This window comes from Vigna unguiculata, chromosome 3 (genome assembly GCF_037176805.1).
Source record: "Vigna unguiculata cultivar grain cowpea cultivar isolate G323 ecotype 2 chromosome 3, ASM3717680v1, whole genome shotgun sequence".
NCBI classification, from domain to species: domain Eukaryota; kingdom Viridiplantae; phylum Streptophyta; class Magnoliopsida; order Fabales; family Fabaceae; genus Vigna; species Vigna unguiculata.
The window spans coordinates 40,851,915-40,996,093 of record NC_140794.1 but is presented as its reverse complement, the minus strand read 5'-3'; the positions used below and the strand labels follow the sequence as shown (position 1 = coordinate 40,996,093).

At 32.5% G+C, this 144,179-nt stretch overlaps 9 protein-coding genes and 1 non-coding gene across 24 annotated transcripts in view; 4 read left to right on the top strand and 6 right to left on the bottom strand.

The window, feature by feature from the left end:
• Positions 1-4,320: 4,320 nt before the first annotated feature.
• Positions 4,321-4,393, bottom strand: TRNAE-CUC (transfer RNA glutamic acid (anticodon CUC)). The gene has a single exon. It is a non-coding gene; the product is annotated as a tRNA-Glu (tRNA).
• A 27,742-nt stretch (positions 4,394-32,135) lies between these two features.
• On the bottom strand, positions 32,136-32,749 carry LOC114179264 (transcription factor PAR2-like). Its single transcript, XM_028065530.2, has one exon. It carries the CDS (start codon positions 32,473-32,475, stop codon positions 32,263-32,265), a length of 213 nt encoding a protein of 70 aa, XP_027921331.1. The 5' UTR covers positions 32,476-32,749; the 3' UTR covers positions 32,136-32,262.
• A 15,299-nt stretch (positions 32,750-48,048) lies between these two features.
• LOC114176258 (Pentatricopeptide repeat (PPR) superfamily protein) lies at positions 48,049-54,665 on the bottom strand. 2 transcript variants are annotated; one of them, XM_028061234.2, is made up of 2 exons: positions 51,990-54,665; positions 48,049-48,633 (listed from the first exon to the last, which is right to left on the bottom strand). In XM_028061234.2, exon 1 carries the CDS (start codon positions 54,458-54,460, stop codon positions 52,346-52,348), a length of 2,115 nt encoding a protein of 704 aa, XP_027917035.1. In that variant the 5' UTR covers positions 54,461-54,665; the 3' UTR covers positions 48,049-48,633; positions 51,990-52,345. The 2 variants fall into 2 exon arrangements, with proteins under 2 accessions (XP_027917035.1, XP_027917036.1); XM_028061235.2 differs by having other exon boundaries at positions 51,993-54,665.
• An 11,598-nt stretch (positions 54,666-66,263) lies between these two features.
• On the top strand, positions 66,264-71,236 carry LOC114175948 (beta-mannosyltransferase-like protein). Of its 2 annotated transcripts, none has more exons than XM_028060805.2 (3): positions 66,264-66,507; positions 67,175-67,373; positions 70,840-71,236. In XM_028060805.2, exons 2-3 carry the CDS (start codon positions 67,194-67,196, stop codon positions 71,011-71,013), a joined length of 354 nt encoding a protein of 117 aa, XP_027916606.1. In that variant the 5' UTR covers positions 66,264-66,507; positions 67,175-67,193; the 3' UTR covers positions 71,014-71,236. The 2 variants fall into 2 exon arrangements, with proteins under 2 accessions (XP_027916606.1, XP_027916607.1); XM_028060806.2 differs by lacking the exon at positions 66,264-66,507 and adding an exon at positions 66,515-66,713.
• A 1,274-nt stretch (positions 71,237-72,510) lies between these two features.
• LOC114178490 (P-loop containing nucleoside triphosphate hydrolases superfamily protein) lies at positions 72,511-74,021 on the bottom strand. Its single transcript, XM_028064425.1, has 4 exons — positions 73,833-74,021; positions 73,702-73,744; positions 73,273-73,352; positions 72,511-73,174 (listed from the first exon to the last, which is right to left on the bottom strand). The coding sequence occupies exons 1-4, from the start codon at positions 73,846-73,848 to the stop codon at positions 72,732-72,734; spliced, it is 582 nt and encodes a 193-aa protein (XP_027920226.1). The 5' UTR covers positions 73,849-74,021; the 3' UTR covers positions 72,511-72,731.
• Positions 74,022-75,594: 1,573 nt separating this feature from the next.
• Positions 75,595-78,010, bottom strand: LOC114178491 (aspartyl/glutamyl-tRNA (Asn/Gln) amidotransferase subunit B). Of its 5 annotated transcripts, none has more exons than XM_028064426.2 (3): positions 77,806-77,980; positions 77,431-77,480; positions 75,595-76,054 (listed from the first exon to the last, which is right to left on the bottom strand). In XM_028064426.2, exon 3 carries the CDS (start codon positions 76,041-76,043, stop codon positions 75,789-75,791), a length of 255 nt encoding a protein of 84 aa, XP_027920227.1. In that variant the 5' UTR covers positions 76,044-76,054; positions 77,431-77,480; positions 77,806-77,980; the 3' UTR covers positions 75,595-75,788. The 5 variants fall into 5 exon arrangements, 3 of the variants coding, with proteins under 3 accessions (XP_027920227.1, XP_027920228.1, XP_085527205.1); XM_028064427.2 differs by having other exon boundaries at positions 77,810-77,980; XR_003603329.2 differs by lacking the exon at positions 77,431-77,480 and having other exon boundaries at positions 77,806-78,010.
• An 18,645-nt stretch (positions 78,011-96,655) lies between these two features.
• Positions 96,656-105,140, top strand: LOC114178016 (transcription factor SRM1-like). Of its 4 annotated transcripts, none has more exons than XM_028063681.2 (4): positions 96,712-96,919; positions 97,225-97,332; positions 98,682-99,436; positions 104,154-105,140. In XM_028063681.2, the coding sequence occupies exons 3-4, from the start codon at positions 99,051-99,053 to the stop codon at positions 104,650-104,652; spliced, it is 885 nt and encodes a 294-aa protein (XP_027919482.1). In that variant the 5' UTR covers positions 96,712-96,919; positions 97,225-97,332; positions 98,682-99,050; the 3' UTR covers positions 104,653-105,140. The 4 variants fall into 4 exon arrangements, with proteins under 4 accessions (XP_027919478.1, XP_027919482.1, XP_027919479.1 ...); XM_028063678.2 differs by having other exon boundaries at positions 97,225-97,402; XM_028063677.2 differs by lacking the exon at positions 97,225-97,332 and having other exon boundaries at positions 96,656-96,919.
• Positions 105,141-109,900: 4,760 nt separating this feature from the next.
• On the top strand, positions 109,901-112,295 carry LOC114179302 (putative serine/threonine-protein kinase PBL28). Its single transcript, XM_028065592.2, has 7 exons — positions 109,901-110,383; positions 110,495-110,682; positions 110,903-111,101; positions 111,180-111,343; positions 111,424-111,528; positions 111,661-111,783; positions 111,876-112,295. The coding sequence occupies exons 1-7, from the start codon at positions 110,314-110,316 to the stop codon at positions 112,110-112,112; spliced, it is 1,086 nt and encodes a 361-aa protein (XP_027921393.2). The 5' UTR covers positions 109,901-110,313; the 3' UTR covers positions 112,113-112,295.
• A 1,892-nt stretch (positions 112,296-114,187) lies between these two features.
• LOC114176938 (xyloglucan O-acetyltransferase 1-like) lies at positions 114,188-116,595 on the bottom strand. The gene is made up of 2 exons (XM_028062145.2): positions 116,219-116,595; positions 114,188-116,131 (listed from the first exon to the last, which is right to left on the bottom strand). The coding sequence occupies exons 1-2, from the start codon at positions 116,418-116,420 to the stop codon at positions 115,026-115,028; spliced, it is 1,308 nt and encodes a 435-aa protein (XP_027917946.2). The 5' UTR covers positions 116,421-116,595; the 3' UTR covers positions 114,188-115,025.
• Positions 116,596-131,517: 14,922 nt separating this feature from the next.
• LOC114174951 (uncharacterized) overlaps positions 131,518-144,179 on the top strand; it is a 13,099-nt gene continuing 437 nt past the window's right edge. Inside the window, exons 1-7 of one of the 6 annotated variants that reach the window (XR_014993921.1) lie at positions 131,518-131,948; positions 132,051-132,131; positions 135,445-135,568; positions 141,195-141,509; positions 141,779-141,870; positions 142,077-142,115; positions 142,234-142,453. Coding sequence is in view for 1 of the 6 variants with exons in the window: in XM_028059686.2 (XP_027915487.1) it covers positions 131,650-131,948; positions 132,051-132,131; positions 135,445-135,568; positions 141,195-141,245 (555 nt within the window). In the remaining 5 variants the exon portion in view is untranslated. Of the gene's footprint in view, positions 131,949-132,050; positions 132,132-135,444; positions 135,569-141,194; positions 141,633-141,778; positions 141,871-142,076; positions 142,454-143,225 lie in introns of those variants that run through there. The other 5 variants (XR_014993920.1, XR_014993919.1, XR_014993922.1 and 2 more) reach the window with 5 other exon arrangements.

Genomic DNA, 144,179 nt, shown 5'->3' with positions numbered 1-144,179 from the left:
TAGGATTTTCATAAATTTTTTTCTCTGAATTTTTATTAGATTATGACAAATTATTTTTTAATCTATTTTAAAAAAAAATGTATATTGATAAGGAATAAAATAATGTATCTATTTTTTAAAAGTGATCGAAGGGAAGTTACCCGTAAAAAATGAATTTCTTGCCAACAACAATATGGTTATTTGGAAAAGAAATAGTTGAAAATTTTAATTTTTATGATGAGTTCAAAAATTTGCAGGAATAAAAAATAATTATTTAGATATATGTGCACTACTAAAAAAATCATATTCCCTGCCAATTTTGTTTTGAATATTTTTTTGTAAGAAATACTTACAAATTTTGTTGTGAAAAAAATTTGCAAGAAATTACTACCAATTTTTTTGCAAAATATTTTGTATAAAACACTTTTCGCAACAAATTTTGTACGAAATACTTGCAAATTTTATAATTTTGTAGGAAATAATTATCCACAAAAGAATTATCTGCCAATTAAGATTTTTAGAAAAAATGGTAGAAAAAAATCTTTTCTTACAATTTTTTTTAACAAATTTGCAAGAAAAATATTATGCAATATAAAATTTCTATTAGTGATTCTTTTAAAATTTTAGTTATACCAAATTATATATTAATTTTTATTATATTAATAAAAATAATTAAATATATATTTTAATTTATTATTTTGACTCTCCGAACATTATCTGGAGTTAAAGGATTTTCTTATTTTAAAGTTGTTGCACTTAGATGATCCAAAAAATTTTAACAAGTTGAATGAAGAAACAAGTTGTTTTATTCTTGGCCAATTGATTGCAAAACATCGTTAACAAAGTTGGTATCCTGCAGAAATAATTAGTCCTATTCAGTTTCTATGCACCCAAAATATGAAGGTAGGGAAAATATACTCCTAAAAATGAATCAATGGAATGAATAGAAACTACTCAAGTTTGAAGGCGTACATGGTGAGAAATTATTACATATGTTCAAGTTTGACTTAAAGGTAGCATTATCATCTAAATAAGTGTTTAAAACATGAGAGCATTTTCATGTGTGATTTATGTGTGCTATCAACTACTGCTTGTTGTTCTTGTTGGGGTTGTGAGGAACTGTTACTTGTTCAATTCTTTTATATAATATTTTTCATTAAACTTATAATATTTAAAATTTAACAAAGCAAATATTTTAATTAATTCATACCTTACAAAAACTTATAACCATTTCCATCATGGTTTTTAATGATGATTATTTTAATAAATTATTTATTGCAACAACTACTCTATTTCTCGCTGGAATATATTATCTTAACAACGAATGTAATGGTATTTTCATTATTTACACTTTGACAGAGACAAACCTTTCATTTTTAGTGCTATAGTTTGACCTCATTTGTTTTTACTATTTAAATACAGGCATTCTATTTTACATTGGAAAATGTTATATATTTTGATGGACTTTTTTTTTTTCCTTTTTATTTTTAGTTTTTTGAATTTATTATTTTAAAAAATTTATGATTTTAGAGACGGTCATATTCATCACTAAATGTTAACTATAATTTTTTGTTAAAATTGTTTGAGATGATTCAAACTGACTTTAATAATTTTTTAAATTCTCGAAATTATTTGCGATTACAACTATAGTTAAATATTAAATAAAAAAGATTAATTTAATTTAAAGATAGTTAAAATGATTTTGATATTTTAGGGCGGGTTATTCCAACAATTATATTAAACCAACTTTATAATATTTTTATTGAGCTAAATTCTATTTTGATAGAATAAATAAAAATAGTGACTGTTCAAAATAGCCACAAAACAACGTATTTAACTTGCGGTAAATTTTGAATTTTTAGTACTAGTAAATAATTATTTTGATTCACTTTAAGAAAAATTGTTTCTTTGTTACTTTTGCAAGGAAAAACACTTTATTCTACATTTTGCATATAATTTTTAATAAAAGAAATCATTTAGAAACGTAGTAAAAAAATATTCGAGTTAGAATTTTTTGTGAAAATCAATTTTATTTATAAAGGATAAAGTATTAGTGATAAATAAATTGTGTTGTAAACCATTTGAATGAACTTGAAAATCAATACAATGATAAAAAATCATTTGGTAGTAAAATTATTATTTAATTTTATATAATAGAATATTTATACTAAAGTTTTATATTTTTATAAACTCAAATTTATATAATAAATATATTTTATTTTTCAACTGGCACAAATTATAGTTTATTATTTTCTAGGCTTAAATATACATTTGGCCTCTATTTTTGTCAAAATTGGTCAATTTGGTCTATATTTTCGTTGTTTAGTCAATTTGGTCCTCATTTTTGTAAAATTGCATTCAATCGAGTCTTTTTGACAAAAGATGTTAAAATTGTTAACGGAACAGTGATACGGTGGAACTGTTTGGGTTACGTGTCAAATTTTTGGCAATGACGTTGGCACAGTGAAATTTTATGGCCGTTGTAGGTTTAAAAGTTAGTGGAATTGATTTAAGGAAGAAATTAGGGTTTCAAGTAAAACTATGGGCAACACACTAAACCAATATTGACAATCAACTAACCTCGTTGACGCTCCAATCCTTCGAACTGCTCCAAGACAAACTTCACCCACGAACCTCGTTGAATGTATCGAAGTAGGATGCAGCGGAAGAAGATTTCAGCAAATATTTTCCCCCTTTCTCAAGAACCCTAATTTCGATTTCGTGCTTAAGAACCCTAATTTTTCTGCTTTCTATCGTTGCACAATTAACCCTCGCTACACTTAATTACTTGAATGTTGCTTACCCATTTTTTTACCTTTTTAACTTAACATAATAGCCTTATTTTTTTCTGAATTGTTAAAATTAAATAAACAATATGCCAACAAAAATGCATAACGAACCACGTCAGCTATACAGTTTCACAGTGTCACTGTTCCGTTAACAATTTTAATATTAATACTGTTTACCAAAATGACTCGATTGAATGTAATTTTATGAAAATGAGAACCAAATTGACCAAATAACAAAAATAAAAACTAAATTGAATAATTTTGACAAAAATAAGTACGAAATGTATATTTAAACCTATTTTCTAAATATATAGCATGTTGAAGCGTGTATACATTTGCTTCGAAATTAAACAACTTGAATTAGATATATATTCCAAACACATTATCCAATTATAACATTTCAACATAAAAAAATTAAAATTCTAAAAAGAACTATTAATGTAGAACATGGTATCCAAACACACATATTTGTTTTCTTTCCATTCTCGAACAATACAAAACAACAACACTGGAGATTCTGCACAGAAACCCAATACTCTTTTAACCTTCAGAATAACCACGGCGATGATGACTCGCGTAGTGCGTCTCCCATGTATCCCTGAATTTAACTTCAAACAAAAACATGCAACAACGTAAACAAATCTATCTGTTTATTAGAAAACAAGAGGAACAAGATGGTGAAGAAATGAAAATGAGTTTTGTTGTTTAATAATATCCATATGATGATATTTTTGAAGTATTGCTTCGGATATAATAATCCACTCGCGAAGACCAAGCAGGGACACTTCCAAGGGATGATGATCTTGAAACTGATGATGCGAGACTTCTGGTATCATTGTCCACCATGGAAGCATAACTAGGGTATATTCTTCTGGAATGCGACTCCCTTGAAACATTACTACTAATATCTTTCTCCACCCGCGAAGAAAACGTGGTTATTCTTGAATGCGCCAACCCAGTACTCCTCATATCACTATCCACCACAGAAGAAAAACTGGATATTCCTGAATACACCGAACTAGTACTCCTCATATCATCCTCAATCCGCGACCCATAACTGGGGTAAGATGATGTCGAGTTCTTCATCCTCCTCCTGTGATTATCCACTGTAGAAGAATAATTCTGGACGCTACTTTTAACACTCGCAGTTCGTGAACGATGGACTCTTGCTTTGCCTGAGCTACCACTGTTGGAGCTGCTTTTTCTGTTTCCTTTTTCAGAAGGAGAAGAAGGGTTGTTTCCCATTGCTGAGATTCAAATATGAAGATACAAAGAGAACAATGGTTCATGCAATGATCTAAGTCCTAAACCCTGCATAGCTATTGCAGCTTAGCTAGTTTTATAATATATATTGATCTCACATTGATCAAAACCTTTTAACCGACAATATATATTATTTTGCGTAAAGTATAATATTCATCAATTATATTTGACCATGTAAATACTGGAAGTAATTTTGATATTTTGCATAACTCATGTAAAAGCATTACATATGGTATATAAAGCAATTTCAGAAATAATTTGGCTAAAAAGCATTAAGGAAAATAAAAATTTCCATTGCCGGGACTTGATCCCGAGTCTTTCGGGTGAGAGCCGAATATCCTGACCAACTAGACTACAACGGAATTGTTGCTTCTAAAACGGATTTAAACTGTAAAGATATTTGTTTATGAATCATATTTTTCGATAAAAACAGAATGAGGGAGGGCATGAACACGGACCCTTGGAGGGAGTTATCACCTTGCATGATCTACATGTTTACCCAATGTAAGGTTTAACTCACATTTAAATTTTCGATGGTTCTTTAAAAAGTATTTTGGAATGTAAACATTTTATTTATAGGTATATAAATTTTAGAAGGTCAAATATATTAGAATTAAAATTGAAAAAATATATATATAAAAATAAATTGTGGAGGGCCCAGGTCAAAATAATTTTCTTCCTGAATTAAAATTAATTTATTTTAAAAGAGTTAGAAAAGTTATATAAACAAATTATAAACATCTAAATTTGTTTGAATTTCTTTTATTCATTTTCCCGTAAGTTTTTTTTTTTTTTTTGAGGGAGGTTCATTCAAGATTTATGCTTATTTAAGATAAGGAATTAGTCTTGACATAGAATAAATGACCGACCAACATATAAAAATGTACCGCACTTTTGAATATTCAATTTACTTAAATATTATTGTCAGTTATTCAATTTAATGAATGAAGTGTGATGACGAGAATAACTCTCTAGAATTACTTTTTAAACTACCATGATCTCTATTTGGGAGAATTATTTCGTGAGTAGTTATTAATGAAATTAGTAAATATTTACTACATATATATTGAGTTTAATATTAATATCCACCCAACCTTGTATAAATTGCCTCTATAGCTTCCTTTAATTGCCTATAATTATCAATTTACCTAAGTATGTCATTTCAATGTCAAAGCCTCATAATTTACAAAGTATCCCGAAGCAAAGTATGGGGGAGGCATATTCCCCCCAAATATGCTAACTATAAATTGGATTAGTTAATTACTTGTAACAAGGTATATAGCAGGTAATTAAACAGAAAAAAAATTATTATTAAGTAATAATTGCTCAAAACATGAGAAAATTAATTTCTAAACCACAGTAATATTTTTGCTCTTAGAAATACCACTTTATTTACTAGGAGAAAATTATAGAATTAAAGTGGACCAACTTTTGTTGCCTTCTTTTCGGGGAGTTTTTTTATACATATACACATAATTAAGATTAAATAAAAGCATAGTGTTATTATTTTACTGTAAAACATCTCAAAGTCTAACAAAGTTTAACTTTTGTTAATTTATTAGATGCTGTTCTTCTGATAACTTAGTTTAGCCAACTACACTTATTATTTTACTTAAATAAAACATCTCAAAGTCTAACTTCCGTTAATTAATTCGATGTTATTCCTTTGATAGCTTAGTTTAGCCAACTACACTTATTATTTTACTTAAGTAAAACATATCAAAGTCTAACTTTCGTTTATTACCTTGACAGACAAATTAAGTTTCCCAAAACAAGTTTGTTGGTTTATTTATTTTTATTAGAAAAAATCATTTGAAATAAAAAACATTGTTTCAACCCATATACATATATAATAAAACCAAAAACGCAAAAACTATTTAGAAATTGTCAGTACTTAGAAATAGAATAGGTATCACTCAAAAAAGGACACAAATAGGTTAGTATTCCAAAAACCATTTTAGATGAACATTAACAATAGCTAGTAAACAGAGTCTAAACAGCGTGAAGTATATATCCCACATTAATCAACACCTGAAAAACCCTTCTTACCTTGTATATCATGTATTTAGAAATTATAGAATAAATTACTTGTGTTAATTATAGAATCTTAACAGAAAACTTGTGACTTTTTTAAGGTTTTTCTTCCTCAACTTACAAAGAAGGCTAAGTCCTTCTTCAGATTGTTGAAGGGATCCAAGGATTCCAATGGTATGACGTGTGAGATGATGTTCCAATCCATCAAAACATGTATTGCTTCCTTAAGTACTTGTGAGTTCACTACCTCATTCCAAGCTCATACTGTAATTAGGGACGATGACGGATAAGGTCCGGATAATAGTTTTTCATAGTTTACCCATTAGATAAATATTTGTCTTATATTCGTATTCATATTTGTACGGATATATGTTATAAATTAAATAATAATAATTTGGTTTATTTGATAATTAACCATAATGATCATAATAAAATCTATTAAAATTGTGTGTAGTCTTGTGTTCATATGTGCATGTATGCACATGCGAACAGATGATTAAAACAAGAATTGACATAAAGTACACTATATTTAATAAAAATAAATTGTTTTAATTAAAAAATAATTACAACTTCAAATTGTATAGGAGATTAGAGTGACAAATAAAAAAATATCAATACAAGTAAATAACTAAATTGTTAGTTATGTGTAAATTACTATTTTGTTATAAGAAAAATAATAAGATGTTAGGAACAAGGCAATAAAGGAAAGAATAAAGGAGAGAAAAATAGACAAAGAGGATTTAACGTGGTTCGGCGTATAATGTGTATGCCTACGTCCATGACTATACTAGGAAGTATTTGTATTTCTGGTGTATCTTAAAGCTTTACATAGAGTCTCTTATATAGTAAAATAGAGAACCACATCTCACTATTCTAAGCGATGTGGGACTAAATGAAGCACCATAATACTAACAATTCTCCCACTTGGGGTTTGATTTACATTACTACCTAGTGTAGTGCCTTCATCATCAATTTTCTCGAAGGCCAGTTGAGGCAATGCAAAGCCTCAACTTAGTCGTTGTGACAGTCTTGGTCAACATATCAGCTGGATTCTCTACACCTGGAATCTTCAACAAAATCAAATCTCCATCATTTATCAAGTTTCTGATAAAATGATACTTAATTTCAATGTGTTTGCATCTGGAGTGAAAAATTGGATTTTTAGCAAGACAAATGGCACTTTGACTGTCACTGAACAATGAAGGTTCATCTTGCCCTTTTCCTAATTCTTTTAGAAGATTCTTCAACCATATCATCTCTTTTGCTGCTTCTGAGATAGCTATATATTCAGCTTCAGTGGTTGAAAGGGAGACTCTTCCTTGAAGTTTGGACTTCCAACTGATAGATGTGCCACCCAACGTAAAAATATAACCTGTTGTGCTCTTTCTACCATCCAAATCACCTCCCAAATCTGCATCAGAAAACCCCTATAAAGTGAGATTACTTCTTTTAAAGGACAAATGCATCTTTGAAGTGCCCTTCAAATATCTCAATATCCACTTCACGCCTTCCCAATGCTCCTTTCTAGGATTGGATAGAAACCTGCTCACAACTCCCACTGCATGTGCTATATTAGGTCTGGTGCAAACCATAGCATACATCAAGCTCCCTACTACAGATGCATATGGCACTTTAGACATGTGATTTTCTTCTTCCTCTATCTGAGAAGATTGCCTTTTTGAGAACCTTAAGTGAGTTCCCAAAGGGGTATTCCTGGTTTTAGCATTTCCAACATTGAACCTGCTAAGCAATTTTTCTATATATTTTTCCTGAGATAAATTTAGAATACCTTTAGATCCATCCCTGGAAATTCTCATACCAAGAATTTGCTTGGCTGGACCAAGATCCTTCATTTCAAAATTTTCTGACAATTGTTTCTTCAACCTGTCAATTTCTGCCATATTAGCACCAGCAATCAACATGTCATCAACATACAAGGTAAGAATGATATAACTATCAACATATTTCTTCACGTAACAACAATGATCTTCTTCAATCTCTGCATAAACTCATTAAACTTCTTATACCATTGTCGCGGTGCTTGTTTCAACCCATACAAACTTTTATGAAGCTTGCATACAAGATTCTCTTTGCCTTGTACTTCAAAACCTTTTGGTTGTGCCATAAAGATTTCTTCCTCAAGATCTCTATGTAGGAATGCAGTTTTCACATCTAATTGCTCCAGATGAAGATTTTCTGCAGCTACTATACTCAAGATAACTCTGATGGTAGTCATCTTGACAACAAGAGAAAAAATTTCTGTGAAGTCAATTCCTTGTCTCTGTTGGAACCCTTTCATTATGAGTCTGGCCTTATATCGTTTGCTGCCATCTGGTTCTTCTTTTAACCGATAGACCCACCTGTTTTGCAAAACCTTTTTTCCTTTTGGAAGCTTGGTTAAAGACCATGTCTTATTCTTCTGAAGAGACTTTATCTCATCTTCCATTGCTAGCTCTCACTTAATAGATTCACCTCCCTACATAGCCTCAGCAAAATGCTCTGGCTCACCAGCATCAGTCAACAACAAGTAATGCAATGAAGGGGATTACCTTTGTGGTGCTACAATTGTTCTGCTAGACCTTCTAGTCGGTAATTCAGGAGTTACTGACTCTACTATCTATTCAGGTTCTGACCCAAACTCTGACTCGGGCTCTGACTTAGGCTCTACTTTTGTATTCTGCCTTCTGTTGGCTACATCACTTTCTAAAATTTCTTCTAATGATACCTGCTCTGGCTTTTTATTTGCAAATTCTACAGTTCTGTCTTTATAGAACATGTTTTCATTAAAAGTAACATTTCTACTTCTAATAATTTTCTTGTTTTGGTCATCCCAAAACCTGTAGCCATACATGTCAGATCCATAGCCAATGAAATAACATCGCTTTGCCTTAGGGTCCAATTTATCTCTACTATTAGAGTTCAACAAAATATATGAAGCACAACCAAAAACTTTCAGATGTGAAAGGTTTACCTCATTTCCAGACCATACTTCTTCAGGTAACTGATAGCCTAGAGGAACTGATGGTCCTCTGTTTATGAGATAGGCTGATGTGCTTATTGCATCTGCCCAAAATACCTTGGGTAATCCTGACTGGATTCTCATACATCTTGCTCTCTCATTCAAGGTTCTGTTCATTCTTTCTGCCACACCGTTTTGTTCTGGTGTTCCTGGAATCGTCTTGATCATTCTGATCCCATTCTCTGAACAAAATTCCTTGAATTGATTACTGTCATATTCTCCACCATTATCAGACTTCAAACATTTAATTTTTAAACCTGTTTGAGTCTCAACCTCCTTTTCCACCTTTTAAACACAAAACACACATCAAATTTATTTGTAAGAAAATAAACCCATATCTTTCTTGTAGAGTCATCAATGAAGGTTACGTAATACTGTGAACCTCCAAGAGATTTCACTGGAGTTGGCCCCCAAACATCTGTATGCACTAGTGCTAGTCTTTCAACTTTAGACGACTTACTTGTTTTAGAGAAGCTAACCTTTTTCTGCTTTCCAAAGATACAATGTTCGCAAGGTCCAATGTCAACATGCTTCAAGTTAAGTATTTTACCTTTTGAGACCATGAGCTTCATTCCTTTCTCACTCATATGCCCAAGCCTCTGATGCCACAAAGAGGAAATGTTGCCAACTTCTGCAACTGATATCATATCCTCATCTGCAATCATGTAAAGAGATCCTCGCTTCTTTCCACGAGCAACAACAAGATTACCTTTCATTACTTTCCAGTGTCCATCTCCAAAGGTGGTGTAATGACCTTCATCATCCAACTGCCCTATAGATATTAAGTTTCTCTTTAAGGCAGGAATATGTCTGACATTATTCAAAGTCCACACACTTCCATTAGAGGTTCTGATATTGATATCACCTCTTCCTATAATATCAAGAGATTTCCCATCTGCAAGGTAGACCTTCCCAAACTTTCCTGGAACATAGTTAGATAATATTTCTAAGGAAGGTGTAGTATGAAATGACGCACCTGAGTCCATAATCCATGAGTCAATAGAACTATCTAGACTACATAATAGTGCATCTTCAATTTCATCAGTTGTTGCATTTGCTGATTGATCATCATCTTGCCTCTTGTTGTTGTTCTTCCTTGGAGCCCTACATTGATTTGTAAAGTGACCCCTTTTCTGACAATTCCAACAAGTGATATCATTCCGAAATTTTGGTTTTGATTTCTCTCTAGACTTTGATCTGCCTCGGCCTTGATTATGACCTTTCTGGCTACTTCTTCCTCTAGTTTCAATACTCAATGTTGAACCGGAACTAGAACTGGAAGATTTCCCTGAACTTTTCCTGCGAACATCTTCGCTTAAGATCAAGTCACGGATGTTATCAAGCTTCAACTTACTATTACTTGTAGAATTACTAACTGCAGTAACAGTTGCACTCCAACTTTCCGGAAGAGATGATAATAAAATTAATGCTTTCACCTCATCATCAAATGTTATCTGCACTGATGTCAACTGCGCAATAATTGTATTGAATTCACTAATATGATTAGTAATCGAGTTACCTTCACCCATTTTTAGGTTGACTAGCCTGCAAATCAAATACACTTTATTGGCTGCAGATGGCTTCTCATACATATTTGACAATGCCTTCATCAAATCTATGGTTGTGTTCTCGTTCATGATGTTGAACGCAACATTCTTGGCTAATGTCAATCGGATCACACTAAGTGTCTGCCGATCTAACAAATCCCATTCTGCCTGTTCCATGTCGGTTGGCTTCTGCCCTGTTAAGGGTAGATACAACTTCTTTTGATACAGGTAGTCCTCTATCTGCATCTTCCAGAACCCGAAGTCACTGCCATCAAACTTCTCAATCCTCACTTTCCCTTCTTCCAATGCCATTGCTCTTGCTGCTTTGACGAAAGCTCCTACTGCCTTTGACCAAAGCTCCTGCTGCGGCTTTTGACCAAAGCTCCTGTTGCGGCTTTTGACCAAAGCTCCCACTACTTCTCTAAACTGAGATCCCTAAGAAGAAAAATAGAAACCAAATCTTTTCTGATGTGGAAGATCAGACAATGCTACAACCACAGAGCATACTAAGAAAAATGACTCTTGATACCAATTGTTAGGAACAAGGCAATAAAGGAAAGAATAAAGGAGAGAAAAATAGACACAGAGGATTTAACGTGGTTCGGTGTACAATGTGTATGCCTACGTCCATGACTACACTAGGAAGTATTTGTATTTTTGGTGTATCTTAAAGCTTTACATAGAGTCTCTTATATAGTAAAATAGAGAACCACGTTAACTTTTGAAAAGTAATTCTAAATTTTTGTTATTTTTATCAAATTTCTAACTATTTGATATAAATTTTTGGAGTTTATCTTAAGATCTAATGGCTATCTTTATTTGTGTAACTGCGTAACCACTGTGTAAACCGTTTTCTATTTTTTCGTTAGTACGTTAACCTAAACTTTCTTCTCTTTCTCTTTGTATAAAAGGAATAGACTCTTCTCTTTCTAACACAATATAATAAACACTTATGTTATCCATCGCGGTTCTTTTCTATTCGTTTCTACACTCTTTCGCTTTCCCTCACCATTTCCGCTTTTCCCATGCTTCCTTCTTTTTACGTGGAAAAGTCAGCCATGGTTATTCGTGAAATCTGATATGGTATCAGAGCTCTTCGTATGAAGAGCTCTGTTGCGCGCTTGGAGTACTCTGATAAATCTCCTAAACTTTTCTTGGCTTTTCTTTACGTTCCCGATACTTTTCTCACCTGATTTCTTTACAGTTCTTTCATTTTCTTTTTCATATCATGGCCAAGGAAGAAAAATCAGAAAAGATTTCAAATGATAGCTATCTCTACATGCACCCTGGAGAGAACCCAGCCATTGCTCTTGTTTCTCCTGTTTTAGATTCAAATAATTACCATTCGTGGAGCAGATCGGTGCTCACGGCTCTCAGTACAAAGAACAAGTTACAATTTGTGAATGGAGCCGCCACTGAACCCAACAGTGATAGCCCCTTGCGTGATGCCTGGATGAGGTGCAATAATATGGTGGTATCTTGGCTGGTGCACTCGGTTTCACCACAAATACGACAAAGCATCCTATGGATGGAAAATGCAGAAGCTATATGGAGTGACCTGAAAAGCCGCTTCTTTCAAGGAGACCTTTTGAGAATCTCAGACCTTCAATCTGAAGCTACGCAGTTGAAGCAAGGAGACCAAACGGTGAGTGAGTATTTCACCAAACTAAGGATAATCTGGGACGAACTTGAGAGTTTTCGACCAGACCCTATGTGCAGTTGCAAGAAAGTCTCTGAACTTATTGCACAAAGAAAGCTCGAGGATTATGCCATGCAATTTTTGAGAGGTTTGAATGACTAATTTAGCAATGTAAAGTCACACGTGTTATTGATGGAGCCCTTGCCTCCCATTACAAAAATATTTTCCTATGTTTCACAGCAAGAAAGACAATTATCAAACAATGCTTTCAATCCAGAAGTCAAGATCATTGCTGCTGCTAATAACTCAGGTTCGTCATGCACTTTTTGTGGTAAAAATGGTCACACTGAGTTTGTATGTTATAAAAAGAATGGATTTCCAAGCAACAAAGGAGGCAAGCGGGTCTGTTCACATTGTGGAAAAACTGGCCACACTATTGATACGTGCTATAAGAAGCATGGGTTTCCTCCTGGCCACAAGCCTTTCAGTGCCAACATCAAGGCTGATGATATCAAGAATGATGAAGAGGAGAAAGAAATCAAATTCACAAAGCAACAATATCAGGCTTTGATGGCACTAATCAAACCTGCAGGAGAGTCCGTTACCACAGCACCAAAGTCAAGTCACATCAGCAGCATATCTACGAATAAAGTTGACTCAGGTAACATCATTTCATGCATTAATATGATACATAACATAGAAAGATGGATTGTGGACTCAGGGGCTACAAACCATGTTACCATAAGTCTGGATAATTTTGACTCTTTTAATAAGATCAATGATATCCAAGTTAATCTACCTAATGGCATTCACGTAAAAGCTACTCATAAAGGAAACATTAAACTAAACAATGGTATTATCTTACATAATGTCTTGTTCATACCTGAATTCAATTACAATTTAATATCAATATCCAAATTGATCAAAGATTCACAGGTGCACATTGCTTTTACTGATTGTGGTTGTTTTATTCATGATCTGAACAAAAGGATGATTGGTTCAGTTGAGTATCAAGAAGGCTTATACGTGCTTTCCAATCCTGAGGTATGTCAACTCCATTAATAGAAATATTTGGCATAAAAGATTAGGTCACCCGTCTGATAAAGACTTCATGTTTTACATAGCAAATTTGATTACATATACTCTGTAAATGAACCTTGTGATATTTGTCACATGGCAAAACAAAAGAAGCTTTCTTTTTCCAACAGTGAGTCTCGCACTGACAGGTGCTTTAGTCTAATACACATTGATATATGGGGTCCATCCCCCACTCCTTCTCTTCATGGGCATCGATACTTTCTTACTATCATAGATGATTTTAGTAGATTTTCATGGGTATATCTTATGCAAAACAAATCTGAAACAAGAACTCATCTAGTCAATTTCATTAATCTTGTTGAAAATCAGTTTGAGACTAAGGTGCAAATCATTAGAAGTGACAATAGTAATGAATTTAAAATGAATAGTTTCTTTGATTCTAAGGGCATTATTCATCAAACCACATGTGTGGAAACTCCCGAGCAAAATGGGATAGCTGAAAGAAAACATCAGCATCTTCTAAATGTTGCCCGGGCCTTAATTTTTCAATCCAAAATTTCCACATGTTTTTGGTCATATGCCCTCTTACATGCTGCTCTTCTAATAAATGTTACTCCAACTCCTTATCTTAATAATCAAACTCCTCATGAAAAACTATACAAAAATCCTTATAACTATCATGATCTTAAAGTGTTTGGATGCCTCTGTTATGGGCAAACTTTGTCAGCTAAACGCTCTAAATTTGAACCACGTGCTAGACCTGCTATTTTTCTTGGTTTTCCTCCTCACACCAAAGGTTACATTGCTTATGATCTAAAAAGCCATGACATTAAGACTTCTCGTAACGTGCTATTTCATGAAGATGTCTTCCCTAGCTGCTATAACATTGATAATAATATTGTCAAAGATGATGTTTGTTTGCCTATCAGTCAATCTTATAATCCTGTTTTTGATTATGAGCTGCATAATGATTATAACAGTGGTAATACTAATAATACTGATAATATGATTTCTGCTGATCAAAACTGCACTTCTTCCACTGCTGATACACGAAGGTCTAATAGGATTAGGAGTTTTCCCGCATACTTGAAAGACTATCAAACTGATTTAGCTTGTGTCAAGACAAAAAAATACCCTATTCGATCATATATTTCTTTGTCTAGACTGTCCACTCATTTTCAGCAAGTCATTCTCAACATTGATAGCAATAGAGAACCAAAATCTTTTGAGGAGGCTGCTCAAAATCCCGATTGGAAGAAGGCTATGGACACTGAGCTATCAGCACTCGAACAAAATCAAACTTGGACCATCACTAATCTTCCTTCTGGATGCAAAACTATAGGATGCAAGTGGGTCTTTAAAATTAAACACAAAGCTAATGGGTCTGTAGAGAGGCACAAAGCCCGTTTAGTAGCAAAAGGATTTACTCAATTGGAGGGCATGGATTTCCACGACACATTTGCACCTGTTGCAAATTAACTACAATGCGCTTTATCATTGCTTTAGTTGTCATCAAGAATTGGAAATTAACCCAACTAGACATCAATAACGCATTCCTTCATGGAGAGCTGGATGAGACCATATATATGGACCTTCCTCCTGGCCTGATGCATCAGAATTCAAAACAGGTATGTCTTCTACATAAATCCTTATATGGACTGCAACAGACTAGTAGGCAGTGGTATGCTCAACTTTCCACTTTTCTTCTCACCCACAAGTTCACACAGTCATTCGCTGATCATTCCTTATTCATTCGAGATATCCAAGGTAAAATCATCATTATTCTTGTCTATGTTGACGATATTATTGTAACTGGAAGTGACCCAGATGAAATCCAACTTATCACCTCACTGCTTGATCAAAAATTCAAACTTAAAAATCTGGTCAATCTAACCTACTTTCTAGGGTTTGAAATTGCTCGAAGCCATCTTGGTATCAACTTATCACAGAGAAAATACACCATGGATCTGCTGTGTGAAACTGGTATGTTAAATTCCTCCCCTATTAGCACTCCCATGAATTTTTCCACTAAGCTACATGCATATGGCGAGCCCGTGACAGATCCAAGTGCATATCGAAGGCTTATCGAAAAACTAATCTACTTAACAAACACAAGGCCAGATATCACTTATGCTATCAATCAACTTAGCCAATACGTAAGTGCACCCACCAAGGATCATCATCAAGTCGCATACAGGGTTCTTCGTTACCTAAAAGGCACTGTTGGGCAAGGAATATTCATGGATGCGAAAAGTGATGTTCATCTCAAAGCCTATAGCGACTCCGATTGGGCTGGATGCATTGACTCTCGTAGATCCGTGACTGGATATCTAGTATACCTCGGAAACACCATCATCGCTTGGAAATCAAAGAAGTAGACCACCATCTCAAGAAGTTCTGCTGAAGCCGAATATCGAGCCCTGGCTCACACGGTCTGTGAGGTGCAATGGTTGTATCATCTCATGCATGACTTACGTCTCTCCACCACGCAACATGCTACTATCTATTGTGACAATACATCTGCCATAAAAATCGCTAATAACCTCGTTTTCCATGAACGAACGAAGCATATAAAGATCGACTGTCACACCATCAGGGAGAAAATACAGCAGGGATTGGTCAAACTACTTCCAGTGAAAACGAACCACCAACTTGCTGACATCCTTACAAAAGCTTTACCTCCTGGTCTTTTCTCCCAACTCAGTTCCAAGCTTAGCACACAAAACATCTACTGCTAGCTTGCGAAGGGGTCTTAAGATCTAATGGTTATCTTTATCTGTGTAATTGTGTAACCACTGTGTAAATCGTTTTTTGTTTTTTCGTTAGTACGTTAACCTAAACTTTCTTCTCTTTCTCTTTGTATAAAAGGAAGAGACTCCTCTCTTTCTAACACAATATAATAAACACTTATGTTATCCATCGTAGTTCTTTTCTATTCGTTTCTACACTCTTTCGCTTTCCCTCACCATTTCCGCTTTTCCCATGCTTCCTTCTTTTTACGTGGAAAAGTCAGCCATGGTTATTCATGAAATCTGATAGTTTTTTTGAAGATTTTCAATAAAAAAACTATGACAATATCCAAGAATTAAAATGATAATTTATGCAGAACATTTATAGCATAACCACATAGATAACAAATTCAAATATATAAAAAGTTTTGAGCTTTAACCAACCATGAAAATGATTGCATTCTTTTTCGAGGTAATTATTTGAAATTAACATCGTGTCCAACTTATAAATTTCCTTGATATAAAGATTTGAATAACAAAATACCCCACAAAGTTATGCATCATTTTCCTTTAACTCCAAGATTACAATAAGTGTATGTATCACTTGATATTGCAAAAGAAAAGAGGTGGCACAAGGATAGGCCTTTTGATAAAGATGGGAAAATGAGATATCCAGCTGATTTTATTGCTTTGAAAAGTTTTGACTTAGAATATCCATCATTTGCGGAAGATTCACGCAATGTTAGACTTGGCCTAGCAAGTGATGGTTTCAATCCATTTGGAAACATGAGTACTTCATATAGTGTGTGTGCCCCGTTATTTTAATTCCTTACAATTTTCCATCTTGGATGTGCATGAAAGATTCTTATTTCATAATGTTAACACTTATTTCAGGTCCTAAAGCTCCTGGAAATGACATTGATGTGTATTTACAACCTTGGATTGATGATGAATTAAAAGAATTGTGGAAAAAAGGTATAGAGACATATGACATGTCAATGAAAGAAACATTTCAATTACATGCATCAATTTTGTGAACTATTAATGATTTTCCCACATATTGAAATCTATCAAGATGAAGTACTAAAAGAAAATTTTCATACCCTTGTTGTAATGAGGATAAATGGTCCTTAAGTTTACCAAATGAAAAAAAAAATTGTTATATGGAAAGTCGTTGATTTTTGTCACTTCAACATTTTTGGAGAAATAACACCAAAACTTTTGATGATGCTAAAGAAAAGCGTTCAACTCCACGACAATTATTCAGAGATGATATGGTTCAACAATATCAACAATTTAATTAGGTTAGTGTTATTATTTTTTTCTACTAAATATATATTCAGTTATTTTTATTTGTTTATTATTTATTTAAATAATTGTTAAATTTATATATTATTTTCTCTCGCTTAGATATAGAATTAAAGTAAAAAATATCATTTATTTAAATATTTTTTAAAATTTAAACATTATGGAGATGATACAACAACACTAACAATATAATTAGGTTATTGTTATTATTTGTTTCTATCAAATATTGATTCAGTTATTATTATTTTTTTATTATTTTTACTTTTTAAATATCGATTACTTTTACTTTTTTATTATTTATTTAAATAATTTTTAAATTTATATATTATTTTTTTTTCTCTTAAAAATAGAATTAAAGTAAAAATGTCATTTATTTAAATATTTTTTTAAAATTTAAACATTAAATTATTTGTCTTAATGAAAGATGCAATTACAATAAAATTGTTTTTATTTAAAAAATGATTTTAAATTTAAGTTCCAAGTATAGTATATTGAAATAAACAAAATTAATTCGACAAACATGGGTTATGGTTGATAACTAATTATCTTATTATTTATACTTTTGTTTTAAAAATTATACATTAATAGTAGATAATATTTGTGAATTTAAATCAATTTAAGTAAAAGATAAAATAACATTATTTTTCATTTAAGTTATATAAAATAATTTTTTATGTTTGAATACTATCATTTTATGTTGTTGTATATTTGAATATACAAATTAATAAATTGGTATCTGTAACATCCCAAAAACTGGATAACCTCAGATTAATAAAACGTCACATACATGAATATTCAGAGACTACAGAGTTTGGAATATGAAGGTACACGGTACGCTAAACATACCCATTTTACATGAAAAGAGGCCCCACACGGCCTAAAACAAAGTACACTAATGAAATAGTAGTTCTAGGTCTTGTACAGACAAGAGAATCATAACTAATAAAACTTCTTCAGTGATTGACTCCATAGTGAGCCCAATACCCGTCCGTAACCATCAAGCTGCAGCATCCCTATTATCATTACAACTGCCAAGGGTTCTCACATCTTCTCACATTAATAAAATTGATAATCATCGCAAAGGAGGAAAAACCACACACAACCATACAAACAAGCAAAAGGGTAAGCTAGTGCACAAGATTTTTACATCATAACACTCAACATCCAACCACATAGTCAAGCATAAATAACAGAAAACCACACATGAGGTACCAAACCATTTAAAACTCCAATACTAGACTATTTGGATACGCATAATGAGGCACCACCACGAGACAGTGGAATTATGTCCTAGTAGTGAGGCATCACCACGAGGCCTTCGCGGAATTACATCCTTACTTGAGGCACCACCACGTGGCCTTCGTGGAATTACGTCCTAGCCTTGAGGTACCACCATGTTACCCTCGTGGAATTACGTCTTGTCATTGAGGCATCACCATGAACTCTCACCTCGAGGTTCATGGAATTAAGTCCAATAGATGAGGCACCACCACAGACTCCCCTTAGGAGGCCCATGGAATTACGTCCATTAGGTGGGGCACCACCATGAACTCTCACTACAAGAGTCATGGAATTACGTCCTACTCACACTTTGTACATGTTTCACCAACCAATCAGAAAGGTCTCCTAACTACCAACATCATGCATAAACAACCAATCATACAACTCATACAGCAATAAAGCAACATATCATTTTGATCTCAACCTCATATATTAATCAAGGCATCATCCCTTAAACCTTTCTAGACAATCATTCAAGTCAGGCAAGCAAGCAATCACATCAATGATCATTCATATAATAGCACAAAACCTGCTCCAGTCTCGCTTAGGCTAGAAGACCTCGCTCAGGCGAGAGAGATCCTCTCGCTCAGGCAAGGTCCTTCTTGCCTGGGCGAGAGCTCGAGTAGTAGAACAATGGCTCATGCGAATTCTCACTCAGGCGAGTCCCTTCTCGCCTAAGCGAGATCACACCTCGCTCAAAATGAAAATCAGTCGCCTAAGCGACAATTCGAGCAGAAGATCCTGGGCGAGCCTCTGCTTGTCTTGCCTAGGCAAGACAAGCTCGCTTGGGCGAGAAAACCAGTGCCCACCACTGTTCTCGCGTGCAACAAACAAGCATTTGACCTAGAATAATGTTTAAATAGACTCCTATCAACACCCAATTTCGTCCGGGTAAAAAAATAAAAAATAATAATGCAAAAGATAAAAAAGGTGAAATAAAATGTAAAAGAGAAAATTAAAAAATTGAAAGAAAATTAAAAAGTGATAATAAAAAAAGAAAGCATGTTTGATACATTATTTTAACCCATTTTATACTTTCATTTTCTCTATCCACACCCCCACTTTCTTTTTTTCACACCATTCCAAACTCTCTCCAATCTCACGGCCACACACCACTCCTCACAATATCACTTTTTTATTCTTTCCTTTTCTCTCTCTCACATCCGCGGGACCCACACTCTCTCACACACATTACTCATTTACTCTCTCACTCACTTTATTCACGTCACACACCTTTCACTCTCTCACTTGCCATTTTCATACACTTTCACATATTATGTCACATTTGAATTCAAATTTTTTATTCTTCCAAACGAAACAACGGGCAAAAAGAAAAAAAAGGAACAAACCCATCAACACACGCAAACCCTTTTCAGAGACACACATCACGCCACTCACCTTAAAAAACCCACCATCAACTCCCTTCATTTTTTTTCTTGCACGCATTCTCTGTTTTCACTGCCAACCCACAAAAACAGCAGTCCAAAATGACTTTATAGTGTGAACCCAAACCATTCCCACGGGAGGCTTGGTCCTCCATTTTTCTTCTACACTATAACCCACAGCAGAGCCATTTTTTTCCTGCCCTTTCACGCAAAACACGCGTACATCTTCATCATCTTCCACCATCACTATTGTCCTTCACCATTCACAACCTTCCAAAAGCTACATTTGTGAAAATAACAGAAGCAAAACTCCACCTTCTTCATTCCTTCATTCATCATCATGTTCATCTCCCATCTGCATAAAAACCAGAGACCCGATGCCAGCTCACACGACACAATCACACACATCAACGCAGAACAATCAAACTGAGAAGTGGGGCTCGGGGTCGTGGCTTCCGGACTTTTGGTGTGGCTCGTGCGAGAAGAAGAACGGGGGACTTGGAGCGTAACGGAAGCCGACGACGCGTCTGGTAGCGGTTGTCGCCGTCGCCGGGAGCTCTGACGGATCGGGGTGCTTGCGAGATCGAGACATTGGGGCTGGAAAGAGTGGCTCGTGTCTCGCGAGAGAAGACATTGGAAGATTGAGAGAGCACTCGCAGAAGAAGACTTTGCGAGGTCGTTGTGCAAGACGAGCGCCGGCAGCTCCGTCGACGGTGGCCACCATCGTCTCCGGCGTTTACGGTGGCATATGCGCGTGACCCAGGGCTGGGGGTTGTGCTGTGTGGAAGATGATGGTTGGGAGAAGAAAGAGGCGTGGAGGGGATTTAGGTTTTAGGAGATGGGTGAGACACTTTTGCTCCGCGCATCCCCACTTTCAATCTTTGCACCCCCCTGTTTTCTTGTGTTGTTTTTTTTTCTCTGCGCACCCCTGTTATTTGCTAGCATCACACCCCCTTTTATTGTCAATTTTGGGCATGTTTTATATTTTACTTGTTGCACACACATTTTTACTGCACACACCCAATGCTTCATGCACCTCATACTTTAATTATGCACTCCCATATTTGTGTCTTCAACTTTTACCCCCTTTTTTTTTCCCACATTTTTAATATTTCAATAAAAAATCAAAAAAGGTTTGAAAATCATAAAAATTCACAAAAAACAAGAAAATTCAAAAATACAAAAAATAATTTTATTTCACTTTAGTGTCTGTCCGACCGCTCGCGTCGTGTGACACTTTCTTTCAAATAATTCAAACATACTAAAAATAATTTCTTTTTCTTTTTGTGTCCGTCTGGTCGTCCGCACCGCGTGACACTCTTTTTTAAAAATACCAAAAATAGTTTTTCTTTCTTTTTTCGTGTCTGTCCGACCGCTCGCGTCGTGTGACACATACTTTCAAGTAATTCAAAAATACCAAAAAAATATAAATATCAAAATATAAAAATATCAACATTTTCAAACAAACATATTTTTTAAGAACTACGTGATCCTTGATTCTCCACTGTGAGATACGTAGGAGCAAGGTCAGTCCTTGTCAGGTTCACCTCCCAAAAAATCAAATCTTTTTCTCAACTAAGTTTTCCAAATATCTTTTTAAGAACTACGTAACCCTGATTTCTCATTTTTAATGAGAATACGTAGGACCAAGGTCAATCCTTGTCGGGCCCAAAAAACAAAAAAAAAAATTGTTTCTTTTTAGTATTTTTGTCTTATTATTTTTGGGGAAAATTAATATTTTGAAAACCACATCAACTTTGCATTTTTTTAATTAAAGGTACCGCCCTTGGGCGAGCGCGGTAGGGTGCTAACACCTTCCCTACGTGTAACCGACTCCCGAATCCAAAATATGGTTTTTCGCAGACTTGTCTTATCTTTATGGTTTTCCATAGTTTTCCATAATAACTATGGTGGCGACTCCTAAATCTTTTTTAAACCCGTTTTCTTTTTCGATTCGCCTTCCCGTCGCGATTCCGGTTGCGACAACTCCCAAACAATTAACAGCAACAACCAAGTCATAAACTCACGGAATGGAAGCAAAGCAAGCCAATATTCGAAATAAACAGGCAACCCTAGCTTCCCTTACCTAGAATTAGCTAGAGAAAGGGTTCGACTCCAACAGCGGGGACACAACAGTTCCAGGAGCAGATGAACGAGACAAATCAAGAAGATGGAACTAGACTCACAAGATCGAGATTCGGGTTAAACCCTAGTAGAGCTCTAGGGAAGGAGATAGGGGCTTGACGGCTGCGGTTTCTGTAGACTAGGGCAGATTAGGTCCGAATCCCATTTTTTGGGCCAGCCTTAAGGCCCAATCGATTTGGGGCAACCCTTAAAATAAAGGCAGAAAATAAATAGGTCTTACAGTATCTAATTTACAATGTATTAAGTAAATATATTTAAAAAAATAACAATTTTTTTTCATTTAATTAGAACTATCTTGTTATCTTTTTTCATGAATTAACTTCTTTAATTTTTATATATTTGTTTTCATTAATTAATAATAATTATATCTAGGTGACATTTAGTAAGTTTATAAGGAAAAGAAAGTGAAGAGGAATACAATTACCTAAGAATTGGAAGAAAAAAGCATTTGTTTTAGTTGCCTCATTGGAGATGTCTAAAATTACATCACAATCTAGATATCGTGCATATTAAAAAATTGTTTCTGACAACATAATAGGAACATTGATGGATCTTGAAAATAAGACAAAAGATAATATAAACTCTCGATTTGATCTTGCCTATATGGGTATATATACGTCTAGAGCTTCATGTGACTATGAGTGAAGAAGGAAAATACATATATCCGTATGCATGTTTTACCATGTTATATCAGTAAAAACATGCATTTTGTCAATTTCTAGTTCCAGATGGTTATTTATCTAATATTTCTCGTTGTATAGATGTCCAAGGTGGGAAATATGGGATCACTACAACAAAAATCACTTTAGACAACGACATAAAATTGTGATATAAATTATAAAAACCGTAGTCTAAATATTATACCACAAATTTTTAGGCGTGGTATAGGTAAGTGTAGTTATAGGTAATAGACAACGGTTTTTAGTATGACAATACTTTTGAAACTGTTGCTTCAAATCCTCATAATAGACAACAATTTTTTAGGTTGATTTTAGACCTTTTATATATTTTTAGACCACATTTTTTCTGGCTTTGTCCACATAGTTTAAAGCAACAGTTATATAATCATAGACTTTCATGATATTTATACAACATTTATAAAAATGTTGTTTATTATATGTTTAGGCCACATTTATTTAGTCGTTGTCTAATTTAGTGTGGTATAAACTATAAAATGTTGTAATGGATGAAATGTCATGATTGCCATGAATTTTTCTACATCGCTTTCTCCCTCTTTCAATACGCGGTGTTCTTCAAAAGGAAGTTTATGAGGCCCTAATTGAATTAAGTTTTTGTTTTAGAGAGTTATGCTCTAAAACATTGAGTCTAGACACTTTAGACATGCTAAAAAACTATAGTTTTAACCTTATGTAAGTTGGAGAAAATATTTCCTCCATCCTTTTTATTTACATAATGATCCATTTACCCATTCACTTAGTACATGATGCAAAGATTGCAGGACCAGTGCAATATCGTTGGATGTATCCAATTGAAAGGTGCCTTCATAGGCTCTAATCATATGTAAGAAATAAGGCTTGACCAGAAGGATGTATCGTTGAAGCTTATATTGCACAAGAGTGTGTGCACTTTTGTTCAAGATATTTGGAGGGAGTTGAGTCAAGATTAAATAGATATTGAAGAAATCATGAAGGTGATCTACATCAATTCGATAAATCAAAGGTAAAAGTTTTTCTATAACTTGGAAAACCATTGCATGCAAAAATGTATGTTGAGTTAAATGTAGTTGAACAAGAGCAAGCAAGAAATTATGTTCTCCAAAATTTTGATGGAGTCTCACCTTTCCTTGAGTAAGTGATTTTATAAATTTTATATTCATATTAATTTGGTTATATATAATTCATTATAACAATGTATTTCATTATCAGATTACGCAAGCAAGAAGCGGAGAAAGCAAATTCACAAAATGTGGAACAAAGGCATCAAAGAGAATTTTTCCAATGGTTCAAAAAATATGTAAGAATAAATTAAGTATATGTTTACTATTATTACATAGCTTGAGCACATTTAACTTTTTTTTTCACAGGTTTCACTTTTGAAAAGAGAATGTGACATCAGAATAAATGAGTCGTTATTCTACTTGCCTTTTGGACCAAATTCACGTGTTTTTCGATATACAAGTTATTTGATAACTGGTTGGAGGTTCAATGTCAAAGATCGAGACATGTCCTTGAAATCACAAAATAATGGAGTTTTTATTAGAGGTGACGAGAATACAGGTAATATATACTACTTTGATGTCTTGACAGATATTATTGAATTAAGTTACTTAAATGAAAATAATGTCATTTTATTTAAATGTGATTGGTGGGATGTGCATTCTAAGGGGAGAGGATACAAGGAAGACATATGTCTTAACTAGTTAAACTCAACAAGTGTATTATGTTAAAGACACCAAAGATGCTAATTCACTAGTAGTAGTGAAAACTAAACCACGAGATTGGTATGATATGCCAACGGAATCTACAAATGAGGTGTGTCAAGAAAATGAAGACATTGGCTTAATTTCATTGGTATCTAATGTGTCACATAGTGAGCATGATTTTCCATTGCAGAAATGACTTAGTTCAATCCACAACTAATGAAAATTCATTCCCATAAATGTTATTTATGATGACGACGAAGAATGTGATGATGAAAGTATTCATTTTGTAGAGGATGAAGAAAATAATATTATCGAGAATGATAGTGATGATTATTGTTTTATACCATTTTGTAAAACAAACTTTCTCATTAGTTATATTTATTATTTTGATTATCTAGATTAATGAATGTTATGTATTTATTTATTTTTATCCATCTACTTATTTAACTATTTAAATGTTATATGTTAAATTTAATTTGAAGAGGACATGTTACTTATTATATAATAATAAAAAGAATAAAAATATCAACTAATAGATCATCTAATACATTAGGATGAAAAAAAAAATAGTAATTATAAGGTGGCACAGTGAAAATAAAGTATTTAGTAAAGAAACCTGAATTCAACTCATATCGCGAAACATGTTTTTTTTTTTCTTTTTTAACAAAAACTAATATTATAAAAATAACAATAATAATTAATATTATATGATCATTATTAATTTACAAAAATTAAATAATATTTGTATTAATTATATTCTTATCAAGCGAAAAATACTTTTATCATATTTATATTAATAAGTAATTATTTGTGACAAGTATATTTTGTCATTTTTACAATAAATTAAAAAATAATCACAATTTATATAGTTACAAATTTTGAATTCACTACTCTTAATTACATTGTTACAAAATCAAAATAATTTACTTTTTTTTTTAACCAGTTGGAATGTTATCATCGTAATAAAAATTAATATTATATTATTATTACTATTATTAATTATTAAACATTCATACTTTTTTATTAATTATATTTCTTTTAAAATAAAAATAATTCTATGCATGACCTTTTTTATTATTAAATAATTATTTGTGACATGTATATTTTATCATTTTAAAAAAATATGATAAATTATAAATGATCATATATAATATATAATTAGTAGCAAATTTTATATTTATCACTATTAATCTTATATTTATTGTGACAATTTTCTAGTTTCGTTACTATCGGTAGTGTTCTTTGTAATAAATATGAAATTAGTCACTAATAAAGAATAATTAATGATAAAATTTATATTTATTACTAAAATTTTGTCACAAAATTCCTAATTTTTTAGTGATTATACTAGTAGAATTTGTACTCACACAACGCACGAAATTTTCAAACTATTAATGTTTATTATATTAATTTGAGTTTATTAAAAGATAATTACAATTAAATTATTTTATTTTTTAAAATTAAATAATAATAATTTGGTTGCTTTTGTAATAACATAATAGTGAACTAAATTTGAATTAAAATTATTTAATAATTAACAAGGATTATCTATAATTTATATATATATATATATATATATATATATATATATATATATATATATATATATATATATATAAGAGGATACTTTTTTATTTCAATTTTACTTTTAATTATTATTTTAAAAATTAATTATTTTATAAATAGTTTCTAAAAATTTCTTTTGCCTTTAACATTTATTTTAAGACTTTTTCTTTACATATTTTATTTTTTCTAATTTTACATTTAACAACTATTTTAAAAATTAATTACATATTTTTTATTTATCTTAATTCAAATTTATATGAAAGTTAAAAAATTCAAAAATACAGACACAATTTCGCCAATTATACTTAAGTCTATTGAAATTATATGCGAGTTCCTTCCTTTGGGCATTTGTGTGCAAAAAGGATTGATAAAAGAATCGACTTAGAGTACATCGTTATTAATAAGGATAAACTATATTGATTTATAAAAGAACTACAACTTCACATACTAGTCAAGTTGCGCAAGAGATTAAAGTGACAGATAAAAAATAGCAATCAAATCAAACAACTCAATTGTTAGTTATGTGTAAATTACGATTTTGCTATATGAAAAATAATAAAATTATTACATTAACTTTTGAAAAATAATTCCAAAATTTTGTTATTTTTATTTCGGTATCTAATTATTTAACATAATTTTTTTTAGTTTATTTGAAAACTTTCAATATAAAAAATCATGACAATATCAAACAATTAAAATGATAATTTATGCAGACATATATAACATAACCTAAGAGATAACAAATTCAAATATATAAAAAGTTTTGACTTTTAACCAACCATGAATCAACCACGAAGAAGAGTAAACGAATCAAGAGATATTTGAGAAACCTGAGGAATGACCAAACTAGCAATAGTGAGGCCAACAATAAAGTCAAACTTCAAGAGTTTGAAGGTGTACTTAGAATCACAAGAATAGGGAAGAGATATTGAGCTTCAAGAATTAGCTTTATCTTCGGTGGTTGACCCTTGAATCGACTAAAAGTTTCTTAATTTATAATGTATTATACTAGAATTTATAATCACACAATGTAAGAAACTTTTAAGTTATCAATATGTATTATATCAATTTGAGTTTGTAAAAAGTAATTATAATTAAAGTATATTTTTATAAAATTAATAAATAATAATTTGGTTGCTCTGTAATAACATACTAGTAAACTAAATTTGCATTAAAATTATTTGATAATTAACGAGAATGATTACAATGAAGTAGTCTTTTAAAATAAAGTGTGTATATGTGTGTGGGTGTGTTCCTTTGTGCATTTGTGTGAATAGAAGATTAATAAAAGAATTAACATAAAGTAGATTATCTTGATAGACTATATCGATTAATATAAGAATTTCAACTTCATGTTATGAGATCGGAGTGAATGATAAAAAAAATATCAATAAAAAAGAACAATTAAATTGTTATTTATGTATAAATTACAAATATGATATATAAAAAGTAACAGGATTATTACATTAACTTTTGAAAAATAACTCTAAATTTTAGTTATTTTTATTGAAGTATTTAATTATTTCACATAACGTTTTTAAGTTTATTTGAAGATTTTCAATATAAAAAACCATGACAATATTGAAGAATTAAAATGATATATAATTTATGTAGAACATATGTAGCATAATAACAAATTCAAATATATAAAAATTTTGACTTTTAACCAACCATGGAGAAGAGTGAAAGAATTGAGAGAGAAGTTAAGAAACCTTAAGGATGGTCAAGCTAACAATAATGAGCCCAAGGGGAAGAGATATTGAGTTGCAAGAATTAGCTTTGTCTTCGGTGGTTGGTCCTTGATTTGGCAAAGAGGATCAGGGAAAAAAGTTTCCAAATTTATAATGTATTATACTATAATCTATACTCACACAACACTCGAAATTTTAAAGTTATTAATATTTATTATATTAATTTGAGTTTATAAAAAGATAATTATAACTTAAGTATTTTATTTTATAAAATTAAATAATAATAATTTTGTTGCTTTTGTAATAACATACTAATGAACAAATTTTGTATTAAAATTAATTGATAATTAACGAGGATAATTATAATAAGGGTTAAATATGTTTCTGGTCCTTTAACTTGCAGTGAATTTTGAAATTAATCTATTTCAAAACTTTAGACCAATTTAGTCATTCATCTTTCGAAATACGTGAATTTAGTCATTTTAATCAAATTTTGTTAGGTTGATTTGATGTTTTGTATGTATTTCAGGATTGTATTTAAGTTGTTTATACTGTTTGACACATTTTTGTTTTAATGTTAAGTTAAATACTATATGAAAGGCGTTTGAAATGTCAAATAAATTTAACAAAATTTGATTAAAATGACTAAATACACGCATTTTGAAATATAAATGACTAAATTGATCCAAAATTTTGAAATAGATTAATTCCAAAATTGACTGAAAGTTAAGGGACCAAAAACATATTTAACCCTTATAATAAAGTTCATTAAAATTGTGTGAATTGTGTGTGTGCGCATGTGTTTCTCTGTGTAGGTATGTGAGTCCTTGTGTCTATGTTCGTGTATGTGTGTTTGTGTGGGTCTGTGTGTAGGGATGCAACGGGTCGAGTCGGGCATGGATAGTGCCTACCCGCAACCCAACCCGTATGAAAAAAAATTAATCTACACCCGCCCTCGCCCTGTTTACCTGCTGGATACCCTCATAAAAAAAATCCGCAGACTTTTTTCAACGCGCGGGTACCCATTGGATACCAGTGAATATTTTAAAAAACCTATTTTTTAAGTTTTTAAATGATATCAAACTAAATTGTAAAAACAATTAATAAAAAACAAATAGTACTTAAAACATTCATCCAAATAGAAGTCAATATACAACTAAATAAAATTAAAACATAAATCCAAATTAATAAATTAATAGTGCTTAAAACATACCTTCAAATCCAAATATAAGTACTTTATAAAACAAATCTTACAAAAGTAGCACTTTAAAATTTACCCTCAGTTTGTTCATCTTGACCACTTGATTCCTGAAACATAACACCCAATTAAAGTCATTAATAAATGACGAGTGACACTATTAGTAAAATTATAATAAAATATTAAAAAATAACTATTAACATCATCATCAATTATCTTCTCTAGTATTGTATTAAGCTTCATCTTATCCTCTTCCAATTTGGACGAATATGAAAAGAAAAATAAATTCATTATAAAAATTAATTGTAATATATATATATATATATATATAATTTGATGGTGTTAATTTAATTAACTTCTATGTAAGCTTACAACCAATTTTAAACAAACATCAATTCCTCTAAAGCTTTTGGATGTTAATCTACATAGTGTCTGGATGTAATATATATAAGTAGTCTAAGTATTTCAATTCTTTTACACAAATACAATATTCAACTATAAATCGGTTGTCTTGAATTATTGCGCCCAATGCAATGAACTTTATCATTTCAACCATCCTATGATTTGCGATCCTTACTTAATTTATAGCGTAGGTTTAGGTGAACGTTTGCTGATAAGGTGGAAACCAACCATTGAGTCCATTAACATGAGATTACAACATATGAATGATATTTGGAAATTTTGTGGCTTTAATTTTCTTTTTCATTTTTCAATGTTTTTATCAATTTGCTAATTGTCCCGTAGGTTAGCAATTATGTGGAACAAACTCGATTAAAAATATGCAACTTTTATGCAACCAGTCCACATGACTATTTTTTGGCAGTTCAACTCTTCGCATAAAAGCAGAAAAAAAAGTGCTAAAATTATAGATGAATTTTAAACTTAGAAACAATGGAACATTATCATTATCCCGTATTTCCACCGCTTTGAATCTTAGATTCAGTCACGATAGCTTTGTTGTTTCAAATTACCAAATTCAATATGTAATTATTTAAATTTTATATTACTTTAAATTTGTTTAAATAGATTTATTTTATATTTAAATTTATAATTTTGGATTTTAAGTTCTATTCATCTAATTGAATTTGAATTAGAAATAAATTGAATATTTTTTAGATTTTAAAAATTCAAAATCAAACTGCAACTAGCTCATTTTAAATTTGAAATAATATATTGGATTAGGCCTAAGTAAGATACCATCAAATCAAGCTCATCTAAGATCAATCTGATTCACTTCAAGTTCATGTTTAGTGAGTCGGGCCTAATATAAATTGAATTCAAGAATAGATTGAGTTGGACCAAGTCAAATGGAGTTTGGTCGAACTGATTCAACTTAGGCCCAAGTCAACTTGAGCCTAGTCGAGCAGAGTTAGTCTAGGTTTAGGATGAATTAAGTTGTCTTGGACCAAATGTCGAACAAAGTCGATTTACGCACAAATTAAGTTGAGTCGATTTGGGTCGAAGTTGAGTTGAGCCAACCCAAATTTAAGTTGAGTTGAATTTTTTTGGATCTAGGTCAAAACAAGTTGGAAGACAATAAAGTTGGTCAAGCTCAAATCTAGTTGAGCCTGATCGAGTCCAAATCTACTTGAACTCATATGGAATCAAAACGAAACTAACCAAGCCGGATCAAGTAAGTTGGGCATGTATTTGATTGATACATTGAACCTACATTGGATTAGGACATTATCAAGTAGGTTTAACTCCAAGTTAAGTTTATTCATTAGATTGATCCCATATTAGATTTAATCTAATTGATAAAATGAATTTAATTAATCTATATTTAATCCAATTTAAATTAAGCTAAAAAGAATCTAAAACAAATTGAAATATTTTATTAAAATCCTTTACATCTAAACTAAAAAAAAATTCAATTCATAATTACCTCTACTTGAAATATTTTTTCTTACAAGACAATAAAAGAACCCAGTGATTGTACTTTTAAGTCGACCCCAGTGATTCAATTTTACTACTTATCTGATCTCAAAATTACTATATTAACTTTGTTTGCCGTATGAATGCTATGGAAAAATATCAGAGTGATGCTTTGTCTGGTCACCTTAGGTTTGGTATTTTATTTATTTATTTTTGACGTTCTATAACAATTGTACGTCGCCCCCATCGTGATTAGGAATATTTAGTATCAAAGTTGTATATGACGTGCATTTACATTCATCAATGTTCTTATAAATCAATTCCCTTCGTACTACGTCCTATAACATAAAACCAAAGCGATGAATTGCTGTATCCGAAAGAGAGTAAGAAGTAAAATTAGGGTTCTGTTAGGCACAAGTACAGTGCTTTTAGACTAATGTACTTTAAAAGTTTCCTGTTGGGTAACACGAAAATGTAAGTGCGCAACTACCACCTCAAACAACGTGAAGTCGTAGGAAAAGGGGTACACAAACCCTACTATCAGGATTTTTATTTTGATTTTTTTTTTCTCAGGGGTTTGGTGGGGTAACCACTATCTTTAGACTCTAACCAACAATTCGGATCATTTTGCTTAGTTTGTTGACTGGTAATTAACCAAATTAAGACCAATCAATGATTGGTTAGCTACATAAACATGAATACTGGTTTGTGATTCGTATATGAAAAGTGAAAGAGAAAAAAGAAAAATTACAAACCTAAGTAAATTTTTAGAGTATGAAGTTTTACCACAAAGTACTATACAGTAAAGAGGTGGGTATGTCAAAACTCAAAAGGAAATGCAGCATTATGTATATGCATGACAAAATCAGATCCTATAAAGTTAAATTCAGTACGCAACAATGTATCTTCATTTATATTGCTTTCTAATGCATCAACATTGAATGACATGAAAAATTAAGAAGGTCAAAGATAGGATTTAAGGAAGACAACTAAGGGGTGTGGTGTCACAGTCTGAATAATCAATGAAACTGAAGAGTCAAGTTAACAGAGAGTGGGAAACTCTATTCAAACATCATTCCAGTAATTGAAAATTTCATTTCTTAATAACACCAAATAGTAAAAGACTAAGTGACTATTAACCTAAATAAGAACGAACTAAAAATTGAAGCCCCGAATTTAATGAAATGTGTGATAATCTGAACCCTGTTGAAGAAAAAATGTGGAAGTGGAGAGAAAGGAAAGTATAAGTGAGCCGAATTCACCTCATAAAGGAATTACCATAGGCATTAATTGATAAAAATAAATATAATAGATGAATACATATAAGAACAATGATGGTACAACTTGATATAGCAATGCCTGACTAGGTAGTAAATAATGAATATCATCATCATCAAGCATTGAAAACCTTGGAAAGAGCTTGCAGCACATTGAGTTGGATCCTCAATTGCAAGATGTGTTCCGCCGTCTTAAGGAAGAGCCGGTCGGGGTTCATTCCGGCGCCACCGGGGACCAGCCGCTGCAGCTTCTTCATCCTCCTCTCCACACCCTCTTGCCTCCTCCTCCTCTTCCCCCACTTCACCTTTCTCATGTCCCTGCAACCCATTAATTTAGCACAATTTTGTGTCCCAAAGGAAGAAAATACTAATAAATATGATAGATTTGTTCAAACCAGAGAAGAGAAAGAAAGGAAAGAAGAAAATAATGATGATGGTAGTGGAAGAGAATGGCATGGAATGAGAAATGGGGGAGGGCTATAAATGAATGGAGAAAAAGGCAAAGTTCAAGAAACGGGCCATGAGAGCCGAGCCGAGCCGAGCCGGACTGATTTTCAAGCGGCTAGCGCGCCGAACAAAACATCATAGTAATAATATTATTATTTTTATTCACATGCTACACTTATATATAATATGTAATATGAAATAATCTCCGGTATTTATTGGTTGTAGGTTATTATGTGTATTATGCGTGTGGATTTTGGAGGAGACTCGGTTTCAGTTCGGCGTGTTACGGGCCGGTGGGCCAGGCCCACGTTTGTCGTGGAGCGGCCCACGCACGTGTCTGTCAGTGGCTGGCGCCAGCCAGATTTATGAACGGCTTGCGTTGCATACACGTGTCCTAGTAATCCTCGAATCCCGACAGTTGTTCGCTCCTGTCACGGGATCGGATCGGTTGCGTCATGCCTCATCGTAAATCCGAGTGTGAGTCAGCAAATCGTGCGGCTAACGATGGTCCTGCGATGGACCCCACGCGCGAAATTCGGTTTCCCACGTGCGGCCTCACATGGCCTTGTTCTTTCTCGTGTGGTGGTGGTGAGGTCCAACCAAATTCCAGAACACTTCTCTTCACCAGAGACTCACTCACCCTTGCCATGCCTGCACCCACCATCATTCATCTTTCCATTTTCTTTTTTCTACTTTCTTCTTTTTCTTCTAAAGGTTATAAAATAATATTAATTGAGACAAATAGCTAAAGTACGTTAGTTTAAGTTATTGAAAATTTAGTCTTTTTAAGACAAATTTACTCTCTTTAGATAAAGTTTTATGTTTTGATGTTTCGAAAGAAAAAATAAAGTTTATTACATATGTTTCTTGTAATAAATTAGTCTTAAAAATTGAAATTAAAAGTTTTTCTTCTTAACTAGTAACATTTTGTTAAACATTTAGAACAACAGTAGAAGAATCAAATTTTAAAATCCATGGATGATGTAATCAAAATCTTGAGGTCATGGTCCACTCAAACTAATCGGGAAAGGATTTGATCTATAAGGCTTGGTTGCGTAATATTTATGCTCTCAAACTATAAATAGTTATACAAATTTTCATTATTTAATTAAATGAGTTATACACCTGTTTAATTAACACATTTTCTGTTTGGTTGGTTAATTAATTAAGTTGGTGTATAGAAATACCTCTTATATTAGATGTCTAACCAGCATTATTTAGTTTGTTTTATCAGAGAACATATAGTGGTTCAAAGTTAAAAAAAAAAAAACTCATAATTAATTTAATTGAATAGCATCATTTGTTGGCTGGCTAAGTTTAAAAAAAAAATAAAATAAAATAAAACCTTAGTGGTTAAAATATGTAGAAATTATGAATACTATATACATAGAGAGAGAGATTATCATTGAGTCTCTCTCTCCTTATCCTGATATTTATCATTGCTAGTGGGTTACACGAAACCATGTGTGATGCAACTTAGATAGAATATTAAGAAATAAAATGGTTGTATATTAAAGTATGAAATTAAAGAAATATGTATTGTTACTATGTCTTTGTTTATAATATACAGATACATTTCTTTAATGCTATGGCACCCCGTTATTATTTTAACTTTTTTCTAATTCCAGAAAGACCACATTAGATTTAGTTGCCTCCACTTTACGTCTCTCGAATTGATTAATTACATGGGACCAAACTAGTCTGGCTTCATAATTATGAACGATTTTTGGCTACATTTTCGTGATAATCTAATTAATATTTAATACGATTAATTAGGCCTTGCAGAATCCATTTATTATTCCTTTTTCCTTTTCCGATAACCAACAATTAGGTATACAAAAACTCTAGCACAACATGTTATTAGGACAGAAATCCGAATACAATTTAAAAACCTCCATTTGTTGAAAATAGTTAGGTAGAAAATGTCTTTTCAAAAAAAAAAACTAAGCAGTTAAATACACATGAACATAACTCAAAGCATTTAGGACACCTACGAGACATGTAACAATAAAATCACCATATTATTATAAGGTTGTTGAGTCTTTTACGGTATCAATTATAGCCTTCAAGAATGTTTTCAAACTTCTTGAATGCTATGAAATTAACTTGTTTTAAGTAATTTACACCTACATCATCCCAATTGCCTTACTTTTGTTGGATCAGTTTATGCTTGAGTTACGAATCATGAGTATTGAAATTTATGTTAGACATGTCTATGATTGTATTAGAAATATGTTTCTAAGCTAGAGTGAATGAGTTAGTAACTTTTCATTAATAAAGTAATGGATTAAAATGAATGTATATATAAATAAAAAATTAGAGAAAGTATGTGTGAGTGTTGGAGGTGTGGTATAGGTAGAGAAAGCGGTCCCCTTAATAGAAGACTAAGAAAGTTTGCAGGGTCATTGAAACCCATGCCATGTGACGGTTGACGATGACATTTTTGTTCAGAGATGAAGTTAAAAATTTATTACACACAAGACATCTAAAATCGAACACCTACATGCTTCGTACGAAGCCTAGTACACACAAAGACGACAATACCATAAGATATAAAAATGGTTAGTAATGGTGATATTTGACTCGCGGTGAAAACACAGTGTGGTTGAGTTAATGCAGAATGCTGAGGCGCTGCACTGGGGTGAGAACAGTAAGAGTAACAATAACAGTAACAGTAACAGTTGTTAGGTTACCAAGAAGTAGGAGAATTCACATGGGTTGTCGTAAGAAGTAGTAAATTGAGATGGAAGATGGTAGAGTGAGACCCATCTACTTACACAACCCTAGGATGTGCAAATCATTAATAACGTCACAGACCTTTGCTTTTGTCTCTCTGTAATTACCCTACTTACACATAAATTATCTGCACCCGCATAAATGGTGCTGTTCGAACTTCGTGTAACCATCAATTAATTCACCAATTAATTCTTACCCTTTCTTCCAATTCTCTCCCACCTTATTATTTTTAATTCATTGCCCCCCACCCACTTTCATTTTTAATGCACTTAATTCTCTTCGCTTTTTTTATTTTATTTTTATAGAATGCTATTTTTAATTATTGAAGTCTTATGGCATAATGGGCGTTTGACCTTATGAAGAAGAAGCTTAATGTCGTATCCATGGCTGTTTCTCAGAAATTCCAACTCCATCGGTGAAATACATTTTTAAATGTTTGTTAAGAGATAGAGACAAAACAGGCCTTTTGTGGTAATATATGTTTCGGTTGTCTTGATACCATCTTAGTATTTACAAACTTAAGTGATGCATGTTGGGTCTTAGATATCAATCATCACAATTTTGGGCAATATGGAGAAGAGTGTCAATTTCTTTGGTGTCAGTCCTTAGACATTGAACAGTAGTGTATATTATCTTAATGTTATCATATTTTAGCCAATTTTTAGGGTTGTATTGTGAGTTGATGAGGACCTATCATTAACGCTAATTGTACTCAAATTGAAGTCAATTGATTTAGTCTTTATATATACATACATATATATTACATATTTGCTTTTTAGGAATTACTTAAAGGTGTGAACTTGATTTTGGAGCCTATGATTCAAGGATTAAATTAACATAGTTAAAGGACATTAGGCTTGTTTTACCCTTGTTTTGAGGCTTGGGACAGTTGAACAACCCGAGGCTCATGCTTGATGCCCTAGGTTTTATGACATGTTTGGCAACTTGAGAACATACAATGTTTGTCTTGTGTATGCTTTTCGGAGTTTTGTCATTTAGTGTAAATCAATTGAATAGATCTTGGTCAATTGACTTTTTTCTCATTGATTCAAGGCTTGGCACTATTGTACAAGGACATATGACAGGTAGAAAGGATTTATTGGTGTCAAAGTTGAGAGAGTTATAGAAAATGCAGTTTTTTTATGACGTCGTAAAAACTTGTCATAGTAATATGACATGAGTTGACAACATTAATACAATAAATAGATTTATTATGACACATTCTTGAAAACTTGTTATAGTAAATCCAACTTATTATAACATATATTTGAAGATCTCTCATAGTAAGTGGATTTACTATGATAAGTATAATTGGATCAGTCATAATAAGTTTAAAGTTACTATGGCAACTAATGCAAAATTCATCATAGTAAGTTAGATTTTTTTTTATGACTTTTTGTTTTACCATTTTCTTCTCCATTTAATTCACCTCCAAATACATTTCATATCACTAAAACAAACAATTCCCAAGTAAATCAATTCCATATAGTTAAGTTGTCCAACAAACTTTAAAACATGAAATTATATATTCATAGACCTACAACCTTAACAACTTTTACAAATACTCTTCAAAAGATTGTAGAGTACTATAAACATAAGATTTCTACAAGTCATCAGCAACACTCAAAAGAAAGGAAACCCACTTTGTTCTAATTTCTTCCATCTCTCTACCTTCTAATAGGAATGAATCATTAAATAGCTATAAAAAAATAGATAATGAAGTTAATACAATATTCAAAGTCACAATTAGATAAGTATTTAGTCAATTTTTTATTACCTTATTCCATGAGCCAATAATATTTAGTCCATGAGTCATTGCAATTAGAAAATTTGAGAAATGTGCAAAGTTTCTTATAGATCATCCATGATTACGAGTACATAAGTAATGAGACAGTTCAAGAAAATACATATGAAAGCATGCCATTGTGCTTAGAATTAGGCTCCACACACTACCAGAAAAACGTGAATTACCGACGGATCCGTCGGTAACTGATGATTACCAAAGGAATTACCAACGGATGTATATGTTGAAATTATCGACGAACAACATCCGTCGGTAATGTACAGGATAAAATTTTTGTGTGTGTTTATCGACGGATTTACCGACAGTGTTCACTTGTTCATTTACCAACGGATCTTGGCAGTCGGTAATGTTTGTTTTTTTATATGCAGATGGATATACCAACAGATCTGCGTCGTCGGTAATGTCATCGATGAAATCAGAATTAAGAATTGGGATTCCCTCTGCACTTTCATTTCTAATTTTGTCTCAGCTTTTTCTCTCATCTCTCGCGCCCACGAACCGAAAGCCACCCACTGCCAATCAACCACTATGCCATCCCTACTCCCCAGTGAGACCGATCGGAGCCATGGCTGCCTTCCACTGTCATCTGCCTTCCACCATTGCCTGAGTCTCGTTGCGAAATATCGCCGTCGTGGGTAGCAGAAGTTCGAGTGTTGTCGTGGAGGGACGCTGCCGTGGGTAGTGGAAGCATCGGCCGAAGGAGGAGCCCTTCCGCTGTCACTGTCACACCGTCAAGGACGAGAGGTACGACTTGCTTCAATTGACAATGAAATGGTTCAATTTCTCTCTGCAATGCTATCTTGGTTTGAATTAATTGGTGTGTTGGTTTGAATTAATCGTTGTGTTAGTATGAATTGATTGTTGTGTTGGTATGACTTGGTATGAATTGATTGTTGTATGAAGAAATTATTGTGAATCGTATCAAGAATAAAATTAGTTGGTGTGTTGTTATGAATTGATTGTTGTGTTTGTATGAATTGAGTAATTATAGATAGAAGTGCATTTCCACCGAGAAGAACTAAAGCCATTGATTTGCCCATTTTCATAAATTGTGAGTTTGTTTACCTTTGAGATTAAAATTAAAGAGGACCTATCTTCAACTTTCACACTTTTTTCCCATTCATCCCTCTTAGGTGCAACTATTTGCCCTTGAAGCTTCAAAAAAAGAGGACAAGATAATTGAAGATATTATTATTATTGAATGTATTTGACCAAAATTTCCTTTGAAAATCTAATGCAATTGCATCCAATATTCCAATTCAATACTAGTGTTTAAGCTAGAAAAAATGATGTAAAAGATGTCTTAAAAATAAATTTTGAGTAACTAGGGCATGCTATACCTTAATATGAATTTTTGTGGCCTTGCAAGGACCACTAAGGTTTATGTTTTTCACTTTGAATACTCCATTTCTTGGCATAACTAGAGTTGGTATGCCTTATGATCCATATGTGAGTGTTTCTCTACCTCAACACAAGTTCCATTTAATGCCTTTTTGAGTCTCCAATAGCTAGTACAAGTTTTAAGACTGAATATGAAAAAGTCAACTCATGGTCAACTTACCAAATTTTTAGCCAATTGAGTGCATCTTTTGCCATTGTTTTTGTAAGTTTTTTTTTGCCCTTGGTTCACTATTTCTGCATCAAAATATGCCACACAAGTTAGTCACTCTAATTCAAAGAAAAATACATAAACTAAGTTCTTTAACTAGACTAGTTATGCATAAAGTAAGTCACACAAGTTAGCTTCCACATATCAATTTTAGTTTTCCATGTTATTCCTACCTTTTAGCTTAGTTTTCATCATTCTTATACTAATTAAATTGTGTTTGCATCATTGCTTAACATTTTCTTTGCTGATTTGGGATGTCTTAACTCATTTTGACCATTTCTAGTTCATTTTTTGGGGTTTTACTAGGCAAATTTGAATTAGCTTGTTAATTATGAGTTCTCATTTGTTCTCAACCTTTCTTTTGATAATTGGAAGTTGTCCAAGTAGTTCTATAAGAGTTATGTGTAGTAGTTTATTTAATTTCTAAATTTTTGGAGTTTTAGCATACTTTAGTGGTAGTTTTAGGTCTTAGGTAGCTAGATTTTGAGTTGTAGTCAGTTTTAGCAGTGTGAGTTGTTTTCTATTCATATTTTGCCATTAGAAACATGTTAGGATAGTTAGATTAAACTTCCATAGGTTATCTTAGTACATGCATACACAAAAGGGTCAATTTTGTAGACTAGTCTTGGTTTTAGGTAGTGATTTTTGGTAAATCATTTAGGAGATAGTTTGTGACTTAGGATTAAGTTTTCTTAAGTCATTTTAACCTTGTCTAGGTAGTTTAGTGGTACTTCTACCCATGCTTTAGCATAAACTTAGTTTTAACCTACCTTTAGGGTGTTTTTAGAGGTTTTAGGTAGTGAAATTTTGAGTTTTAGGTAGGATTTCAGTTTTGAGTTGTTCCTTGGCTCCTTTAGTCATTTTAACTTTGTTGAGTAGGTCATTGGTGTTGTTTATACCAATTTTATTGTACTGCTTGTTTCATGCACATTTTTTATGTGGAATTGTTAAAGTTTGGGTCTCCACACATCAATTTTCGTGCAACATGTTATTACAGATGGAACGACGAATGTTTCCGTCGGTAATAATCGGCGAACGGAACGATAGATGTTTCTGTCAATAATTACCGGCAGACTTGAACAATCCGTCGGTAAATGATTATTGACGAGAAGTTTACTGACGGATATTTTATCGTCGAAAGTCTGTCGGTAAAACATCATTACTGACGAATTATGCGCATTACTGACGAATTCTGACCGTCGGTAATTAGTGGATTTCTGGTAGTGACATCCTTTTAGAACTCAAAATTTTTGTTTATTCTTAGTTAACTGTGCTTCAGTATTTCACTTTCACCTTTTAGTATTAAATGACAATATTAATACTTTCATATTTAATATTATTATCATAACAAAAATGTTATGCTTATGAATTGAGTTAATATGTTTGTTATCTTTGTTAGTAGTATATATGTTATGATGTTATGTGTTTTCGCCTTTGTCTTAGTTTTATATTTTCTAAGGTTAACGGAAGTGATAGTTCTATTGTGTGGACATGTAAGGTTTAGACATGTGGCACATAGTTAACACTGTTACTATACTACTAATGGAAAAGACTTGATTGCAACGAATTTTTCAAAATAGGGGCTCAATTGAGTCAAATAAAAATGGGAGGACCTACTTGAGATTTTGATACAAAAATGGGGACCTCTGGAATGATTTAACCTATATATTATATTGATAGAAATTAAATTCGATAATTTTTTTATTTTTGTTTTATAAAATATAATATTTAATGTTAATAAATAATAAAATATAAAATTAAATATAATAAAGAATAAAAAAAATCATTGATATACCTTTTATGTTCTCTCTTATTGCCTTTTAAGTTTCTCACATATTTTATTTATCTTCCACTCTTGCATGTTTTCTTTTATTTTTATTTTTAAGAAAGAAATTAGACACAAATTCATTCTTCCTACTCTGATTTTTCATCTGTTTTCTTTCCTTTTTTAAAGATAAAAAAAAAGTAACTCTCTTTTATATCAAATATTAGTTTAATATTTAGTATTTTTTTTCATCTTATAAGTCTTTTTGTATATTTATTTGTTTATGAATATAGAAGAAAAAATTATGTACTATATGTTTCTTCATAACCATTTCTTAGTTCTGACTTGATTATCATATATTTTTTCTTTTAGTAATTATGTCTCCCAATTTTTCATTAAATTTTGATAAATTATTTTTAGTCTTAAACTTTTTTTTAAATATGTATATTAATGAAAAATAAAATAATAAATTCATTTTTTAAGTAATAAAAGGAAAAATATGTGTGAAGATGAAAACAAAACAAATTTACTTTTTTATATATTTTCAAACATGATATTAAGGATCAAATTATTGAATTAGAGGAATCATTTCTTAAGATTCAAGGAATTATAGATAGGGTTTCATATTAATTGTTTGGAACTTATACTAGAAAAACATTCTCAAATATAAAAGTATCCAATAAGTGAAAGGAATTAGAAAAGCTTATTTAGGATGGGATCTATGCTAAATACAACTTCAAAACTGTCATTTTTCTAAGGAGAAATATATAAGGACATTTCAATACTAAATTAGATATACTTTTATTATATTAGTGACAATGATTAAATATATAAATTGTTTTAAATATATGTTATTTTGACTACTTCGAACTCTTTGGTCATGATTCGTCACTGATCATAAAAAAACACTTATCTTTGCCTATATATTATATATTATGTAAAGTCTAACCTAAACACTATTTATTATATATTTTGTATAGTCTAACCTAAACATTGTTTCCTTATATTATGTATAGTCTAATCTAAACACTCTTTCGTCTATTTAGGCCTGATATAATGTATAGGTTGTAATGTATTATTTATGATAACTTAAAGAGAATAACTTGTCTAGATGATATTTTATATCTTAAAGAAAACTTATATTTTGATAAAGCTTTATCGACAAACTTTTGACAATGCAGACGTGACACTACCTTAATGGATGAAAGAAAGGGTTGATGTGACTTGGAAAGAGAAAAATAAATTTTTGTGTGTTATAAAGAAAATTTTGTAAAAAAAAAATTGTCAAAGTATCATAATCTAGTCCTATGTCATAGTATGATTTTGATTTTAAGCATAAATCTCCTCAAACCTTTCAAATGTTTTGAGATAAGCGAAGAAAGAATAATAATGACAAATAATAAGAGAACATTTACTTTTCATAAAGGCTTGACAAAGGAAGTCATGCAAGTTTAGTTTCATAAAATAAACACACACATGTTAAGAGAGCGTGTTTTGAAGTAAAGACATTGTTTGATCAAAAACACCTTTTGTCTTATGCTTCAATAACGTTTATTGTTATTAACATAAAAATGAAGGATCTTTTGTGTTTTAATTGGGTTTATTGTTTATTACATCAAAATCAAAAATGAATGATTTATAAGCATTAATGGAACAACGTATCCAAAGATGAAACAGAATAGAAGATATAAAGTTGATATACGAAAGTATAGATATAGAGATGATTGAAAAGAGCAAATGGAATTGTTGAATGTTTAAAAGATGTAGAAAAGAAAAAGTAATGGTGATGAGAGTGAAGGTTGTGTGGCAGCGTGTTCACCGGAAGGAAAGCCAGTCTCATGGTGTGTGGTCCATTTGGGGACGTTGGTTGCCGGACTTCTGGGCCTTGTCTCCCTCCTCCCAATCTAATTATTCAACTCAATCATTCTTCTTTCAATACCTTCTTCTTCTATCTTTCATTCATTTTTATCAATATTTTTCAAATACCCATCACCTTTCAAATGTCAATAATATTTTCATGTCTGAAAAAAAATTGTTTTATTATCTGTTTCATTACTCATTAAGCATTTGTGAAAAAAAATACATATCTTTTTATACGAAAAATGTCATTATCCACAAATATCTATTAAAAATATCAATTTAATATCTCTTATCCGGAACATACAAATTTTTTTTGTTATCCCTAATTATAAGAGACTAAGATATTAAATAAGTAATACTTTTGTTAAACAAGTTCATAATTTCATGGTTTATTATATATTGGAGGACCAAATTGGAATAATTATATATATAATGAACCAAAATAGTATATCACAGCAAACATTCTTTACATAATACATGATGAATGAGTAACAACAGATTGCATATTTTATCATAAGCTCTCTTATGAGTTTTCTCCTTTGTTTATTTTAATACATTCTTGTGTTGCCTACAAACAACGCTAAAGAGTATATAAAAAATTGAAATTAAATAGGAATGAACAAAAACTACTAATTTTAATGAAATATTATTATAAGAGTTAAGTGGATATATGATGATTGGAGCAGTAGAATATGGTGAATGAATTGGTTCCATGTGGGTGATCATGACTTTTCATTGGGCAGCAAATGAATATTGGTGACAAGTACTCATCTCTCTTAGATCAAGTTGCAGTCATAAGAATGGCCGACAAATATCTTCTCAATTCTAAGCTTCAATTACTTAACCAAACTCTCCATTCTGCTGCATGCCTTTTCAATTCAATTATTCTCAAACATTTAGTCGAAAATTTTTAAATTGATTTCGTTTTTATTTGTTTTAATTACGTATTGAAAAAGTGTTTTAATTGTTTTGTTTTTAATTATTAACAATGTTAATTATTTCTCATGTCAATGCTAATTTGTGATTATTATTTTACAAATTTTTGTTATCACATATAAAGTTTTTGGTGTAATACATCATAGAACAATGTCATGTGTCGATCAGTATAAATGTCAACTTTCATTACTGTGATTTCCATTTAGACGATATATAAGTTCTTTAATTCAATTTAATTCTGATTCTTTTTTAAATGGAACAATATTGTCCTCTCTAAATTAAAACTACATTTATAATTCGTATAAATGTTATACTGAATTTTTTATTAAAAATAAAATTTTTAACATATTCTACAATATTATATATTATTAATCGATTTTGTTACTTCATGTTTTTGTACAAGATTAAAACTAATTTATAAATATTTTTACAAAAGAAGTAAATATTTAAAACTAATATATTATTTATTCATTTTTTATAAGAATAAATTAATTAATATTATTTATACAAATAACAAATTGGATCATCTTTTAATTGGAATCAAATTTATTATTTGTATAAATGTTATAATAATATTTATATTAAAATTCATTAAAAAATATAATTAAAAAAACGTGAGTTAATAATATATAATAATTTAATATGTTAAAAAGTCATTTTTAATAAAAAAATATTAATATAGTATTTATACAAAAAATAAATTTGGTCTCAAGTTGAAAAAGAATAATATTGCACTATTTTAACAAAAATTAAAATTAAATTAAATCAAAGAAATATATATATATATATATATATATATATATATAATAAATTAAAATTAAAATAATGAAATTTGACACCAAACACGTAAGATTGTCTTGTCGCATGACAAAATATTTTACAACAAATACATAATTACAAGTGATAATGCACTTAACATTTTTCTTTTTTGAAGACCTATTTAAAAACCCTTTTCAAAAGTTAGAAGGTAATTAAGGCAAAAATGAAAACGGAAACCAATTTAAAAAATTTGAACCAAAATGGACTAAACGAATAATTAAGTTTATAATCTACATATATATCTCATGGATGATCCTCTTCACAACCATATCACAACCATATAGAAGGAAATCATTTTAGTCTTCCATTCAACTTTTCAGAATATATATATATATATATATATATATATATATATATATATATATATATATATATATATATATATATATATTTAATATTACAGGATTGCAAAATAAAAGAAATGAAAATGAAAACGAAAATGCAGATGTAATTAAAACAAAAGAAAAACTGCGGTAATAATAAAAGAGAGAAAAAGAAATGAAAAAATGATTAAAAAAAATTAACTCAGGTAAAGTTTATATTTTTCTCTAACTTTATTTTAAAATAGAAAGTGTTTTATTACAATTAAAAGATCAAAGTATCTTTGCATGTGTAATCTTTAACAAATATAATTATATTATTTTCTCCGTATGCAATTTTTTTTTTGTATTTCACTCTCTACATAACTAAATAAGAAAGAATAAAATTATAATCGTTTCCGTTCTCTTCGTAGCAAACAACTTAAATAATTATCTTATCTTTCATTTTATCTTCCTTTTATTTTCTTTTGTTTCATTCATAAACTAGGTAAAACATAAGTGACACGATGATGACAAGAAATAAAACGTAACTGTGTACAAAATATTGTAAATTGTTTTTACAGAAATAGAAGTTGACTTTAGTAAGAACATATAAGAGTTGAAAACCTTAATTAAATTAAACATGTTGAAAATCTAGATATTTTAAATTGTGTTTTTATTAAATAAATGGTTTAATTATTCGGATCATACCCATTTTGGTTCGCAAATTTCAAAATGGTACCCACTTTGAACTTTATCTCAATTTAGTACCCAATTTTGATTATTGCATCAATGTAGTATCCTCCGTTAAGTTTTCACAAACGCCGTTAATTACCTTGTCACGTGTCAGTCTCTGAATTTTTTAATTTTTTAATTTTTTTTATAATTTTTTTATAATTTTTGAATTTAAAAAAAATGTCACGTGTCAAAAACCCTTTATGTGACACGTGGCATTGTCAGTGACACGTGGCAAGGTATCGCCACCTGCCAAGTGTCATTGTCTTCATTTCAACTTAGTCCTAACATGTGTCTATTTGTTTCAATTTAGTACCCATATATGTTCATTGGTTTCAATTTAGTACCCAATTTATTTGTTTTAATTTTGTCTAAATATTTTTTTACAAAATAGAGAAATATTGTGTCTCCCTTAAGACCAAATTTATTATTTATATAAATGTTATATTTATATTTGTTATTAAAAATGAGTTATAAAATTAAGTATTGAAATTTATATTAAAAATGAGTTATTTGTTTCAATTTAGTACCCAATTTATTTATTTAAATTTTATTCAAATATATATTTTTTTTAAATGGAGAAATATTGTATCTCTTTTAAGACAAAATTTATTATTTATATAAATGTTATAGTGATATTTGTTACTAAAAATGAGTTATAAAATTAAGTATTGAAATTTATATTAAAGTTAATAGTAAAAGTCATGAATAACATATTTGTAAGTCATTTTTAATAACAAATATAAATATAACATTTATATAAATAATAAATTTGGTCTTAAGGGAGACACAATATTTCTCTATTTTGTAAAAAAATATTTAGACAAAATTAAAACAAATAAATTGGGTACTAAATTGAAACCAATGAACATATATGGGTACTAAATTGAAACAAATAGACACATGTGGAGACTAAGTTGAAATGAAGACAATGACACTTGTCAGGTACCTTGACACATGGCAATACCTTGCCACGTGTCACATCAAAGATTTGACACATGGCAATTTTTTTTTTAAATTCAAAAAAAAATTAAAAAATTCATAGGCTGACACGTGACAAGGTAGTTAACGCCGTTTGTGAAGACTTAACAAAGGGTACTACATTGATGCAATAATCAAAATTGGGTACTAAATTGAGACAAAGTTCAAAGTAGGTACCATTTTGAAATTTTCGAACCAAAATTGGTATGATCCGAGTAATTAAGCCTAAATAAATTTATGAAATTGAATGTTTAAAATATTTTTAATTTTTATTTAAATATTATTTTTTCTATCAACACAACAATATAATAATTAGTTCTATTTTTTTATATATAACTTGTTGATTCATTTATTCTCTTTTCAATTTTAACTCATCAATCAATTAGTTTATTCTCCTCTCTAAAATCAAGTTCACTGATAAGTTATAGAGAATTGAAAAAAGAAAAAAAAATTAATAAATTAACAATAAAAATATGAAAATAACAAATATATCATCTTGTTAATTAATTATAAAATTATATTGTTGCGAAAAAAATATTTTGAATAATTGGTCTGTGGTCTAGGTCTCCATTTCAGTTTAGACAGGAACAATAATTAATAAAATAAAATTTTAAAATAAAGATTTACTTTAATATATAATTTATGAAAGGTTTAAAAACTTAATTAAATGAAAAGAAAGTTTACGCAGTGATTAAGAAGCAGCAAGTTGATAGTGGTTGATGAGTGTGTAGTAGTGCTTTAGACATTGCAATTGTAGTTTTGGTTTCAAATGATTAGTAAATACCAGTGATGAACTATAATTAGTTGCTCATTCAAAATCAATTATTCTCCTAAAATATAGTATACAGACAACTTTGGATATCAACATGGAAATGACAATATAGAGATACAAATGCCTCTAATCAACTTGTGGTGGTGAAAGTTTAACTAACTAAAATAATATGCTAATATGTAATGCATGACTATGCCTATAAACTAATCCTAAATTTACTAAAACCAGATGAAGTTACTTTATATGATGAATGAAATGATGAAATGAATGTGTAACATGTACAAACAGTAATTAAAGCACGAAATATGAAGTTTAAAACCAACTAGAATGAACAAATTACAAACTGTTTGATGAAATGTTCATCAAAACCTAGTTACCACTTAGTATTCGATGAAATGCCTAAATGAACCTAACATGTGAATTTTACAAGGTAGATGCATGAAACATGCTTTAATCACCTAAACTAACTAAAATATGCATATGAAATTCAATAGAAACTCGAAAATCACAAGTGAATAAGAAAATCACAATTTATGCAGTGAAAATATGTATGTGAATGTGCGCTGCATGATTCAAATTCTGATATTATATAGATTAATAGATGATTTGATGATGAAAAACACTTTCTATTAACATTAATTGCATCTAGGAACTGAAACGAAGCTAAATGATTGAGTACAAATGAAAATCACAATTCCAAAGCCTAGGCTAACGAAAAAAACGGTATTTAACAAGAAAAACTGTCATATAGGTTTTTGAGTTGAATTAAAAAATTAAAAATGCTAACATTCATCTAACCAACATCAATCAATTACAACTCACAAAAAATGAAATTCGAACTTAAATTGAAATTGGCAAATCACAGTGAAAAAAAAAGACTCAAGAACACTTAAACTTGCTTCTATCACAATTTTCCATTAATAGCCAGGTTTAACACTGAAATCTTGGAATTTTTCGGTCTTTTGGACACACTAGGTTTTTGGCATAAATCCATAACCAAAACTTAGTAAGATACGGAAGAAAAACTGTTCAATTTACAAGATTAAGAAGAATGTGAAGAGAAAATTGAAAACACATCATGAAATCAAAGTGAAGGTGGATAGAATCAAGAATGAACGAGGAGAACGAAAATTAAACGGTGAAAATGAAAAGAAAACATGAATTGAAACATAATACCGAATGTAGAACACAAATCTTAGAGTTCTTGACCCTATCTCTCACTTAGTTCTTGAGCTCCCAGCCAAGAAAATGAGAGGAAAAGAAGAGAAAAATGAAAATTTGTTTTCGTGAATCTGCAGAATGTCAAAAGTGACGTTTCCTATCTATTCTTAGCTATTTATACCTTTCTTAACTCACCTAAACTCAACTAATAACTGTAGTTAACTGATCTACCTATTACAAACAACTAACAAAAACTTACTAAGACTAACTAAAGCTAACTAGAGTGATTGACTAGTCATGCGTAACAAGGGATGATGGGTTGATTCAGCTTCCAGCCCTTTCTGAGGTTACTCCAACTCGGCAAAAGTCTCTCTTATTGTCTCTTAGAGTCTCCCAAAGCTTGCACCAAGTTTGGAGTTGATTTGCAAGTCAACCCTAAAGTCAACTTGACAGCTTTTGACTCTAAGCTTGTTCTACTGCACTTTCTGCTGGCTGTTTTGCTTTTGTTTTTCTTGCAATCAAACTTCCATCAACCTTCATTCACTGTCCCTGATCAGTTTATGCTGTAGCAAAACAATTTACACAAGTTAGTCACAACCACCTTAGTAAAAACACCTAATTAAAGCTAGACTAGTAACTAAACACTTAACTAAAAGCTGGACACATTTACCTAGTCTTCTAACTAATATAAACTAATTCTAACTATGATTCTAATTAAGTAAAACAATAAAGCTAACTAGAATGCAATGCACTGAACTAATGCCATGCTATTAACATAAGAGTAAAGGAATCTACCTAGACTAGAACTCATACACCTAATAGTACTAGATTACCAAGACAAGCTAATCAAAACTAAAGCTCTAATTTCTACAAATGCTAAACTAAACTGCTGAAAACTAATGGCACTTATACTATCCTAAAAGTATGCTAGACTATCCTATTAATACTAATTCTAGAACAAAAGAGAATTTAACAAAATAAGAGAATCTAATCTAAAAACACATATTTAGACCAAGAAAATCCCAAAAAAAGTACTATTAACACCTATATTTGTGTAAAAATAGGGACTTAACACCCCCACACTTGCTCTTTTGCACTCCTGGGTAAAACTAAGAACAAGGCACAAAGCCTAAAAACAAAATCTTCATAGAATTTTCACACCAATACTCATTCACTTCATCAATTCCTAATATTCCTAGTATGTACATATGCAAAGAAATCTGAAATGAGCATCAAGGCCTCCAAACCAGTCAAATACAGTCCACCTCATTGAGTTTCAGCAGAGAACATGCCATTCACTTATGCACACCAGAGTTAACCTCACAAGGATGTGTATACACTCATTCACTCTCAAATTTATCAAGGGAAAGTGTTTACCCTCTGCACTTGCTATAAAACTGCATTTCCATAGGCTTGTAGAACCTCTAACATCCGCCAATATGTCAAAAACACGCTTAGAATCAATAGGACTTGCTTTTTAGCTTGTAATGTGGTTTGGCTAGGGGTAGGTCAGAAATGGTTGCAAGGCTTTCAGTCCAAAAATAGAATCAATAGGACTTGCTTTTTAGCTTGTAATGTGGTTTGGCTAGGGGTAGGTCAGAAATGGTTGCAAGGCTTTGAGTCCAAAAATAGAATCAATAGGACTTGCTTTTTAGCTTGTAATGTGGTTTGGCTAGGGGTAGGTCAGAAATGGTTGCAAGGCTTTGAGTCCAAAAATAGTGAAACAGTGAGAAAAAAATTGGTTAAGGGTGTATACTCAAGTTTGGTTTGGCTTTTTAGCATCATACCATGATAAACCAACTTTGTTTGTTTGTTTTCAGCTTTTCACTTTCATTTTTTTCATGCAACTTTCTGAATCTTTTCATTTTTCAGCTTCAAACACTTATTTTCTCTTTTTCCTTTCTTTTCTTTGCTGTTACAGCCTTTATACAGCATATTTTCACTTTGAAACATAATAGCACCCCCCACACTTGAGCCTCACACACTCCTTTGATTTGTTCCACTCATACACAGCATTTTGACAATGTATTTTTGTGGTTTTTCTAGTCATGGGTTGTTCAACAGGGAAAAATGTACACAAGAAAGGATAATAAGGCTCAAATCATGGGAGCAATGGTGTATGAATGCAGGTTGGTTGTATTTGGTCGGTAGCAATACTAAAAAATGGCCTATATCATATTAAAAGTGTGCTCAAAACATGTGGCATCAAAAAGAGTTTCCACAAGTTCTAGATTACAGCATACACAAGTGAATCACACAAATCAACAATTAAGGCTCAAGTCTCTCTAGGTATAGAATGTGTTGGTGCACAAAGTGTCTAAGCATGTTAACTACCTAATCATCAATAAAAGAAATGCACAAACCAGCTAGAATTCTCTCAACTCAAACCAAAATTTTCACATACGTGCACATCATAAAATTGACCATAATGAATGAGTGAAAGTGTAAAATCTGTAAACAACACCCCAGACAACAACTAAATCTATCTACACAAGTCCTAATTTACTAAAAATAACCAAAAATTGATTCAGAAACTTACCTCTAACAAGATTTCTAAAATTGACTACTTAAACCTCAAAAACTCTACAAGATAGCTAAAATTTGCAAACTGTACTAAACTAGCCTAAAAATTTGTAAAGAACCTATCCTAACAAATTTAAAACAGTAAAATCTAGCTAAGAAGCAACTCACATTACAAAAAATACCTAAAACTCAAAATATGACTACCTAGAATCTAAAACTAGCAACTAGAATAGTCTAAAAGTGCTAAAAATGAAAACTACACTAAACTATTGTTTAAAACTGTCAACTAACTACCTAGACAACTTTTGAATGGTAAAAGAAAAGTGGAAACCAGGAAAAAACTCACAAACAGCAACAATTTCAAAATCTTACTAGTTAGAACCAAAAAAATGCACTAGAGTAGGCTAACACTATGGTACAATGACTAAAAATTAATACCTAAGCTACCTAAACAGAAAACTCACTTTCTAAACAATTTCTAAATGGTAGAAGAATGCTAGAAAAAATGGTAACTACTACAATTACAAAGAACTACAAAATTTCACCTAATAGAACATAGAAATGCATCGTAAACTAGCTAAAACTAGGCAAAACCCAGAAACTGTACTAAATAAACTTGAAAATAAAATTGTATTACAAGTATCTAAGTAAGTTTTAAATGTTAAAGAACTATAAAAAAACTGCACTATCTACAGAAAATGACAAAGAAATCAAAATCTACCTATGCACCTAAAATTACAGCTCTAGACTAAAGAAAATGAGTTAAGAAAACTACACTAGTTCTAAAATCTACTTTTAACACTATCTAACAGCAAAGTAACTATGCACACAACTTTAAAATCATCAAACTAGACTAACTATAGTCCTATTTGCTTACGAAAACTGAAAATGCAAAATTTGACTACCTGAAACTAGAAAATAGGCTAAAACTAGTGAAAACAGGACATAAAACTAACTATTCTCAAAACAGCAATTTAAACTACTAACCTAATTCCTACAAGTTTTAAAAAGCTAAAGAAAACTAAAGATAAAGATAACTAATGAGAATCATGAAGAATTAAAAAATTAACCTATGCACTGAAATTTGTCTAACTCACCTATGCAAAACTGAAATGTAAAAACTACAACTCCACAAACTATCTGTCATTTTCAAATTTAAACTGCACCTACCACAGAACTCAAAAAATTACGTTTTTGCATTCAAATTAAAGATAATTGAATCAAGATTCCAATGCAAAAAGAATCAACTCAATTGGATAACTATGAAGAAAGTTATGAACCAGACAAACAACAGAGGTCAAAGCTGTCAAAAGAGGAAAATTCTCACTACTCTAGATGACTATGCAGAATTTTAAATGATAGCTAACTTGAAAATGTAAAGAAACTAAATATATACCACCATTCAAAACTCTGAAATGGCTTAGCCTCAGTGAATAAGCACAGACACTTTCCGATTTGCTTGATTTGATTGCTTAAGTAGCTGAGTCTAGTCATATATGGCACTTGTCTTCTTCTATGTACTAGTTGCGTCTAGACCCAATTCATGTAGTTTTATTCTCTCTCAGTGCTAGTATACAACATGCAGCCACAAGTGTAAATTTTGGGATGAGAACAATCTTTCCTCCAAAATAACGGGCGAGTACTTGATGTCTTCCTTAGTCATGAAGTTCAAATCAGCATCTTGTGATAAAAACACTGAGCAAATCATCCTTGAAAGCTTACAACCAAATCCAGAAAACAAAAATACAAAAATCATAAGAACATTTTATCATCACAATCATCTAGATTATCCAAACATTGCTGTAGCAACATTTGATTGACAAAATTATCGAACAACTTAATTCCTTGATTTAGTTGTTGCAGTTGTGTGTATATCTCCTCACATTGGGGATGGGAATGATCTTCAGCATTGAAAGCATGCACTTTATTCTTCACTTCTATCCAACTCCAACCTGGAACCTTTTTCACTCCCCTTTCTCGCATCATCCTTGTTACACTAGCTTTCTCATTCCACATCTTGAATCGCCCATACATTTCAGAGAGTATAACATAAGAACAGTGATCCTCAGGCTCCAGCTCTAGCAAAGTTTTTGCTACTTCGCTAGCTAATTCAATATCACCACAAAATCTACAGGCACCTAACAAAGTTTTCAACACCATTGCATCAGGTTCAAAAGGCATCGTTTCAACCAAAGCTTTTGCCTTCTCAAGTTGCCCTGCCCGACCATAGAGGTCAATTGCACAAGCATAGTGCTCCTTTAGCTGTGGAATTCCAAAATCAGACTCCATAGACTCTATAAAGTTGCAGCCTTCTTCTACTAGCCCATTATGACTGCACGCAGTTAGAACTGCAACAAAGGTTATATGATCAGGTTTCACCTTTTTCTCATTCATTAAGTAAAAGAGGTCAAGCGCAACGTTTCCTTGTCCATGTTGTGCATACCCAAAGATGATTGAATTCCAAACAATTGCATAGTCTTTGGAAGTTGCTTCAAAAGATTTCCTAGCATCTTCTATTATCCCACATTTAGAATACATGAATATCAACGAACTGCCAACATAATTATTGGTATCCAATCCTACTTTAAGTGCTAAGACATGAACCTGTTGACCTAACTGTAGAGTTGCTAGGTCCGAGCATGATCTTATGACAGCCGAAAAGGTATAATGGTCAATTTCTATGACTAGAGATCTCATCTGTAGAAATAACCTCAAGGCATCTTCACTCAAACCAACTTGTACATATCCTGCCAAAATGGAGTTCCAAGTGCAACCATCTTTGAGATTCATTGAAAAGAATATTCTTAATGCATCTTCCATTCCCTTATCATTAAATCTGATGTACATGGCAATCAAAGCATTGGAAATAGGAACAGAATCTTCAAGACCGCTTTTTATCACCAACCCATGAAAACATTTTCCATTGCTTTTACGCTCTTGTGCAGAACAAGCACCGACAATCCCGGTGTAAGTATAAGCATCAGGCTCAAACCCAAAATTCTGCATATCAATGAAAACTTTAAATGCAAGATATTCTTTCTCGTGCTTCAAATAAGCACCGAGCATGGAATTCCATGTAACTACATCACGACAGGAAACAGCACCATCAAATACTCTCTCAGCATCTTGCAATGAACAACAATCAGAATAGGCTGTGATAGAAGCATTGCAGACAGTATTAAATGATTCCAGCCCATGTTTCACAATTTTACAATGCAACTGCATTGTCAACCAACAAAACTCAGCATCATCAAGCAATGTCAAAAGTGGAGACACCGTGCCATCATCAATTTCTACACCCTCAAGCTCCATACAATGTAGCACCCGGAAAGCCATGTCACGATCACCAACTCGTGAATAACCAGCAACAAGTGTATTCCACGACACGTAATTGCGCTCTGGCATGCTCTGGAAAACAATGTGTGCATCGTTAACTCTCCCACACTTGACATACATGTCCAAGAGGGCACTACCAGAAAACATGTTTTCTGATAACCCCATCTTGAGCATGAGAGAATGCATCTGCTGACCAAGTTGGAGCTCGCCAGCTAGGGCAACACCCTTGAGAATGCTTCCTAATGTGTGGCTGTCAAATGCAAGTTCAGACCTTCTCATTGCACTGACGATTTTCCATGTGGTTCCCAGGTGACCAGAGTTTGCATAAGCAGAAATAATGGCGTTCCAAGACACCGTATCTCTGTGGGGCATTCCGTCGAACAGTTGGTGAGCAGAGGTTAAATCTGAGCATTTTGCGTACGATGTTATGAGGTTGTTGGCGATGTAAAAGTCTGCGATGGATCCTAACTTGATGGCTTGGCAATGGGTTGCTTTGAGGCCAAGCAAAGTGAAGAAGTGCAACTTCTTCATTCATGAACATCTCAAAGGGATGATGATAGCCTGGTTTCCAAATACATAAGATTTTGATGCCCAAAACGTTGCCTTCTAAGATTGAAATTTCACATGATCTACCTGCACAATAAACAACCTGCATCCATTATTTACAACTTTACAATACTATGCGAGATAGTAAAGATTTTCTCTACCTGCATCCATTATTTACTACGCACACACGAATGTATGTGTTAAATAATGTGATTTAAAAATGTGTCAAATTATAGTTAATAAAGTATTGTCATGTTCAATTTTAATTTTAAATTTCAATATTAAATTTTTTTTATAGTTAAATTTGACACAATAATCTAATTTTATATCTATATCGATTATCAAATATAGTGAAAACATATACGGATGTTAATTTTTTTAATAATAAAGTTATAATTATAAAAAATATATAAATAAATTTTACAATAAAACATAGTTTTAATCTTTTATTTATTTTATAAGTAATTTTTATTAAAAATAATTATTCTAGGTTAAAAAATTATTAAATTAAAAAAAGCAGTCAAATAAAAGAAAGCATAACTGATAAATTAATTATTTAAATTTAAAATTGATCTCTAAAATTAAAATTGGAAAACATGGAACCAAAAGAATTAATCTCCTTAGTATATATAATAAAATAAGCTTATAATTTAAAAAAAAATTATTATTACAAATTAATTCTACACAAACATTAATCAAATATAAAAAATTTCTATATTCACAATCTTTTGTATGGTAATAAAAAATAAAAAATTTTAATTATATAAATAAATATAAATAACTTTAATAATTGTAGATCATTTTATTTAATTTATAAGTAGTTTTTTATTGTAAATAGTTTTATTCTTAAAAAGTAGTTAAGTTTTCGAAAAATAGCCAAATTAAAAAATACGGTCACATTTTAGGTTTAAATCTTCGATTAATCTTAGTTTTTTTCTAAAATTTCATTTTAATTTTCAAATTTTGATCGCTCTTAATTGGATTTATAATTTTTAAAATGTATAAAAATTAGGTCATTCCCATTAATATTGTATTAAAGCAATAAATATGTGTCACTTATTAGTTTGTTGTTTTTTCTGATTTTTTATAATTTATTTATTTTTTATTGTTTTAGTTTTTTAATTATCACGTGTCAAACAAGTTAATATTATATCACATCAGTGGCAAATCTTGACTAAAAATGTTGGAGTGAAGGTACCAAAGTAATATAATTTTGATATCATTATATTTCGTCATTAGTATAATGCTTTAAAAAATTGATTCTCTACTAAATAATTTGATTATAATGTTTCAAAATATGTGAAAAAGTATAATATATCTTGTTTTCATTAATAGTTTCCTTTTTTATCACTTTTTAATATGAATTTATTCTTTTATTCTTTATCAATATATATTTTTTGTACATAATATTAAAAAATAATTTATCATAATTTAATAAAAATTGATGCACATAATTATTAAAAGAAAAATATATTATAGTTAAGTCACAATTAAAAATCAATTATGAAAAAATACATGATACAATTTTTGTTCTATATTCATAACAAATGAATAAACAAAAAGCTAATGAGATAAAAAAAAATGTTTTCATTATCAAGTGAGACAAGAGATAAGATAGGAAGAGGATAAATGAGAAATGAAAGCAAAAATAATTTTATGTCTAGCTTTTTTTTTCTTAAAATACAAAAAGAAAATATATGAGATGGAGATTATTACAATTTGTGAAAAAACTAAAAAAAAAATAAGAAGGAAAATAAAAATTATATTGATAAATATTTGGTTTAAGTACTTTTTTGATTTATGTTTCCATTTAAAAATGTTAAGTTGGTCTTCCAATTTTTTTAGTCTCAATTTGGTCTCAAATTTTTGAAAAACTAATGCAATTTGGTCTTTTACTTAAATTTCTTGGAACGGGTAGATGATTCTTTCATTAAAATTCAAACTCTTAATATGAATGATTTGCTTTGTTGATGTGATTAATATAATCCTAATGTCAAACGAAAATTATATTACCTTAAGTACTTTATAAAAGAAATAAAAAAATACACCATTTAATTTTCATCAATTCTTAAATATAATTTAAAAAATTCAATAAAATTTTAATATTATATATATAATTAAAAAAAAATCAAAATTTGGGGGGAGCCATGGCCCCTCCCTGCCCCAATAAACATCTGCCCCTGTATCACATGACAGTGTCAGTGTAATGTGACAGTAGTAGTATCTTCTGTCTTGTGTCATTACCTGCGCTGTCATTTACTTGATCTCAATTTAGTCTTGACTTTTGCTAAAATAAACATTGTATCGATATTAATAAAAATTATAATTTTTATATAAATATTGTATCGATATTTTTATTAAACGTGATATTTTTTACATGGCAAAATATTAAAAAGCAATCTAAAAATTAAAAATAAAAAGAACTAAAAGAAATTTAAACAAAATTTTAAAAAAGTTAATTTTTTTAAAATTAGAAAAATCCACGGACTGATACATGACACATATTTAATATTGTTAGTATAATATTAACAAAAAAACTTAATTGTTACAATTTAAAAAAAAAAATAGGATCAATTAAGATAATTTAGATTTTCATACAAAAGCGAAGAGCAAAATGATTTAAATCCAAAATTTTTAAAGATATCATGGTAAAAAGGTAATAATTTTAATTTAAGAAATTAGTTTATAACGTACACAAAAATGAATGAATCCACACACACATATATATATATATATATATATATATATATATATATATATATATATATATATATATATTCTTTTAATCAACATAGTTTTAAATAAAAAAATTTATTTCTTTCCTTCAAAAACTAACTATATTTTTTTAGCAAACCCACAAGCCAACTTTTTTAATTTAGGTTAAATCATTCCATAGGTCCCTATTTTTGTAGCGAAATCTCAAGTAGGTCCCCCCATTTTTATTTGACTCAATTGAGTCCCTATTCTCGAAAAGTCATTGCAATTGGTTCCTTTCTGTTACTTGACCAGTAACGGTGCTAATTATGTGCCACGTGTCAGCACGTGATCTTTTTGACTTTTTTTTTAAATTTTTTTAATTTTTTTAAATTTTTTTTTATAATTTTTTTAAAAAAAATTAAAATTGCCATGTGTCAATCTGACATTGTGCCACGTGGCAGAGACAGTGTGATGTGGCAGTGGCAGTGTCACGTGTCAATATTGGATGTGAAAAGTCTCAATGTAGTCCCTGTATTTGTTATTTTGTCTCAATTTGGTCCCAATTTTTTTAAAACTGAATCAATTTGATCCTGTATCAAATTTAAATTTTATATAATTTTTACAATGGTATTTTTATTATAGTTGATATTTTTAACAAAATTAAATTTATTTAAATGTATATTTTGCACTAATATTTATTTAAATTTTATTTTAAATATTTATATATCCATAATTTATAGATAAATGTTAGAGTTGCTTTAAAAATAGAAACTTTATAAATTCAAATATAAATTTTTTTAAAAAAATTATAACAATTCTAACATTTGTCTATAAATTATTGATATATAAATATTTGAAACAATATTTAAATAAAGTTAAATGCAAAATATACATTTAAATAAACTTAATTTTGTTAAAAATATCAATTATAATAAAAATACCATTGTAAAAATTATATAAAAATTAAATTTGATATAGGGATAAAATTGATTCAGTTTTAAAAAAATTGGGACCAAATTGAGACAAAATAACAAATACAGGGACTACATTGAGACTTTTCACATCCAATATTGACACGTGGCACTGCCACTGCCAAATCACATTGTCTCTGCCACGTGGCACAATGTCAGATTGACACGTGGCAATTTTATTTTATTTTTTAAAAAATTATAAAAAAAATTACAAAATTAAAAAAAAATTAAAAAAAATTAAAAAAAAAAGTCAAAAAAACCACATGCTGACACGTGACACATAATTAACACCGTTACTGGTCAACTAACGGAAAGGAACCAATTGCAACGAATTTTCAAAAATAGGGACTCAATTGAGTCAAATAAAAATGAAGGGACCTATTTGAGATTTCGCTACAAAAATGGGGACCTATGGAATGATTTAACCTTTAATTTAAACACAAAAACATAAAATGAAAAGATTAAATACCTACACTAAATTGTGCTTCATATATATGAATTATGCCTTATAACAATTACATTAAAGTCACGGCCAAACTCATAATTTCATGTTAAATTCACACAACACTAAAATTGTGGTACATTATGTAAGGCCCATTAAAATAATTTCATTCATTTATGCCCTAAAGTAAAGGGCTGCCCCTTGTAATTGGACCTAGGGCTGGCCCAAGTGATAAAACTAAACCCTAATTTGTCCTAACACACTCACTTTCACTCTTCACAGAATCAACCGTCACTCTTTCTGCTCCGAGAGAGAGAGAGAGCTCTGCTAGGGTTCAATCGCCTTTTCGCTTCCAGTGAGCTCAAACCAATTTTTCCGCTTCTCGTAAGTCCATTCCAACTCGTGCTCATACTTCCTTCGATGTTTCTTCATGTTTGTTTTCAGCTAGGATTCTGTAGTGAGCTTATCTTGTGATCTGCTCCATTGTTTTCCAGTTCATAAGCATACCCCTAGAGTCGTGGTGTCCGTGGTTGCGGTTGAGTTCCTGTACTAGCATATTCCAGGTAAGGGAAGCTAGAACCCCCTTGTCTGGTGTGATTATGATGTGTGCCCTTTTAGTTTAATGATTTTCGAGTTTGATATATTGTCATGGATGTTTGGACTGGCTGGTTTTTCCTGTTTGGGATATGTTTATGTGTGTTGCAGGCGTGAACAATGGCAAACACTGATAATCTCGCCCAAACGAGCTTGCCTCGCCTAGGCGAGATGAGCAGAGGCTCGCCTAGGGCTTTCTGCGTGAGTTGTCGCTCAGGCGACCAAAACTCATTTTGAGCGAGCAGATGTCTCGCCTAGGCGAAAGGGATCTCGCCTAAACGAGATTACGCAAGGGCTACTGTCTTCCTTGTCGAGCTCTCGCCTAGGCGGAGGGGAGCTCGCCTGACCGAGAGTCATTCTCGCTTGAGCGAGACCCTCCAGCCTGAGCGAGGAGCTGGGCGAGGATGCATCCCGAGTTGTTGTTCTCTTTGTGCTTGGATGTTTAAAGTATGCTTATATGGGTTATTGTATGATGGCTTAATGGGAATGAGTATGCATGATTGAGAGGGGATTATTTGTGGGGGATTGTGAGCTTGGCATGATTTCTATATGAGTTATACATGAGAAGTTAGATACATATATATGTGCGTGTGGTCACAAATTTGGCATGAGCAACAATGGACCTTGATGGTTGGTAAACCAGTGGCATGGTATTGGTATGAGAGGAAGCATTTTACTGATGATTGGTAATGACGAGTTGGTGTTGATTTAACCGTGAGAAATGAGGATTGGTTATGGATGTTGGTATGAAATTTTATGTGTAATGTATGTGTAAATTCTTGGCTGTTTATATATGTTGGTCTGTGTCAGTGCGTAATTCCTTGGGGTCTCTAGGTGAGACTTTCAGGGTCGCGCTTCAGTGGTCGAGACGTAATTCCATGGCCTCTGTTAGTGGGTGTCCATGGTGGTGCTCCATCTATATGGTCTGGTAAGGATTCAAGGTAAGGTTGCATCCTGACACTCTAAGTAGTCAATTAGTCTCAACGGACTGACTCCTGTGGTGAGAGTAGCAGGAGGCCTGAAATTCATTAAGGCTAACCTTGTGTGTGAGGGAAATTGATTCATTGTAACACTTGTAACACTTAGCTCGGGGGTGAGCAGCTCGGGGGTGAGCAGAGGTATCCACCACAAGTGCAAGCATCCGCTGAATTCGACCAGGCTATATGTATCCGGATGAGTCGAGTCTTAATGTATTGATTGAAGGGTCATAACATGCTTGGGTGATAGATGTATATTGTATATGTGTATACTAAACTATGAAGGTACATTTGATTGCATGATAAAAATGTTGTTGGCTCTAGCTTACCCTTTTCTTGTTGGTTGCTTTGTATGTTGTTCTTCTATCTTCGCGATGATCATCAATTTTATTGATGGGAGCAGATGCAAGAGGTAACCGTGGTCAACAAGGGAGAGACGAATCCGCTGCTTAGCCTTCTTGGGCTAGACCTTCTGTCCTTCTTGGGCTATCTTTAGGGCTACGGCCCATGTACTTGTCCGCCTTTATATCTCTCTAGGATTCCAGTAAACTGTTTAACATGTTTCCTTTATTTTGGTGGCATCACGGTGTGCCTTGGTTTGTAAGGCGTTATGTTTAAACTCTAGGACTGCATTGTTATATTATAATTGTGTGACGTTTCTTTAATTACGCGCATTAATTAAATGGGACGTTACACATTACTACGAGTTTTGCTTAAGGTAATTATAAAAAGTAAATTAGACTGATTAAAATCATGTCTGGACCATGCAACTAGTCTTATTTGACACGATTTACCTAAATTTGTATATTTTTTTTTAAAATTGTCCATTTTGATAAATTAAAAAGTATAAATTGCATCAATTTAGTAAAAAATAAAAAGTTTCTAACTATTTTGTTTATTAATGGAAATTAAATGCATATACTGTAAAATCCTAGAAAATGGTATTAGTATTTTAGAAGTGATAGTAGTTTAAAAATAGTGAGACTCAGTTATTTTAATATTAAAAAAGGTTTTAGTATAAATAGAATTATTATAAATGAGTTTCATTATTTTAAAACACATTATCTCTTTAGAAACCACTTTTTTAGAGCTCTCTGACTTCTCTATAAAAGTTCTGTCTTTTCGGTTGTCTGATTGAAGAACCGAGACCGTATGATTGATCCTCTCAGTGAGCTCTTCAATTTGGATCGATCTCTGTTCGTGTAAGTTAAGTTTTTGCTATCTTTTTGGTTTTTTCTATTTTCTATTGCATGTAAGCCCTCTTTCGCTGGCATGTGTCGTTTTATTTATCAATATGAGTCTTTGCTGATCAATGATCATAATGATATGTCCTGATCATTCTTGCGATGTTTCTATGTGTAGATAAAGCATCCTGTGGAGTTAGAGACGTTTGACGTTTATAGAATTGTTTAAGCAGGATACCAGGTAAGGGAAACTAATGTCTATTATGTCTCACAAACCTGTTAGGAATGTTATTATATGATTATTCTGTAATTGACTGATGTGTTTGATTTGTGAATTGAGTTGTGATGTTTGAAAACGATAAATGCTTAGGTTTTATATGTTGTTTGAGAATAATCGTATGCTATGGGTGCGATGAATGCAATTGGTGTGAATAATTTCATAGCATTAATGTTTGATACTCGAATGGTCTTTGGTGGAGGTTTTGAAGTTGTATGGACTGGTTGAATAAGTATAATTTTGCTTAAATAAGTTTTTGTAGAATTATGCAGATTTGCTTACTCGTTGGGGGAGCCTACTCGTTGGGCGAATGAGTTGATCTGCAAAATTATACAGAACACTAATCTGCAGAATTATGCATATTCGCATACTCGCTGGGCGAGTGCTACTCACTGGGCTAGCACGAGCCAGTGGCTGGGCTAGTGCTACTCGCTGGGCGAATTTCCAAGTTAGGAACTTCTAGACCCGTACCAGTGGCTGGGTAAGTGGTACTAGCTGGGCGAGTGGTACTGTAACATCCTTAATGAATATTACTAATTTTTAATAAATAAAATTCCAATTAAAATAAATATCGCATTGATTATAACGATTTCCCAAAAACGCGAGAAATTTAAAACCATAACTGGTACCATACATAGTCCGAATGTACAATATCGCTAAATAGAAATGTTATTAAAATTCATCATAAAAATATTTACATCAAAATCGAAACAATAAATTTCCTTTCAAAATCTCAAGTAGCCCATGCTCTCCGTCTTTAAGCATCTCCTGGCTCACCTGTCACATCATCTGCTCCCGGATAACAAATTATCCGGTCATCGCCAAACACACACAGATAGGATGAGCTATGCACAATAACAATATAAACAGATATATGAAGTAAATATGTTTCCCAACCCAAAAATACATAATTAAAATCCTCATACTTTCCAAATCACCCAACCCTGACCTCATAGTCCTTCATGAGTCATATGTATGAACTAGTCTTGGGACTTCCCTGTGCTCCCACGAAACTAACTCATTCGTGGTCCAACCCTATGAGCCTATCCTGCTCATAGTCCTGCCCTACAAACTCCTTGCCCGTAGTAAAAACATCCAAGTCTCATAACTTGGACCCTGGCATGCACACAATCACCATATTATGGACTCCTCGCCCAATAGTAGCCGACGAGAACATCACAGTTCCCTGCCCATCGTGCGCCCGACACATGCAATCACCATACTAAGGACTCCTCGCCCATTAGTAGCCGACGGGAACTCAACCATTCCATGCCCATCATGTGTCCAACCACCGAGCACATCTCAGACCCCTATTGGACTTAGTCCTTCAAGCCCAAACACCACCCACATGCATATACATCCTATCCTTAGCATAAAACAACCAAAACGCACTCACAAGCACATGTAAAACATAGCAACTCGCATCAACTTGCTTAAGCCAGGGACACCCGCCCAAGCTAAGCCTTTAGCCTCGCTTAGGCTAGCTCACCTCGCCTGAGCAAGTTTAAAACAGTGAGCACAACACGTTATCTCGCTTAGGCGAGATCCCCTCGCCTAGACGAGATCATCCCTCGCCCAAACATTCAAATCAGTCTCGCCTGAGCTACGAATCACCCAAAAGCATCACACAGGACCACGATATCTCGCTTAGGCGAGGTCGTCTCGCCTGAGCGAGACCAGACTCGCTCAACACACTAAACTCCTCGCCTGAACGAGAAGTCGCACTCAACATGAGCACCCTTCCTTACGATCTCGCTTAGGCAAGCCACTCTCCATTCGCCTAGGCGAGAAACGCAGCACATGGCCAAAAACGAGGTTCTGCAAAAACCACATTTACCTTACCCAAAACCCTCATTGTTGACACCCAAACATGCAAGACTCTCCAGAAACATCAATTTACCCCAAAATTCCCAATCACATAACCAGATTTAGTAAAAATAAAGCTTAAGTTTTGTCTACTAAGGTTTGAACTTGTGACCTTCCACTCATAAGACCAAAGCACAACCATTATGCCGATTCTCATTTGGTGATATACACAGTTCAACATAAGTTTACATTACAATCTCCATACTCTTACATATTATTAAAAATCAATCATAAAATAACAACATATAATTGACATACATAGGACTCAAACCCAAGTCCTCTCACAAAATCAAAGTACTCTCAACCACATGAGCTAGCACTTTTCCACGTCACATTAAACAACAATTAATGCCATAAAGGCGCTTTCTACCCGTATTTATTAATTAATTAAATATTTAATTAATTAATTTTCACGGTCTTATAGGTACTAGCTGGGCGAGAATGGGCCAGTGGCTGGGTGAGTGCTACTAGTTGGACGAGTGAGTCAGAACCTGAAACTTGTATTTTTGAGTTAAATTGGGTGGTATTTTAGTTATCATAGAAGCTTTGTAATTATTATGAATGATGAGTATATGGTGTGAGATTGTTTATATGAGACTGAGTTGAGATTGGTTGATGCTAACCCAAGGAGGATTAGTAGTGATTGTGGTAGTGTATGCATTGAGGTAGGGATTGTCTTGGCAGTTATTCTGACCCTCTAATAACCATCCATTCAAATTCTCAAGTAGAGAGGAATGGGGTATGTGGTAAGAGGAGCAGGAGGTCGTAGCCTAGGGATTTTTCCTTGACCATAGGTGTTAACAAACTTACCTTGTATGTGGTAGAGTTTTCACTCTTAATCTGTCGCTCTATAGAGCATGAGATGCCACTACAAGTGCAGAACTGACTAGATCCGACCGCAATGCATGTATCCGGATTAGTTGAGTCGTAGTTTATAAATATATGTATATGGATATTTGTTTGTCTGTAGTTGTTAGATATATTAATTTTATATGGTTTAATAAAATTCTTTAAAAGTCATTAGCTTACCCTTCTTCTGTGTTTCTGTCTTGTGTTGTATGTTTTCCTTTTGCGATGATCACCCATTCAGTGGGAGCAGTGGTGGTTGCAGTTTCAGAGGCACCTGTGGAGGTTGAGGAGCCATATTTTAGGTCGGAAGGAGGTCTCAGTGGGGATTTGTTGTAAGTGGTTAGCTTGTGTTTAGAGTTAGAAATGTTTGGTATGTATAATTGATATATTTATATAGTCCGATCATTTGTAAGACTGTATTAATATACTTTATACATTTGTTTATTTGTTTTGAACACTAAGGTGAAATATCCTATTTTATTAGTTTTAAGCTGTTAAAATTGGAATGTTACACATACATAAAAGTACAAAAATTACAACAATTCTGACAGACAGGTAAGGTAGTCCCTTTCTTACCCTTTAGTGTTATTTGGAGGAACATTGATTTTTTTTTTCTCTACAAATTAACTTAATGGTATTTGCATGTGTCGTTAACTAACATCTCATCATAGATTTAACTGACTTTACTAATATATTCTTTTGATCAATATTGTTTTAATTCAGTGTCTAGATGAGTACAGTAGAAAATATTTATGTAAGTTATTATGAAAGTTAGTTCATATTTTTACTAGCAACTTGTTTTCCAATAATAACAACTTAGTTCTACTTTTTGTAATTAAGATAAGAGAATATTTTATATAACTTTACTTAATTATTTAACTTATTTATATTTATTTATGAAACTTTAAAAAACTACGAAAGAAATTTCAAATTTAATAGAGCATAATTTCATAAATCAATATTTATTTTCTCTTTTGAATTAAAGCTTGTAATGCTTTTATATTTTGACTAAATTGAATGTTATGTCTTGTATAAGTAAACCTTTATTACTTGGTTGGACAGTCATTTCCAAAGCTTATACTTTCAACAACTTACTGATAAATGTTCTACCTTTTTATACATTTGACGTTTAATTTTTTTTTTCCAGAGCCACTAGAGTTTGGTTCCTAATAGAAGCCATAATGTCATGTCTTGTTCATCTAATAGAAAGATAGATCCTTCTTCCACGATAAAAGAATGAAGAAGTTATACATGTCAGATCGGCACAAATGCAACACAAAATAATATTTTTTAAAAAATATAAAAATGAATGAATCGAGTATATAAATGAATGAAAATTTTAATTTATAAGTTGATTTTAATAAATTTGAAGTCTATTTCTTAATATAGTATCAGAATATAGTCTATAATTTATCTTAATGAAATTATTGTTTGTTGAATCTATTATTGTTTGTTGAATCTATTGTTTCATTTATTATTGGACTGTTATGAATCAGCCATTAATGTTTAATTTCACATCTGAGATCTGAGATGTATATATATCTACATGAGGAGAGATATATTGAAAATCTCACATCAGGATTAAAGATAAAATTAAATTAAAGTATATAAGTGAATGTAAATCTCAATTTATAAATCAATTTTATATGATTGAATTTAATTTAAAATCTACTTAAAAAATTTGAAATTCAAATTCAAATGAACATGAGAAAATTTTCTAAGACATAGGTAAATCTATTTTCTAATGATCATTTTGATTGTTGTAGCATATTCTTGACAACATTCCAGAGACTGAGATCACAGTGCCACAAATTTCCAATACTCACATCTCGGCCTTCGGGAAAATAGAGCCATTAGCCAAAATAATAATCGAGAAAAAAAAGAAGCAAATAATGTATGGGCCGAAATAAAAGAACCAAAAGTGGGGCATAGCATGGGCCAACGAAAGGAAGTCCTTCCCCTCATTATTCAAACAGAAGTTTAAGACCCAAAATGTGTTTTCAACTTGGTTCACGCATTCCTTGTACACTCGCGTGTGGTTTCATCTCACAGTGCTGAATTGAAATGTGAAGAAGGCTTCACACTCGTAACAGAAAACGAAACCCAAGGAGCATATGTCAGACTTATGTGAGAGAATAATATATCAATATCATCTCCAAAGACGACGTCGTTGAGGTACGCCTTCTAAATTCTCATTCTTTTGCTATAATCCAATGATTATGGCTTCCCTTTCGATTGTAGATACTTTCACAATCACTTCTTCAAGCCTTAATTTGAACCCAACTGAATTTCTGGAACTCCAAATTATATAGGAAGTTCTTTTTTTTACCCTTGCGATTCTCGCATAATAACAGGGTCCCAGGGTATAAAATAGCAAAGAGGTGTGTTTGTTGTACGTAACATTGTTTTCGGTTTGTTTTGTTTTTCTGTCAAGTATTCTGTTGAGGAAATGTTATTAGGTTATTTCTTTTAAAGAACATTGTAAAATCTTGAGAGATGCATAACGTTTTTTTTTCTGTTACTTGTTCTTTACTCTATGAATTTTTACTTTTTACATGATATGAAACTGCGTTTTCATTCGGAGCCTTCATTCAAAAGCCTAAATTTGAAATTCAGTGCAATAGAAATTCTATGCAAACCTTTTCTGTGAGCTTAAAATGAAAAACAAATGTTTAGTTTGGATTAATTTTAAGGAATTGATTGTTATGTGGGCTTTTACACTTTTTCATGAAGGTAAAAAAAAAATCTTTGAAAAATGAGCTAAACTAACGTGTAAGCGAATTCCATTATGAAACTGGGTAATTGGTTATAGAAATATTATTTTGGATTTGTGTGCTCTCAGATAGGGGTTTCAGCACAAGATGTCTCTCCGAATAAAGGCAGTGGTAGATAAGTTTGTCCAGGAGTTGCAGGAAGCGTTGGATGCTGATATTCAGGATAGGATCATGAAGGATAGAGAGATGCAAAGTTACATAGAAGAGCGTGAACGTGAGGTTGCGGAACGTGAGGCTGCTTGGAAGGCTGATCTTTCTCGTCGTGAGGTATCTACTAATTACCCATTTCTCTCATATTTGTAATCTTTTTAATTTTTCTTACTTTAATGTGCTCCCTCCTAATGGGATAAGACTGTTGCTATTGTAATAAAGGTTGTGATGTTTGAGAGTCCATGTGCGTGTTGATTTTTCTGTGTAAAGGTCTCAAACACACTTTCTTTTCAAAGATACAATGTGTTACTTCTCAGTAATTGAAGCTTTGGAACGTGAGCCAACTAAATGCAACATATCCAAATACTCTCTCTCTTTGTTAATCACGTAGCTTCTCAAATTCTGAACTGTAAAATTGATCGTTATGTTCTTCTAAAAGATAATATTGAAAAGACCTATTAACAAAATACTCTTTCAACACATCAATAATTTAACATTTTAACTTCATAATAAAGCAAAATAGAAAATCACAATGATAAAGTTTCATAATACATTAGTACTAAATAAGATCAAACTACATAAACGATCAAATCATATATAACTTTATATAAACTCGACTTATTAAAGTGATAACATTTTAAAAGGGAGTTAGTTTCTTCAAATAATTTGAGTTTCCAGTAAAACGTTTTCTGGGGCCAATGAGGGCAAAATTTCAAACTCACTTCTTGATTTCAGAGTTTTCTCGAGTTTGTTTTTTAATGAATAATTCACTCATTTTACCTGTCTGGAATTGTAAGAGTTTACTTAAAAGTTTGACAACCATGGTTGTAATGTGCATTCTACATTACCTTTCACATAGACTCTGAATAACATCATACCATTTTTGAGAAAGTGAAATTTAAGTCTAACTTAAACTCACAACTTATTTCTAAAGTGATTTCTAAGAAGAGATTTGTACTCACTTATTTACTATAATTTGGTTTTATATCTAATCTATGTAGGCTCTTTAACACACTCCCACATGCCGAGATCTGAACATCTCAGGCGTGAGATTAAACTTGAGTAGGATAGGCTCTAAACAACTTTAATACTGCCTTAAGAAAGTGGAATTCAAGTCTAACTCAACATCACAAAATTGGTTCAGTAAGGTGAGGTTTCCACCATAATTTGGCTATATTTCTAATCCATGTGGGATATCCAACATATACATGATGAATAACTATAGACTTCCTCTCAACTTTTGTTTTTGGTTCAAGTGAGGACTGACTACAAAGGTGGGCATTGGAGTAAGTCCAGAGGGGCATGGGAAGGGGATGAACTGCATTACAGGGTTTGAACCCATAGTATGTGTCCTACAGCCTGACCTGTGTCATTGGGACACTCCCATAGCTATGCTTCTGTTAATTTTTACATATAAGAATTGTCTTTGTTATGCAAACATCTGAGAAAGTTGAACCCAAATTATTTTGTTACTGTTGCTGCAAGACTCTAGTAGTACTTTGCACAATAATCAATAAAAGATGCCAATGATTGTAAAATACTGTTTATGGTTGATCAGATGAAGTGAAAGAATACTGTTGTTCCTAATTTAGTTTTATTGATAAAACTCTGATTACCTTCCTTTTATCAGCTGAGCATGGAAATGGCTGTGCATGAATTATGGCTTATATTTTTAGGTAGGTAGTTCTCAATGTCTAAAAATAAACAAAAAATATGGAAATGTTAACTGTGTTCTACACTTCTACTGGGCATGGAAATGGCTTTGCATGAATTATGGCTTAAATTACTAGGTAGTTCTCAATTCGTCTAAAAGTACATAATTTTTTAAACAAGTCGTTCTTAGATTTTTGTCTCAGTAGTAGTTCCCTTTCCTAAATTTTCTGCTAGGCCCCTCTGGTATTTTTATGCAAGATCTGTGATAGCAATGTGGCAATGCCAATTTCACTTGACTTTTGACAGAAATCCTATTATGTGACATATGACCTACATTTAATCACGATGTAGCATTTCATTTTATTTTCCTAATTTCTAAATTGTGAGCTTGCGGTACACCAGTGAATATCTCATCTCTTCTTTTGGTGAATAATTGACAAAGTGAAATGCAGTAGATTAATTTGAAGTTGATGATACATTGATATTGATGCAATTTCAGTGAACTGCTTCTGAAATTGAAGAAAGGAAGCAAACTGGCCTTTAGACACTTGAAATTATACAAGGAAGTGATTTTTTATCTAAAACAATGTGAGGTTGATTATTTTGAGTATTTTGTACCAGATACATTGATATTGACAAATTTTAGTCAAATGCTTCTGAAACTGAAGAAAGAAAGCAAAGTGGCTTTTAATCATGTTTACGGAGAAATTATTCTTTATGTATCACAATCTGAATAAATGAAGCTTTCCAACCCCCAAATTTCTGTGTTTGACACATAATGAACCCCTTAATAGGAGTTATGACTCAATTAATAGAAATGATTCTTTATGTATCACAATCTGAATAAATGAAGCTTTCCAACCCCCAAATTTCTGTGTTTGACACATAACGAACCCCTTATTAGGAGTTATGACTCAATTAATATTTTGGAACAATTCTAAATATAAACAACAATCCCTAAAACTTTAAGCTAGAGATAACAAATATAACTAAAACTTTTGCTTCATGGTTGCAAGAAGCAGACTAAATATATAGTGTAAGAATTTCAAAAAAGGGTTAAGCAGTAACTTAAGTAGCTGACTTGTAAGGTCTTATATACTATTATTTGACTTCATCTCTAGTCCATATGAGATCTTTAACACATCCCTCACATCAAAGAATGAACATTTCCAGTGAAAAATTAAATATTTGTGGGTGAGTCCTATAACAGATGACATAACAAGCTCGGGAGAACTTTGATACCATCTTATGAGTCTTTTAACAGATGACATAACAAGCTCGGCATGACTTTGATACCATCTTAGAAAGTGGGGATATAAATAACTCAGTCTCATAAAATTGGTTTGTAAAATGAGATTTGCAGTCCATTTAACCTTACTTTTAGTCAATGTGATCCTCAATAATCATCTGAAATCTGAATCATGTTCTTCATATTAGATCTGAAGTTGAAATTCCTTTGCCCTAGGAGTCTACCTTTGGCATATTGTTTTAGTGATTGTTGTTCTTGCCATCAATTCATCAGATGACACCAGAGAAGCCCCTCTGCAAAATGTTTCTTCCTTAGACTTGAGCGTTATATTTTCAGGCATTTCTACTCTACACCACACTTCTTTTTACGTCTTTAATGACTGATAACATGTTTCAGACACGTTCCTGGGACCTAGTTTATGTTTTGTGAAGATATAATGTGCTACATCATTCAGTGGCCTATTTTACGTTTTGTGAAGATGTGTGCTACATTATTCGTCAAGCATAAATATTGTTTCATTTGGGAATATGAAACAAAAAAGATTGAAATTGACCGAACAATCTAACAATATTTCTATTTACCAAAAAAAATATCCATTGTATGAAATTTCCATTTATGACCCTGCAATTAAAGAACAAAAAATCAGACATCTTCACTGTCCTCAATTTTTGAATGTTCCAGGCTGAGATTGCCCGACAAGAAGCAAGGCTGAAGATGGAGAGAGACAATCTGGAGAAAGAGAAAAGTGTTTTGATGGGAACTGCGTCAAATCAAGATAACCAAGATGGAGCTCTTGAAATTACTGTAAGTGGTGAAAAATACCGTTGCCTCAGATTTGCCAAGGCGAAAAAATAAGGCTTTGCTGCGGTGACAAAAAGGAAATCTATGATCTTCATTTCTGTACCTCCCCTGAAAGAGGACTAGTGCTGCCGAGGAGCCCACACGAAAAGCCAACCTGAATTTATGCACCTCTAGGAACATTTATTGAAATCAAACTGTTCAGTGGTGGTTTACAATTCCTGTTGTGATAGTGTTTTATGACTTGCTCAATTATTTTATTGATTTTTTCTTGTGATGATGTTGATGCTTTGTTTTGCTGAAAATACAATTTTGGCTTTATAATTAATTCTCAGAGGATTGTACGCGAGGAGATATCAGTCTGAAGTATCTATTGAGAAAAAATGACAATCAGCCAAGATGGTTTTGACAGCAGAGTGCATGGTTTCTGGGTCATGAAAAGGAGTGCAGAAGAGCAAAAAAAAGGCCCTAATGCATATTTTGATGGTGAGAAAGAAATTGAGTACCAAAGAAAATAAACGAAGGGAATACAAAAGAAAAGAAAAAAGAGTGAAAAATAAAATTGTTTAGATGATTTGAAAAAGAATAAAAATGAGTAAAAAGAAAGATGATTTTATTTGTTATTAATAATTTGTGTTATTATTTATATATATATATAAAATCTTTTGTTTACCCCTACTTTCAGCACAAATTCATGTCCTTGCACCCCCTGCTAACAATAAATAGGCTAAAGCAAAGTAAACAAAGGTTAAAGGACATTATTAAAAAGATTCCATAATTAATTTGCGTGTCACCTATAGGGGCAACAGGCTAGTTTTGTTTTATTAATTAATTAATTGTAGTTACCACCCATTCAAATGTTGTGCAGAAAAGTCTTGTGTGAAGCAGGCTACAACATTTTTTTTCATTGAAAAAAACCGGGGAAAATAGGTAGGATTTTTGCACTTTGGGGGCCCATTGCCGATCAAGTTATAACTTCAAAGATGAAAAAAAAGAGAGTAAAAGATAGAATAAGTTGAACATTTTTAACTAGATACAAACAATTTTTTCCTTCACTTTTACAGGAACTTTTTGTTTACTTTTTTCCAAAGCCTAAAGTACTCACAGTTAAGTTTTTTTTTTTTCTGTGGAGAATCACAATGGCTGCCCAACTTATGTTTTACTAAAGTCACCTTTGGAACAAGTTGCAGATAATTTAAGGTAAGCCTGGTAACGAGACAACATAGTTAATGATTGTCTTGTCACTCTCATGCGCATGCTATGGATTCTTTCCTATACCAAATTCTCAGGCAACATGGCAGCACAAAAATCAGTCAAGTCAGTTTTCTTTTTCCAGATGTCAACCATGGTCGACACTCCTCACCAAATTTCAATATTAATTATTATCCAGTCTGGCCAATCTTGAAATTCAATACATCCGATTCATTCTTGCGAAGACGAACAAAACCAAATTCTGATTCAAATTATTCTGTGTTTTAGTTTGTACAGTCACCACATCATTAAAGTTTAATTAAAGGATAACAAGAAAACAAATCCAATTGCAAAACTAGGATCTGTTTAAACTGGGAATTTTCTTATATTCGATATATGGTGAAAAACAAATAGAATAGCATCAACCAATAAGAATATCATATGTACAGCTTAGCCCTTTTTTCTCTATAGCCTATCCTGCTCTAAACCATTCTCTTTCCCCTTTTCTTCAGCCATAATCAAATTCCTCCTTTTATTTGTACAAACTATAGTTGAAACCATGAAATTATTAGAGATTCATTTTATCAATGAAACTCAATACAATCACGATGGAAACAGCCCTGAAAGTGGAGCATGTTTAGAATGGTGTTGACAATGGCTTGAGGTGTCAAAGTAGCATCAACTTTAAGTATTCCTTCGCAGTCATCAATCTTTAGCAAATCTAACTGAGATTGCAGAAGTGATGCAGGCATATAATGTTTTCCTTCTGCAGCTCTGGCACTAACTCGAACACTCAGCACTTCAGCAGGAGCATCCAACAAAATGAATTTAACAGGACTTGCATAAGTCCCCCATTTATAAGCAGGGTAACCTGATCTAAGCATTTCTCTATATTGATTCTTCAAAGCAGAACAACCAAGAATCAGACCCTTTTCATTATCCAAGTATTCATTTATGACATCACGTAGTGCTTCAAGCCATGGCATCCTGTCTTCATCTGTGAGTGGGATTCCCTTTCTCATCTTTTCTGTTGTATTGGAAGAAATGAGATGAAAACAAAACAAAATGAGAAAAGAAATGAGAAAACAGATAGAAACAGTCCTTGTGCGTAAACCACACACACACCTTTGTTTAATTCAGAGTGAAAATCATCAGCATCAAGATACTTATACTGTATTTCTTTCTCCAGCCTCCGACCTATTGTTCTGTAAACACATAACCAATAAAAAGTGTTAACCAATCACTAGCAACAGAAATATTCAACAATGATCATCTCTTTCTATAAGTTTGTATACATAAACACTTTCATGCCTTCTGATTGATGCTGTCTTTCACATTCTAATGTCAATTTATTTCTGATCCCCAAAGATTTATAACAAAAAACAGAGAAAAAAAAAGAATGTTCAGTGATTCTCGGGAAAACAAATATACGAAAACATCAAACAGATTGAAAATTAGTAAAAAATTTTAATGTAATCCAAAAATGAAAACTGAATATGAAAACAGCACCACCATAACAACAAAATGTGTAAAAAAGAAAAAGAAGAAGCTTACGTCTTTCCAGCGCCACTGACACCCATGATAACGATAACTGCACCTGTTTTGCATCCCAGATATGAATTCAGTCTGTGCAAATAAGAAAGCAAAAACATTGAACAAGAGAAAAAAAAATGGTGAATCGTTACCATCTTTTGAAGCCATATTGATCTATCTGGGATTGGTAATGAGAGATACGAAAAAATTGTTGAGAGGTTATGTGTATATGAAACAATTGAGACGTGAAAAACAGAGCGAAAGTGCAAGACTTATATATGCAGGAAGGTAATTTGTGATGAAGGTCGCAATCACATTGAATTCTGAGCAGAGTCACCTCACGCGGTTTGAACTAAATGGTAATAATATAAAAAATAATAATAAAAATGTAACGTGTTAGAATTTGGAATGTTGTATGTGTTGTTGAAGTAAGATGTGGAGAGTGAGTAGGATCCGAGTCATTGCATTGGGACGTCTCAATCCAAAGCACCTGCAACTTACTCTTTTCAAACTCGGTTGCCTCTGATTGTGACAACAACCAAAATCAAACTTCTAATTTTCTTTATTTCTCTTATACTTTTTTTAGTAACAAAAATTACAGATATAGAATAAAAATTTAATTTTACTATTTTTTTATATTTTATTAACAATTAATGTCTTTAGTTTAATTTTTAGTAATTATCATCCGTTTATGGGAAATAATGTTTGTAACGTTCCGAAATAATTATTATTTGATAAAAAAATGAAATTATTTATTTTTATAATAAAATTTGTTTAGAAAGAACATATAAGTGAATAATTTTTAGATATCGTTACGAATCATAAAATTTGATGACATTGAACTATGATAACTAAGTACTTTGAGGTCATTTTAGACAAATTTATCGAGATCATTTCGGACTTAACATGGGTAATAAATATATGTTTATACTCATTATTTTTTAGAGGGTGAAGTCATTCTAACTCTTCTAAACTCATGTAGAGAATGAAATTTAGGTGACAAGAGTTGAAGGAGATTCCTATAACAGGATTAGTAATTAAGGGAACACCATGTTGACCATGCTGACAATGTTATAGTGAGTTAACCTTATCATGAAAGAATAATTTTAGAATTGGTAAATTTGGTCCGATCGTGATATTGTACTGCCAGGTTACATGACAAGTGCAAGACTTCATAAATATTCAACTAAATGCATAAATATTTTAGAATTGAGTCTAGGTCATGTTAGTGTCTTAATGAATAGTAGTTGTGATTGAATGATATTATGTTATATACTAGATGGATGAATTAATATGTTGTTTGAGCATATAAATGATTAAAATTTCATTAGTTTACCCTAAGTATTGTATTGTGTTGTGATTTTTATTTTGATTTTAAATTAAAAAAGTAAGTTAACGAATCATTGAACCAACCTGTCTCGATTTATCTTTACTCGTCAATTAGAGAGATGAGACGGGCCAAAGCGGTTTCATCTTAATGTAACATTGAATAGCACATGATTTCTTACACCATTTAATGAAACCTTTCTTGAGTAGTTGAGTAGCACACGATAAGTTCAAGGGAGATCACTCAATTAATTGTTTTCGATCTTACCAATTGGAACGATGAGTACATATTTCACTTTTGATTAATGCTACATATACAAGACGTGCGTATTGTTTGTATCGTTTAATTGTATTTGGTTTTATTTTATTTTGCTCTTATCTAAGAAATTTGATGGGTGCATGAAAAAATTTGATGGGTGCAGGAAGAAACAACCCAAATCCTATCCTTGCAATTCATTTGCAAAATTTTAAGAACTCGGTCAGAGAAGAGAATGTTCATATCATTACATGGCTATTACAAATGTTGATAAACTTCCTAATGTGACAAATCACATTGCCAGCACACATGATATTAAGAACAATAGAACATGATCGAACAAAAAATTCTATTGTATAAAATATAGCATGTTTCAGTTGTGATCAACACTAGTGTTTCGGAATACAACCATCTACAATAACAAAAACAACATGTCTACCATTTTTCTTGCTAACTGAACAATTTAATATTATCTTAATGCAGCTATAAAGTCACGCTAATTGTCTATATGTTATACAGAATTCGTCTACTTGAACAAATGGGCAAGATCAGGATCATCCAAATCCACATCCAACCATCCATTTAACTTCATATATTCTACATAATGATCTGGCGGCTGCACTGGGCGAGCACGTTTGGGAGTAAAGCTGTGAATTCTTGCAAGGTCTTTGGCAAGCCATTTAACATATGTCTGGTCCACTGGAGGAACAATTTTAAGTAATATTATGTCATTCTTTTCTTGCTTCTCCGGTTTGTCTCCCCTGACAAATTTGTTTCCCATGACAAATTAACCTGAATGAAGATTTTTGAAAAATATGAGTTGCACAAGGTATTTGAGTGTAACTAGCTGAGGTGATGTATACTGCAGTTATTAAACACTGAAATCGACATGTTTAGTTAGCATGTGCTCATAAATAAAGCTTGTGAAGAGCAGAAGCAGCAAGCAGCACTAAAATTTCTTTGGTCCTGTTTTGAATGAATTGTTTCGGTCAAGTACATACAGGAAACGTGCTTATCATAAAAGCATTAATGTTAAAAGCTACTTCTCAACAAGTTGTTTTGGGCTTGGATGTACTCTTGCATGAGTACGTAAATGATAAGTTCTGCTAGGAGATTTTTTAACAAAAGCTTCTCTTTGATGAAATTACTAAAAGGTGCATATTTGAAATTACAGTATCAAATGCAGAAAAGTTAATAACCACAAATTTAATAATTTTACAAAGTTTAGGAAACATACAACAACATAGAACATCCAAAATTATCGCAAATTGGTTTATGAAAGACATGGTAATGAAGAAACACATGAGAGTGCATTGCCTCAACCGTGGAAGTTGATCTCTATAGTTATAAACATAGTTGATACAGAGTGACCTTGTATGGACAGTGTCAACCATGCATAAAATGTTAAAACCAACTATTCCTCTCCTTGACCCAACAATTGAATCTGTCTGCTGGAAAAAATTCTCATACAGTTTAATATCGCAGTCAATAAGCCCACTAACCAGTTTCAGTAACAATACTGTAGCTTCTGGTTCCAAAGTCATTACATACAACTCGTATTGTAACTGACACCTTCAACTACCTCTCGTTGCTAAACTGAGCAACAAGCATTAACCACACAGTCTATAAATCAAGGGAACAGTTTCTTGGCTTACATATTTATGCTGCTTTTTTCATCTCCAAGGCAACACTACCAGGACTTTTGGTTTTACAAAAGAAGTTAGTATAATGTAGATAACTTTTTTTACATAACATATCATGATTCTCAGACAAAATTTTCCTAGTTTCTTTCGTTCTGTTTCAACTCCCCCAACTCAAAAATCAACAGAGGCAACTACTTTATATTATTAGTGAACACTTTCTTCAAAAACAACTTGTCAACATAGGTTCCACTATTCACCATTAAAATGTTTTTGAACTGAAGGTTGGCATAAAAAGAAAATTAGTCTACCATAAGCATTTACATCAGAAATAAACAAAACTGGTTTGAGTATTAGCCATTTCTAAGGGTGGCAGGTGGCATGAGATAACTCATAGTACTCTCACGCACATTAGTGATTTCTTGAATGTGGAATCAAGGTTATAACTTATAATCCTCGTCTTTTCCTCCTAATAAATCATTAATATGAAAAAGACGGGAAAAAATTATGCCTAATGCAACGTCTCACAATTACTCAGAAGACAGAACAGAGGTTCAAAAGCTCGCTCCCATAAACTCCTATAGCAAGAACAAAAATAATAATGAGTGAGACAGAATCATAATTATACTTTTTGGAAAAACCCAAATCCAAGTCCTAACCTAAGTCCCTCTTTCTAAAAACACAGAATAGTTCAATTCCAACCAAATAGCAATATGGTAATTCATAACCCCACAATCACAAAATGCAAAAAATATGCGTAGCAAGCCACACAACGAATTTAACAATTGAAAACAAATAAATGAATGAAATAAAGATAAAACTAAAATTACAAACACTAACATTCTCAGAAGCAGTAATCAAATTGGAAACTTAGCAAGAAAAGTTAATCGCATTGGAACATACCTACCTTCGCAGATGGTTCGACGATAACTGGTTCCGAATTATACAGTTGATTCAGAGATGGATAATATAACGACGAAAATGGCTCATCTGCGCCACAAGTTCACTGGTACCATTATTTTCCTGCGATTTATTAAATAGTTTTCAATTCTGTATATTTCTTTCCCTTCATTTTATTTGTTTTATCAACAAACGGTGGAAATATAGGTCCAACAGTCGACGTTCCTTACATTAATAAAAGTAGACATCTTTTATATTTATTAAATAATTGCATGCTTTCTTAATTTTCTTTTGGATTAAATATTTTTTTTTCTTTTAACTTGTAGTCAAATTAAGAAATAGTTTCCTTTAAAATTTTGAGATAATTTATTCTTTCACTACAAATTTTTCACTATAAAAATTTTGTAAATTTAATTATTTTAATAATTTTATTAAATTTATTTGATATAATATATATATATATATATATATATATATATATATATATATATATATATATAATATGATAATATTTGAATTATGTATATCATTATAATATATGAATTATATATGAATTTGAAACATCAACCACTCGTAACAAAATTTACTTTTAAATAATTAAATTTATACACTTTTAAACATAAAAGATTAAATTTGTTTAAAATTTTAAAAATAAACTAACTTTTATTTTTACTTAAGATCAAAAGATAAAAATATATTTAATTTTTTATTTTATCCATGATTAATTTCACATTCTCATTTCATTTATTTAAAAAGATTAGTAAATAAAGAAAAAAAATAACTCTTCGTCAAGAACACCTGCTCATAACATTAAAGATAAATAAAACAAAAATATGAAAAACATTACATAAACTTTATTGATTGTTATACTTTATATCATGCATAAATGATACCATCAATACTTTTCCTCTTTTTCAAATTTAAAATAGTTTTCATTTTTATTTCTTTTTGTTCCGTCTGAACATTACCAATAAAATTAAAGTTAATTAATTATTCTTTGTCTTTTATTTTGTTCATGTCAAGTTAGTTTTTAAATTTTCTTAATTTTAATTTAATTTTAAATTTTAAAAAATTGATACAATTTAATAATTTTTGTTAAATTTCTTAAAACAGTTTTTATTAAAATTGAAGCGTCAGTAAATATAATTTGTTTTGTTAATGTAACTAAGACTAAAAACATACCGATAACCAACATTTTTTAATAAATAAAATAATTTTTAAAATAATTTTCATTTGTTATTAAGATTTTTATTTCGTATAATTTTTATTCTAATAATTTAACGCGGGTAGTATTGTTTGTCTTCTTTTTTGTTCATTTTGTTCCGTGTGAATGTTTCAACTAAAATTAAAGTTAACTAATTATTCTTTGTTTCACATTTCATTCATATAAAGTTAGTTTTTAAAACTTTTTAGTCTTAATGTAGTTTTAAATGTTGAAACATTGAAACAATTTAATAACTTTTGATAAATTTTTTAAAATAGATTAAATTTTTTTTTATCAAAATTGAAGCATTAACAAATATGGTTTGCTTTATTGGTGTTGAATAACCAACTTGACATTTTAGAAATAGATTAAAATTAAAATTTTCTCTTTAATTTTCTTTTTCTTGAACTTCATAATTTTTAATTGCAACCCTATTATTTCTAAAATGATTATTTTATGTTTTGTAAAAGTAAGTTTTGAATTATCTGTTCTGAAATTTTTCTAAAATAAAATTTTCGGATTTTTCTGATATAAATGTTAGAACATAATTTTTAAAGTAGAATTTTCAAAATATGTCTTTTTGAAGCACATAAAATACATTTTAGAACATAGTTTTTTGGAATATAATTTCTATAATAAAATTTTCAAAACATTTGTCATATTTTCCTAAACAAACTTTTTAGAACAAGCTTTTCATAACATATTTATTTTATGTGTTTAGAAACGACCTTTCTAAAACCAACTTTCTATGACATATATGATAATATCTTAAATAAGCTCTTCAGAACGAGTTTCTTCTAATTTTTTTTCTTCTTTTTCCTCGTCTTCTCAAAAAGTGTAATAGACAATGAACATGCAACAATAATAATGACAGTGGAATGACATTATGACAGCAGTGAGGAGGGATAAATTTTATCTTTTTCTATTATTATGGAGGTACAATTAATAATAATAGAGTGCATGAAGAAAAAAGCTCAACTTCATTCTCTTAGCCCAATTCCCTTTTCCATTTGGGTCTTTCTTCCTACACCCCTATATTTTTTCCTGAACCTTCATATTTCTACCCTTGATTAGAAAATATTACAAACCCTGATATTTCTCCCTTCTCTCAATTATCAGTTCCCCACAAACAACTTCACAAATGCATATGCGTTGGGTAATAATCTTATAACAATTCTCAGTTCCTACACCTATAGGCATGACATTTTCTCTTAATATTGAAAGAAAATTTTCAAAGGAGCTTCTTCTTAAAGTTTCCCAATAGACATTGTTCATCTAAATTCATCGCTTTTGGGCAAAAATTGATTTTCCCATAAGTTTGACCAAAGAAGACAAACAAATTCACCCTTGCTTTTGCGTTTTTGGAGTCTCTCGCTGCACTTCTCTTTGTTCCATTTCTCCACCGTAACTTCAATGCATACTTTATAAATTTATATCATAAAGTATATAATTCACAAAGTAAATTTGTATAACAGATTGTGCAATTCAAAATTTAAGTTGTGTTTTAGATTGATTATTTAATTGTATAAGTTGGAATGTAATTTGTATTACAAATTATATTTTAAATTTGCATTACAAATCATGCAATCTCAAATGTAATTTTTCATTCTGAATTATCTTATAAATTTATATTACGAATTGGACGATCTAGAATATAATTTTGTATTATAAATTATATAACTTGAAATGTTTATAGTTTTACAATCAAAATTATAATTACAAGATGGGTATAATTAGAATTTAACAAAGTATGAAGATGCCCGAATAAATTTCCTTTTTATTTTACTTTGGCCCATAATTAATAACCCAAGATTATATGAGAGGGTCAGGGTTTTTCTAAGTGCACTTCATGTGATACTGTATAATAAATTTAAAAATATATTTTAAAATAAATAATCTATAATATTTTTTAATTACAAAAATCAAAATTATTTAAATTTATTTTAAATATATTTTTAAAATATTAAAAATTCAAAATGAGTTAAATTAAATAGAAAAAATATAAGAAAAATAATATACAAGAAAATGACTCATAAATATATTATTTTAATATTTTATATATTTTTATCTCTTACGTTCAATAATTTTAATAAATATTATAAATAATTTATCGACAAATGTTAGTTTTTAGTTTTTGTTAACGGGAAGTTGAATCCACAAGTTCTTCCACTCTTGTCCATAATCTTTTCCCTATGTTCCCTTATATCTAACAACTAAACACCTTACCACTCCTCTCCTTTTTCTTCTCCTTTGCATAACAAAGAGAGTGAGAATTGAAACACCTTAACATGAGGCAATAATTCTTTGTGATGTATTCTTAACTCTTTGTGAATTTCATTATTCAATATAATTCTTTTCCATTACTCTGGTATTATATGGTTGTTTTAACTGCATGATAATTATTGATCGCATATTTGTAGGTCTGCAATTATTGAACATGATATTGCATCTAGATATAGAGTACATCATTGGTCATTCATAACATTAGAATTTTGATCATTAATGCAAACTTATAATAAAAATTTCTAAGACATTAGAGTTTTTATTATTCAAGTTTAGATTTGTCGCTGAAACATTATGACTTGTTATATAAGGTGTGAATGCTAGAGTAGAAATTAGAATAAGGGGCAGATTATAGAAGTGTTATAGGGGGGCCATGTCCCTCCCAAATTTTTAATTTTTTCTTTTAAATATATGTTAATAAATTTTTTAGATAGATTTTTATTCTTTTACAAAATATAATATTTAATGTTAATAAATAATAAAATATAAAATTAAATATAATAAGAATAATAAATTTTATGAAGATATTTTTTGTTGTTTTTTTTATCGTTTTTTAAGTTTTTCACATATTGTATTCATCTTCTACTCTTGCATATCTCCTTTTATTTATTTTTAAAAGAATAGAAAGTTTGATACAAATTCATTATCTGGATTTTCATTTTTCATATGGCTCTCCCATTATTTATGATAACAAGATAAAAAGTAACCCTCTCTTGTTTATTGATAATAAAGTATAAATATTAGTTTGATATTTAGTACTTTTGTTGTCATTTCATGAGTTTTTTGTATATTTATTTTTTTAATTAATATAGAAAGAAAAGTTATGTCCTATATGATTTTTCATAACCACTTCTTAAATGTGACTTGATTATCATATATTTTTCTTTTAGTAATTACGTCTCTCAATTTTCGGATAAATTATTTTTTAGTCTTAATTTTTTTAAATAGGTATATTGATGAAAAATAAAATAATTGATTCATTTCTTTTAAACATGATACTAAAAATCCAATTGTTGAATTAAATAAACATTTTTTAATATTCAAATAACTATAGGTGGAAAGTTTCATATTAATTCTTTGGAACTTATTCAAGGCAAATGTTCTCAAATATGAAAATATCCAGTAAAAGAGATTCATATCAAATACAACTTAAACATACAAAGAAATTTCAATACTAAATTATACATATTTTTGTTATATTTATATTAGTGACAATGATTAAATATATACATTTTGAGTATATTATTTTGACCCCTCCAACACTTTTGATCAAAATTCGCCACTGATTAGAATAATATTGTTGGTGTTTTTTCTTTGAATTGAATCATGAAACTCAATCCCAGTGAAGCCTTCATCATATATTTTTGCACACCATATGTTTGATAAAAATATAAAAATACAAAAAGAGTTTTATTTTTGTTTTTGTGAGATTTATTGTCTAATTGAGTTATAAATTGCAAGAGTTGCCAAGTGTTTCACAAGTCTCTTAAGAAACAATACTTGGATGTTTCACTTTATTACTTGTACGATTTGGTACACTTGTCAATCCGTAACACTTTCTTATCTTCTCCATTCTCACCTCATTCTTCATCTTGCTTTTTCTATTCCACCATATGTGTAACACCCCATTTAATTTAAAATGCAAAATTAAAGGAAACATCACACAAAGATAACAATGTAGCGTAGTCTTGGGGTCCTTAACCCAACCCCTACAAACCGGACACACCACGATGCCAAAGGACAACTAAATAAAATTCTGACAAAAGAGAAAGGGTAGCAAGGTGTAAAACGATACGTGGGCCATAGCCCTAACGAAAATCATGAAGGAAAGAAATATAAAATCCAGCCCAGATGGCTAAGCAGCGGAATCGTCATTTCCTTGTTGACCGCGGGAACCTCGCCCATCTGCTCCCATCAATTAAATTGATGATCATCGCAAGAAAGAATAGCCACATACAAGACAATCATACAACAAACAGGGTAAGCTAGAGCCAACAACATTCTCATCATACAGTCAAATATATATTCACCATTCAATACTCATACAACAACCAAGCATGTTATGACTTTCAATCAATACACTATGACGCGACTCGACTCATCCGGATACGTATAACCTGGTCGGATTCGGCGGATGCTTGCACTTATGGTGGATACCTCTGCTCACCCCCGAGCTGCTCACCCCCGAGCTATGTGTTACAAGTGTTACAATAAATCAAATTTCCCTCACCACAAGGTTAGCCCTTAATGAATTTTGGGCCTCCTACTATTCTCACCACAAGAGTCACTCCGCTCTAAGTGAGACTAACTGACTCCTTAGAGTGTCAGGATGCAACCTTAACTTGAATCCTTACCTAGTCATACAGATGGGGCACCACCATGGACACCCACTAACAGGGGCCATGGAATTACGTCCCGACCACTGAAGCGCGACCCTGGGAATCTCACCTAGAGATCCCAAGGACTTACGCACTGACACGGACCCAACAGTCATAAATCAACAATAGGAGAATACCAATCATGCTCATAATCCCATGTTCAACCTCTGAAAAATAACATCTCATTCGTATCACATGTTGAATCCACACCATTGATCATCGCCACCCCATGAGTATAGGGCCTCATCTCATATCAATATCATGTCCCACAAATACCAACTCACTCATTTATTTCACATGCCGAACTTCCCAATAACCATCATACCATTCAAGAATTATGTCACACATACATGGCAATCCATCCTAATTACATATATATATATATATATATATATATATATATATATATATATATATATATATACATAGGTCTCAACGTAACAAGCATACCCAAGCAATTACCACTCATCCAAGGGCAACCAAGCAACCAAACCACATACTGTCTCGCTTAGCCCTTCGCTCAGGCTGAAGGGCCTCGCTCAGGCTGAAGGGCCTCGCTCAGGCGAGACAGTCTCGCTCAGGCGAGTCCCCCTCCGCCTAGGCGAGGGCTCGAAACAGGAAATAGGAACCACTGTGGGATCTCGCTTAGGCGAGATCCCTCTCGCCTGGGCGAGTGGTTCGTTCGCTCAAAAAATAAAGAGCAGGTCGCCTGGGCGACCTTTCGCGAAAAGGGTTTGGGCGAGCCTCCGCCAGACTCGCCTAGGCGAGATCACCAGTTCTCGTCCTAGTCTCACCTGCAACAGATCCATCATTCAGGCCAACAAATCACACAAACATTTCGCAAGCTCAAGAACGGCAGAAAACAAACAACTTAAACTCAACCCTAACTTTTCGTACCTGGAAAAAGGGCTAACAGAACTTCGACACGGGACCTCGGAGCACAGCAGCTCTAGTGATGGACTTGCAGAACTGGCGGAATAGCAGAACAGTGGGAAGAACGAAATTAGTTCGAACTCTAGACGGTGAAATACGAATAACAGCTTTAGGAAGTAAATACAGTAGGTTTAGGATCACTTACGTGAAGTAGAAATCACTACTTGAGCTTTTGGGCGGACTGGTTCGAGGTGGGAAACAAACCCTAGTAGAGCTCTAGCGGTACAGTGGAGAGGAAGGCGACTGCGAATCTTAGAATGAAGAAAGTGTGAGCGTTAGGGCAGCCTGGACTCAGCTTTAACCTTTGGGCCAGCTCTTAGGCCCATCAGATTTGGGGCAGCCCCTTTACGTAAGGCAGAAAAAAAAGAACAGGGCCTTACAATATGAGCTTGAAACGTTATTGTCCTTCTCTTCTCCGTAACAACCAAGGCCAACGTAGATGCTTGCAGCCACGAGCACGACTTTGAGCCTACTTTCTTCTTGTTCCCGAGTTCAAAATTGGGATTCACTCATGAAAAGTTTGTGAGGCTTTGCCGCTCGCCACTGCATCATTCGTCGAAGTTGTCGTTGATGACCTCATTTTCTTTCTCCGACGCGAATTGCAACAGGGTTTCCTTGTTTTCTTTATCACCTTGCATGAGCACCACCCAACTGCGGTGTTTTCTTCTATCGATTGAATTAAGAGTGCATTGGCGGAACTTGGAAAAAAATCTAGAGGGTGCCAAATTAAATTTGTATATATAAATTATTTTTTTGATTAAAAAAAATCTCCATTTCCTGTATTTAAACCATTTTGACATTGTGATTCACACTTTTTAATTACTAATTCATTGAATTTATGTAACATGGATATTCTAATATCTATTCCAATTCAAGATTATTCAACTAATTCATTACGTGCAACAATATTCGTAATGCAACCTAAAATACATTCATAAAATTTTACAAATTTTATCATATGCAGTGACCAAAAACACAGAATCCCTAGATTTTATAATTTGGAATTTGGAGAAAATATAATTAGAGTTGATGCCAATTTCATAAATGAATCCCTAAAATTATAATTAAGGTTCATACTAATTTGGGAGAAATATCGTAATGGGAGAATCATAATCTATTTATTAACCAATGTCCATCAAATTAACTTTTATTTTATCTTTATTTTATTTTTTAAATAATAAAAATATAATATATATATATATATAACTTTATATAATAATATATAAATATAATTTTAAAATATATATAAAAATAAAATTAAAAAACTGTGGCTCCCCTTCGTCATATGCAAGGTCCTCCCTTGTAAGAGTGCTTGCTCAAGCACAACGACAACCACAAATACCACTAATGCAACCACTCTTCCTTTCCTCAAGTGCTCAATCTTCTTCTCCTCCTTCTTAATCAGTTTTGGTTTTTTGGTTTGGTTGCTTTGGTTACCAAGTGTTGTGATTGAGTTGTTGGAATAAACTTTATGATTTTGTATGCAATCTTATTTTGTACACAAACTATGTTACAATAATCTTTCTAATCTATATTTATTATCAGTAAAAGACAAACAATCATTGCATCAAATTATCAATATCTTTTGTGTTCTAAAACATACCCGTCTCCATTTTGGTATTAACTAAAGTTTGTAGTAGAATACTCTTTTGGTGCAATTCTTAGCCAAATTACTAAATTCCTCAATAGGACTTGATATTCTTCTACTATAGGGAGACAGAGAGACATATGTTTCTAATTTGGTATCTTGGGGACCATGATCATCCTTTTGATTTTAAACCTATTTAGGATTAACATTAACCCCTTACACACCAAATATGCTTCCTACTTATTTAAGCTCATATCAGTTTCACCTAGTAGTCTAAATACCTACTAAAATTAGATCACTTTTATTGAGCCTAACTAGATGTAAATAACTAATATAAATGCTTTAAATAATATGTATAGCCCACATTAAAAAATAAAATTTCTAACAATTGAGTGCTTCTCTGTTGACATGTATTTTGTTTTTTGTTGAGATTGGTATTAACTAAAGGTTGTACCGAAATAGTCTTTTGGTGCAATGATCTTCCTCAGCCAAATTACTAAATTCCTTAATAGGACTTGATATTCTTTTGAGGAGAAAAAGAGACATATGTTTCTAATTTGGCATATCATGATCATCCTTTTGATTTTAATCCGGTTAGCGTCTCCATTAACCCCTTACGGGCCAAAATTTGTTTCCACTTATTTAAGCCCATATCAGTTTCACCACTGGTAGTCTAAAGACCTGTTAAAATTAGATTAGTTCTATTCAGTCCAACTAAATGTAAATAAGTAGTATAAATAATATGCATAGCCCACACTAAAAATAAAATTTCTAACAATTGAGTGCTTCTATGTTGGCATTTACTATGTTTTCTATTGAGATTGGAAGTGATGAATAAGATGCATGTAGGATGTGTGTTTCATATGTGTGATGGGTTAATTTGTGTGTGTGGCGTTTGGCATATGAATTGGGGAAGATGGAATGAGTGTTGGGCGTGTTGATGGTGATTGTAATAAAGAAATTGGATGATGAAAATGGGTTGATTGAGAGGTTGAAAAGGAAGAGTTGTGGTGTTTTCAGAATTTGGAGAGTGAAGGTGGAGTGGCTTGGAGGATGAATGGAGGTGTTTGGAACGTTGGAAATGTTTTCGCTGTATGCGTGAAGTGTATAAATGAAGGTGAATATGATAATTGGTGCTATGTGTTTTTGTGATAATTGTGTGAATGGTGGAAGATGAAGGTGGTGGTGGTATAAGGGTTGGCGGTGGAGTGTGGTGTATGGTAGTGATGGGAGGTGGAGATGGAAATTTGTGATATTGAATTTTTGTCTTGAACACATCTATAAAAGTTCAATTAAAAATAGTATCATGTGTTAAAAAATGATGGTTATCCTGTTTGACACATAAAAATATGCGTAAACATCACATTAGGTAAATAATATATTTTTTAAATATAAGGAACCAGATCAAATTTTGAAATAGAGATTAAAACTAAAATTAGAGTATAGTTTACAGATAAAAATAATAATCAACCAATAAATATTAAAGAGTTTGATAAAAAAAATTTTAAAAACTAAAATTTTTGAAAGATAAAAAATAAGTTAAAATATATGAAATTTATTAAATTAAAAAAATGTCAAGGAAGGAAAGACAAAAACTACAAGAGACAAGTATAACAAGATCAAAGGCAAATGATTTTCATTTTTTTAATCAACTTTAACTTTTTTGGGTTAAATTTGCTTTTTATCTTTAATAAAATGATCATATTTTACAATTTTTCCCCTAAATTGTTTGAACCTTTTCGTCCTATAATAATCATTTTATTTTATTATTAGTTTCTAAAAGGGCCATTCATATAATTTTATTTTATTGTTCAAAATACCATCTAAATTTTTAGATATAAAAAACAGAATATAAAATTTATTAAGAAAGAAAAAATTAAAAATAAAATCTAACAATTTATTATAGAGAAGAAACATATTTAAGCCCTAACTTGTTATTATATTTTAAGCTTTTTACACTTTGACCTCTAAACTTTTCATATATGTATAATGTATTGTAGCCTTTATATTCTCTTCTTTTCTACTTTTGCCCAGTATTTTTCTCCTTTTAGTATTTTATATCGGTAACAACTCCTTAAACATTTTAATATTTACAAAAACACTCAAACGTTTTTAAATAATTTTATAGGAGCAAACAAGTATTACAAAAGTAAAAAAAACATTAGAAATCTCATGAACTTCAACAACCTGACTCAATTTGGATTAGTAATTACAAGAACAATTCAATTCAATTTAGAGAGGACCAAAATTAAAGCATAAATAGAAAGACTAAATTCAACAATAAACAGAGAAAAATAACTCGAAACGAATAAAATCTAAAGACACATTATAAAAAAAAATATGGCATAGATACATCTTATTGCACACATAGATTTGAATGCACAATTATATAGTGTAACATCTCAATTTAGTAGAATAATTCTAATTTATAGAACGCCTCATGTTTATAGTATAACATAGAGCACCGACGTAGAGTATATTAGAATTAACCTTTTACAGTTATCCCAAATTATACTGGAATGGAAGCTCAAAGACACAAACATAATGTCATAAGAAGAATCCAAACACATATTAGATTAAACTGGAAATTTGCTCAAAGAGTAAGAAACTACAAAATAAAACTACACAAGAAGAAATGCTCAACAATGAGCAATAAAGGATCAAGGAAGCCTAACTACATCGCAGCCTCCCCGCCAACATCACGATCACCAAGAGTCTCCACATCTGTTCACACAAAGGATTTGGTGATCATCGCAAAAGGAAAAAGCCAAAGAAGAGAACAGACACAAAGAGAAAGGGTAAGCCAGAGTAAAATATTTAACATGTTATTGAGCAAACAAATTATAAAGCAGGTTATAGACAAGAAAAGCAACAAGCACGCAAAACATATGAAAGCAAACAATTAAAAGACTTTCTAACTCAATATCCGGATCATACTCTTGATATAGAATTTTAAAGGAAGTATGCGCCTGTGTTGGCTTCTAAACTCTGTAGAGTCTAGACGCAAGGGGTTATCACCTAACCACACACATGGTTAATCCTCTAATGTCTTGGGCCCAATATGTCCCAAGACTAGGACCTCCTGTCACTCTCATCACATAAATCGTTCTGCTCTATGTGAGCGTGAACGATTATTAGAGTTCAAGATACATTCCTTTATCTAGACATCTCCTATATCAAGGTATACACTAACCACCATCACCAAGAGTTTCCCTTGAAACTCTTTTACCAACTATTTTCACATGTCATCTCAATCATTCAAGTCTCATGCCAATCCACCACCAATCAAACAAGTCATATTTTTCATTTCATACTCAACATAACAAGATTTCATTTAATCTCATACTTTATAAATGCATACCAAGACATACAAATATCACAAAATAGTATTCATCCCAAATAAATGAGTGCCAACATTTAAGTACCTCCAATTCCATACAATCAAGCACAACACACAACCATAGTTCTTACACCAAAATTCCTAAGAAAATTTATTATCACAAAACCAAAATCCCTGCAGTAATGCGTAACACATTTCTCAAGCTACAGACATCTAATCGACGATCCAACCAGTCAAACCATAAAATAGCATGTTATGAACCAAATGTCAAAATTTGAGCTCAATCCAACAGTTAATGAGTCAAGAAAGTCAATTTTACTAAAAGTGCGCATATCAGAAAAATACACAGTCGCCCAGTGAGCCAAGGAACTCGCCCAGTGACTGTGCGACATATCAGAATATGAGAAATGATGTCAAACATCACAGTTTCATGAATATTTGAACCCCTAACTCAGAAATATACCAAAAATAACATTTTCTAATCATTTAACCATAAAACAGAAACGAAAACAAACCACATATTTCAAAAACGCGAAAAAGAACCTAGCTTCCCTTACCTTTTTAAACTGAAAGCTACGAATAGGATGTTTAGTAGAGGAGCAACAGTGACCAAGCAGCTTAGGAAGCTGAAAACAGAAGTATAAGGGGACAAAAATAAGACCAAGGTCAAGACTTAGGTGAAACCAAAGCTTATGAGCTAAAAGACGAAGTGAAACAAAGACTGAGGGGATTACTTACTTGGAAGGAACTCGTAACTTAGCCCATAGAGAATGCTTGCTAAAAATCCTAGCAGAGCACTTTGGTGGAGAAAAGAGAGGGGGAGAGAGCTGATTTCTGGAAATGAGATAGAATGAAAGGGGTTAGGGGCTGGAAAGGGGTATTGGGTCCCCCTAATTGGCTAGCCTTTGGCCCACGAAAAGTCCAGGCCCAAATCACTTATTAAGCTGAAAAAAAATGGGGCTTACAATCTTCCCAACAACAAAAATTTTTGACCTCGAAAATTATATGACTTCCTCATGTCCTCCTCTAACTCCCATGTAGAGTCACCCGTCCTCCAATCCTAGATGACCTTGACAAGACTGATCGACCTCCACACGATAACTAATTGGAATTATTACCTCTCTGCTATGTGATATGGTGTTAAATAATGTAGTTTGGTTGAGCCACTGCTCCCAAAGAAACTTCTCAACTTCAAACCTAAAGCTTGAAGGATCCTTTATGTCCCACCAACCAATTTGTATTTGATATACTGACTCACTTTTCCATATGCTCTATATTACCTTTTGTAGGTTTTTACCAAAGTCTCATAAACTTAGGTCTCGAATTAAAACATGTTAGTTGTCAATTCACACCACCTTATTGCTACCTTGAAGTACCATCCAACCGACTTAATCACATGCTATACCTGGCTTACTGCCAAACATCAACACCATTGGTCACCTTTATTCACAGTTATCCACATACATCATGCTTCCTTTACTAATTTGGGCCACTGGATAACAAAGCCCATAACAATGCTCCCCCACTTCTAAATTCCAATTATCGCGGCTCCCAAACTCATTCTAGCACTCCATCTTCATTTCTAATCCACTAACTTGTAGTTATCTCTCCCACGTGTCCTTAGGACCACATCTTTTCATAACTTGAAATCACAAGTTTAACCAGTACCTAGCAATCCTTTGATACATCTCAAACTAGGATTGTCCGATTCATCCTTTTTCCCAACCTTTTTTAGAAACTCACTAGTTCTAGTTAGGTGACTAGACCAATGAAATCTCCTCAAATCTTCTCTTCCCAACTCTAACACTTAAACTTCTCCGCTAACTCTTACCCTTACCTCGTCAAGCTAAGATCTTGAATTCTCTTCTCTAGCGCAACATCTACTCTTACTTCCTCATTTCTAGGTTGCCACCTTAACTTGAAACCATAACTCAACGGTCTTCTATTTCTCTTGTCCAACTTCCTCTATGCAACTCCACACTTCCAACTCTGAATGTTCATTGAACACTTTTAACTCATACACATTTGTTGTTTTTAAAGAACTAGTTATTGTGCGACCACTAGGTCATGAGTAAGATAGTTCTTTTCACGCACCTCTTACTATTCATAAGCATCGCTTGCCACCATTCCGTTGCGCTACTCTGATCCATACACAAAGTCACTTATTTGTTTACTTAAAATGATTATTCTTTCCTGTCTGCCATGATAAGAAAGCAATTATTATTGAGAAACCTTCGTCCAAAAACTCTATAGAACTTGCAAAACTCTTTAAAAGTCTCCTTTTTATAGCCTTAGCATTACTTTTTCTCAACATTGTATCCACCCTTTTTAAAATTGTATGTCCTACTAGCCATTCCAACCTTAGTCAATACTCTTCTTGAATGGTTTGACACATCGTAACTTCTCTTTAAAGATCCGCTAAACTTGCTGTCATTTCAGGGATTATATTAAGTCTATACCATTATGTCTCCAACAACGCTTTCACTTGGTTCTCTTACTTCACACTCCCAGTGTAAATCATCCAATTAGGAATTATTAGCACAAGTTCTACCTTAGTCACTAATGCATAAGTGAACTTCACCACTCCAAAGCAGAAATTCTAATATCTACTTTAGAATACGTCTATAAACTCTTCTACCACTAAGATCCTTTCCGTCTATTATTCGCTTGTCTTTATCAGATAATTTTGATTCACATGACATTCTGCCTCCACCCTTCAACTTGTCCCTCACTTGATACACAACCAATGACCTATCTCCTTGAACCAAAGAACATCACTTTGTTGGGTATCACATCCCATAGGAATGAGACTTGGAAAAACAACTAATTTATCCTTGATATTATATCCCAACCTTACTAAGAGAACAATTCAAATCAACTTTGAATTTGAGTCCTTTGATCACCATAGGATAAACCACATACTTGAGCAATCTTCACTTGACTATAACTGTTGTGAAACCACCATCTTAATTCTTACTCTCTCTTGCATATAACCATGACTCATTCACTATATTGGCGACACCAAGAGGTATACGACCCCAAGAAAAACCGACTATCAGTCCAAGCATCACTTTTGTAACTTGTATTTTTGAATGAGATTATTCATGCTAATCACCTTAACATCACCCATCGTTGACACTTTGTCAACAACTCAAAACTCTTCTTTTCATCTCCTCCATCATTATGCTCTGACATCATTGGTTGTTCTTCCATACAAGAATAACCCTTAAAGACGTGCCTCTCCTTCTGGTATGCGAAATCTTTCGTCTTATATCCAAGGTCAAACCTATCTCACATGTGAGCCACCTTACTTAGAATATACTTTCTATTCTTGCTTTATTATTCTTCCAAATTCTGCCTCAACTTAACCTCCCATCAGAGGGTTTGCCATCCTTATAAACCTCATGATCTTTAGCTTCCTTAGCTTTAACCTCAAGCTTTCAACAACTTCCACCTTTGAACTTAAACATTATCGAGATGTAAAAAAAATCAAGTTGATTTCTCAAACCTTACTACATGAACACACGCCGATATCTTCTCTAATTCTCGCCCCTAAACTCAACTCCTCTTGTTAAACTTGTGGTATACGATCTCAGAATCTGTCCTTGCAGCTTCCTTAGTCCAAAGTGTTACTACTGAACACCAACTTCACTTCTCAGCCCATAAACTAAAACTTAGCTTTCCTCATCCACCGATACACCACCTACCACCACTTCATATCTTTGAAGCAAAAGATTATCCCAAGGGCCTTACTCAACCGTTAAAAAGGTAAACAGGTCAAGCTTGACCTTGAATCTGCATTCCTCTCCCATCACAGACACCAGACACAAACAATAGAGGCACAAACATGACAAAAAAAAGTATAAAAGACAAAATTCAAATGATAATTCTAATTCCCTTCTTCCCAACCCTTTTAAGAAAGGAAAAATTATCTTGGATATAATCATGAGTGTGCACCCTCATAACTTTATCAGGACGTTTTCTGTTCTTGATGCTTTTAGTTCCACAAACAAGCTCGAATAAACTTGAATACTTAAGCCTACAAGACATCACAAACCCATGACCCTCAGGTCATTTTAAGGACGAACTGCTCTGATACCATAAATGTAACATCCTCATTTAGTAGAATAATTCTAATTTATAGAACGCCTCATGTTTATAGTATAACATAGAGCACCGATGTAAAGTATATTAGAATAACCTTTTATAGTTATCCCAAATTATACTGGAATGGAAGCTCAAAGACACAAACATAATGCCATGAGAAGAATCCAAACACATATTAGATTAAACTGGAAATTTGCCCAAAGAGTAAGAAACTACAAAATAAAACTACACAAGAAGAAATGCTCAACAATGAGCAATAAAGGATATAGGAAGCCTAACTACATCACAGCCTCCCCGCCAACATCACGATCACCAAGAGTCTCCACATCTGTTCACACAAAGGATTTGGTGATCATCGCAAAAGGGAAAAGCCAAAGAAGAGAACAGACACAAAGAGAAAGAGTAAGCTAGAGTAAAATATTTAACATGTTATTGAGCAAACAAATTATAAAGCAGGTTATAGATAAGCAAAGCAACAAACACGCAAAACATATGAAAACAAACAATTAAAAGACTTTCTAACTCAATATCCGGATCATACTCTTGATATAGAATTCTAAAGGAAGTATGCGCCTGTGTTGGCTTCTAAACTCTATAGAGTCTAGACGCAAGGGGTTATCACCCAACCACACACAGGGTTAATCCTCTAATGTCTTGGGCCCAATATGTCCCAAGACTAGGACCTCCTGTCACTCTCACCACATAAATCGTTCTGCTCTATGTGAGCGTGAACGATTATTAGAGTTCAAGATACATTCCTTTATCTAGACATCTCCTATATCAAGGTATACACTAACCACCATCACCAAGAGTTTCCCTTGAAACTCTTTTACCAACAATTTTCACATGCCTTCTCAATCATTCAAGTCTCATGCCAATCCACCACCAATCAAACAAGTCATGTTTTCCATTTCATACTCAACATAACAAGATTTCATTTAATCTCATACTTTATAAATGCATACCAAGACATACATATATCACAAAATAGTATTCATCCCAAATAAATGAGTGCCAACATTTAAGTACGTACAATTCCATACAATCAAGCACAACAAACAATCATAATTCTTACACCAAAATTTCTAAGAAAATTTATTATCACAAAACCAAAATCCATGCAGTAATGCGTAACACATTTCTCAAGCTACAGACATCTAATCGACGATCCAACCGGTCAAACCATAAAATAGCATGTTATGAACCAAATGTCAAAATTTGAGCTCAATCCAACGGTTAATGAGTCAGGAAAGTCAATTTTAGTAAAACTGCGCATATCAGAAAAATACACAATCACCCAACGAGCCAGGGAACTCGCCCAGCGACTGTGCGGCGCATCAGAATATGAGAAATGTCGTCAAACATCACAGTTTCATGAATTTTTGAACCCCTAACTTAGAAATATACCAAAACTAACATTTTCCAATCATTTAACCATAAAACAGAAACGAAAACAAACCACATATTTCAAAAACGCGAAAAAGAACCTAGCTTTCCTTACCTTTTTAAGCTGAAAGCTACGAATAGGATGTTTAGTAGAGGAGCAACAGTAACCAAGCAGCTTAGGAAGCTGAAAACAGAAGTATAAGGGGACAAAAATGAGACCAAGGTCAAGACTTAGGTGAAACCAAAGCTTTTGAGCTAAAAGACGAAGTGAAACAAAGACTGAGGGGATTACTTACTTGGAAGGAACTCGTAACTTAGCTCATAGAGAATGCTTGCTAAAAATCCTAGCAGGGCACTTTGGTGGAGAAAAGAGAGGAAGAGAGAGCTGATTTCTAGAAATGAGACAAAATGAAAGGAGTTAGAGGCTGGAAAGGGGTATTGGGTCCCCCTAATGGGCTGGCCTTGGACCCACGAAAAGGCCAGACCCAAATCACTTATTAAGCTGAAAAAAATGGGACTTACATATAAGATGAAACACTATTTTATATGAATCAAACTGAAAAAATATATATTTAAATTATTTTTAGTTTCAACTCTTAAATCATATGAGACAATTTAATTTACTTAAATAGCATATATTTTAAAATAAAAGATAGATTAGCTACGTGTAATGTGAAAAATTAGTCATAACCCTAAACAATTGTTAAGTTGCCAAAATTCAGTCATTTCAAATTAAAAAAAATTCAAATATAAAAACCAAGTGCAGTGATTGAAGAGTTTTTACCAAAGGCATAAATCTTTAATCACAAATGAATCAAAGTTTTTATTTAAGTAAAAAGAATATATATTTATACTATAAACTTATTGAACTATTTAGTTCCATAATCCAACAAAACTATCTAATAAGCAACCAGCATATAATACAAATAAAATGCTAAATAATAGGTTCTATTTGTACAAACATAATAATAGTTACAAAAAAATTCAAGAAAAGTCCAGTGTTACACAACATTCCTAATCTAAGAATTAACTCAAAATTAGCTTGAAATATCCTTCCCTTCCTTTGACGCTTTTGAGCCCTCTACCAGTTTCTATAAGAGAAAAAGAAAAGAAGTTAACTTGTTGATATAAAAGACTATATTTTGCTTTCTTCTCACTTTCTTTCCAATTCAATTTTAAATTATTTCTTCCATTGTCTCTTTCTTCACTTCATTCCAAGTACAGGAAAAGTATTTTAAGTATTGTGTAAATTATTCACACAGTATTATTTAAAACTATTAATATTTTTAGCCCATGAGATAAGAAAATTACACGTTTGCTACAAGCATATTTTTCAAATGATAAATTACAGCCTTGAGGAATGTAAAAAGACATAATTATTGAATGTCCCATACCATGTGCAGTCTCTGCGGCCTTTCGTTTTAGCCGGCAAAATTTGACTTTCATCTGATGTGGTTGGCAATGATTGATTCTCCACAAGGTGTTACAACTTGGCTGGTTTTGGTGAATAACTAGGACTTTATCCAAAACAGCCAAAAAAGGAACATCCTTTGATTGATTATTATTCAATTTCATTAATAATGAATAATAATATAATATGTTTAAAAGATAACATTCAATCCTTCATGATTAGTTCTCTTAAACCATCACACATTTATTATTAGTTTATAGGAATGTATGCATTTACTGTTCTGATAAGATAAACAGAAAGAAAGAATGTGCATAGCTCCAAAAAAAGGGATCATGAGAGAGAAGCATTATACTGATCCAGTTCAGTACCTATATATAGACCATACAGCTTTATTTGACCCTTTTCTGTGTTCAACAGTCTCTGTGAGCTGAAGGTAGGTAGTTAGCATAAAAAAGATTGAAGCAAGCACTCCAGAAGGAAGAAAAAGGTAATAGCTTGGCTTTCATTATTTTTCACAAACTCCCCTAATTCGTAGCAATAGATTTAAATCTTTTTCTGCTGTTTATGCTCTCGTATCCTATGTTATGATTGTTATATTACCTGATCTTCTGCTACTTGATATCATTTTCAATTTTTCATTTTTGTTGGAATGTGAAAAATAAAGCAAAAGGGGTTCAAAAAAATTCGTTCTTTTTCTCTCTCTAACTTTCCTTTTGGTTTATTCCTCAATCTTTTCTTTCTCTCTCTCTTCATGTTGTATAATCATCTGTCAGATATTAATGCGTCCTGCAGATTCCTGTGGGTTGCAACTTGGTTCTGGCTTTTTCAATCCCTGCTGTCCTATTTGTGGCAAAGCTGTTGTTGGGATGGGACCAATTATGACCCATCTATCTCTTTGTGGTATCTAAGGATAACCCTCATCAATGTCATTTATGATTTCCTAGTTCTGCCCTTAACAAATTCTTACCCAGTTAAGGTTTTTTATCTTAAATCTGGTTCTTATCATTTCCTCCTTTTTTTTCCTTAATATCTGGATTATCTTTATATGCCTTTGTTGGATAATTAATAATTCCATTTTATCTTTAAATAGGTTAAAATTAATTCTAAAATCAGAATGAAATGTTTTGAAATTTATATTCTTTTTAACCAAACTTTTGAAGGAACAAGGAACACCAAGCCCTTCACTGTCAGAAATAGGTTTTTTAACTTTTTACTTGACTGTCAATTAAATCAGTTAAATGGTGTGAAAGACAGACTTGGGTTGGTTAGTTAGAGTGTCAGAAGCCTGGGAATGCTGGTTGTACCTTTGGCCTACTATGTTTTTAAGGGGATTACTTACTAATCACTTTTATAGCCCAGATAAAAAAAAAAGCATAGCTATACCTCAAATGAAGGGAATCATCAGCCGTTTATTTTACTTTTCCGAGGTAAGTTGAATTGGGTTCAGAGTTCTTACTAGGGTTTTTGATAAAAATGTTGAGATTGGATTTGTTTAGCTGATTCTTCCATGGTTTTATTGATGGCCAAAATGGAAGTAAAGACCTAAACTCATTTGACAATCACTATAATGTTCTCATAAATAACCCTTTGGTCTTTCTGAAACTTCAACTTTAGAATTCTTAGAGCGTGTTTGTGTAACATTTACATTAAAATAAACTCAGTTCAATCTCAATTGAACAAAAGACTTACTTCTAGGTTTAATGCATAGGAAAGTGAGACTTTTTGTTTGAAGACTCTGAAACGGTAATCCAGACAACCACTTAATGATTCAGGCTGAACCTTGATTTGGTCTTTAGGGTAGGCTTAAAACTTAGAGTGATATAGCAAGAATAAAAAACAAAATATGAGGGTGTTGAATGTGTTCAGTGAATGTGAGATTTACAACTGTTATAGGTTTTAGTTATGGTGGTGGAAAGATATATTTCTGTGGTCCTGTGCTGTTAAAACTGTTCTTATCAGTAGAGATATGGATAATCTATTTTTCCTTTTTGCATATGGAATATAGTAATTTAAGCCCTTGTTATCAATTATGGACTTCTCGGTTTTTCTACTTTGTTTGTTTATGAAATGTCTCTTTCGTGTATTTGAAATCCAGAGCCCTAATTAATTACCATCTCATTGACTAACTTCACATCAATGTCCATATTTTCACTTCCCTTAAAATGCCAAGTATTGCATTTTTGTATTAATGATTATCAGATATTTCTCATGCTCTGACTGTACTTTGTTGCCTTTTCATTCATTAATAGGTAAACAATTCACAAGAGTCCAGTTTTTCAATTCTGAAGCAAAAATCACCACTGAAATTTTACATACCTCAGCGTTTGGGATTTAGTTGGTATTGAAATCTGTTCTGCTTCGTGGCATTTTCTGTCTCTGTTGATTCTACTTCAGGACTGGAACTTATTGCAACATATCTGCTGCAATAGTTTAGCATAAGATCAAAGTAATAGTAAGGTTTTCTTCAAAGAGATAAACTAGATCCATTATTCCCATGAAACAAACCAGTGTGTTTGTGATGTTTAAGGTGTGGGTTTGACGTGGATTGTTGAACTGTTATATAGAAACCTTTCTCTCCTTTTGAAACAAATCTCTATAGTTGATTTAAACAAGACTAGATGACTGCGGATGAAGTCGGAAGTAGCTCCGAGTGGAGCAAAGAACAGGACAAAGCATTTGAAAATGCCTTGGCAATTCATCCTGAAGATGCTTCCGACAGATGGGAGAAGATTGCGGCTGATGTACCAGGGAAAACCTTGGAAGAGATTAAGCATCACTACGAGCTCTTGGTTGAAGATGTTAATCAGATTGAATCTGGTTGCGTACCTTTGCCATCTTATAATTATCCTTCAGAGGGCTCAGCAAGCCACGCTAGTGATGAAGGAGCTGGCAAGAAGGGAGGCAGTTCATGGAATAGTAACAATGAATCGAGTCATGGAAATAAGGCTTCAAGATCAGATCAGGAACGACGAAAGGGTATTGCATGGACAGAGGATGAACACAGGTTAGTTTCTCTTTGCTTAAATATTCAGAAAACCTATATATTCTAGTATAAGACATGGTAAACAGCACTAGGCAGGTTGCTTATTGTTAATTTTGACGTTGTTTGAATTTGTTGTATCAAGTTTGTTCTTTTTTAACCATATGCTTTTTAAGTACTTAGAACTTGAATCTGATTATATAGTCAGTGATCCTTGTGTGCGTTAACCAGTTATTTGTTCTGATCTTTGTCAGCTTATTTCCATTCAGTCTAAAATGTCATGACTTATTAATACTAATTGTTTAACAAGAATATCTTACTAAACCATACTTCCTCCTTGATTGTTTTAGTCATCTGTGTGGATTGCACCACTGGTTTGTGTTTATAAACAGTATTTTGGCTTTGATTCTTCCAGAAATATCACTTTGATCGTACTGTGGAAGAGACACTATTCTGACAGGAAGCTTACTTGTTACTTCTTTTGTTGTCATGCTCCATGATTTCCAAAAAAATGCTCGTCTAGTTGTTTTTCATCTAGGTTAATGCTGTGGGGGCTAGCAACAAGTGATTATGTTAACTTCAGTATCTGGGTTATGGGATCTTAAAACTGAGATCGTTTTACACATATTGTTGTGTTAATACATACTTTTATTCCCTAGAAGGGGCACCTGTGTTCCATTGGTTTTTGAGAGTTTGTCATTTGATGGATGGAATTCAATAGGCATGCTCTTCCCGAAAATAAATAAATAAACTATCACAAGCTGCTACTTTCAAGAACCAAATTTTATGTTAACTGCATTGGTTTTTATAATCTGGAGATGGTGACAAGATATATTCAGATTACATTTCTGTTTAGAGGAAGAGCAAGTCAAAATCATAGTTCAGCTATTGCTTGGCATGAATATTAAGTTGAAATTTTACTTATTTTTTATTGTATTGATGCTTCATTGGTGCAATAATAGTACCTAATTTGCAAGTGACATGCGTGATGATAGTTTGGGATGTGTACATGAGAGAATACGCAATGAGAAGAACCGTTTAGATTATCAGTTAATCATAGAGTTTTTGGTGAAGTTATGGACTTTTGAAATGAAAATATTTAAGTATAATGCAGTATTGTTAATAGACTAAAACAGTCTCTTGCCTGAGCCAAAAAACCATGCCCCAAAAGTGAAGTTGGCCATGTGGTGACTTCTTCAGTTGCGAACATGCCTTCGGGTTGATGATGTAAGTCACTGTTGTCAATGATACTCTAGATTACTTGAGGTGACTTCCCTTTGGAAAGGCCATTCTGCAGTTAAAAAATATTCATTTCTCCTTCATTTGTTTTGAATTTATATCTGATGTAGTTTAATACCGTCTGGTGTGAAGCAAACTAAGTTAATAGCGGTAACATGATGCTGCTATAGAATCAGCATCTTGGTTGTTTGATGGTTAAGCTAATCAAATTTATGTATCAGAAGCACACTTGTGCTGCTTATTCCAAAGTAGAACTAGAATGTAGTCCGTCCATACTAACAGTTGTCTTAAGTTGTGGACTTACTAAAGATACAATATATAATGAAATAGTTAAACTTCTGATTTTGGGTCCCCACAAGTTAATCAGTTATTTCATTTTTCAAATTTGTGTCTTTTGGTGATAGAAGTTGTGGGTTCCCTGTTTTTGTTTTCTTCTTTTAAATACCTTTTATCCCTTTACATTTTGAAATCATGGACACAGCTTGTGAACGGGACTTGTGTTATAAATTTTTCTCCTTTAGTCATACTTGTAATCTACATGACAGTTTACTTTTATAGTCAAAGTCAGAACTTATGAATATGACACAATAAGACCTGGATATCATATTGATAATGTTTTAGAAGTTCTAGATACAAATGACTTAGATATGTTAAAATGATTTTTTCTAAAAAATCTTCAAGAATGTATAATAGTTATATCAGAAGATGATGGTTACAGAAACACTGTTAATATAGCAAAAAGTAGAGTATATTCTTTCCCAAACATTGTCTTCAAAAGAAGTCTTGACTGTAGATAATTGTCTACTATAAACTATGTAGCTTTACGGATACAAAGGAAAATATAGTCATGTTGAACCCATATTTAAGTTTAGTCCTATCAATCAATAAATCTTTATAAAAGAAAGTAAAACAACATATTGGAGACACTCCTAGGATATATATTAGAGAAAATTTGTATGGTTTATGCATAAAATGAATGTTTCTACATGATTTATGTCTATCAAAGACTCTTCTTCAATGTATATATATAGGCACCCTCGAAGATATAGCTGTTGGATAGTCTTTGTCGAAACGTTCATGTACAGAGATGAATTTGCCATGATGTAAACGTCATTTAATTTGTTTCACCAGCTCAATTTCTTGATAAAATAAAACAATCCACTTATCTTGCTCAAGTTGGTTACAAATTCTACCATGTATGGCTATGTCTTGTTGGAGTAGTTTTTCTGACTTTTTTCACTTCACTACATATGGTGCGCCTTGTGATTGTACCTTGATGTTAAGGGATTTTGTATCTTGTCCGAATAGGTTAACCTTTTCGTAATAATAGTATTATAGCCTTGCAAAGAATCTAATGTCTTAAGTTCGAATCTTGGAGAGGAACCTACTCCAACAAAGAGGGAGTTCCGAGTTCACTAAGCTGTCAGGTGTCAGCATATGAAGAAGGGGCATTTGTTCCTAGGGTTTCTTGGCTTGGATGAACCCAATTTAAACCCTACCAAAACCCCAATATTTATTTACAAGTCCATGCAGGGCAACCCTAGACTATGAGGTCCAAATACAAGGTCAAATAACCTAGTCTATTTGGCGGGTGTTTCTTTCTGCACCCATCTAGGCTTTCGGAAATTTTGATCTGGATTAAGGGATGGATGAGTGTCTTCAGGAAAGATATTTCCGGGATTGGTCTAGTATGTTCCGGAAAGTAAAATCCGGTTGATGGGGTGTAAGAAGAAACATTTCTATTCGGACCAAGTACAATCCCAAATATCTTAGACTACTTACCAATTGCAAGCTTAAATATTTTTGACTTTGCCAATTATGATTCCAATTATTCTTAGGCGAAAGCTTCTCCACCCAATCAAAAAGCTTCTGGAAATTTTTTTCCATAATGAGAGAGGTGATTGCCTTCCGGAAAAAAGAAAATCCATATCTGTTTTAATATGTTCCGGAAAATGAAATCCCGAATGATAGGGTGTAGAAAGCAATAGCCTTATTGCTATTCTACAAATTTATAATCCACCAGAGATGGCCCATGTAAAGAGTGTTTTGGGCCGACAAAGGTGTCAGTAGAAGCCCAATCTTCATGTATTCATAGTCATTCTAGTGGTTGGTCCCTTATTTCCCATGAACAACTATACTCAACTTTGGCAAACAAATGAAGAAGTATTTGATAAGGTTGGATGAAGGATGTTCAAGTCTTCTATGATGAAGGGATATATGAGAACTTGCACATGTTTCTGATTTTAAAGAAATCAATAGGAATATTTTAAAGATATTTTCTCCTCATCACTACAGAGATATTAAGGATATTTTTATTCTAGTAATAAACTATTTTTACAACAAAAAATGTCCACACCTTCTTTAACTTCATAAGAACATATTGATAGATATTCATGGAACATAGGCACCAAATTGTGCTTCTGCCACTTGTCAAGGTGATTTTAAGGAAGTAACAGCCCTAGATCAAGTCCGAGGCTTGTAAACTTGAAGATTTTGCTTCTTCTTTTTGATTTTGCTTTTTGACTACATCTTGAATTTCTTCCTCCTATTCAGATTGATCAACCCAAGATTGATCGATCAATTGAATATCGTTTTGTACAACTGTTGTCATGTTGGTTTCAGCACAATCCTTATCTTCTTTGCATAAGGGGTGTGTGGTCTCAGAACCCTTAACACTGCTATTGTATCTGTTGTGTAATATAATCCTGCTGCTCTTCTTCTCAAATCCTTATTGTTGTACCAGTTTCTTTGCTAACTAAAATTCTATTATTCAGATCCATATTATCCACTTGTGAAGTTGTCATCTGAGTTCCACTCTTCACGAAGATCATCTACCAAATCTTCTACCTCATTCATACCAGTTTTCCTGAATTGATTCTATTATGTCAACAATGAGAAACATTATCTCCTATAGAGTGACAACCAAGACAAAAATCTGGGAGACCAGTACCCCTTTTTTGAGATCCCACCTGTTAACTCAAATTTCAATTTTAATAACTATCATTCTGATTTTTCTCTCATGTCTGATATATTCTCTCTTATTACGTTTCGGTTTCTTATATTTCTAATCTAAGAACAAAGTTAACTGAGCATAAAGTGTAATTATCACTACATGTATAGAATCTTTCTTGCTTTCAATTTGATGTTTAGCCATGTCTATATGACTTTCAGTAATTATTAATCATAAAGATGAATCATATGACTGTCAATACCATATAACCATAGAGCTACTAAAGCTGGAGCTTATGGTACCAGTGCCTGTCATAATTTTCAAAGCAAAGTGTTAATTTTAGTCCATGTATAGGGAATGAGGCTATCTTGAACTAGATAAATCCTTGATCGTTATATGGTTTTTCTTCTGTTGGAAGTTAAAAACTAAGGATCTGGTTGCATGTAGATGTGACAATTGTGCATTACATTGGTACTTTCACTTCTGGTATCTTGACATGCTTCCAGTCAAAATTTTCGTTTTTAATAATTACACATTGATTCGCTTGAACAGGTTATTTCTTCTAGGCTTGGAAAAATATGGAAAAGGTGACTGGCGAAGCATATCAAGGAACTTTGTAGTGACAAGAACACCTACACAAGTTGCAAGCCATGCCCAAAAGTACTTCATTCGTTTGAACTCGATGAACAAGGATAGAAGGCGATCCAGCATACATGATATCACCAGTGTGAACAATGGAGATGTTTCAGCACCTCAAGGACCAATCACTGGCCAAACAAATGGTTCTGCAGCACACTCTGGAAAATCAACGAAACCAGCCCCTCCAACCCCAAGTGCTACCCCAAGTGTAGGAATATATGCTGCTCCTACCATAGGACAACCTATAGGAGGACCCCTTGTATCTGCAGTTGGCACCCCAGTGAACCTTCCTGCCCCGGCACACATGGCATACGGTCTCGGTGCCCCGGTTCCTGGGACAGTTGTTCCTGGAGCCCCAATGAACCTGGGTCCTGTGCCATACCCCATGCCACACACATCTGCTCATAGATGAAGTTCTGTTCAGAGGTCTAATGTACAAAAAAGGACACAGAAGATGGCTTCTGAACATAATGTAAGGATTTGTTTGGATAAATCTCTCCTTTAAGTAGCTCTAGGAGGAAAAAATGAGAAGGGAAAATGAAATACTATTTTCTTTGTCTAGAAGTGTTCATGAAGAAGTTTATCCAAGTATGTCCTAATTCTTTTCCTATTCCACAAGTTGCTTATGTGAGAGTTTTATATGTCCCATCAATTATTTCAAATAAGCGATACTTAGATAGAAGCATTTGAATGTATCTGCATCGGTTGCCCTGGATGGAATATCTGGCAGCATTGACACACGACAGCATGAAAGCAAGGTTGTTTTGGAGACATTGAAATAGTTTTAGTTAGTCATATAAAGTGGTCCATGCTGTAGAGAAAGGCTCTGTGTCTTTGAATTGTTTCTGTTGTATTTTGACTTGGTTTCTGATTTTCAGTAGGATCTAAATTTCCCATCTACCTTCACTTGTTAGCAGGTTAGTCCCATTACAACATTTAAGTGTAGATGTACAAAAAGATTAGTTGTATTAATTATGTCTACTAAAGTCTAACATCACAAACGAAATTCTTTACTGGTAAGCAAACACTTCCAATAAGCATGTTGAAAGCCTTGGTGGATAATGTTTTAAAACATTTACAATAACATACATAAGAAAGCAAATAATTGGCACATAATGTTCCATATGAAGTGGAAAATCTACAAAGAGGGCAATTTTGTTATAAAGCGACAGAGCACTAAAGACAGGACCATGTGTCTCACAACTTAACCAACCTTTTTTATGGAATGGGACATGGCACATACATTGTTTCATAATCCAATTCTTCCCTTTAACCTTTATGCGTTTAACAATTAAAATTCTTTGGTGATGGGTCAGAAACATCTTGGGTAGCTTTCTCCTACTTATAGGACCACTTCATCTGGCTTCCAACTTCTTTGGGTGTTACAAGACTCAGCTGTCCCTTCAATTATTTGAAGTAGAGGAAGAGGTCATATTCAATCACTATAAAGTAATGTCTGGTTTTCATGAAGAAAGAGCCATACTAATATTAACACACACAAATATATGTATTAACTTCATAGATTCTAGATTCAATATTTTAAACCATGCTAAGTGTTAATTCAAACATTTTCTTCAACAATGACTTCAGGTTTCACTTTACTTTAATTGTTGTAATGAGATTAAAACTGAAGAATATAATTAAAATAAATATAATTCAAAGATTTGAACTTATATTTATTTGTTACTCATCATTATGTTTAACTATTAAAAAATTAATCACAATAATCTAATTATTCTCTAAATCAATTATTATCACTTTTTACATTGTACTAATTATGAATATATATATATATATATATATATATATATATATATATATATATAATTTTTCATGTAAAATATTTTTATTTCTCCAAGTAAATATATACTTTTTTATTTCATAGATTCTAGATTCAATATTTTCAACCATACAAGTTTTAATTCAAACATTTTCTTCAAGGATTACTTTAGGTTCCACTTTAATTATTGTAGTGAAATTAAAACTGGGAAATATAATTAAAATATATTAAAAGGGATTTGATCGTATATTTAGAAAATAGTATTTTATTTGCAAATAAGTCAAACGTTGTTCAATGAAAAAAAGTTCATTGATATCCGTTAAAGTAGGTTTCATTAATCCATTTAATTGTAAACTAGGTTTTTTTAGCCACTTCTCATTTACAAGTATTTTTAGATTCCCTCTAAATCTTTAGATACATAAAAATTCTTTTTCTTTTTTATCAAATCACTAAATATTTATAAAACTAAATAAAAAAAATCAATTTCAATCAACATAGAAAATATAACACTTTAAAAACAAAATACAAAATAGTTAATGTTAACATTGAAAGGGTTTCATCCAATGTGCATTTAAGAGATTTATTTTTATATTGTTGGTCATTGCTTTCTTGTTACTCTTTGAATCTTCTTTGGTAGAGTCTTTAGTCTTTTATAGGCTTCACCAAAATAACGATGATAGGATTTGTATGATTTTGAACATGTCTACATGCAACTTTATATGTTTTACATTTCTGGAAGAGAGAGACTAAAATGTACATACAATTTTGCTTCATTTTGTATGATTTTGAATCTAGCAAAATATATATCTTGTTTTGTAGGTTGTGAAGACCATATTTATGTTACACTATTTAAAAAATAAAGGACAACATATATTTCAAGTAGGGGTGGGAAAAAAAACTAATCTTTTTTATTTGATCTATTTTTGTCCGATCAATCTATTTAAAATTCATTTTATTAAAAATTCAATACACTTAAAATCTATTTTAATGGATTTGGATTTTAATCTAATCTGCATTTTATATATTTTATGGATTAGATGTCCATTCTCTAAATCAAGATTTTCAAATATGGATAATCCAAAAAATTCAATCTAAATTTTCAATTTAATTTTTTAGTTGGGTTAAGCTAAAGGTTGAGATGGACTAGGCTAAATTCAGATTCAGACAGGCCTTACTCGACGACCTGCACATACCAGGCAGGCCCAGCAATCGTGAAGGGTCGGATGGGTCTGACAACCAAAACGGGTTGGACAGGCCTAAAGACACGAACAGGCTAGGCGGGCCCGACGAACCAACGAGTCGGTCAGGTCCAACGACCCAAAAAATTTGGGCAAGCCCGATGACCCGAATAGGTCAGGCGGGCCTGAACACTCGGATGGGTTGGGCTGGGTCAACCCGACGACTCAGACAAGTCGTGCTCGACGACTTATACGAACTGGGTAGGTCTGACGACCCTGAAGGGTCGAGCAGGCTCGACGATCCAGACTGGCTAAGTCAGCACGACGACCTAAACAGGCTGAGTCGGCCGGACGACTCGGACGGGTCGTGCCAGATGACCCGTATGGATCGGGTAGGCTCGATGACCCGAACAGGCCAGGCGGGCCGAAGACCCAGATGGGCTGAGTTGTACCAGGTCAGTGACTTATACAGGTCGTGTCCGACGACCTGTATGGACTGGGTAGGCTCGACGATCCCGATCGGTCGAGCAGACCTGACGAGCCTAATAGGCTGAGTCGGTCCGATATCCCGGACAGGTTGAGTTGTGTCGGCCTCAAGGACACAAGTTTTAAATTTCTTTTATAAAAAATGAATTCTGGATTTTGAACTTAATCCAAATATTTTGACTGGATTTAAATCTTGATCCAAATATTTGGATATGCATTTTAAAAAAATTCAAACTAGTTTTGCTGAAAAAATGGATTTGGATAGAAAATCTTATCCAATTATTTAAATCTAAAATAAATGTGAATTAAATCATTAAAAATTCAATCTATGACCGCTCTTAATTTCCGATTTCCAAGATTTACATGCATTATTTTTCCTTTTAATGACTATGATAACTCTCTAATATGTCACTTAAACTAGTTGAAGATTTCCTGAATAATGAGTTGTTTATGTTATAGATGCGTAATACAGGTTCTGATTGTTTTTGATACTGTTTTCACAATAGCATTGAATATATTTTGTCATTAAGTTTTATTTTAAAAAAGTTGGATATATTGTGATAACCATTGTGATTCTTTAAGAATAAGTGATATTATTAATTAAAAATTGACTATGGTCTTAAGTACATAAGGCACTATATTATTAAAAATTTAAGATTTTAATGTCATCAAAATTATTAGTGTGTTTGAGATGGAGTATAAAACAAGTCATCTAGTTGTTCTATACTATGTAGTTCTAACCAAAATTAGACAATTCACTGTGATAATTAATTATTTGTAACAAAAAGTTAGATAGAGGAGTCCAATTAAAAATAAATACAAATTAAAAAACTCAATTGGAAAAAAAAAGAAAAAAGAAACTGAAAAACCTAGTTGAGTCAAATAGTTCAAAACCCACTCTCACCTTAAATTCAATTTAAATAGTTACCATCTATAGTTTACAAAATTAATAAACACAAACTAATGAATTTGAAGATAAAATTATGACTCACACCAAATATGGACTTCATTTGGATGCTTATTACAATAATATACATATATATATATATATATATATATATATATATATATATATATATATATATATATATATATATATATATATATATATATATTATGTTTTCCTTCTTTTTTTTGCAAGGTACGGTAAGAGAAGTGTAGAGCATAAGGAGGAAAGGAATTTACAAATAAATGATTTATTTTGGAGTTTTTATGAGGTAAAGGATCACACAAAAATGTCATTTTAAAAAATAAAATAAAAAAGAAAGGGAAAACAACTTCTCACCCTAATTTTTTCTTTTCTCTTCTTCCCCTCTTTTTTCTCAAAGTCCCAAAGTAAGTCCTGTGAATCACAATTGAGGAAAATGGAGTGTGATAAACCAGATCACTTCAACTAAACTCAAGATCCTAGTTCCCTTTTGACCAAAAGAGAGAACTGAAACGAAGAAAATATCATCTCTTTATTTTTCATTACCTCAAACTAATAAATGCTTGACTTTTAGAGAGCTTATTTCACACAAATGTGATGCTTGCAAATATGATATCCTTTTAAAAGTCTAGATATTTTTTTCTTATCATAGATGTAAATATTATATGATTATATAGAGTAATCAATTCATTCCATGATTATATAGAGTACATATACTATATTTCAGAAGAAGAAAAATTTAGTTGGAACCCCACATTAACATATTATGAGATATACTATTATTGATGAAGAAAATGAAAATCTAAGTCAATTGTTCATTATGATAGACATGAATAGTGAGAATGACTGTTACACCACACTAGAGAAAGATTTGGGAGCAATATTTATGACGAAGATCCAAGAGGGGAACTGAAAAGGACCACCCAACCTCAGAATGTATTTTCAGCTCTATAAACATGTAAAACGTAAAACCGATAATGTTGGACTTATCGAATTTATACAACACTAACGAGAAATGAGTTTAACTATATTATATAAGATATTAATATAATTTTTAACTCAAATCTTTAAAATAATAAATTTACGAGTTTTAATCTTTATATAATATTATACTTTAATTCACACTTGATTTTTAACCTATGAAAATGAAGAATGAGTTGGATTTTTAACGTATGAAAATGGAGAATGAGGGTGTGGTTTCCATTTCCTTGTCAGAGCAAGCACCCCACCACCACTTCCCAACCAAAAGACAGGCAAGCACTGTCTACTTTTCTTTTCTCAGCTTTCTCCTTTCCTTAAAGTACATGTCTCTATTTCCTTCTGTTGTCTACTCCAGAAAATCTATGTTGTTGTAGGGTGTGTTATTCAGTTTCCTTCTCATGTAATTCCACTTGCTCCATGCTTACTCCACTCAGGATTCCCTTACCATGAAAACACTTTTATATGGTAAAGGCTCCCTCAAATGCGTGCCAAGTACTATTCCAATGTGATTCACTTCATTCGTGCATGGTTCTTCTAGGAGGAATCCACATGTTTCTCTGAGGGTGGCATGTCATGCACTTGCACACAAGTTCTAAAAAACGGTTAAAGATTGGAATTTCAGCCACAAGGTTAAGGTATTTGGACACCCCACGTTCGCATTTGCCACCTTTGTCTGCACTTTAAAACCTTGAACAGAACATACAAGATAGGATCACCACCATGCCATTTGGTTTTGTCTCAGCATGGAACAAGCGTCGAAGAAGCAAATCTCAAGATCATTCAGACCCTTGTATTAATTTCTCCTTCCTTTTGTTTAGTTTTTTGTATGTTGTCACCTGTGCTGAGTGTATCGTCTTGAAGCCTCAATTTGTAACAAATTACACATTGGCTCTCTTCTCAGGGATTTATAAACCTGCAGAGTTTTGGCAGCTTGAAGATCATATACCACAACCAACAAAAAGGAGGCACAGATCATGTGTTTTCACACTCAAGGAGATGGACGAGGCAACATGTTCATTCAGTGATGATAATCTGCTTGGAAAAGGAGGATTTGGCAGGGTCTACAGAGGCAATTTGAAGTCAGGAGAGGTAATAATAACTTTCTGATAAAAGTTCATATATAATTCTCAAAATTTTGTGTAGCTTGAGATGTAGCTTCTGCAAAGAACACAGGCATATTTCTTATCATTCCTCTTGACAATACCATAATTGAATTCCAATTGCACATAGATTGAGTAAAAAAATTACTTGTGTTGTGATTTAGCTACAAATAAATGCAGACTAATCACTGAAGCATTTTACTCTGAAGGTTGTAGCAATAAAAAAAATGGAGCTTGCAGCAATGAAAGCAGCAGAGGGGGAGCGAGAATTCCGTGTAGAGGTTGACATATTAAGCAGACTTGACCACCCAAATCTTGTTTCTCTGATAGGATACTGTGCTGATGGGAAGCACAGGTTCCTAGTTTATGAATATATGCACAATGGGAACCTGCAAGATCATTTGAATGGTTAGTAATATGCCACAAATCCATGTTTTTGTGGAAATTTCCTACATCCATGTTCTGTTAATCAGTGCCTAATTTTAGGAATTGGAGAAAGAAAAATGGATTGGCCTCTGAGACTCAAAGTGGCATTGGGAGCTGCAAAAGGGCTTGCTTATCTTCATTCAAGTTCTTGTCTTGGAATTCCTATCGTTCATAGAGATTTCAAATCCACCAATGTTCTTTTAGATGCCAATTTTGAACCAAAGGTATGAATAAACTCCCAGCAACGTTTTACATATAGTATAGCATATAAAGCACTGAGCCAAAATGAACATAAATCTTGCAGATTTCTGATTTTGGGCTTGCCAAGTTGATGCCAGAAGGACAAGAGACACATGTGACAGCCAAAGTACTTGGTACCTTTGGTTATTTTGATCCTGAGTATACATCGGTATGTTTCTTAAAAACCATTGATCAAAAACTCAACTATACTTTCAAAGATTATTGTTAAAATGTTGGAATGAAACTAACACATTGTTAATGGTTTATATGTGATTGTTATGGTTTTGGTGTGAGGAAGCAGACAGGAAAACTAACAGTACAAAGTGATGTGTATGCTTTTGGGGTTGTTCTTCTTGAGCTTCTCACAGGACGTCCAGCTTTAGATCTAAACCAGGGTCCAAATGATCAAAACCTAGTACTACAGGTACGTAACACAGTGGATAATGAAAAGAAGAAAAAAAACATGTACACTTTAAAAACTCTCCAACGTTGTAATTTAACTACATTTATTCATAGGTGAGGCACTTACTGAAAGAGAGAAAGAAGCTTCGTAAGGTGATAGATGCAGAGATGGCTCGAAATTCTTACACCATTGAGTCTATATTCATGCTTGCAAATCTGGCTTCACGATGTGTCCATGCGGAGAGTAATGAGAGACCTTCAATGGTAGATTGTGTCAAAGAAATCCAAATGATTATCCATACCAATTCAAAGGGCTTGGGAATGGTTAGGCATAGCTTCAGAATGGTCTAATCTGTTCAAATCGTATCATATCAATCATAAAGTTCTTCAATTCATGTTAAGAACTCAGATTAAAATGATTTAGCATCATTGATTAAGTATTGGCATGATTCTTAGTGATAATGCCTTTGGGTTATTTGGATGATCAATCCGTGGCTGACAACGTTAACATGAACAAACCACTTCACTTGAAAATCTTCTCTTGCATCCTATAACATTACTATTTTGTGTTTGGAATAGTTGGTTTTTTTATCAGGTATTGTTCTAATGTATAAATCGATACATCAACCTTAAAAAACCACATTACTCTCTAATTGAGTGGAATTAAATTTGCGTAGCAAATTCCTTTAACTTATGTTTGGATAAGGGAGTTTACAATTTGTAACACATTCAACTTTAATATATTGAATTTGAATTGATATTATTTTAAATTATTTTATTTTTTAAATGTTTTATTTGAATAAGATAATTTAAATTTAGTGAATTTTAATTTTTTTCCAGATAAAGTATTTTAATTACCATTAAATTAAAAATTATTTAAATATCAAATAATTTTAAAAGTTAAAAAGTATCAATATTGATAATTTTTTTTGTTATTGATGTTGATTGATTTCATTTTCTCATCAAAGTATTTCAAGATTTTTTTTATTTTATATTTGTAAAAAAAAATTATCAATTTACATCAAACTTTTAAGTAATGAAATGCTAAATCAAATCAGGCCAAAACAAAACAATATCAGGTCAAACTCATGTAAGTTCAAACCAAAACAACATGGATTAAAGTCAAACCAAGTCGAGTCGAATCAAGTTGAACTAGCTTAGTTTGAGTTGACCAGGTTCATATCAAGTTGAGTTGGCTTGAGCTCACACTGAATTGAGTTTTCCCATGCTTGAGTCGAGCCAAGTTGGCTCGCACCTCGATCGAGTTTGAGTTAGCTTGAATCTAGGTTGAGCCGATTTGGTATGAGTACAAGTTGGTTCGAGGATAAATTGAGCCAAGTTGGGACATCCCACATTCAATCGAGTCAAGGTGAGTCGACAATCATATGAGTTGGAGCTAACCCAAGTCAACCCTTAAGTAGAATTTCAAATTCTTACTTTTAGGTGAAATTTGATATTCTTCAATTTTAAGTAATCCAATTACATTAATGAAATTCTAGAATTTCAATTTTCTTCTAAATTGCATACTCTTCCTCCAAATTGAAATCATATTCCTCCATAGTTCCTTTGATCTCCCTTTAAAGAACCTCTTCAAAGAAAATCTACCTAAGTAACATATGTATAATGATCATTAGTCTCTAATCCCCTCCAATACTATGCCACAACAACATTGAATGGTTCCACCTTCATCATTCTTCCATGCTACTAGGTTCAAAGCACAATGTAGAAGCTCATATTCAAATATAAATGTTTCAGAACAAATAATAATTATACAATAACTGATATCAGAATATATGAAATGGAGTGAGAATTATAAAGAGAAAAAGAAAAGGAGATTTTAAAAGAAAAAATAAAAATAAAGGTACTCCGAGTGTAAAAGTCTAACATCTACTCAAACAATTATGTCATGTATTTAGATCTTGCTCTCTAGGTGTCCGCTTGATTTTCCTGGTATTCGTTCGATCTCTTACCAATCAATGTACATACTAAAAAGGTTATGATGCTTAAGTCAACAATGATTTGATCAATAATAACAATTAATGTTATAATAAATACAAGAGAAAAGTTTCAATAAGTATATCTTTAACTTTTATTTATAATTTTCTACATTACCCTAATTAGAGTAGGTTTAATTTATTTTATATCGAATTATAATTTGTAGTCCTTTATATCTACAAATATTTAAAATTAAGTCCTTGTTTTCATAAAAAAATAGTATTTTATATTTTAAAAGTTAATTATAATAGTCATTTCTATCAATTTTATGAAGTTTTTAATTAAAAAAGGCAGGCCTTTACGAAAGGGGTGAAATTTTTATTTATTTTTTTAATTATTATAGTAACAGTTACAAATTATCTTCATACACAGCACAATTATTTTAGAAAAACGTTATATGATGACAATTTTAAACTATCAATATGTTCAAATTATAAACATAATTAATTTTAAATTAATAAATAAATACCTTTCAACTTTAGTTAAAATTAATAAAAAATATTCACAAACCTAATACAATCAGTATGATTGGCTGCATTAATTTCCCACACATGCTTCCCTGAAATGTTTTGTAGCAATCACATGATTCACATCACATCACATGCTACATGTCAGCCAACACTTGACTCATGATTCAGGAACACAGAACCCACTCTGCCAAAAATGAAAACTGTGTTGTCAATTTGACTTTCTGGAACACACACCCTTCTTTTATTCCCCTTTCTTAGATGAACAACACAGAGTTCATCTTATTATGGCCATTAGAAGTGACTGCTACAGTTCATAATGAACTTGTAGATTCTTATTTTAAGAAATTAAGTGAAGAGAATGCAAGTATAAATATGAACTCTGGGGTATGGGGTATGAGATTACCCTTACGTACACAGAAAACAGTTAAAGCAAGATAAATCTCCTATTTATTATCCCACTCTATAAAATTGATGGCTACCATATTAGGTAAGACAAAATCTTGGACCATCTCTAATGAATAGAACTCCTTAATGTGTTCATATTTAAACCATCTTCAACATTCTTAACTAAAACCAATTTATATGCATTCCAGAAATATCTTTGAATTCACTATTCAGTACCCTTCATATGTCACTCTCATATTCCACATTAATCAATGGCGATTTATTCAATCATTTCCTTTTCCACTATGGAAGATAATAGCCCAATACAACAAAAGAATCAACTCCATTTGAAATCCCTTTTCACCATCACCTGTGTGAAATAACTGTTAAACTGTAAAATATCTACAGAAATACCTTATTCTTCAGTCCTATGCTGTTCCTCCCACTTCTTCAAAATCTGCAGAAAAATCTCATTCCATGTGTCTATTGGTCCTGGCAAGCACCAATGAACACAATCATTCTGCACACGCTCTTGAGCCCCATTGGAAAAGGGAAAAGGATACATGTAAGGGCCAGGGTGGCCATCTGGTCTCAACAAGGCTAACTTAGTCACATCCAAAGCCTCCAACCTAAACCCTCCAATTCCCTTGGCTTTAACCTTTGCTGCTTCCACTTCCTTCATCTCAATCTCTCTCATTTCAGCATCCATTCCCTCAACTTTCTTCTCCTCCTTCCCATAAGGCCTAGTCTTTGGACAAGCACCAGCCTTGTCCCATTCACCCTCAAAATGAGCAGGTGAAAATGTTGTCACAATAACACCAACCCCATCACTTCCTCCTTTCCCACCTCTTCTATCAACTATTCCATTCAGGGTACTTCTCAAAGCCTTTCTCAACACATCATAAAACCCAATTTCAGTGTGGTTCAAACCAGGACAGTAATGGCACCCCAAAACCAAACCACCCTCGTAATAAACAGCAGGATGCAAAAACCAATGTCCAATTGATAGCACAATCAAGGACATTTCACCTATGTCCGCACCCCACCTCTCATCAACATGATCCAAATACAACTCATTATGATCCGGTCCACCGTTTGATTTCTCAACACCCTTTACAAGAAAGGGGGACCAGTACAGAGAAACAGACACATTATGAGAAGCGAAATGCCACCTGCGGAACTTGTTGCTGTCATTGTTGTACAAAAGGGTTGAACTTGAAGCAGTGGTTAACATGCAAAGAAGGGACTCGAGCTGATTCCTAGCCATAGAATCCCCAACAAAAGCCAGGTGCTTGTTTCTCACAAGGTTGAGAAATGCAAGAGGGTCAAACCTTGGCAGATGGCACTCATTGGGCTTCCACCTCCAATAAAGATAACCCATGTCAGGCCTTCCATGCGTGATGCAATTCTGGTTCTCCTTGATTGTGCCGCAGGTTGTTCCATTGTACAAAGGTCCTCTTTTGTCACGGACCCATTTCCCATTGAAGTAGTCACATGAAGTGTCTTCACCCTTTTCATCATCTGCAAAGGAAAGAAGATGTAACAAGTCAAAGAATGAAAGCAGTGACCAAAGTCTTGTGCAAGAGATTTGTTGGCAAGTGTGTGTACCTGAGGGAGGAGGAGAATGGGGAGAAGAGTGGGAGTTGAGAGAATGAAGAAGTTGAGGTTGTGGTGATGGAGGAAAGGAAAGGGTGTTAAGGTAGAAGTGAAGAAGAGTTACGAGGATCAGAGCATAGAGGGTCCATGGAAGGAGCTTCTTGGTGAGGAAGCTAGATTGTTCTTTGGCTTGGTTTGATGAAACTGTTGCCATTTTCCTTTACCTTTCCTCTTTCTGAAAGCTTTCTTTTCTGGTGCTCACGGTCACTGTTCAAAGAAGTGTGAGCACAACAAAAGTTTTAACCTTTTGGCCTTCGCATTTGCGAAACAAAAGGGTCATGACTTTTTAGCATACTATACATATTTTCACTAGTTTTCCATTTTTTAACAAAACTCTTGGACCATTCTCTTTTCCATTATAATTAGAGTTTATTTTTTATGTTAATCTTGAATATAAATTGTAATTAGTCAAAATAAAATTTTAGTTCAAAATAACACAAAAAGAACTACATCTTCTTTATTTGTTTATAGAAGTAATTTCATTCTAAATTTTAGTTCAAAATAACACAAAGTCTTCACAAATATATTAAAGAAAAAACACCACGTGGTTTGTGCACAAAGGCATTATTTTAAAATGAATTACGTAAATGTAGGTTGCTTAAATATTAAGAATCTATCGTAAAATAATGCTTTTATTCATAAAAGAAGCTTTAATACTAAAAAATGTTAAATTAGTATTTTAATCTCATATATTTAGGTTTATTAATTATTTTAATTTTTATATTGTTTTTTACTCAATTGAGTCATAAAATTTTTTAAATAGAATTTATTAATCTCTTATGTTAAATTGATAGAATTTATTAATCTCTTATGTTAAATTGCATTTAATGCTTGTTACTTATTAAAATTTTGATCATCTTCTTTCTATTTTGGATTTTTTTTTTCTTTCTTCACCTCCTTCCATCCTTTTCTCACCACCTCCTTCACTTGGATGCAGTTCACAAAACAAAATTTAGATTTTAAAGTTTGTCACATTGTTTTATTGTGCTTTGGTGAGAATTTTATTTTTGAAATTACATAAATAGAGTTACCCTTTTGATGGTGTTTTATTCTCTTGTGCAAAATGAATATTAATGGGAGGTGGTGGGAGTGGAGGGAGGTAGAAAAAGTTGAAGAGAAAAAAAAAACTAAAAACTAGAAAAATTGTAAAGTAGAAAATAATATAGATTTTAACACATGACATTTTTAAATCATTAATTGAATATAAAAAATATAAAGATCAAAATAAATCATAAAATTAAATATAAATAGAAAATTACTAATTAAATCTATAAAACCTCTCTTTATGTTAAAATATGATTCTTATTTATAAAAAGTCTAAGCAAAATTACTCTTATATAGTATTAATCAAAGCTCACACATATAAAAGTTGGTAATTCTAATACGTCAGTCATAGAGCAGTTAACTAGTTATTAACTGACATTTGTTAATAAGTAATACTGTAACATCACGACCGAATATTACTAATTTAAATAAAATAAAGTAAAATAATATTAAATATGTCATTATTATTCAAAGTTCTTTTCTAAAATGCGGGAAAATTAAAACCTTACAAAAATGTCTCGAAATTTAAAACCATAAAGTAAACTCCATGTTTACATAGTTCAAAAATGATCAACTAAATGTTTACAAAATAGTCAAATATAGTCTAGAAACTTCTTAAGCTAACCCCTCTCCGGCTTTAAGCGTCACCAGCTCCACCTGAAACAACGTCTGCTCGCGAGTAACGAATTACACAATCATCGCCAAACACACATAGAAAGCGTGAGCTTATGTAACAATATAAACATATAATTTTATACATAGAAGTTCCCCCCAAAATTACTTTATTTCAGTCAATGCTTAACCAAGAAACCTTATTGCCCTAAGGTTTCCAACCCACAATTTCATGACCATGGACCCAAGATATATATGTTTCCATGAACCTATCCGTTCGTGGTCCTACCTATACGAACCTCCATGCTCGTAGTCCAACTCTACGGACCTCCCCGCTCGTAGTCCAACACACGTGATCCAACAGCTACGAACCTCCCCACTCGCAGCAGCCTTTAAGTGTGAGCACAGAACATATGAACCTCCCCACTCGTATCCTCACATGAGAGCATCATAATATGAACCTCCCCGCTCATATTATTACATGTTCACCACCAACCATGAACCTACCCGCTCATGACACAGTCAAGCACCTCATGGTCCAAGTCCACATCGCAACACATTAAGACGAAATTAAAAAAAAACACACTGCCGTATACAAGATACACACTCAAGTTGGTCTTAGGGATTTCAACGCTTCCTCAAGCATGCCCGCTCATGGTCCAACTCTACGAACCTCCCCGCTCGTAGTCCAACATGCGTGAACACTTACTATGAACCTCTCCGCTCATAGTAGCCTCAAGTGTGAGCACGGAACATACGAATCTCCCCGCTCGTATCCCCACACAAGAGTACAACAGATACGGACCTCCCCGCCCGCATCAATCACGCATCTCAAATCTCCATTACGAACCTCCTCGCTCGTAACTAATCTAGCATATCCCTAACCAAGCCCTCAAACCCATCCATGCAAATTCATCTGCAATGGACCCTTGCCCCTACACTATCGTCTGGAGATGCCAAAGCACCACCAGGCGAAATGGAAGTGCAGACCGCTTGAAGGTTTCACAACACCGTCAAGCATCACGACACACAAAGCTTCCCTATTTCTGGTTATTGCTTAGCACTTCACTCTGCACCGTCAGGGACTACACCAGTAATGTGACACTACTGATTTTAGGTACTCTAATTAAGTTCCTAGTATCAAACAATTCAATTCTCAAACATCCAGAACCCAAAATACTTATTCATATACTTCATATACTTAAATTTACAACATCACAGCTCATATGCGTCATTCAAGTATAATCACACATCTATCCCTTTATAAATTCATATAAAACCATGAAAATGAAGTGTTATACCCAACACAATCATAGACAATCAAATAATATACCATCGAGGAAGAACACATAACCATTGCCCCAAAATAGTAATGATGATAATGATAAAAATAACATATACAACAATAATAATGATAATAATTATAATAATAATAAAATGCAACAATAAAAATAAAAATAAAACATAATGAAAATAATAATAAAATAAAATGAAACAATAATAATAATAAGATAAAACAATAAAATAATAATAATAATAATAATAATAAAATAAAGCAATAATAATGATAATAAAATCATAAATAAAATAAAATAATTATAAAATTAACAATAATAATAAAATAATATAATCATAATCATAATAAAATAAAATAAAATAATAATAATAATAATAATAAAATAGTAATAGAAATAATAATAATAACAATAATAATAATTGTAAAATAAAAAAAATAATAGTAATAAAAATAAAAATAAAAATATTATTATTATTATGAATAACAATAATAATTATAATACTAATAATAATAATAGTAAAATAAAATAATAATAATAATATATAATAATAATAATAAAATATAATAAAATTAATAATAATAATAATAATAATAATAATAATAATAATAATAATAATAATAAATGTGTTGTGTTTAGAAGAAGAACTCTAAACACGCACACTAGAAGTCGAATGCAACTAAAGCCAATTAACTAAATACCAACCTAAATTAATAAAATCACCCGTGCAATCCCCATTTATAAACCCCTTTCTATAACTATTCCCTTCCCCTCTTATATAACATATTAAAAACTACTAATTATATCACATCATAATTTCAATAAGAAAACACTACCAAAGAAAATTACTAATTATTCTAAAACCTTAATTGCAACATACCAAAAGTTTAGTCACTACCAAGGCTTAATACCCAAAAGCTACAAGTCATATATAATATCGAATACAACCAAAAAAAAGAAAGAAAATCAGCCTCACTTCTAACCTTCTTTATATATATATATATATATATATATATATATATATATATATATATATATATATATATATATATATATATATATATATATATATATATATATATATATATTAAAAAAATTATTTAGTGTCGATGTGATGAAGGATTATCTTGTTTCCTTTTAGAGTTATGAATATGGTGAAGTTATTTAAGAAAGCTTTTTGAAAATTCCCACTGGACATTAAGATAGCAAGCTATCTAGATGTGAAGGTTCATTTCTCAAGCTCATGAAAGGAAGAAGAGAGTTGGATTCAAGCTTAAACTCACACAACATTAACAACACTTAAAGAACCAAAATGAAAGAAGAAACATTAAAAATGGAAAGCATAGAAGATGAAGCATGGAAGAAGCACGCCACTCATAGGGGGGGATCTAAGCCAACCAAGCCCTAGAGATGAGTGATGGTGCCGCCACTTGCAAGCAAGATAAGGCAAAGGTGAGTTCACTTCTAGGAAGGAGAGCTCACGAAAATTTAAAGGTTGAAACACAATAGTTTAGAAACAAAATGATCAACCCTTTTACAAGACAAGGAGCACCCTTTAAATAGGAGTTCATAGGGGTCCTTTAGCAAATACAAAAACATGAAAAAGGATTAACTAGCAAACCCTAAACCTAATGTGAGAGTGAGTCTTGGCCAAGTGAAGGAAGATGATTGGTGGAGGCATTCCCATGAGGATTCTAGGCCAAAAGAGGAAGGAGACTAAGTGACCTTCTAAGGCATAAACCACAAAGGTAAAAGGAGACAAGGTACATGTCTACTTTTGCTTTTGCTTTATGCTTTTTGCTTTCCTCTCTCTTCCACTTCATCCAAGTGCTCCAATCACCAAGTGCCACCTAGCCATGCTCTACTTTCTCTTAATTACCTACAAAACAAGACAAACAAGGATTAGCATGTTGGTTTAAGTTAATCTAATCTTGGTCAAAGGTCAACTTTGGATCAAAGTCAACAAGTCAACCAAAATAAATCAACTAGAAACCAACTTAGGGAATTCAAACTAAAGTAATGCAAAACAAAGATAAAGGTGATGGAATAGAAGACTCCCCTTTAGACATGCTTCTAGTGATCCTTCTTGATGGAGCTTCTAAGGAGGTGGTCATGCCTTCATCATCCTCCCCTTCTTGGAGAGAATTCGACCACGAATTCTTGGCATGAGGGATGGTTTTCAAGCCAAGCTTGTCCACAACCCTTGTGCTAGCCACATTAACACAACTTCCACTATCAATTATGAGGGAGCAAGTTTTGTTGTTGATTTGGCACCTTGAGTGAAAAATATTTTCTCTTTGGTTTTCAAATTCTTTAGGCACTTGGCCTAGCATGCGCCTAACCACCAACAAACCTCCTTCATTAGGTTTGATTTCATCCTCACTTGAAGATTGGGAAGAAGTGTGGGAGGAAGAACTTTTAGGGGAGGGGGGAGAAGAATGTTCACTTTCAACCTCTCCTTTAGGGTTCAAGATCATGTTCCTTTTTGTTGGGCAATTTGAAGCAATGTGACCATAGCCCAAACACTTAAAACATTTGATGGAACTAGTTCTTGAACTTTGAGAAGAGTTTGCATTTTCATGGGAGGTTCTAGACGAATTGGTCCTAGGTGGGTGGTCTTTGGAAGGAGGTTTCTCATCCTTTCTTTCTTTTCCTTTCCAAGTTCTAGAGTAGTATTCATTGTATGAAGTATTCCTCTTGGCCTCTTGTTTCTTTTTCAATTGACTTTCAACTTTTAAGGCCAAGTGTAAAATTTTGTCAAGAGTGGAATACTCATACAACTCAACTACATCTTGAACTTCTCTTCTAAGACCACTCACAAATCTAGCTACCTTTTCTTCTTCACTTTCAAATTGGAGTCCTACTTTGAGAAGCATTGACTCCATCATTTTAAAATATTCATTCACACACATAGACCCTTGTTGAAGCCTTTGGAGCTTCAAAAGAGTCTCCCTCCTATAGTAGGAAGGAACAAATCTAGCGCGCATCAAAGTTTTAATGTCCATCCAAGAGGCCGCGGGTGGCTCTTGGTTAATATTGTCCATACACAATTGATGCCACCATGTCATGGCATAATCTTCAAATTCTAAAACTACTAAATCTACTTGTTCTTGATTACTAACTAAATGAATATTGAAGATTTGGTCCACTTTTTGCTCCCACTCTATGTAGAGGTTTGGATCATTCTCCCCCTTGAACTTTGGAATCTTGATTGGTGGAGGTTGTCTTTGTGGGAGTTGATTGCGCCTTCCACCACCATCATAGCCGTGTCTTCTTCTTCTTCCACCATGGCTAGAGTCCTCGGAAGAGGACCTCCTCCTTCTCCTCTCATCTTCCCTAAGCTCAAGTCTTTGGATGTGCTCTTGTAGGAAGATCTCACTTTGCCTCCTATCCGCCCTCAATTGGTCAAAAGTTTCTCTCCTACTCACTTCCATCTCACGTAAGATGTTGGCAAGGGTTATTTGTCCACTTTCTTGGGCCATAGGAGTCACCATGGGAGGGGAATAAGGTGAGGCCGACTCCTCCTCTTCTTCTACCTCCAAGATTGGATCCATATTCATGTTCCTACACCAAAAACTCACCAAAAACCGAGACAAGGAAGAGGTTAGCTAACAAATAATTCCAAACCCGAGACCAAGTGTGGTCTTCTCAAGCACCCAAGTGTTTTTGATCACACTCCCAAAGCACACAAGCAAGGCTAGCACTCAAAAACCTTCCAAACAAGTGAAAACACCTTTAAAGAGATGAAAACCTTTTCAAAGCTCAAACAAGTGGCTCGGCCACAACACTCTAGGAAGACAAGGAAAAGAAAACTACTAAGACAAAACAAAGATTACCTAAAGACAAGCAAGCAAAGCTAAAAAAAACAAGAAAGTTTAACTTCTAAGGAAACTTGTTTTTAAAGACAAAACTTGAACAAGACTAAAACAATGAAAAGCACTTTTAAGGACTCTATGGAAAGCATTTGAACAAGCCAAGATTATACCTCAAATTATGCATACACCATGAAAGATCATAACCAAGTCAAAGCATGGAACTAATTTGCCAATATCACCCAAAATCCAAGTATAAATTTTGGTAGCATAACACCTAGTAAAAATGGCCAAATGGATTCACCAAGCATTGTAAAAGCTCTCGGCCAAACTGTTTTTGGTCTTGAAAACACTTTTTCTTTTCAAAACTAGGTACTTCAAATGATGAGAAGGATGTTTTAGGGTGTCTTGAACACTTAGTTCCTTAAAATTAGGTCAAAATCAATTTCAAGGAGCATACAACAACACAAGGCATAGATCTCATGCAATAGTTCAAAAACTTAGAAACAAGAACAAGAAAACTCAAAGAAGCATATGACAAGAGACTCAAGCAAAAGTTAGACACATTTAGAGACTCAACATGACATACACAAAGACACAAACATGTAGCTATCATGCATTTAAACTCATGGATTTGAGGCTCAAAGAGTAAGTATCAAAAGACATGTTATCCAACCACATTTAGGAGCAAAAGAGTCACAAAACCGAAGCCAAAATTGCCACAACATAACCTGAAAACGTTGTTTTTCGTATTCTCGGCAGCTCTGACCTTTGCTCACTCATTTGATCATAACTCTCTCCACAGAACTCCAAATGCGTTAATTCTTTTTTTGTTGGAAACTAGACTCACAGAGCTTTCTTTTGATATAAAGAACGTTACTTTTGGACCACTGAGCTAGCTGCAATATTTTTTTCAAAAACGCACACGTTGCTGCCAGTACTGTTTTTTATGTGGACCACTCAAGATAGCTACACAAGACAAGGTTAGAACATGAAAACACCATATTCAAGGACAACCAAAGCTCTAGATACCAAATGATGAAGGATTATCTTGTTTCCTTTTAGAGTTATGAATATGGTGAAGTTATTTAAGAAAGCTTTTTGAAAATTCCCACTGGACATTAAGATAGCAAGCTATCTAGATGTGAAGGTTCATTTCTCAAGCTCATGAAAGGAGGAAGAGAGTTGGATTCAAGCTTAAACTCACACAAAATTAACAACACTTAAAGAACCAAAATGAAAGAAGAAACATTAAAAATGGAAAGCATAGAAGATGAAGCATGGAAGAAGCACGCCACTCATAGGGGGGGATCTAAGCCAACCAAGCCCTAGAGATGAGTGATGGTGCCGCCACTTGCAAGCAAGATAAGGCAAAGGTGAGTTCACTTCTAGGAAGGAGAGCTCACGAAAATTTAAAGGTTGAAACACAATAGTTTAGAAACAAAATGATCAACCCTTTTACAAGACAAGGAGCACCCTTTAAATAGGAGTTCATAGGGGTCCTTTAGCAAATACAAAAACATGAAAAAGGATTAACTAGCAAACCCTAAACCTAATGTGAGAGTGAGTCTTGGCCAAGTGAAGGAAGATGATTGGTGGAGGCATTCCCATGAGGATTCTAGGCCAAAAGAGGAAGGAGACCAAATGACCTTCTAAGGCATAAACCACAAAGGTAAAAGGAGACAAGGTACATGTCTACTTTTGCTTTTGCTTTATGCTTTTTGCTTTCCTCTCTCTTCCACTTCATCCAAGTGCTCCAATCACCAAGTGCCACCTAGCCATGCTCTACTTTCTCTTAATTACCTACAAAACAAGACAAACAAGGATTAGCATGTTGGTTTAAGTTAATCTAATCTTGGTCAAAGGTCAACTTTGGATCAAAGTCAACAAGTCAACCAAAATAAATCAACTAGAAACCAACTTAGGGAATTCAAACTAAAGTAATGCAAAACAAAGATAAAGGTGATGGAATAGAAGACTCCCCTTTAGACATGCTTCTAGTGATCCTTCTTGATGGAGCTTCTAAGGAGGTGGTCATGCCTTCATCACGATGCTATGCACCAAAGCAGATAATTTGTTTCCTTTTTTTTCTTTAATATTATATAAATGACTATATGATGAATATCGTAAAATATCCTCCTAAAATATTATAACATACCATCATACCATAACACCACATTTATCTACTTTTTCATATAAAAAAAAATGAAAGCTTTAGAGTGCAACCCCAAGTCACGCCATTGTAAAAGGAAAACATAAACCCTAACTTTTCCTTTGCATCATTCATCCACAAATCAAGAAAAACTCAATGCATTTATGCTATATTAGATTTCGTATCACTAAAATTCATCAATCACATACTTAACATTCAAACGAAAATTTGATGACACTATATCACCATTACAATCAAAATTTATAAAATATAAAACAAATGCATCACATATTTTTTTATTGTAAACAATAATTCAATCAAACAAAACTTAAAAAACTTCTTTCAAAGGAAGAGATTAAACTAGTCAGCTCCCCTTACCTGGAATTCCCGCTCCAATTGCGCTCCTAACGTTCCTTTTTGCCCAAAATTGATCTACCTTTAGCTTCTCCCACTTGACACTCTTTATAACCTTTTCACTCTGTCCTTGGCTCCATTTTCAGTGCTCTCACATTCTCCATTAGCAGTTGTACCAAAACCCCTCCAATTCCCACTAACTCTCCTTTTAAATTTCATTTTTCAGCCCTTAAAATAATTTATTAAGATTAAAATACGAAAATTTAAAACAAAAGGTTAATGGCCATCAAATGCCATTAACATGGTGGTTTCTCAGCCCTTCTAGCTTCTCTCTATGACGGCTAGGGTCTCTATGGTAGTTAGGGTTTTCAGATCATTCTCCCTCATGCCAAAAAAAAAAGATTTGGCAAAAAAAACCTATCTCACATCCCCCGAGACTCAAACCCACAACCATATAATTTCAAAGCTACAACCAATTCAACCAACTCACATTTCATGATAATTCTTATACATCTAGAATTATATTATCATTCATCACAGTCCAATATTTTATTAAAAATAATAAATAATTAAATTAACACATAATTGGCATACACATGACTCAAACCCAAGTCGTCTTAACACAACTAAATACTCTTTACCACTTGAGCTAGTAATATTTCCTATCTTTTTTCTCCACATTAATTAACTTAAGGATTCCTGCCATCGATAAACATGTATTTATTTTTTCCGGGTCTTACAAATACAATTTTCCGTAATATTTTTTTGGTGTGTTTTCTTCTTGCAATGAATTGGCATTGAAAGCTTGCTATAGTTAAGGAAAAGGAGTGAAATTATGAATGTGGAGACCATGTTCTCTATTCTTGCAACCATGGTTGCCAATGCAGAATTTCTTGGAAATATGCCTACTTTTGAGGGCAATAATTGAGAAAGATGGAATGTACAAATGAAGTTCTCTTTCGTTCTCAAGATGTACCTGAAAATGTTCAATTTACAAATCGATAATTTTGTAAAAGTCTTAATAATGTCCAAAGATATTCCTAGGAAGGTGGAATGAGGAAAGATTGTAAAACATGGTTCCTCGTATAACAAAATTGCTTTATTAGTAGAGAAAACACTAATGGTACATTTGTAATGTTTGAGAAGATAGGACGCAAAAAAAGTGGTTTACTTATAGGGTCTTTTGTCTCATTCTTGAAAGGAGATAATAAGTGTTGGAAGTTCTACACCAAATAGATATAAGACCAATTTAGAGTATATATGTTGATGCAAACTTCACCTTACAAGTTTATTTTGTGGGATTGAATTAGATTTAAAATCTATTTCTTAATATGATAAGTCAGTTTTGTAGAATTGAATTAGGCTTAAAGTTCACTTCTTAACAATTAATATTTTAAAAAAATTCAAAGATGTGGGATAATATGAAAGTTGAAATGCTCAAATGGTTCTTAGAAGTATAAGAATTGAAATTGATTCACAGAAATATAGCAAAGTGTTAACAAATATAATCACATCCTCCTATTTTTAGTGGCAATAAAATAATTGTTCACATTATAATAGCTTGATCATTGGAATAAAATCTTTAGTTTAGTAGAGCATAATCGTTGAATGTGGGCACCACTTTTAGGAGAAAATCATACATAGATAGGTATATATGCAAAAGAAAAAAAAAAGTATTGTTCCAATTCTAACCCAAGTTCGTCCAACAGCCACCGTTAAGAACAACCACCGTCACGATTTTGTCCTTAAAAGACGCTTTAGAGGGTGAAGGGGATAAGAGTATTTAAATTTCACTTGACCTCGACTCCTAAGCGATGTGAAACTTATTAAGTACCGGAACAAGTATATTCAATAATTATTCTTCTTATTTCAAATCAGGCTCTTTATGAGGATACGAAGGAAAAAAAATCCTCTAATATTGTAATTAAAGCTAGAGAACTTTTCGTTATAAAATACATACATAGTAGTTAAGAAGATAATTATTTAGATTGTGTACAGAAAAGAATATGTCACTTAATATAATTATAAATAATTTTAATATAATTTAAGTGATTTTTAAACTAAATTCAAATAAAAAATTTAAATTTATATATAGTACATAAAACATTAAATTACTTAATAAAATATAAAATAGTTTTAAAGTAATATATAACAACATCACACTGAGACTAAAAGGACTGAAAGTTAATAATGTATAAAAGAATAAAGAAGAAATAGGAGACTTGATCAATTGTGCATGATTTTTAGATTTCATGCAAGTATTTAAGTTTTTGGTGTCAAAAAATTGAGAATATTTATTTAATATATTTTATTTAAATTAGTTTTTAAGAAAACAAATAGTTTTATAAATATTTTTATATAAAAAGAAAATTTATTTATTATTTAAATTTAATAAATTAAGATTGAGATATTGTTAATATTTGATATTTTATTATATTTTGTTTTCTCTTTATATATAGAATACATGAATAAAATAAAAGAATAAGTTTTTTCCACATAACATATATTTTATATCTCTTATATTTTCAAAAATCTTAAAATTTTAAGAGTGGTATCAAGAGTTATTGTTTATACTGGACCTATAAAATGGAAATAAATTTCTCGCGTTATTCCACTATGATCTATGAGGGAGTGAGAATGCAAACTTAACATGGATTAGATTGATGGGAAGTGATCCTCACTAGGATGGTGATCCTAAAATCACCTCAAGAAATTTTGGATTATTTGAAAGGAGGATACGAAGGAAACGAGAAGATTCAAGACATGAAAGTGTTAAATTTGATAAGGGAGTTTAAGATGTAAAGGATGAAAGATTTTGATAAGATTAAGGAAGACTCAAACAAATTGTTGGGTATTGCTAACAAGATAAAATTATTAGGTAAAAAACTTTTAGATTTCATACTCATTGAGAAAATTTTGGTAACAATATCAAAGAGATACAAAACATTTATTACTTCATTGGAAAAAGAGAAGATTTATCTACATTTACTTTGACAAAAGTGATACATGTCTTGCAAGCAAAAAAACAACACAAATTAATGAGAAAAGATCATGTATTTGAAGGTACTTTACTTCATAAAGAATGAAGTTCTTTCAAAGTCAAGAACTATAAAAGGAGCAAATACAACCAAACCCAACAACACATGTGTTTTCCATCTTGTCCCTATTGGAAGAAAAATAATGACCAGCCCAACAATTGTTATTGAAGGCCATATGCAAAATGCCAAAAATGTGGTCAATTAGGACATGTTGAAAAGATATGCAAATCAACATCTCCAATAAGATGTCAAGATTGTAGAGGATGGATCAAAAGTGAGACTACTTCTTGCAATGTCAAGTATTACAACCAACAAATCTACAAAAACTTGGATTATAGATAGTAGTTGTACAAACCATGAGACTCATCAACGAGATCTTTCCAAAAAGCTCAACAAATAAGATATTTCTAATGTAATAGTTGGGAATGGAGAACGACTTGTTGTGAAAGGTACAAGAATAAGTGCAATTAAAATTCATTTAGGTGTCAAATTAATTTTTTATGTCTTATATGTTTATAAGATTACTCAAAATTTGTTAAGTGTTGCTTAAATGTTAGAGAAGTTATAAGCAAACAACCAAGATGTATTCAAAATTCATATGAAATACAAAAAATTTGTTTTAGATTTGATGAAAGATGAGTTGGTTACAAATGATGAAAGTATAAAAGAATGTTGAGACATATAAGAAGGATCAAGAAAGTAGAAAAGACTGATCAAGATCAAAAGAAGATAAATATCTCTTGAAGAACTTTGATGTCCAAGAGGAAAAAATAGATAAAGAACTGCATTCTAACATTCATCGAAGGTCCAATGTCACTACCATAGAATCCACAATAAACAAAGAAAATTATGATGTTGGTAAAAGAATAAACATAATGAAGAATATCAAATTGAATGGAGATGTGACCCCATGGAAGAAAGAGAAAAATAAGAATTACAAGTAAAGAAGGGTAAGAAAATTAAACGTCAAAAGAAGAACTAAATTTGAGATTTGAAATTTAAATAAACAGATACTAAGAAATGAAAAATATTAAAAATATTTACTTAATATTTTTTATTTAAATTATTTTTTAGGAATTTTTTCAGCTTTAAAATATCTTTCATATAAAAATAAAATATACTTATTTATTATTTAGATTTAGCAAATCAATATTGAGACATTATTAATATTTCTTATTTTGTTCTATACAGAGAGTACAATAATAAAATAAAATAAAATAAAATAAAAACTTCTTAATATAGTATATCTCGTATATCTTTCATATTTTCAAAAATCCTAAAATCTCAACAAAGTCGCATAACATGTCATCGAGAATGTGCTAGATCTTTAAATTGTAAGCGAAGTTAAAATATCTTATTTAAAATGTAGAGGTTAACATCCTTTTCTAATTATGATTTAAGAAATAATTATTTTGTACTAAATCTTAACAAAAGTAAAACATTATATATATATATATATATATATATATATATATATATATATATATATATATATATATATATATATATATATATATATACCCAATTGGAGCTTTAATGCATTTAAAGCTCGTCAATTTTACTCATAAATAAACATTATGTCACATAACCATTGTGACCTCTCTTTATGAGTTGTTTAATTGTCAGTATAAATATTAATTAGCAACATATAAACATTATATATATATATATATATATATATATATATATATATATAGTTGGAGCTTTAATGCACTTTAAAGCTCGTCAATTTTTTTCATAAATAAATATTATGTCACATAACCGTTGTGGCCTCCCTTTATAAGTTGTTTAATTGTCTGTATAAATATTAATTAGAAACATATAGACGAACTTCAACTAGGGGTGGCAATACGATCTGGCTCGGCCCTTTGAGGCCCTACCCGTGTTAAAAATCATGCTGAAAAGTCTGGTTTGCCTTGCATAAGTTCTTCCACGGGCCGACTCGTTTAATTATTTTTTTAAACTAAAATTTTTATGAGAAAGTTTTCAATGTTTAACAAATTGGAAAACTTTAAGCAGTTCACAACATGAAGCAAATACTTTGGGTAGTTGAATGATAATGATAACATTTTGATTATATTCATATTCGTATCTTGACATACACGATGCATCATTCAACTCTTAACACATTTAAAAATACATAACATCTTTTTTTTTTCACTCATACAAGAACTTGGAATGTCCATGTAGAAGTCAATAAAGAAAGTAATTAATATACACAAGTGTAGGTTTTTTTTTATGCGGGTCGCGGGTCAACCCATGCGGACTGTGGCTTATGCGGGCCAACAAACTCAATATTTCAGTCCACCCAGTATTTTCTTGATGGGCTTGCGAACCGGCCAACCGGACCCAACCATACATTACCACCATTAACTTTGATCAAGAAGTAACAATTATTTAATATTTAATATTTTCTCTATATTTGATAGTAATTAAAATACTTAAAAATAAATTGATTAAATTTGAATTATCTTCTCTCACGAATTTTGGAAGATTATGTTATATGATTCAACGATTCAACGTTAAAACTTACTAAACGAAAGTTTTTATTGTAAAAATTTGATATATAAGTAAAAGATAAGAAAGGAGAAATACAAATATAAGATATCTCATGACACATCATATAAAAGTAAGTGAAAATATATAAATATATATATAACTAGTATGGAAATGAATACAACCAGTTTAAAAAAACTTTAAGAAAAATGGAAATTTTCTGTTTTCAAAACAATAATCCCCATTTAAACAAAAATCATAAAAGAATTAAAACGAGGAAAATGTTTATTTTATCTACAATCAAATAGAAAAAATTATGTAAATATAGAACAATGTAAGTAAAAAAAAAAACTACTTTGTAAAAAAAAGAAATTAAAATCAGACATACATAAGTAAAAGTTGGTAAGCCCAATGAGGACACCGAATTCAAGTTGTTATGAAAAGTAGCCCAAATCAGAGACTTGAAGCATAAACAAGGTGGGAATCCCAAGCCCTAAATAAGGTTCCCTGTTGAATACTGTGTGCAAGAAAGAGTCTTGTTTGGTCGAAGGAAGGGTAGGAAGGAACAGAGAGCACAGCAATGGAGGGTGGCAACAGCAACAACAACAACCCTGAGGACCTGGCGGTGGGGTGTTTGCTGTCGATCAGGACAACGTTGGGCGACGAATTCGAAGGCCAGGTTGTCACCTACGATCGACCCTCCAACATCCTTGTACTCCAGGAACCTTCCAAACATGGCCCTCGTCGGAACATTAGGTTGCTCAAGGCTAATTACATCAAAGAATTCACCTTTCTCGGCCAGGCCGAAGACCCACTTGATCCTACCAACTGCTTCCTTGACCTCGCCGCTCTCCAAGCTAGGGAAGAAGTTGCTATCAGGTATTTTCTTGCAATTCCCCGGCTTTTTTTCTTTTTTCTAGTTTTCTTTAAATGTGTTCTTTTATGAAATTCATGTGTGGTTTCAAATGATTTTGGGTGTAGACAAGCAGAGGCTGATGCTGAGAGGATTGGGGTTGGGGTTACCAGCGAGGCGCAGAGCATCTTCGATGCTTTGTCCAAAACGTAAGTGCTGTGTGAGTGAAATGTAGTGTTGAACTAACCACTGTGGTGTGGATCGGGATTTTAGTTATTGCCTGGTTTGTTTCCTGGCGTGTATATTTTTTCTTTGACTATGTTTTGAAGCCAATAGAGTTTAGAGCATGACGCTCATAGAATACAACATTTGTAGATTGTTGTGGAAATGTGTATGATAAAAGAAATTAATAAAGCTCGCATCTTGCCCCTGTCAAATAAGGATAAATAAATTTAATTGAGTAGAGAAACAAAAATAGGCAAACTGACACAAACATACCCATGCTTGAAGTCGCACACAGTTGTTGATAGCATGTTATATGTGTTCAGTGTCGTGGAATGACCCTGGGGTTCTACAAATTTAGCATATCCATGTGTGTATTTGAGTAGTTGTCCTTTGCAGTGTTATAGTGGTGCTATAGAGAGATATTGGACTTCAATATTATGTTACAGTGGCGTAAGGAGTAGAGCAGGCTTGTTGCTATGGGATTGAAAATAGCAGAGTGGTTTTTAACAGTGACTTTTTCCCTGCTATAGGGGCACTACCATGGTATAGGATTCAATAACCCATTCTTACCTCTAAAACAATGTCTTTTAGGGTATTTTAAGTTAAATTATGTTCCCCCCTCATTTCTAATGCATTTTTTGAGTAAAAAATGTAATGTGATTTTAAATCCATTTTGACCATTTTACAAAAAGTTAACGCTCTTTTGACTTTTATTCCTCATACTCTACAGGACTATCTTTTCCCTCCGTTTGTCCTTTTCTTTCTTCTTCTCAGTTCACATCTAACTAAGATTTGTCATGCTTTTTTCCTTATACTAATTCCACCATCGTCTTTCATATTTTGACTTCATTGCGATGCTCTTGTTGCCTCTAGATTAGATTGATGGTGATTTGTGCATAAACTAACCTTATCATTTATCATTATTTTCTTTAGTCTGGGTTTCTTTTTTGTTTTTGACTATCTATATGTGTAGTATATACATTATTTATTTTGCAATTGCAAGTAAAAAATGGAAGGTGTCATACTGCATGTTTCTAAACTTAAATACTTTAGACCAGCATTACAAAATGATGTAAAAATTAATGAAGACATTACATATGGATATAATTAGGATGGTTAAAATGGAGAAAGGCTTTCGAGGTTATTTGAGATTGCCATTTACATACCAAGCTCACAGGGAAGTTCTATTATACTGCTATACATATGTGTTTATTATATGGTATTAAATGCTAGGTTTTAAAGGGACAACAAGCAGTGTTGTTAAATAGCCACTCTAGTGGCACTATTGCATTGTGTGTAATTTCTCACATTAGGATTGCAAATGTGTCTGATATTGCAGTTCCTATCATTTTTGTGGTTCCTATCATTGTTGTGGTTGCAGCATTTGTCCTGCATGCTCTTGTCATTTTTTTCAAGTCTTCAGTTAATTAAACTTTTGAGTTAATATACTTCTAGTTGATATATATACATATATATTGCCATCACACTCTGAAAGTGGAAAAGGAAGGTGACTAACTTCATTCGGTAAAGCTAGATAGCAACCGAAAGAGGCACATCAAAAGATCTTTTCTTTCGTATAACATTGATCCACATGCTTTTCTCTGGTTAACCAATCAGGAAGAAGCAGCTCCTACCCGCTCAAGTGAGGCGAGAATAGCCTCGTTCCCCTTGGGGTCATTCTTTTTTGTATTCTTTCACTCAACCTGCTATACGGCATAACAGATTATTGGCTATCTGCCATGGAAAACAAGAAAAATAGTGTGTAGCAAATATGAAAATATTAGATGGATGTGTGACCTCACAGTATAGGTCAAATGAAAGATGGTTTTTTGAGACAAGATGACGAATTTTCAAGGTGGTTTGGGGACACAGGTCCGTGGAGGCCGTGATGAGGAGAGTAGATTCTATGGTTTCTGGTCAAATGGAAAGGGAGCGAGAGAGGGATCAGTGAGGTCAATGGTGGAAATTGTTAAGAGATATTTTGATATCTAAGAGTTTTCCCTTTAACTGAGCTCAATTACATTGTGTAATCCATACAGACCTTATCTTGTGGGATACTACTTTTGTTTTTGTTAATATTTAAAATCACTACCATTCCATTTTCTATTATACAAATATAGCAGTTTCAAAGCTAGCTTGTATGCACCACAATCTGTGATTAATTCATATTTTTGTGCTATAGCATTTTTGGGGTCAGTTGTTATGCTTTGCTGTTTGAGATTGATAGCTTATGGTCCAGTAGGATTCATCCAAATTATTTACTTTTCTCTTTAAAAGTTAATTTTCATAAGCACTCAAATGTATGGTAGTTAGTATCATGCAATACAATTCATGAAGCTAGCGATACAAATCATTGAATGAATTGTTTGCGTACCTGTTCATGCAAAGTGAATCTGTCCATGCAAAGTGAATTGAATGATTTGGTCTAGAATCGTAAGAATTGTGATTTCATGTTGAATCACACTGTTCTTGCAATGTGGGTCATGATATCTTGTCGTCCTATGGCCATCATGTCGTACATGACTATTGTCACTGTAGCAGCAATTTTTGAAGCCAAAAATGCAAAAATTGTCTGTCAGAGCCAGCACATTGTACTGCACTCATAGTTGTTAATCACAAAATTAGATCTTGCCTCTCCTCCAAGGGTCATCGAGTTGCACCTGGTTATCACACTCCAATTTTTTGTGTATGCTTATATTATAATATATATGCTATACCTTTGTTTTCTAGAAGATTTCTTTCCTCTCTTGTTCTTAGGATTTTAATTGTGATGTGAAACTGCAGTCATTATCTATATAAGTCGTGGTTATTAATTTAGTACTTGAACTTTTAGTATGATTTCTGACTATGAAGGCTGTTCTCAAATCCAACTATATAATTATCATGTATTGTATAGTCTTGATATGATTTTAGTCCTCCTTCCAGTTTGTATTGATAGTTTAGTTAATTATTTTGTGATGATGCACATTTGATATTGCAGTGTTTATCGATTCTTGGATGACAGCCATTCTTTACAGGAATAGTATTTGTCTAATTTTTATGCATTTTGGAATAAAAGTTTTTAGTTGTTATCAAATTAAAAGAAACGGGGATCACTTTATACCTCAAGTTGAACTCTGTAGTTAGTTATTGTTGTGGATCACTTTTTGGTGCTTGCTGAGAGCATTAAATTAAATGTTCCGTCCTTGCATGCCTTAAGAGTGCCTCTTTTCCTTAGGATTTAAACCTTTCTAGCTTTTGTATATTTTTCTCAGTAGCTTAATTTTCTTTTTAACTGATGAGTTAGTATGTACTCAGGCTTCCAGTCCGCTGGGACAAGACAGTCATAGTTGTGATGAATGATGTGCGTGTCAGCAGTCCTTATCACCCTGAATCTGTTGTTGGAGGTACTCCTGCTGCAAATGAACGAGTGAAGAAAGTGGTAAATATGTTTCTTTTGCTATTTGTTATGGTGTGTCTAAATGCATGTATTAGTAGCATGTCAAATATCATATAATCCTGCTGTCGCAGGGATTTATGATTCATTTTTATGAAAACAACATTGGCAAGTGCAAAACGAAAACTTAATCAAGAGAATTTTGTTTTCCTGTTTTGGTCACTACATTTGGTTTTTCTAAGAGAAGTATTTTTATTAGTATAACAACCATAATTTGAAATGACCCACTGATGAGGGATTTGGGTAGTTGGTAGGTGGTTTGGTAGAAACCGGATCAAATATATAGAGAAAAACTGCAGAACTTTGGAGTGCTGCACCTCTTCAAATCCGAAATGCCTCAATCCTAAAAAATGACGTGATAAAATCCCTCTTCATATTTTTTTTTTTACTAATATAACTAACTAGCTTCTAATGGGGGCTACCTAGCGATAGTCTCCTTAAACATTCACCTTGTCCTCAAAGTGAATAGTTGTTGGTTGATATGGCTCCACCTGGGTCAAACACAAACATGTGAATGTTCCCATGGTCCTCATTACAATGTTTTTGTCAAGTGCACTTACTTTCTTAATTTTTTTCTTTTCTTCTTCTTCACCCCATATTTGAATTTTCTATACATAATGTCATTACTTTTACACAACAATTATATTTCAGATTTTCTTTATAATGTATATATTGTATTTCTTCTAACCTAATGTTTCCGTTATGACCCAATATGATTTCCATTATAATTTTATAAAGGATTTTTGGGTCTTCAATATTTTCTGTTATCTGATATTGATAACACTGATCATCAATCAAGGTAGCAACATTTCTAAAACCAAAAGGTGTAACAATACAAGAATGACCTCACATATAAGAGTGAACTAAAAACGAAAAGGAGACAAAGTTCATTTATTAAGACTATTAGGGAAAGGTTCACAAACATGTTTTCCTAATTAACATGATTCACAATTCAAATTAGACAAATGTTTTAAACTTAACACAATCTTTTGCAATTTTGTTAACCTAAGTTGTCCTAATTGAGTGCAAATCATTTTTGTGGAGATCATCGTTGCACATACTGATGTTGGTGGATACAAATCGTAAAGGCCATGTGGCTTGCATTTGGCACCAATCATCTAACAGTATTTGATACAACAAGGTAACATTATTTTTAGTGAAGGTGAGGATAATATCCTCCTGGGATTGATTTCACAAATGATAGATTAAAAGGGAAATTAGGGATATAAAGAATAAAGTCAAGTAAGGGATGAGAGGGATTGGATGGTATCAATGCTACAAGCTTGTGTTGGTGAACCATTAGCAATAATTGTAAACGACATAATGACAACTGTAGTAAAGGAATAGAAAAGAACAATTACGAGATGTGATTAGTTGCACTAGAGTCGATAACTCTGGGACCAAGAGAATGTGATTGAGAGAGGTTGGTAGATGAATTACTAGTGTGTGACACTGAAGCAATGTTACTAGTGGATTGGCGTATCACACACCTATTGATAAAGTCTTCAAATGTTGCTAGAATCAACTAGTTATGTAGGAGGATTAGGTAACTCTACAATGGAAGTGGAATAGTTAAACTCATTCATCTTTTCAATACCAACAATATGTTTAGAAAAGATGGAAGAATCTATTTTGAAGGTTGGTGTGGTGTTAAAAGATGTTGGAGGTCCCACATTGATCAGAGATAAGGCCAATTTTCAATATATAAGTGGGTGCAAACCTTAACTTACAAGCCGATTTCGTGGGATTGAGTTAGGCTTAAAATGCACTTCTTAACATGATATTAGAGTCATTGATTAGAGCTTATCCTAACGAAATTTCTTATTTGTTGGGTTTGTTGTTTCACTCACTATCAAACCTCTATCAAACCACCCAATAATGTTTAGTCTCATGCTAGAGATATATATGCATTGGCGTGAGGGAGCTATGTTAAAAGTCCCACATTGACTAGAGAGATTAGACTAATTTACAATATATAAGTTGGTGCAATTCTCACCTTACATGCTGGTTTTGTGGGGTTGAGTTAGTTTTAAAGTCCACTTCTTAATTGAAGACATTTCTCTTTTGAAAAGTTGAAGACATTTGTACCAGTTCTTGCCTTTGCCCTTGAACATCACATTTGTTTTCTTGCTCCTCATTTTTTTTAATATTGTAGCCAAATCTAAACTTAGATGAAATTTCTTGAAGATTGCATTCTGAAAGGCCATCGATTGCATTCTGGTTGTTCCCCACCCAACATGAAAGCCCCTTCCCAATGCCTGCCACCCAGATGATCTTTTTTTTAAATATGTATTAAATATAGTTAGTTGTTGAGAGGTGATAAAAGGAGGAGATGGTCAAGGTGAATTAGGCTGATGAGAAGAATTTGAATTATTCAAAGTCGTAGGAACAATGTTAGGAGTAGGATACACAAAAGGAAAAGGCAAGACTTGTTGGCAAAGTTAACATTTTTGTTTGGAGGATGAGAAGAAAGGAGTTTCTTCAAAAAATGTGACACTTGCAAACATGTAATTTCTTTTAGTCTTAGCTGAATAACATTTATACACTTTTTGAAGGCGAAAGTATATCCTAAAAAGACACATTTGATAACTTGGCTGAAAGTTTATCCAAACCTGTACACGTATCGTGTACAAAACACACCACAAAAAATTCGAGGAGAAATATAAACAAAGGTTCATTTCAAAACAATGGAATATGGAACTTTATTGTCCAAAGAAGAAGACATTCTATTAATAAGATAACAGACACTAAGAATGGTATCACCCTAGTGATGGACAAGAACATCGGTGCTAAGCAACAATGTACGAGAAGGTTTAACTTAGAGTCTATCCTTTCTCTCTGCCATACCATTTTTGTGATGTGAATGAATATAGGTGGACTGTTGTAAAATGCCATGTGAGTTTAAAAGAGTGTAAAAAAAAACAAAGCATTCTTTGGCATTATCATTCATTAATGAATGACACGAAATTATTCAAAAGTTTGAATCTATCTTTCATTAAGTAAACCTAAGTCCAATGAGAATTGATACGAATGAAAAGTATGGGGAGAATAAACAAATACATCAAGTCTATGAGAGGAAGAGGTGGAAAGCTATCACTTGGGGGACTCAAGCACACGCCCTTGATTTATTAGTAGTAGAATAGCTGATGTGGAGTTATGAGTGCGTGCGGGTATTTTTTTGTTAGAGGAGAGAAGGAATAAGAGAGGAGTGGGGGGAAAATTTTGGGCCTAGGAACTTTTGGGACATGGAAACATTTTTGCTCTCTAGTTGTTGGTTCTTTCGTTTTTCATAAATATCCTATAAGACAAGAGACATTGTCGTTTCCATTGTTTGCTGTGTTACTATAAGTTTATACTTATCAATTGGTGTCAACCCAGTCGATTTTGACTCGTAGTGCAATGGAGCAACATATGGAAGGATTGGAACAACAAGTCGTTGAGTTAAAGACTTTGATTCTCTCTCGTAGTAGATCTCGTTGGGGGTGACCTCGCTAACGTCGGTCGTCAAGGAAAAGGGAGACATACAATGAGGCGAAAGGTGACCTCGCTAGGGAAGATGACGCCAATCGCACGACTCAAACTAGTAGTCGTAAGTCCTCTCGTGATTTCGGAGGGCATAAACACCAAATTCCTATATTTCGCGGGGACAATGCTTATGGTTGGATTGTGAAGGCCTAGTAATCTGGTTGACGATATGGGAAAAACATAATGCCACCTTGGAAGATAAGGCTCTAAGTTGGTGTCAATGGTGGACAGAACAAAGTCACGACACCAGTTATTTCTTGAACTTCACATTGAGGACAAGATGAATCTCTGAGGGGTAGGTGTCGATGAGAGGAGAATAGGCAAATACATAAAGTCTATGAGAGGAAGAAGTGGAGTGGAGATCCCGCAAGCACACGCCCTTATTTTGAAGTAATAGAATAGCTGACGTGGAGTTATGAGTGCGTGTGAGTATCTTTCTTTTAGAGGAGAGAAGGAATAAGGGGAGAGGGAGGAGAGGAGTGAGGGGAAAATTTTGGGCCTATGAACTTTTGGGGACATGGAAACGTTTTTGCTCTTTGGTTGTTGGTTATTTCGTTATTCAGAAATATTCAATAAGAGAAGAGACATTGTCTTTTCCATTGTTTTCTATGTTACTCTACGTTTATACCTATCAAGAATATTCATCAATAAAAGTTACAAAATAATGAAACCCAAAGCATGAAACATGACTTGGACCCCAAATATCAGAATGAATTATAGAGAAGACAAAGTCATACCTTTATTTAGTTCTTTTTAAAAAATAAGACCAAATGTGTTTTCCTAATTGACATGACTCACATTCTAAGACTTGGAGTTTGCAAAATTTGGAAATTATCTTTTTGTAGTTTTAATAAATGTTGATGACCCAAACGATCATGTAAAAGCTTAGGAGATAAGGATGCTAAACAAGACATTAATGATCTTGTGCTTTGATAGTAGAGTCCCCTAGATTCATGTCCTTTACCAATTTATTGACTTGTACCGTGCTCTTGAATAAAAAAAGAATTTGCATCAAAGGTTACAGAACAATTTAAAGATTTAGTTAATTGACTTAAGGAAATTATGTTAAAAGGACAATAAGGAACAAAAGGAACATGCTTTAGGTTCAAAGATGGAGAAAGAGGTTTTTTTACCATTCTGGTGTACAAAAAAAGAAATTTGACTTTGGGCAAGTGGTGCGAACTTGGCACAACTTCAAAAAGAAAAAGTCGTGCCATGCTGAAGCAACTTCACTGTGGATGAACTAAAGTCATGTCTAGTCATAATGACTTCTATGAAAAAGTTGAAATTGTGTCATGCTCTGACGACTTTAGTTCATTTCATTACAGAACTGAAGTTGTCATAGCATGACATGATTTCAATTCATTTCATTATAGAACTGAAGTCGTGCCATTTGCAGTGAAGTCACTTCAGTAAGGCATGACTTCTTTGTTTTGAAGTTGTGTTAACGTGACACGATTTTCCCAAACTCGAAATTTTTTTAAAACTTGCATCATTCTTGTAATTTCATAATGAAATTACACTAGAATGGTAAAAAAAACTGAGAAACGAAGATATGACCAACCGCTTGAGGAGTGAACTTGGATCCATTGGCTAAAGTAATAACATGAAGAATATTAGGATGAGAAATGGAAAATAATTAAGGAAGGATTACAAGAAATGTGATCGAAAACATATGATGGAAGGGAGATTGCTCTCTAATCAACGTTGAGCAACATTTTGAGGCGAAGCAAGTTCATGAAGATACAAAACTGCTAACCTCCTAAATTAAATACCTATTCTAACAACTTCCTATATTTAATACATATTCTAACAATTTTCATTTGTGCTCGGGGTCACAATGTTGAATCTGTCTTTGTATTCTGTTCAGAAAAATTGCAAGAAATTTAGGACAAAAACAGGCAACAAGGTTTTCAATTGCAGCTGCAGTTTAAATTTCATTGATTCAACTTTCAGTGATTTGTAATTAGTGTTTAAGGAAACTAATGCAGTTTATTTCTTGGTAATAATTTGCCCTTATAGCCTTTTAAAATAAAACATTCTGATGCAAAACTTGTTATTGACTTTTTATTTTCCTCGTTTGTAGCTTGACTTTGAGAGGAAGAGGTTGCAACTTCGCAGTTCTGGTGGTCAGTAAAGCTTCATATTTGCATCCTTTTACAGTCAGGAAAGCGCCACCCAGGAGTAAACATGATGGGTATGTTTCTTTTAACAAACCCTATACAAGAGGGTTTTCCAAGGCATATTCCTGACTTCAGATATCTTTTGATTATCTGCTGTCTTGAGCTCTCAAGTTCTGTCTTGCTTATGGAGTTCATTTGAGGTACTTCCTCCGGATTCTTCTTAGGAGTGAATGCTGAAGCATATGATGTATGGTGTGTTACACTTGGAAACCTAACAGGTGACTGGGTTTATATTATTTGTCAGTTTGGTGTTGGGAAGTTTAACCAATTACAACGGCTAACATGAACTCAAAATGACTTTAATTTATTCCTTGTCTAATAATGCAAATGCTTCGGATAAATCAAGCTGATATTCCTACCTGAAGCTTTCTAGTTTTGTTTATTTCTTGTTTTTAAAAATTTTTGTGGTATTTTTTTATTTAGCAGTTCCTTCTATGATATGCTTTATTGCTGATTGTTTTTTTGGATTTTAATCTTCTGTGGAGAGATCTTTGGCGATATTTGATTGCATTTTGGGGTCAAAGGGGAAAACATAGAGACAAGGCTGTGGAAGTATTTTGTTCTGATTTTTGGGGCAGGGTATGTGTAATATGCTTTCCGATTTCCTTTGAGATGATCCTCAAACAGAAATGAATCAAATAATAAATATTCCATTTCTTCACTTCATGTTTTGCATCATTCTATCTTGTTCTGAATTTGTCCTCTATATCTAGATTTGGAGGTTCCAGTCTTCGTTTTATGAATTGTACTTTATTGTCTTTGAATTGGTGTCACCCTGTGTTTAGGTGTGATTTGGAGCCGAAGTTGTCTTTTGTGGGCTGAAGGTTCTGCTCTGTTCCAGTTGTATCCGGTCTTTGTTCTATCTGATGCCCATTTATGCCTAATTGTATTGTTTTCCTCTCTCTTTTCATTTGGGTTCTATTGTGTCTCCCAACGAATCAGAATGTTGGCATCTACTGGAAGTGAAAATTTCATCATGCTTGAGCTCAGTTTCGTCCTCTCTTTCTCGCTTCACTACAACTGCTCTCCCCTCACCCCTACTCCAATACTCAAGATTCCGATATTGCCATAAAGCTGTCTGCGGTTCTAGCTCAGACTCTTGATGCTTTTCTGATCTGATTTCAGCAATGATTTTCTTTCACTTTTTATTTTCATTGAGATCTAGATATGATGGAGAAAGTAATAACAACAACCAAAAATACCAAAGTATGCAGAGGAAATAATTCCACCCAACTTGTATAAGTCTATAAGGAGCAACAACGAAAAAGTGGCAATAATAATCACAATACCAATATTTCTAACCTGGGGAAATCCTCTTAATGTAAAAAGTAAAAATCCAAGGGTATAAGCCAATAAATTAAATTCTACTGAGATCAAGTATGGATACAAGAAAGTCAAATCAAAAACACAAACAAATGTCTATAACCAATCAATACATCAAATCAATAATACTCTTAAATATGAAGATCAAAGAAAGAGAAACCAAAAAAAAGAGCAACTGGCGGGACTTTATTTTCCAAGGAGATCCCAAGGGTCAGAAGGAAGAATCTTATGTTTCAAATTTGTTGTCAAAATTTCAGTCTGATTTAAAGGTGAATGAAGCGGGATTCTTAGTTTTATTGAGATGGCTCAATGAATATGTAAACAAATTTTCTCTCTCTTTTCTCCCTTTCAAGGGTTGTGAGTCCAACCCAACATGATTTGTGGTTTGTTGGAGCTTAGTGCTTTGTATCTTGAAGATTTTGTTTGAGTTCACTTTGAGCCTTTGAATGTTCCCTTTTTTGTGTTTACAAGTTCAGGTCAGTCATATTTGACCAAATGCAATTTTGGCTGTGATGCACTAGGGTGGTCAAAATTTATTGTCATTCGTCATGTTGTTCTTGTTTTCCTCGTTTTTGGCAAGAACACGTACGTGGTATCTTTGCTTTTTTCAGGTCACAAGCCTACAATTGCTCAGATATGGATATGGATAGCAGTTTTAATCTCATCTACCACATCACCACCTCCATGTTTTACTAAATTCTCAGTCTTGAAATCTGATGCACAAAATCCTCTGCTTAAGATGTCATTTTGCTTTCATCAGTGCTTCAATGAAGCTAGCACTATTTGTGCTCGTGATTTCTTGACTTGGTAGTATTGTTAGGGGTCATGATATCCTGGGATTGCTTGATTGACAAAATAGTTATTTCATGAACTGTTATTATCACTGGTCTAATTTCCTCTTCCATTTTGTTGACTTTATGATGTATATCATTTGAAGAAGGTCTAATTAATATTGTTTTGGTCTCACTTCAAGTTCTTGCTTGATGCATCGTCTTTATAGTTGTGAATGGTATTACAAGCATGCATTTTGCTGTTGTTTTAGTTTGATTAATTCTTATTACTACACTTGGTGCATGCCTCATTAGTGCTACTTCTCTTTCTGTCATCTAAAAAGATCATTGCTAAGGGCCAAGCTATTCCAATTGGTTCTAATGGGGGAACTCGTTGCAAATAGGATTTTTTTAAAGAGTTGTGGCTTAAAAGACTCTTTTGTATTGTATTACCCTCGGTAACATTAAATGATGCACTAAACATGGCATAATAGGAAGGTGAAGTTGAATTTCTTCAGGAAAATGGTGTACCCGTGACTCTCATTTTCAGAATTAGTGAAAGCCTCTTTTTTGGTTATTCGTCATCTTTGTTGAGCATGATCTCTATTATTTGTCAATTGGTGGTTTAAACCTGGTTAAGAGCTTGGTGTTGGAATTTTAGTCCTCAATGAAGACATTTCTTTTGTAAAGGATTGCTTTACAGCCGAAGGTGTCTTTCATGGAAGCTTGTATCCATGGTGGTTAGATGTGGGCTTCTACAATGGACGGTTAAGCATTGATATTTTTTGCTTTGTT

Bases quoted from the DNA above. Each gene is read 5' to 3' on its own strand.
- LOC114179264 (XM_028065530.2), bottom strand. From the start codon at position 32,475: ATGGGTTGCAGGGACATGAGAAAGGTGAAGTGGGGGAAGAGGAGGAGG.
- LOC114176258 (XM_028061234.2), bottom strand. From the start codon at position 54,460: ATGAAGAAGTTGCACTTCTTCACTTTGCTTGGCCTCAAAGCAACCCAT.
- LOC114175948 (XM_028060805.2), top strand. From the start codon at position 67,194: ATGTCTCTCCGAATAAAGGCAGTGGTAGATAAGTTTGTCCAGGAGTTG. The intron at 67,374-70,839 runs GTATCTACTAAT...TGAATGTTCCAG, and splicing joins CTGATCTTTCTCGTCGTGAG to GCTGAGATTGCCCGACAAGA.
- LOC114178490 (XM_028064425.1), bottom strand. The intron at 73,353-73,701 runs GTAAGCTTCTTC...ATGTGTTTACAG, and splicing joins GTCAGTGGCGCTGGAAAGAC to AACAATAGGTCGGAGGCTGG. The intron at 73,175-73,272 runs GTGTGTGTGTGG...CCAATACAACAG, and splicing joins TCACTCTGAATTAAACAAAG to AAAAGATGAGAAAGGGAATC.
- LOC114178491 (XM_028064426.2), bottom strand. From the start codon at position 76,043: ATGGGAAACAAATTTGTCAGGGGAGACAAACCGGAGAAGCAAGAAAAG.
- LOC114178016 (XM_028063677.2), top strand. From the start codon at position 99,051: ATGACTGCGGATGAAGTCGGAAGTAGCTCCGAGTGGAGCAAAGAACAG. The intron at 99,437-104,153 runs GTTAGTTTCTCT...TCGCTTGAACAG, and splicing joins TGGACAGAGGATGAACACAG to GTTATTTCTTCTAGGCTTGG.
- LOC114179302 (XM_028065592.2), top strand. From the start codon at position 110,314: ATGCCATTTGGTTTTGTCTCAGCATGGAACAAGCGTCGAAGAAGCAAA. The intron at 110,384-110,494 runs GTATTAATTTCT...CTCTCTTCTCAG, and splicing joins TCAAGATCATTCAGACCCTT to GGATTTATAAACCTGCAGAG. The intron at 111,344-111,423 runs GTATGAATAAAC...TAAATCTTGCAG, and splicing joins ATGCCAATTTTGAACCAAAG to ATTTCTGATTTTGGGCTTGC.
- LOC114176938 (XM_028062145.2), bottom strand. From the start codon at position 116,420: ATGGCAACAGTTTCATCAAACCAAGCCAAAGAACAATCTAGCTTCCTC. The intron at 116,132-116,218 runs GTACACACACTT...TTTCCTTTGCAG, and splicing joins CCATTCTCCTCCTCCCTCAG to ATGATGAAAAGGGTGAAGAC.